Raw genomic sequence first — 144,179 nt, forward strand, 5'->3', positions numbered from 1 at the left:
GAAGACACTGCTGGCAAGGTTAATGTCTTGATTTCTGGTATTGGCACAGGCGGGACAGTAACTGGTGTTGGACGTTATTTGAAGGGAAAAAATTCAAATGTTAAGGTCAGTATTTGGTCCTATCAGACTTATTTGAGGATTAGATTCCATTAGAAGGCCCTGTGTATATGCCAGTTGATTGCTGTACATCACGCATCAACTTTCTTTCTTCTGTACAGATCATTGGTGTGGAGCCGACAGAAAGTAGTGTGCTGTCTGGAGGGAAACCAGGTGACGAGGTTGTCTTTTGAAGTCTTCCTGAACCGCTTCACAATTTGATTGTCCCTTCATCTACTAATAAAAGACTTTTGGATATTAATGAAGGTCCTCACAAGATTCAAGGGATTGGTGCTGGCTTTATTCCGGGCGTTTTGGATGTAGACATTCTCAACGAGGTCTTACAGGTTAGTTTGGCATTTTCTTGTACTTGAATTACATGGAAAAGACAAGTCACAAGAACTTGAGGGGCTTGCAGATTAGCTTCCTTCCAGTGAAAGGTGGCGTAATGGTCACCCTCTCTCTTACATTGATGGGGGACCCTCCCCCTATTCAAGTCCCCTCTTTCTGATAGTGGGGGTTGGATGATGTGTTATGGCCCTTGACCACATAACATAAATACGCTCAGCTATTCATCAAATGAGCACATACCCTGTAGATCTATATCATGTTGTGACAAAGAGGGTGAAACTTTGGCTGCAGGTTTCTAGCAATGAAGCTATTGAAATGGCCAAACAGCTTGCACTTAAAGAAGGCTTATTGGTAGGCACTTTCTGTTTCTTCGGGAGTTATGTTTATCTTGCTTTTCTGTATATCATAACATAGGCCATTTTTTCATTAAGCTTTTGCATGATATAGGTTTTATCTTAACCGAAGCAGTAGTTCTGGTGATGTTTTTACCTAATGTAGGTTGGCATCTCATCGGGAGCAGCTGCTGTTGCCGCTATTCAGGTTGCAAAGCGGCCAGAGAATGCCGGCAAGCTTATTGTAGTAAGTGATGCATCGACATGCATTGGATATTAATGCTGGATATACTATATAGAACAGTGCCTGATCCCATCATCGGAGCCCATCCAGGGTGCCTAAAGGGCGATGGGATGGGCAGTCTTGCCCGCCCAACTCACTGCCCATCCCATTGGTTTTGGGGGGGCATGGGGGGGTGTTCTGTATCCAGCCTAAGGAGATTTGTTACTTGGATTTTTATTTGTTTTTTGGTGAGGTCACAGCCAACAACTAACTCTATGATTCTGTGAACAGGCTGTGTTTCCTAGCTTTGGTGAAAGATATCTGTCGACAGTTCTCTTCCAGTCCGTACGTGAGGAAGCTGAGAAGATGCAACCAGAAGCTTAGGCTCCCGATTTTTGTTGTAGATCATGGCCAACTCACCTTATTCGGCTTAATTGCTAATAATAGTTAAGTTACACACTGCATGAAGTTGGTACTTTGACAACTTTGTAGCTGGTATATTATAAACTGTTTTGGGGTAGGCTTTCAAGAGTTGCAACTTTATTTAGGAGCTGTGTATTTAGTTCTTGTACAATCCTTGTAAGGGAATTTTTGAGGTGTTGATAGATTATTGACGGAAGTTTTGTAGTGTCTTGTGTGGTGTGATAAAGTTGAATACACAGTTTTTTACCCCTGCTTTGTGTGCTTGACATAAGGATGGTGTGCAGGTCTTTCTGTTAAGCATATTTGATCGGTAACTTCCTGGCGTTCATTGGTTGGTTCGGTTCTTCTGATGGATTTTCCCCCCTTGAAAATGAAGCTCCATTTTTAGGGGAAATGAAAAACCTTACGACGTATCGGAGTTCAGTGACAGGCTGTTGGCTGCATTTAAGTATGTAGATTTCTTGACCTACAACGTGCACAAAATCCCGTGCCAGATTGTCAACATTGAGTTTTGGGCCAATCATCTGATGGGGTTCTTTTAATGTACAGTTTACCTAGATTCCTTTTTGCAAGGTCTGTTGTGATTTTTTCCTTGTACACCAGTTGCTTTTGGTGAGGCACAGAATAATGGTGCCAATCCTACCCACAGTGGGAGTGATAGGTTGTGGGAAGAATTAGGCTCCTTCCAATCAAAATTATTCTTTGCTGTGGAATGCGTACGAAGATAGTGGTGATGCACAGCTCATGCATGATAAGCAAGTCGACTTTGACACATCAGAAGGGTAATAAATAGTTGAGGATAAACCTGCATAGTGAGGATAGGTAATAACTGGGTCTTAACATACCCCTTAGTGATAGTGGTTGCATCTGCTCTTAAAATAGTGGGAGCTTGAAGTTGATGTTTTCTCAACAAACTAAGTTTCATCTTTGTGATCCAAATCTCTCTCTCAACTGTGGATATAAGATTAGTGAAAGTCTAATTGAACCTTGGAGCGTTGTTCATGGTGCGTCGTGGATGACTCATTCTTCATGCTAATGAACCTAAATGGATGGGGCTGTCCTTCATGCTTGAAAACCACTAAGTACTCAATTCTTTTACATCCCACATAGTATTGGTGCGACCTCTATTTTGAAGAGAATCAATGATGAGCCGAATACTGACACAATATTTTAAGGGGACCCAATCAAACATGTATGGCGGTAAAGATCATCTATAGGGCAAGTTCTGTTCTTACTTTTGAGGAGTTGCAACCTTGAACTTCATACTGTTGCCTTACTTCCTGAAAATTTTGCTTGAGGAGTTGCATCCTTGAACTTCATAATGCTGCCTTGCTTCCTGAAAGTTTTGCTTCTGTGATTATGTTTGAAAACAAAGCTTGGGATAAGGATGCTGCCAACGACCCCAAAGATCAACCCTCTACATTTGCAACACCTAGCCCCACCTAGCCACCAGCTAACACCAACCCTTTAACACCCCACCCTCCTCTGCAACTGGACGATCCTCCTCAAGATCCCACCTCAAACAAGCAAACTGATCTTCCCCCTGCTGCTGCTATACTTCGTCTTTTGATTTGCCTTTTCTAACCTTTTCCTTGATCCTCCTCCTCCTTCCCCCTTCTCGTTGCAATCTTTAACCCTACTAACTGTGGGGCGTCATGATCTTTGAGTTACAATTCTTTTACACTCGAGTAATCTAGCTGGCTCATCAGCAAGCCATAGGTGCCAAAAAATCCTCCAGCACTTGAAAAGAGTCCTTGGTCCATAAAGAAGAATCAAGCCCACCAACAGAGCCACCTGTGATACTAGATTTCTTGAATTAATATGCTCCCCATTGTGAAACTAATCATTGTGAGCTCTCTCTTCCTTTCTCTCACATTCTCTTGCGTTGTTTGGTTCAATGTTTGCATGTCTACAATTGTAGCTTGTGATTAGGTGAGTGTAGTTGGTTGCCTTGATCTTAGAAGCTTTTCTCTCTCTTAAGTGACTATGGAGTCATAGGATAGATTAAATTGTCTTACCTTTGTTAAAGGTAGAATTGGCTCTCTCCATCCATCCTAATATTGAGGTGTTCTTTGCAATGTGACAATGCAAATACAACATTAACATTTGACTTGGTGCACCCACAAATAGAAGTTGCATTTGTGGCTCTTAAACAAGTCCTCACAACACATTTATTGCAAGATAAGATTGTAAGCTAAGTAATATTTTATACAAGACACCTTTCTCTATTCCTTTCAAAAGATTTCACAAAGTTCATAGTTTTAGACAAATGTCGAAAAAACATAAGACTTCACTTCCATTATAGTTCTCAATATGTGTCACTATATAAGATTTTATAGAGTAAATGCTAGCATTACATAGTTTTACAAACTTCGAAAAGATTTCACTTCCATTATAATTCTCAATATGTGCCACTTCATAACCACCCAAATCTTGTTATGATAAATTTGAATACTATATACTATGATGATATGGCTAAGACATATTAGTGTATACTTGAAGAATTCACACTTGCTCATCTTTGCACATCATTTCTTTCCAAAGAACACCAAAGTGATTTTTAAGTGATGTGCATGCTCATAAAAAGACTTAGTGTATACACGGATATTGTCTAAAAAGACCATAATAAAAATTCGAAGACAGAGAAAATACTAGTCATTCATTATGCGTTGGAAAGTTGCAAGGGCATTAGTGAGACTAAATGGTAACATAATTCTTGTACCTCTTACAAAATTCTATATTTAACGATTCCATGCTCTAAGATCAACTGTCGTGAAATACTTTGCACAATAAAGACAAACTATGAGGATATCCATCCTTGACAAAGGATACTCGGGTTTTACAATAACTTTGTTAAGACCCTTATAATCTACACATAACCACATGTATTTCTCACTAGAATCACTGGTGCTCCCTGAAGAGACTTACTTGGTTAAGTATGCCCCATTCAAACATATTCATTATGTTTTCTTATAACCTCATCTTCCTAGAGGCTTAAGTTGTGAATATGAGATACACCCTAGGAATAAATTTGTCCGGAACTTAAGACACTTAGAGAAGGAACTCTAATTCCTCAACACAAAAATTAGAACATAACATATACTTGCACAAATTAAAGTATAAACCTTAATAAACCAAATCAAATAAATAAGAGAGATAGAGTAGAGGTCACCGTCGACACAAGAGTGGGTTGAATCTTCCTTGGCCAAAGTGTGACCCTTGTACCACTCTCCCATATTTATATGTATTAGAAAAAGCACTTGCTTTCCAAAGAGATTGTTCCAAAAAAAACAAAACACAAGTGATTTTGAGTTTATGAACGTGCAAGCTCTACAAAAATATAGCAATTATTAATATAAAGTCTTGGGCCTACCAAAAGTATAAAATACTATTTGGTATGTACAAAGCTATGAGGCCTTACCCTCACAAAAATATAGATGCATGTTAGCCTTCTGCCTGTAAGAAGTTCAGGTGTGAACAGAGCTGATCACAAGCACTTTTTACTTTGTGTTGGTGGGGGCAGGGGTTTTTTCTTGTGAGAACACACCCTTAGTGTGTTATCAGCTACGTCAACCCTCTAAGGGTTACTAGTACGATGTCCTCCACACACTCATCATCTAATTGAGTACATTCTCGCCATTGTCTATGTTGCTCTCTGAGCTTGTGTGTGTGTTTTGTCTGTGAGTTTGTGCAGAGAATCTCCTTTCACATGAACATTGGTATCGGAGCAATGTTGTTTTGAAGACAGTGCCTAGGGTTTAGAGTTTAGCTTCTTAGCCAAAACCTCTTCATCACCGCCAAACACAGTCCCAGCGCAAGTTTCAGAGCAAGCATTATAGAACTCTTATTCTATTGCTGCTTCTGCTGCTCTTTATCTCATTGGTGCCGTTGCACATTCTGGGTGAGATCTCGCTCTGCGCACTCTCTCAAATATAGGATTTCTTCCTTCTGTTGTACATTGGTGTCATTTCTCTTAATAGTGTTGTACATTCAAGGCACACCCCCGCGCTAGCACTTCACTTAGCTTACATTGTACTACTCTTACTTTTGTTGTTCAGTCATTCAGCTTTCTTTTGACATTGGACTTATGCGTCCGCTGTCAACTTTGAACTATCAGCTTCTCAGCATTCTTCTTGGGATTTTGACTTTTGCATCATACGATTTTAATTTGTCAGCTCATTTAGCTGCATCAGTTAGTATTGCTTTATCTGTAGCTCAGTCCTTCGATTTCTACATTCAGTATTTAGTCTTCAGCATCAATGCTTAGCTCTCCGCTTTTAGCAAGTAGCTCTTGGTTTTTAGCATTCAGCACTTTGCTCTACATTCAGAAGTCTACTTTGCTCTACATTCAGAAGTCTGCTTCTTTGTCTTCGATTTCCTATCTTCAACAAGCAGTGCTTCACATCTCGAATTCAGTAGTTGGCCAAGTTTACTTGTTTAGCTGGGGTTTATTTTTAGTAGAGTCAGATTACACGCTTGCCGACTTCAAACTACTGACTCCACATTAGCATCCATGTTGACTTTAAGTCAACTTTAGAGCTGCTCACACCATGTCACCTTTGAATCCATTGACTCCACATCAGCATCATCAAATCTACTGATTGTATGATCACTCTGCACATCAAGTGCATGCGTAACATCTACGAGAACAATGTGATAGAGGTTGTGGTCCTTTTCAATGCAAAGGCAATGACGTTGCATCTCCTTGCTCATCTTGCCCAGTCCACCACACCCTGCAAATAGGTCAATCACACTATCCGCTGCATATGTGAACGTGGCGCGAGCAACCACCTGGCAAGTGAACGTTAACAAAAACATCAAGATCAAAGTTGCAGTGTTGTCCTCAAGTGACCCTTCAAGTTACATTTGGCTACATTTTAAAATCATAAATACTTACTTGTGGAACAAGTCAGATTGCTCAACTCCTCCCCATACATATGACCGTGAGATGAGTGTTCTACCTGATATAGGAGTCTTTCAATGCCCTCCCTCAACAAGCTCAAGTTATGTGGACACAACTTCATATTTACAGCTTGTCCTGTTTCTCTATTAATCTTTGGAGGGGAACAATCTTTCCTATTAAACACCCCTATGGTCAAATCATGAACTTGCACTAACATGCAAACCACATATAGCAATACATGGTAAGTGATTATACCATAAAATACTTACTAGCAAATAAAATGCCAAGAATGCAAAATAAATCTGCTTACTTCCTCTCTACCATCCCAAATACACCCATCATCACACAAGAGAGTGAAGGTCCAAAAAAGAGTAAAACCATGCTTTTTGGCATGGAGGTACACCAAAGGCCAATTCTCCACCAGCCCACGTCACAAACCATCCTTCATCGGCTACGAAGGATGATGCAAACCTTCCTATGTTCCAAGATAGCTCTCGGGTGAACACATTCCACTCAGGGCACTCAGTGGAATCTAGTAGCTCTACAGCCAATCCTATGGGAAAGTCAGCCCAAAGTAGGTTGACCACCTCAATGCATGGAACTCCATTATGAGAAAGATCTTTTTCATTCACTTTGCCAAGCCAATCCAAAATCCTAAAATTTATCAATAAACGCATTGAATCATACATTAATTTCTTATGATTTTCAACATAATGAATGAGTACACAAGGGATTTTAGGAATGAGCAATTTACAATTGCCCACTAGGCTCATTGACCAAAACAAGCAAGTCATTGATAATGACATCCACATATGTGTGGTACTCAAATCCTGCATCAAGATATTGTGGGCACTTGATATGTGTACAAAGACATCCATGCTTTTATGGATTTGCATAATGGATGTAATGAAGATCTTACCGATTCCTCATGTGTCTGACACTTAGAACTACCTTGACTAAAATCAAGAGAAGCCTTGCTCCTCCATTCTCTCTTTGACGATGGTTCTGGCTGTGAAGATTCTATTCACAAGATCCATAGATGCTATTGAGCTTCACTATACACCACACCTAATTTCTAAAAATTCACATTAGGATAACTCACCACCTTGCATCCTCCCTGCAGATCCTTGCTCCTCATATGTTGATCACCTGATACATGGGTATCATCCTATATCCCATTTTCTCCTCTCATGTTTTCTATAAATGCTATACACCAAGCAATATATGAGAACTATAAAGCCTTCAATGTAGCAAAAATAGATAGATGTAGAAAAGGCATGTTTATACAACTCACCAACATAGCAAGCCTCCTTTGTTGGATGCCTCTTCTCGAGAGGGTAGTCCAACCACCATGGACAACCATTTATCTCCACTTTGGAGATATCCCTCTCCCAAAAGCGCCCAGAATACATGCACACATCACTATCTAGATTACTCCATCTATGCACCTCTTGAGGCATGATATTATAATACACGTTGGCACACAAAACATCGTTCACCCACCTGCCATGTATGAAATGAAATACATTAAAAAATTCATGCCATGATTACATAGAAAATAATCTAAGGGTTGTGCTGCTCCTTACCTGTAAACAAGTCGCTTTGTCGATTTCTTCATTTGTTCGCATCCAAGGCAGGCTTAATATCTTGCCATATGTCCAGAAAGGCATCTACAAGATGGAGTTGTTGTTGTTCTTTGTAGTAGGCATCAAACCCGATAGGGAGATCCAATCCTTGGCTGTTGCATAAATCGTCATCCAATGATCTGGAGTCCCTGCTCATACATATAGTGCCAGTACATCTCTTTCTTGAGATGAAGTCTCAGCTTATGTGTGTCTCCAAACTTGGCAGATGCCACAAGATCCTTGCTTTTGGTAGATATCATATCATATAAGATCTCCCTTTTTTTTTGGAGACACAAATCATTGTAGATAGGACTATTCTGTAGTATTATTGTATACTAAAAATATATCAACTAAACTTTAATATGCTGGCACACTGAATGTTAAAAATATGTATATAATACCTTTCTGGTGGAAGCCTACTCGAGGCTAGCATGTAGACTTTATTCTTTGTTAGTGAACCTTGCTTGTTCGACCAATCATAGCTATATAATAGTTGAAAAAACCCATCACCATTAGCAGGGTTAGCAACTAATTGAATCTTGTATGCACGATCCCTTAAAGAGGTCTCCACTGTTTTAACTACCTTGGTGTATGCAACTGTGTACTCTTCCATAGTCGTGCTATGCCTGTCCAATGTGGATTCCTCCTACAAGGCACGAGCACAATATTGCCACTTACAATAGCATTTTATGACATAAAAGACATTAAGTAGAGGGTAATTGACCTTCCACACAAGCTGACCGAGCACACTTACAGGTGTAGTATACCAAGGATAACTATTCTTCCTCTCTAAGGGCCATCTCCACCTCAACCCATTTCTTATCCTCATCACTCAAGAGATCAAGTAAGGAAGTCTTATATGCCATTCCAAACTTCTCAAACAAGAACACCTCATGTGCATAGGTTAGAATAACATGTGATTGAGTAATCCTGTGCATAGCATAGTCATACAAAGTACAAGATAGAATTATAATAATATAATTCATTCGATTTCGCATCAATTCTAATGATAGAATTAAGTGATTGTTACTTACTCATTTGTTGATTTCAATGCCAATAGTAGTTCCCCTTCCCTTCATTGATCCACCTCAATGAACTCACAATTTACACATGTGTCAAGAAGGGTAACTTTCAAAAGCTACACACAAAAAAGTCATCTAGATTCATAACAAGAGCTCACACAATAATAAATTTCATGCTAGGACAAATGCTGAGAGGTCTACCTTGTCGGACAAGATAATACCAAGCTTTTACTCTATTGTTTCCATCCCACACCAAGAACTCCCTTCCCTTCATGTCTTGCCAATCATCATTTAGATCATTGTCAAACTTTTCACTTAGAAAATTCCATGTGGGACCCCATTCATGATGTTCCATGTCCATCATAGATAAATAATCTATACTCCCTGGCCTCCACGTAGACACCAAGAAGGGTGAACTTATAGAAGACACATAACCTTACAGCTCCTTTACATCACTTGAAGCCATGTGAATAGCCTCGTTTACCCACAAACCTACATAGGGGAAGAATTGGCAGTGACCTATTGCTCGTCGTATGCGAAATTGCTCAACACATCTGAGAGGAGCTCAATTTGAATCTCCAAGTATCCGAGGATGAGATGGTTGTTTTTCCTTCTGTGCTTTCTCTTGTTCATTCTCTTCTTTGTCTTCCTCTTGTTGTGTCACATCTTCTTATGCGAGATCTTGTCCTTGACCTTGGGAGACCCTTGGCCTCTCCTTCTTTGGTCACCTCAGACTCTATTGTAACCTCTGTGTGTACAACATTTTCCCCTTTGTTTCGAGAAGTGCACTCCTCATTAACTGTTCTCAAAGTAGCACCTGATTGCAACTCATAACTCCTTACGTCTGTGAGAAAAACACTAAGTATATATACCATAACAACTCAATGTTGAAATAAATGCTTCAAAATCTATCAATTTAAGAAGGTACATACCTCGTGGAGTCGATATTTTCTTTCCCTTTGGTGCCATCCCTTGATAAACCCTTGATCAATCTTCATGAAAAGAAATATGTGTCAATTAATTTAGCAAAAATAATATAAATGGACACATGGATTAAAAGCATTATGCATGTATGCAAGATTCTAGCTCATGGCCTACAATGATTACGCAAAAACATGGGTGCCATGGAGGTTATCTGCAGGCCATGTAGATTAAACTACATTGTGATACGGGAGTACTAACATGTGCTATGCCCTTTCTAGTGCCACCCTTGGGAGACATATTTTGTCCATTTTGTATACATAGTAGATGTAGGTGACAGTCCTAAAAAAGGGCATTAAGGACCAAAGGGCTCACCCCAAACTCACCAAGCACAATCTCATGTGACATCAATGGCTCACTCTTGATAAGATAGGAGTACATTATGACCATGTGCTAGATGTGATATGAGGACTATGCCATTCACATACAAGAGGCTACGGTGCTCTCGAGCCCCCCTTTTTTTTGCCATGGGTGCACCATACAAGGTGGGCTATGGCTATGGTGCTACAACCATGGCCAAAAAAAGGGGGGGCCTAGAGCCATGGATGCACCATACAAGGCTATGGTGCTGCAGAAGACCTATGTTGATATGTTTGCCAAATGTTGATATGTTTGCCAAATGTGGTTTGCTTGCCATATCAATTCAAGTCTTTGACATATCACAACAAATGTGGTTCGAGATGTTGTCTCGTGGACTACATTAATCACAGGAAATGCTGAACATGGGCATGATGAAGAAGCACTTGAGTGTTTTTATAAGAGTCTATGGAGGCTCTGGGCCCCACCTTTTTTTCCCATGGCTACAAGCGTAGAGAGAATGTGATAGCATTTGGGGAGACAATCTCTAGCTGCATCTGTTCAAAACAATCAAGTGCTTCCTCATCATGCAGACACCCTCCAACCCCATCTATTAAAAAAAATCAAGTTCTTCCTCATCATGCAGCCATGGCAAAAAAAGGGGGGGGGGGGGGAGAGCCCCCATTCACAAAGATGAGAGAAATCGACCATTTTTTTGGGACTACGGTGAACCTCGCCTTCACAAAACTCAACACTGATGTAGCTCGTCTTCACAAAACACTCAAAATCCAAAGCAAGATTTAATAAACTTCAACCTAAGCAATATTTAAATACCAAAAGAAAGAAATTCTTAAGGACTAAATTGGAGCCTTTAGAACTATTTATAAAAATCTACTTATATTACTTCCCTAGTATGTAAGAGAGTGTGTACTCTATGGACCACAAAATTGTAACATGGGCTAGTGGTTGGATTTTTCGAGAAAAGATAATCACTACAACAAGGCCAACATATAGTGAAGAGTAGTGCAATAATCATACACTTAAAGAGAATTCCATACCACATTCTAGAGTGTCACGTCATTACTTCACTAATCCTTACACTTGATGTGATGCAAAATATGGTCATTTATCACATAAAATTGAGGCAAATTGCAATGATTATTGCAAGGCTCTAGTGGCACCACGAGCTGCATAGATGAAGTGCACAAAGGTGGCTGCAAAAAAACACTGACATAGAAGAGAGAGAGAGAGAGAGAGAGAGAGAGAGAGAGAGAGAGAGAGAGAGAGAGAGAGAGAGAGAGAGAGAGAGAGAGAGAGAGAGAGAGAGAGAAATCTTTTAGGGATTAATAAATGAAAGAAAAAATAGAGAGAGAAAGATGAGAGAGAGAGAGAGAGAGAGAGAGAGAGAGAGAGAGAGAGAGAGATCTTTTAGAGATTACTAATTTTGAGTTTGAAATTGAAAAAAGAGAAAAAAGGTGATGAGAGAGACTTGGATCGTTTTTCAAATTTCAATTAAAATAAATAGATAAAATAAAAATAAAAATAAAGAAGGAGAATAAAAAGATGTTGGAATTAGGGTTGCAAGAAAGCACACAAAGCTTGGAGAAGAAGAAGCAAGAATGCACACAACACACAATGTATTAGATTGTGTCAATGTACAAAAGATAAGTTAGCCATAGAATGATAGGCATATATACAAGCCGGGGAAAAAAACCTCCTAAAGAGGAAAAAAGTGCCCCAGCGGTCCTAAGTGTGTTCACATACATCACTGCCTATATATATATATGCCTATATATATATCAACAAATCCCCCCTAGGAGTGATGGTGTGAACGAGAGCTGGCACTCATGTATAGGGAAGTGCCATGCCCAAAGTAGATCAGTCCCCAAAGGGGAGCAAGCCCAAAGCTTTGCGGAAAGCTTCGAACTTCTCACGAGGAAGCACCTTTGTGAAAAGATTGGCGTGGTTGTCCTGTGTTGGCACATAGACCAAGCTGATCTCTCCTACTGAGATTCTCTACCTGACATAGTGATAATGCACCTCAATATACTTTGTGCGAGCATGAAAAACTGGGTTTCTCGCAACTACCAATGTGCTCTGACTATCAGTGTAGATAGAGGTGGCAGACTCCTGTCCAACACCCAAGTCATCCACCATAAGCCGTCTGAGCCACACACACTCAACCGTAGCTGTGAAAGCTGCCTTGTACTTAGCTTCACAACTAGAAGTGGCCACAGTAGGTTGCTTCTTGCTCAACCAAGATATGCATGAGCTACCGAGCATGAAACAAAAACCACTTGTGGACACTCTTGTGTCATAGTAACCAGCCCAATCTGAGTCCGAAAAAGCATGTAAATCTGACGACAACGATCCCCCCTTGGGATAAAACAACCCAAGATGTATGGTGCCACTCAAGTAGCGAAAGATGCATTTAATTGCCTTCCAATGCTGAGACCCTGGGCTATGCATAAACCTGCTCACCTGTGAGACTGCAAACTGAATGTCCGGCCTCGTAATGCATACATAAATGAGGCAACCAACAGCTGTCTAATAGAGTGTGACATCAAAGTGATCTCCAGCATCATGAAGACTCAACTTCAAACCTGTCTCCATTGGAGTAGCAATAGGCTTGTAGTCTTCAAGGCCAAATCTCCGCAACAATGTCTCAATATACTTTGTCTGACACAAAGCAATACCTCCATCACACTGCTTAAATTGTATCCCCAAATAATGATGCAAATGCCCCAAATCTGACATCTCAAAAGAGGCATTCAAATCAGCCTTAAAATCAGCAATATGACTCTCATTTAGTCCTGTGAGCAGCATGTCATCGACTTAGAGAGCAATGATTAGATATACATTATCCACACGCTTAGCATACAAAGTGCTTTCTGTTGGACTATTTTGAAAACCATGTGCAGTCAAATATGCATGTATATTTTCATACCAAGCTCGTGGAGCTTGCTTTAAACCATATAAAGCCTTTTTCAAGCTGCACACTTTGTTTTCCTGCCCTCTTTGAACAAAACCACGAGGCTGCGATACGTACACCTCCTCATGCAAATCTCCATTCAAGAACGCAGTCTTTATGTCCAACTGATGTACATTCCAACCATTATGAGCTGCTAATGCACAAATGCTACGAATGGTAGTCATACGACAAGTGGGAGCAAAGGTCTCATCAAAATCAATGCCCTTTTCTTAAGCATAACCCTTTGCAACAAGTCTAGCTTTATAGCGATCAACACTACCATCTGGCCTTTGTTTCAACTTAAAAACCCACTTACATCCAATGGCCTTTTTACCAATAGGCAAATCACACAAAGACCATGTACCATTCTTCATTATAGCATCATATTCACTTTCCATTGCAGCCAACCAATTTTTTGATTTTTGTGTCTCATCAAATGAAAGAGGTTCTTCCTCTTCACACATACTAGACACAGCCAAAGCATAACAATCTGATGCATAAGAGGCATGCTGAAAACCTGAACGAGTACGACTAGATATAGGTTTATCAATTTTACTATCATGCAAGGTTTGCACCAGCCATTTAGGCATACCTCTAGCCTGCTCGTTTTCAGCCCTATCCTTATGAATTACATCCTGTAAATCTGCATCAGAAATAGGCTGATCTATGATGTCGTCTGAAATCTGCATAGGCTGAGTATTTGCCTCATTAGGACTTACATTTGAATTCCCACCTGTAAATAGAGGCAATAACGTATCAAATACATCCCGTGAGCTCACACTTGTCTCTTTGGTACATGATAACAAAGGCTGCACAGCATCTTCCACAAAAACAATATCTCGACTAATCAAGATACGCTTTGACTGTGGATTTAAAATAAAAAGAAATTCTTTTAGAATGCACAAACGGTGGGGATTATTCTTTTAGAATAACATAAAGATAAAACTTATTTCCATAAAATTTAAGAAAAAATTTACCATAACCTCCTTTGTATGGCTGACCATTTCTCAATTTTTACATTATTCTAAATGTACTTTAAAATTTATCCCAAGATGAAATAAAGCACTCTAATCTAATTAATTTTCACTTCTAAAGAGTAATCAATAGGAAAAGTTTTACTCAATTTATTTGTTACTCATTTTAGGATAAGGAAAGGCTGAATTCTTAATGAAGAGAAGGGGGTGGTCTTTTCATCAAGGCATAACATCCATATTCACATTAAAAAAGCAAGAATCAGAAAACCATAGATTAGAATTAAAAAAAGTAGAATTTTTAACTTACATGGAGTTTTGTGAGCTTTCCTTTGGCTTGAGGGATTGAGGGTTCTACTCTTGTTTGGATCAAGAGTGGTCACCAATTCTTTGTAGAGGATTTAGTCAAAAACAATTGAATGATCTAGTGAATTTAATGTTTTTGACTCTGGGGAGGAGTAGAGTAACATTGCATAAACACTATTAAGCTTTTACAAAGGAGGAGGCTTCTATTTATAGGAAAAAGTGAGCCTCAAACCAAGCAAACTGATTCTAGAATTTTCCAGATCAATTTGGTCAATTTTTGACTATTTTTGGGTCAAATTAGCTTACTTTTTGGAACTAGACTTAAATTAGGAGAGAGAGGAGAGATGAAATATCTCATTTTATTGATTTAAAATGGAAAGCAATGATGAGAAAAAAGGTGCCTCCTTCATGAGGGGGAATCCCCACTCCTCCGAGAGGTGTCAAAAATCAGTTTTTTAACTATTTTCCTTGGTCCTTAGTCCACTCTTCATCTTGTGTGAGTATTTACTCATTTTTGGAGGGTTTTTCTTTATTTCTTCAATTTATCTCCTCCCTACATTTGGATTAACCTTATTGGTCCCTCAGAACCTTAATCTAAAATTTTTAGAAAATCCGGACTCTTAGGCTAAGGCCTTTTGAGCAGATTATAATTTATTTCTAACGCATCTTAGGAAATTCTTTTTAAACTTCTGTTTCAAGGGAATTTAGTTTAATAAGAACGGATATTTTTCCATCCAAAGATATCTAAAAACTGAGTTACCTCTCTCTAGAACATTTTCTCTCTCTAGGCCAAAACATGTAGAAACAAGATCTTTTATTATTTTGAAAAGGGGATTGATTACAGGGGAAGAAATTGGACATCTTGAGGGGCTAGGGAGGAATCTTATAGGGTGTGTCGAGGGGGGGGGATGTTTGGGTGTTTTGGGGGCACACACATTATACATTACACATTATAAACACACACACACACACACACACACACACACACACATATATATTTTAAATATAAATAAACATGTACCCATTGAGTGCCTACTGTTATTATTAGATATAGCTAGTGATAAAGTGATTTTAATGCATAGGAATTGAACTGTCAAGTTGATTATGGATTTGTCCTCACATTCTTTATTCTCAGTTTCCTCCCCTTCCACAAGCTCACTGTGCAAAATTCATAGTAAGTCATTCTCTTCTTAGAATGGAAGGAGCCTTGATTGAGTGTGGTGAATTGATAAGCTAATTCTCTCAAGGACAATTAGCTTAGACAATGGCAAACTCATTGTAGGGCAAAAATATTTAGCTAATCCTCTTTCAATTGGTGCTCACATGTCAAGTTTCAATGCAATTTTGGATGGGGAAGATGGAACATCTATGCTTGTTCCCATGTAGAGTCAAACAGACATAGAATAAAAGAAATATTCACTATGTTTTGAATGTAAGCTTATCCAAGAAATATTCACTATGTTTTGAATGCAAGCTTATCCAAGAAATATGTTGTCTAAGCAACTTTCAATAAGCCGACACAAATAGCTAGCACCTTGTATGTTGTGGATTTGGAAAGCCCATCAAATTGACCACATTTCTTATCTGTTGTGATGCTATTATCAATCTTGATGATAAGGAAAGTGATGATTACATCCTTAAAGATATTGAATCACTCTGCTCTGTGGGGAATGACAAAAAGGGCAAGGAAGTTCCACAGAATAGGAGTGCAGTGCCCATGACATCGAATAAAGACATGGAAGTTCCATAAAATAGAAGTGCAATATCCAAAATATTGAATCACACTAGAATTAACATTCTTAAAGCACATTTGTCCAACATAGACAAGCACTTCAATGTAACAGAGTTGCCATGATAGTATGGAGCAAAAGTATGATCGGCACCTATGGACTAGGCCTTCAACATTAAACATGGCAATCAGCTACACAATGAGAATAAGTTATTGCATTGGAACTCTTCAATGTCATTGAATAACATGCCCTTATTTTATCCTCACGAACAATACAACACCACTTATTTTAGAGGATCAATCCAGAGGAAACCGGTATTGGGATTGTAAACAGAGGATGGCAACAACTGCTTTGTTGTCATTATTATAAAAAGCCAGCATATTGTGTGGGTACATGCAATTGCTATGTTTATTGTGTTATGTCCCATGATGTATCTTTAACAAGGTTGATGATACACATCGGTGATCATCACAAACATCCAGTGTAACCAGGGACTTCAAGGAGCAAGATATGATTGTAAAAACTTTCAATCTAGAATGAGAACATAAAATTCCATCAAAATTATCATGTTTAGTAATATAAAAACGTCTCTACACAGTTCTAACAATAGGATCAATCTCTAAACCCCCTACAAAAATGTGAAAATTTGTGTTCTCCATGTCAATGAAGAAAAAAACATACTAAAAGAAGATAGGAAAGAAAGAGATCTCTATTTGCCAAGCACTATATCTCACAAAATCAACTCACAAACATACAACAAACTAATAAAAATAAATTTGAATTTTAAACACGAAATCTAAACATATTAGAATAAATTTTAAAAAATATATTCATTTATAAAAATATTATTTCTGACAATCATAAAAAAAATCTTCAATCATTATAAATAGTGTCATTAATATACAAAATTTAAAATTCGTTCTTAATAATTATATTTAATAATAAATCCTCACATAGCTAAGTCCCATTAATTGGCATTCCAACTCTTGTAGACAAGAGTCATTGGTGCTAAGGAGGTTTGATATGGCAATTTCGCGGACCATCCTTTCAGCATCCAACTCCTCGAAGCACCGCGTTGCTTCTTCATGAGCACATCTGGCGATAGCATCTCTTTCTTGAGTTTTTGTGAGACTCTGAAGTCTTTCGGCAGCTAGCCTTTGACCATCTTGTAACTGCTAGGTGACTTGTGCCATTACCTCTTGGTGTGCTATCACCATTCTTTGGATCTCAACTTGATTGGCACTAATGGCATCATTAAGGGCTCTCACTTTCTATGCGAGCTCTTCTTCTTTGGCCATGGACATGTGCTAGAGTTCATGTACTTGCTGGGCATGAATAGCTGGTGAGCTCGTGGTTGTGGGGGGTGGGTAACCTTCTTCTGGAGTTTCTCCTTAGCCTGTTCCAACTTTGCCTTAAGATCTGTATTCTCTTTAATTGGCTGAACAATAGTTTGGCTTAGAACCAAATTATTGGTTTCCAGTGATTTTAAAAACCTAGCCTCTTGCTCCTTGGTGGCCTTCAACCTCTTCATGGATGACATCCCGATGCGTGGCCTCTACTGCTGTCCAAGTGTTTCTTTAATGTCTGTACTTGTGTGTTTGACTCTTGAATTTGCTTCCAAAGTGTAGCGTTACAATCATGCAGCATGTGTGTAGTGAGGAGATGGCAGCGCCATACTCTTTGCTCCTACTCCCATAGTGGTGCACTTGTGCTTGCGGCCCCTTCCAGTCTAGCATGCGGTCGGTTTAATAGTCCATCCAAACCTTCCGTAGTTTTGTGAATGAACTACTCATGTGGTAGGTTTAATAGTCCATCCAAACCTTCCATAGTTTTGTGCATGAACTATTCATAATTTTTGTAGGAAGGACAGCTGGGGTAGTCTTTCTTTATCCTCTAGACACCTTCTTTTGCTTGGACTAGATGTATCTTCACTCCTTGGTCTTTTACTTGTATCAAGTGGTGATGCTGGATCTTGCATTGGGGTTAATGTTGCTGTGTCAAGTTCTTGTGATTCTTCAGCCGGCACACTGGGATCGATGCTGGTGTCTCTGGCTCCATCTTCGTAGGTGTGTCTGCCATGGTAGAATCCTAGAGCGGGGACAGGTATGTGAACATAAGCTACACTCGACTCTGAGGAGGAGTACTACGGTTGTTCTTGAGTGGCCTGATTGACACTAGCTTCCTGCAGTGTCAGTACTTCCTGGTATGATCTAATCTCTTGTGCTAGCTTAGCCTCTATCCTTTTTTATTCCTCAGCCATGTCATGAATGATGCCCCTCATCTTCCTTTCTGTTTTCTTCTTCCTCCCTCTCTTTATCTCCTTCATTATGGCTTGTGTTTCTATTACGGACAGCTTGGCTCTCTTGCATCTCTGCAGTTGTCAGCACTGGTTGCTCTGGTGGTAGTGCTAACTACAGCTACTCTGCTAGTTTGGGTTTTGGAAGAGTCCTCTTTGCCACATGGTTTAGGACCTGTGTTAGTAGGTAGGGGTTGCATATCTTGGACTGATGGGCCTTGAGGTAGTTTTTCATCTCCCAGTGTATGTAGTATAGTATGCCCAGTCCTCTTCCTTCTCTTCATGGACTTTTTCAATTCTGTTTAGTGGGACCCTATTGTAGCGGTCCACTGGCTTCACCTGCATGATCAACGACATTGCTATGCATGCCTTCTCCGTGGCCTCATCTAGGATATTTTCATATTTTGCCCCATTGGAGTTATATGAGCTCTTCTTCAGCATAGCATCCAAGGACATCTCATCAAAGGCATGGGCACGTACCTTGACTAGTGGTGGGAGCTGCAGAGCTTCATGGATTAGATCTTTCGTGATCAGGACCTGCTCTATTGTGTAATCGACCTTCGTGAATGTGCCCCGCTTGGTAGCTTTGTTATAAGTCTTAATGTACTCAACACAAAGCTCCGCGTTGATGTTCTTGGGAAGAATTTGTGCCATTCTGCCTAGGCCCACTTTCTCCAGCTTTTCTTTTACTTCTACCTCTTCCAGGATTTGGAGGCATTCCAGGCTGTGATACTATAGCGCCACCTTTCCGTGGGGGCCGTATGGATCTGATGATGGCCCCATGGAAGGATTGGGCATACGAGCCCAAGTAGTTCATCTTTGGTCCCCACATCAGTTTCTTCTTCTTACTCACTAGGGAGCTTGTGGCGCTGGCCTGTGTTACTGCGGGGGTATGAGATTGACATCTATACATGGAAAGAAAATCAGTCTCCAGATTGGTGGGGTACCTACCACTCCTTTTTTTTTCTTTTTTTTTTGGTTTTATGGCAAGATGGTTAATCGAGATGAGAAGTGTGTTAGTGGTGGGAGCAATAGAAACAAGGTGTGTTAATTGAACAGGTACAAGTTTTTGGTAGTTCCGTGAAATTGCGGGTTGTGTGGAGGGATCCCGTGAGAGGGATTTTCGTGAGAGTTAGAGACGTGAGAGTTAAAGGCATGAAGGGGATTTTTGTGAAACGGAATCCCATGAGAGTTAGTGACGTGAGAGTTAAAGGCGTGAAGAAGATTTTCATGAAACAAAATCTCGTGAGAGTTAGAGACGTGAGAGTTAAAGATGTGAAAGGGATTTCCGTGAATCAGAATCCTGTGAGAGTTAGAGACGTGAGATTTAAAGACGTGAAAGGGATTTCCATGAGACGGAATTCTGTGAGAGTTAGACACGTGAGATTTAAAGACATGAGAGGGATTTTTGTGAGATGAATCCCGCAAGTTTTTTTGGAAGCATGAAACTGCAGGTTCAGTTCCGTGAAGTTGCAAGTTAATAATAGTTCCATGGTGAAACTATAGTTTCTGATGTGAAAGGGAATCCCGTGAGATGGAATCCTGTGAGAGTTAATACGGGAGATTTAAAGACATGAGAGGGATTTTCATGAGATGGAATCTCGTGAGTTTTTTTGGAAGCATGAAACTGTAGGTTCAGTTTCATGAAGTTGCAGGTTTTTAATAGTTTTGTGAAACTACAGTTTCTAGGCAGTTCCATGAAATTGTAGGTTTCTATGGTGTTTACGTTTTTATGTTTTTTTTTCTCTTAAAGATTCAATTAGTGCAAGTGATGAGTCCGCAAGCGGAGTTTAGAAAAACACGGGAATCGTGTGATGAAAATGCAGACGATTTTAAAGTGCACGACATTGGTCGATCATAATCAAAATTAAAAAAGGATAAAAAAGAAAAAAGAATAAGAAAAGAAAACAATGAAGAGTCCAAGCTCCCACCTTAATGTGTGAATGTCGATTAGAGTTGAAGGAAGTGGGGAATGTGATGCAAGATCGATTGCGGAAGTGCATGATGGAAGGCAATTTGCGGAAGTGCATGATGGAAGGCAATTTGCGTTGGAGCACACGATGCAAAATGACGAAAAAAGGAAAGATTTTTGAATTTATAGTGCAGCCGTCACCTTAAAATGAAGAATGCCATGTGGCATCTTGTGATTGGTCCGTGATGTGAGAAGTAACCGTTTCACGACGTGAAGCATTTTGGACTAGTTCACGGTGTGAACCTTTTTGAATTGGTTCATAACGTGAACATTTTAAGATTGGTTCACGGTGTGAACCTATTCGGATCATGAGTGTGCAAGATTGATACCTTCTATTTCTCTTCATGCTCAATCATTCAAACATGCATTAAATGAGTGAATGATACCCAGTTTTACCTTGTATCCATTGTGTGACAAATAGATATCTTCATCTTTTATTTTGCCATAAAATGCAAGGTGACACCTTGGAACTTCTAGGTAGGTGTTGCTACAGGCATTTTAGCTCCGTGTGGGAGTGTTTGATTCTTCCTTCCACCCAACTGAACAATGTTATTACTGGGTCCTGTGGTTGAGGGCTTTTATCCATAACCCTTTGCTGAATTTCTTTGTTTCTTCCTTTAGGGTCCTTGTCCAGTTCCTTGATCAAAGTGTTACTGATATTGCTTTGGCAACACTCAACCCATCTTGTTGAGTTGTCTTCTTTCTCCATACCAGTGTTTATACAGTTTGAGCATTGATTTTGTTGGGAGTTGGTGCTGCATGCTTTTACTACCCTTTTGTATTCGGAGCAATTTGTGGATGACGATGACCGCTAGGTGGGGTTTGGGCACCCACACTACCGTATTGCCTTGGTAGTATCCTTGTGCCAGTAGTAAATCCTTTCGGACCCATTGCTTAACGAATGCCTTGTGGGATGTTGGTTTGTCTAGAGTACCGCCAACCTGCTTGTAAAGGCCATTTCTGATTTTTGGCCCCTTTTTGATGAATCCTTCTTATTGTTTCCGTATTAACGTCCTTCTCCTCCTTCTGGGGCTGGATTCTAAGTTGAACCTTGGGCACCCATTGATGTGTACCCTATGACTTTGGATATTGTCTGTGTAGGGTTTGCGGAACTGATGCTTTTTTTGCTTCACGAGTTGATGTCACCGTGCTTGGTGTTGCTATCTCCTCAATCATGGCCTGTTTTCCTGTGTTTGTCAGGCTCCATAAGGACAAGACATTGTCGCCCCCATTCAGTAGTGTTGTCCTCTTCTTCCATTGGATATTACATTTGCTTCGTAAATCCAGGATCGTCCTAGGATCATTTCCTCTTCCATGGAACTTGTAGGCATGACAAACATCTTTCCAACCAAGGAATTATTTCTGATGGAAATGTTAACACTTAAAAATCCCTTAACTTCCGTAGTTATCAAGTGCACACTACGTACTTGTGTATTGGTGGGTTCAAGGTGCGGTCTATCGAAGGCTACCCATGTCTCATATACGAGATCAGGTTATGACTTGATCCCACTAACACTCTCGCCCTCGAATAGATGCCAACACCAACCACATCTCCACCAAGGTCGATCGATGAGGTGCACGGCCATCACCCTCACGATGATATCCAGCTTTTTTTTATGAAAATGTTCTTGAGTCTTTGACAGCTGCAAAATATGAGGGCTTCATCCGCCGTAGGCAAACCACTCTTAAAATCAAAACTCATGTTCAAGGTGATGATGCAAATCACACCCCTTGAGCCTACCAAAAGAATCTTGTCGGATGCATACTCGACCATGGAGTCAAGGAGGCAACCTTACATTCCATACCCTCTCCAAGCCCCAATGCCAGATTTAGAGGAGATGTTACCGATGGGAGGAGAAGAGACATTATGGGAAAATGTGGCTCATCACATAAAGCTAGCCAATCCATAATTGGCTGATCTGCTGGAGATCAGAATTGTCACATTCATGATCAGCTATTGTTTCTGCACAGATGGCAAAAACAACACCCAATGCATACAAGGGGAGGCTACACGGCTATCCACACAGATGATACCAACCCCTGCCTGGCAAATTTTGGCATACAGCTGGGAATGGCAAAAGGATACCTAACAGTCCCCGAATACAGTTATCAGTACCAGAGCTCCCCGCCCCGCCAGCACAAAGAGTAGATCCTTTATTCATGCCACTCAAAAGGCACCTGACTCCACTACAATTACAAGAGGAAAAGAAACGGGATTCTCATGTCTGCTACAAGTTCCCGCCTTCTCGCCATCAACATTCCAAGATATAACAAGTCAAAGACAGCAATTGCTCACATGGATAAGAGCATGGCGCAGAATCCCGGATCCAGATATAGTAGCTACTATGAGATTCCTAAAGTTGATTATATTCCTCACCCAAAAGAAGGACATGATGGATTTGATGTAGAGAAGCTTTGCTTTGACATGAATAGAGGGCCAATTGAAAGAGGAATGATGCTTTACTATCATCACCTCCTAAGATGTCTTCCAAAATACATGCATGTCATGCTCGAAGACATGGTCGACACCCGGGTTCTGGACTTCCCACTCAACATTCCGAAGAACCCTTAAAAAGCTTCAGTCCTGCCGCAACTTCTATAGACATGAGTTCGACGACCAGGTCTTTCGACCTAGGTGAAGATTCTGAGGACAGAACCTACATCAGGTAGGGAAGGATGGTAATCCCATTTTGGATTAATAAAGATGCTCCTCTAATTATGGAAAGTAATTAATAAGTGTCATGTAAAAGCACTATAAAAGTTATACATTTTGAGATACTGGCCACCCAAGGCCTTAGTTCGTAAGTTTTGGGCGCCCAAGTGTGAATAAGGGCCAGTTATACAAAAGGTAAATTCTCATAATGAAACGACACAATCCCCCTTTGTGCTATGAGAGTTCTTGCTTTATCTTGTGAGTGAGAGAGAGAGAGTGAGAGTGTACTCTAGTGCATGTTTCTTTTCTATGCATATGTGTGTGGAAGAGTCATAGGTAGATTGCCTTGCATTGTGGTGTGAGCAACTCTGCAAGGTGACAGCGTGGAGGTAGAGATTTGAGGAGTGAAGCTTCCAAAAGTGAGCTTGGGGAGCCTCAAGGGATGTGAGCTCAAAACATTGGTAAGTACCCAACGATGGTTATTGTCTATTGCTTCTTTCGATTGTGAACGGGTAGAGTTCTCTCTTGGGAGGTGAGGTAGCCCATAACAAAGGGGGTTTGGGTGAGCCATAATATTTTGGCACCGTTGCCGTGGAATCATCCCTTGAATTTTTCAATCATTTTCCTCTAATCTATGCATTACCCATTTCCCATTGTCTTTATTAGTGGTTTTCCATGAAAAAGATGTGGTTTTGATGGAGATTTGTGTGTGATTTGGTGAGAAATAGCTCTCTTTTTGTTTTGAAAGAATGCTCTTTTTGCTTAATTTTTAGAGCTTAAATCGTTGTTGTTAATTTGGTTTTTAACATTCACAAGGCTTGCACATAGAGTGTATTAGGCTTTGTTTGCTTCCATTGCATCAAAAAATGAAATAGAATGTAATTTTTAGCTCTCTTTAGAGTTAAAAATCATTAATTTGTGTTTTTTGTTTGATTTGTAAGCATTAAAATGTTAGCAAGTATTAGGGATAGCTTAATTCTTTAAAAAAACTTCCAAAAACTCTTAAGAACTCTTGAAATTGACTAATCTTCCTTAATTGACTGGTTTTTGTCATTAATGGCGATTAGTCGAGTTGAAGAGGCAAAAATTTAAAAAAAAAGTGTTTTTTGGGGTCAAATTTGATCATGTAAGAGGTCAAAATTAGTGTTTTTGAGTGTTTTGAGAATATCTAGACACATCAAAACACCTAATTACATCAATTGGAGAAATTTCTCTCTCTTTTACCTAATTTTGTATAAAAAGAAGAGACTAGAATTATGAGTTTAATTAATCTCTGGTTATAAGTTAATTTATACATTAGTTGATACACATAGCTTAGCAATTTCATGCTCTATCCCCAATAATGTGCTCAATGGTGTGAATTAATTAGTGATTAGTGGTTAATTAGAGCTCTTAGTTAGTCCAAAAAGGAAAAAGATTAATAGAAGGATTAATCTTTGATTAATTCTTAAGCACATTTTACGATAACTCATTAAGACTAATGAGCATTGAATGAAAAGATGCGAGAATGAGTTGTCAAATTGTCCATTTTGGGGGTCATTTATGAAGGGTGTGTAAGAGGGTGTCATAAAAGTGTTGACTTTTTTAATTCCCGCTTGGCTCTTTGGAAAAATGCCCATATCTTTCTAATTTAAAATTCAAAAAATATTTCCTCCACAAAAGGAAACTCGAATTTCCCAGTAGACTAAAAAAAAATATTTGTGAAACGTACTTGTTTCACTGTGTGAAATAGCTCCCACTATGGCCAAAAAAATAAATAAATAAATTGTGAAATATACCTGTTTCACGGCATGAAATAGCCACTGTGAAAAAAATTTGTGAAAAAGCCCTCGAATCTGGAAAACAACCCTGTTTGAAGGCTCATATCTCCTAAACCGTGAATTCAATGAGCGCATGCTAGTGCTCATAAAGTCGACATCGAGCTCTTCGAAAATTAGTCTTGACGTCCAAGAGTAAAATCATCATTTTGGCCTCCAACCCAGAAATCAAGGCAAAAAACGAGCCTTAAAGCACTAAAAATCACCCGAAATTCAATGAACGCATGCTAGTGCTCATCTCATAAAGTCGACATCGAGCTCTTCGAAAATTAATCTTGACGTCCAAGAGTAAAATCATCATTTTGGCCTCCGACCCAGAAATCAAGGCAAAAAACGAGCCTTAAAGCACTAAAAGTCACCCAAAATAGCCCCGAAAAAGATTGCGTACGATATTCGGGCTACTTTTTGAGTGTCTAAACGACTAATTCACGAAAAAATCAGAGACAAAGTTGTAGTACTCTAAAAATACTACAACTCTCTCATAGAGTTTTTTCAAATTCCTGATGGAATACATTCAAAAAAGGACTGCAAAACAGGAAAAATCTTCTCGAAATTTTTTTAATCTTGAGACAATGATGGAAAATAGGTTTTGAGACCTTCTCTTCCATATGGAATGATATTGGCATGCACTTTTTCCGGAAAAGTTCATCCTAGGCATTCTCGTGCTTTTGAGAGCTTGGCTTCCATCTAGGACACCAGGGACACACACTTTTTTCATGAAAAATATCTCTAAGAGGTAATTCACGTGCGTGTAGCGCCTAAGCTAATCACGGCAAACAGACACTCGTTTGGCCTAGCTAAGGGTATGTCGGGCCTCCTAAGGCTATAATGGGATGTAAGAAGACCTAAAAAGCACACAAAAAAAACACATGTGCTTGCTCATTAATAAGGAGAAATTGACAACATCAAGATATGGCAACGATAGAGGGATTACTGGGGCTCACACCCACACTGAATCCAATGGCTGATATCTTCGAGCCATTGAGATCCATGCCCCAAATGCATCTCCCAATTCCTTTTACCATGCCGCAAATGCATCTCCCATTTTCTTTTGCCATGCCCACAACAAGCATGTCATCGGGTTTTACATCCCCTGTCACATCAATCCCTCAGGGATTTGGTCCCTTGCCTTGCACTACCACGAGTCCTAAACCTTTAGGAGGGCTAGGTACCAACCCTACCACTAGATTCTCATACCTTTGATATATTGACTAATTTAGAAAGGGGGGTTTCCCAAGGACTAAGTCCCTACCCACATTAGCACCCACACATGGCCTCCATGACATACGAAAACACGGCCATAGAGATTTCCAAAATCATTGGTAAAAAGAATGAAACGACTGATCATGTTCAATTCATACAAATGTTTGAACAAAGATGCGAAGCCTTTGGAAATCCATTGATGTCGGTGATCAAGATGAACTTCAAGACCTTGAAAATAGCCTGTATCGATGGCTTTTTAAGATAAGGTGATCACTGGAGTGCAGCAAAAGAACTCTATTCAATTGAGCGTAAACAAAACGAAACCATTGGAGATTTTATCCTTCGGATAAAAATCTTAGACTCACGATGTGAGCCATGGGAGAAACTAAACGATGCTCAATTGAAGAGATGTTTCATGATGGGCATAAGGAATAACAACTTACACAACTTTATCATTCTATCCAATCCAGAAACATTCGATTAATGTTGTAAAGAAGTAATACGTTTAGATGATGGAGGAACAAGATGTTCCTCATCTAAACCAAGTGAAGCAAAGGATAAAGAAAAATTGATCTCGGAATTGTCATTCCTTGAATTCTACGCAACCTTGCTTTAAAACTTTGAACCAAAATCTCCAAGAGAGGATGAGCCTCCTCAAAACCAACCATCCTTAATGCCTCTCTAAGTGATGGGTTTAATGCCTTCGTGTTTAATGCCATAACTACGTCCATCTCAATTCCCAATGTGCGTACAATAGGCCTATCTTTCTGTATTGCATATATTGCAAAGCCTCAAGTCATGACACACCCCAATGTCCTAATTCACCTAAAGTTACCTCAATACCTCAATCTCTCGTGCCCCAAGTAGAAACAGTCCAAACGGATGTACTAGAACTTGTTTCATCTTCTGACTTTCCTTGGATTCTCAGGTTTTCATTATGCTTGCCCAAATGCGACAAGAACGAACTTTCTTTTTTGCTTTTTTTGTTCTCTGTTTTACCCGTGGGTTTTGTGGTTTGAGTGGTAGTCTTTTATGTGGATGCTTATGCATCATGTGTAGCTTTGTTCTCTGTTTTACCCATGGGTTTTGTGGTTTGAGTGGTAGTCTTTTATGTGGATGCTTATGCATCATGTGTAGCTTTTGGCTCTTTTGTGGTTAGGACTACCACATGTTCCTTTTCTTTGTCCTTTATTTCAACTTTGGTGTTGACGGTTTGTTACCCCTTGTTTTTCTTGGGTTTAGAAGGTTTTGCTTCCTTTTTTAACTTCTGTTTTAAAACATGCTCCTCTACCCATTTTGAAGTGTTTTCTTTTGCATTCTTTTTTACTGTTTCTCGTGCCTTAGCTTGTAAGTGTAAGCACATTCAAGGGTACCATAGACAATTGCCCGTTTTGCACACTCAAGATGTTAAGGGTTGTATTCTGCGAGATAAGTTGAAGTGAAGTAACTAGCCTTGGGCAATCTTGGAATATGTGATCGATGCCACATTGTTTGCATATGGGTTGCAAAGTGTCAGTGGCTGTGGACATGGAAGTATTCCAAATTGTGCAGTCTGCCACTTTCTGTGGTCTACAATAATAGAAATACTGAAGTGTTTGCTTAACTACTAAGTGAAGATGAAACAAGTTCTAATTTGTCACTGAGTGCACCTATCAATTCAGAAACTAGAACCCGACCAACCACCCTAACTTAAATAGCATGATCACATGACATATGTAGAATGCAAAACGCAAGCTTAGGAGAGCATGCTCAGCATTGTTGAGTGTCATACAGGATCACCGATGGTAATGGAATCTCATAATGTAAAACCTAAAAAAGCAACCAAAATACAAAAACTGGAGGAGTATCGCTTCCCCTTTTAAGAGGAAGACATACTCTCTATAAAAGAGTCATTAGAGGCAGATTGCACGAATAATGCACTTGAAAAATCACGTAAGGAATCTGATGAATCCCTTACAAAATTTAAGCAATCTCTCAAATACTCATTTAGAGGAGTGCTCTTCTCTCGTAGTGAAGCCAACATAGCGTTAGCACTTGCACCTTTAAAGGGTAAACATGAGTTATACCAAGATATCAAGAGATACATAGAATAGGACTGTGAGGATTCGCAGGTTTCCAAACAGACCTTAGTTAAAGTTGTCAAAGGACCAAGTGTACCATTGTACACATTGGGCACTCTTCAAAAAGCTGAGAACCAAAAAGAAGAAAGTGAATGGGAATATGAAACCGAAACGAGATCTGAAACTGAAACAAAAACTCAAATATCCATGGTTCTTCTCGAAGATTCTATCATGGTATGGTTAGATTTCTCGTCGAGCAATGATGTTAAGCACAAACGCGTATTGATCATTCCTCAAGCTAGTCATAACATCATGACAATAGACACTTGGGGGTGTCATTGGGACAACCTAAAATCATTTCTAAAGACAATGTCACAAAAGGTGCCAATGGACAAAACATTAAAGTTCCAGGTTGCTTTAGCTATGCTACTCAAACAATCCTTGGAAATGTGGAATTTAGATTCTATTCTACCCCATATTCACCAAGGATGATGTCATCCTTGGTGGAACTTGGGTACGTGACTCGTTGTATTCAATTGATGAATCCATGTAAATAGTCACCTTGAATACTCTTGCAGGCATTGTGCAATTGCTATTACGGGAGAGGGAGAGACCTTGGAGAAGTTGGAACTTCCAACATATCTCACTTAGAATATCCCAAGAATTATGATTAGATTAGAACTTTCCAATAAAATCACCAACCACAATCTAAGCACAACTTTATCCACAACGAGAGCACAATCTCATGACCCTCGAGTTATGGGATTTGTTAGGTCAAGCAACACTCACGGCTCATCATGATAGAATTCCATTCACACAAGACTTGAACATGGCAAGTTTGGGGTACTTTGAACATACAATGTATATTGAAACTAACCCCCTTAATATTGGGCATAAATGGACTATTGTTGCCCAAGCACCACTATGCTTTGCTAGCGATAGGATCATCATGATGGTCAATAACACAAAGTTGACAATACCATACTGCATAGAAAAGAATCTAACACTAATGGATTTCTATGATGCTAACGCAAAAAACTACAAGCCTCTTCCAAAGGAACTCAAGGGAAAATCTCTAGAGCCAACGCCTCTTCCTCGACCAACCTCACCAAAGGAGATGGCTGCATGCTCAAAAGCCTCATCATCACAACACTCCACAAGAGACTTAAGTGTCCACCATGAGTCTCAAACCCGTAACCTCAGTGCGCCAACCAATGTGAAGGAGCCAACCAATGTGGAGGACCCCAACCCTTCCACTTCATCCAAAAAGAAAACCCCATCATGACAACCAAGATCACAATATCTTAATGGTATCAAAATGTGGGTGGACAAGCAGCTACTTATAGCTCAGGGCTACTACAAATGTGCTAATCCAATTTGGGTGCCTTGATAATAAAAGCCTCTTTCTCAATGCAAAACTTAAATGCCAAGGAAGAATAATAGTACTCCACAATGTCGTTCACAAAAGACTAAGCAAGTTCCTCAAGAACTCCGGTAACTCAACAAGTGTGGGTACCAAAAAGATTACTGCAAGCTCAAGGGTACTACCAAGGTAATACCAAATCTTGGATTCTCAAGCACATCGAGAAGTTCCTCAAGCCTGATCAAAGAAAGGAGCCTCAAGGGCATCAACCATTAACTCCTAATGTTCATCAAAGATGGGTTCCTATGAATGTGCTTCAACAATAAGGGTATTATGATGGTAATACCATCATATGGTTACCAAGATCAAACAAAGTGAAGAAAGCCTCACCACCAACTTTAACCCCAATAGCTTCACCTAAAGTTCAACAAGAATGGAGACCCAAGCAACACCAAGCAAGCCCCTCAACCCGTCTTGTGCATATAAAACATACACAAGAGCTTGCGTGTTTAGTCACCACAAATGGCACCTAACCATTAGCTGTACCTACTGCCTCAAGAATCAATCCCCACATCTGCAAAAGGAGACTTATGAGCACATCAGGGATAAACTCACAATGCTCTTCTCACCCCTCTAGATTGAAAGCATGAGTGCAGAAGCTACGCGATAGACATAAGAACCTATTCTCTCAAAAAGGAGAGTAGCCACAAGAACCTATTGCTTGTCGTCGCAAGGTGGATTTGTTTTTTTAAAGAGAAAAAAACACAATGGAGTCACACATACAATAAGGTAGAATATCACGAGAAACTCCCAACAATCTTCAATAGCCAATACATTTTTTAAGCTTATAGCTTACTATTCTTTTAGCTAATTTAATGTGATAACTGCTCCATGAGTACATACCCATACTCATGCACTGGAGGACATTTGCACCAAAGCCTTATCATCGACAAATTTCCCAGTACATCTTTGGATGGGGGGGCCATGGTGGGCATAAGCCTGATCAATGGTACAACCCATCGCCTGGAATTTTCCTTCAAATTACAAACCTCTCCAAACGAGGCTAAGTCTTCACAACACATTGGTCTCTAATCCTTTGCTGTGAAGATGTCTATATTAGCCTCACAAGTCGTCGTAATTCTTTCATGCCTCACCAACACGTGGCTACTTCAACAAAAAGGAGCTTAATAAAGAGTCCATTTGACTCATTTCATGTACTTCACGTATATATGCTTTATAGAGCACTTAAATATACATAAAAGCACATGGGAAGAAGCATGTAGGAATAGGGCTTACTCAACAAGATTTGACAGAATCCTGCCACAAAAATGGACATCATCAAAGGAAATTTTCTTCAAATGATGAATGTCGCTTTAGTAAATCAGATAAGGAATTGAGAATCACAATCTCATTTTGATGATTTTGTCTACGTTCCTCCGGATCCTTCCTGCTCTTCTCCCCATAATTACCATCTCTTAGTTTTACAACTAACACAAATCAAATGTAACTCTACTTTATGATTGCCAAAACAAAATGAGAAAAAAATAAAACTCACATAAAACAAGCTCAGAAAAATATAAAAATGCAATCACTTGCAAAAAACCCCCACCCCCCCACCCCATTAGAAATTCCCGCTAATGTCCCTTTCCTTTACTAAACTAGACTTTCTTATTCCTTCCAAAGGAACAAAGACCATTGAACGTCACTCAACATCAAAAGCCATCGACAAAGCTTATCAATTCTCCCCACACAAAGGTCTTCAGCACAATCACAAGGATGCGATCACAATCACGAAGGGGGGAATGTTAACCCATTCCTAGGGTTAGCAAGGACTACTACCATTATCATATATCAAGGAGTCAAGGTAGATACACCAAAAGTTCATACATTCAAGATGTGAAGCAATGGTGTCCAAATCTACAACTTGGATAGGTGCTCATAATTGTCTGTTAGAATACTTATGGCGATTCCCACTTCAAGAGCATGCGGTAGAAAGTTAGGATGAAGTCCCAAGTGATGTACTTCATGGATATATTATGAGAGTAGTCATTGTAATAGCATTTGGCCTCTTATGAGCCTAAAGTGCTCGGTCGGCCCATGGTTTAAGTGAGTGTGAACACTTATGGCCATGTATATAAGTGAATATCTCTCATAATACAGAGGACTCTCCCACTTGCTCTTACTAATCCTCTTGCTAAACTCTCTCTAATCCATGCTAGTGAGTGTGTGTGAGTAAAGTGAGGTGAGAGGAGGGACGAGTACACGTGGTGCAACGTGGCGTGTGACAACACTCGCCGGGAGGCACGATGGAATTGCTTCTTAAGGAGTTGTAGAGCTTGGAGACATCAAGGGTTACAAGCTCGGCCATTAGAAAGATCCTCATTGTGACAGTTTGTGGTTCACCAGGTAATCTCTTGTTGGATATGTTTCAAGGGGGGTTTGGGTGACCCATAACAATGGAACACCTAGTCCCAAGCCTTCAAATTGAAGCTAGACATTATTAAGGAAATCCTATAGTGCACAAGTAGTGGTATTACAAGCGATGAAAAGACAAAAACATGAAAGGATGGGATGGGATGAAAGGATATTTTAATGGTAGCAAACTTAAATACTAGGCCTCTCACCTAGGACATGCTCTATAAAAATCAATAAGAAGTAGATTTTTTTGAGGCTGTCTTGGATTTTACTTTGGTGTGTCAGCAGATGTATTACTTTGAGTAGGTTCATGTGTGTAGTAGATTCACGTACGCAGGTTCATGTGTCCAGGTTCATGGCTATATAGACTTATGTCTACGTGCTCACATATGTAGATTTATGGCTTTATAGACTCACGTCTACTAGAGGATCATGTATGCAAGTTCACGTATATGGGTTCATGTGTTCAAGCTCACGTCTGTAGGTTCATGTATTTTTTGCATGTACTAGGCTCATGTACTTTCCTTTTATGAAATAATCCTACTTGGGGTATGGACTTTTAGGAAGTTGGTTAATAATTATACTTTAATTTTCCAATAATTTTGAAGGACATTTCCTTGGAATTTGTATAGCTAGTGCACATTATATGATGAGAAGTACATAAGTGGGTATGTCCTTTACAAGTCTCACAAGGGAGTTATAATTGGTCATATACAATGTTAGGTATACCTACCTCTAGACTCAGGTCTACAAGCTCACATGTTCAAACTCATGGCTCACGTGTGTAAGCTCATGTCTCATGTCTATTGCCTGAGAAGAATGAGGGGAGAGAATGAATTTGAGCTCCTTACAAGTAAACACACACACACAAGTAGACAAGCACACAAATAAAGATGGATGGCTAATTTTTTTTTCTATTCTCTTCTCTTCTCTACAACCATTAACACATAGAGATAGGACGAAATACTATAAGGGAAAGCACTACTAACACTGTATCCATTATTAGAGGACTCTCCACAAAAAGTCCACTAATCACTTGTGATTGCTACTCTACATGTGGGACATAATCATTAGTTCTTATATATGTATCTTTAGTTGCCTTCACTAGTGCATACTCAGCTCCTTATCTCATCAAATACAACTCTACTTAACTCACATCTCATGAGTGGTAGGATTATAGCATCTATAACCTTTTAGCTCCAAAGCATAACCAATGAAGATGCATTTCTTTACCTTTGGGTCCAACTTGGTTTTCACTACATCTATAATCAATGAAGATGCATTTCTTTGCCTTTGGATCCAACTTAGTTCTCATTATATCTATAACCAATGAAGATGCATTTCTTTGCCTTTGGATTGACTTGGTTCTTACTTAATCAAGAACATGTACATACTTCTGCAATGAGTACTTATACAACCTACAATTGTTGCAGTCTTGGTTTGTTCCCATGTATCAGAATGTATAACATCTAGGCCTTGCACTCACATGCTTTTCATATAAGAAAGCATATTTAGTCTACTTATCAAGCTAGCATGCTTCACATACTTTGTCCATATACCATCAGCCTTAAACTTCAACAAACCTGCAACAATATTTTGAGTGTGCATAGACTTCGACCGCTGTATATTCACATAACTAATGTGCTCGTGCATATGTCAATATCTATGATGACACATGTCCCATATGCAAACATGGATACATTTACCTCAAGAATGTTATCATCCAAAGTAATCATCTTACCATTTTTTTGCCCTTTGTAAACATTTTAAATTTGCTAACACTAAGAGCTATTGGTGAGATTTCTCTTTACAGCGATGAGTAGCAAGAGAGGATTACCAACACAACCATGTTGCCGACAAAGTTACAGTCCTGGCTAAGAACCTTCCATGGACCTTCCCCCACTCTCGTCAAAATTCTCCAGCATCAGCTCACGCCTCCCTTGTTGTCTCAGATCCTCCTGCACTCCCTTCATGGCTCGACGTCTCTTCCACTAGGAAGTCCACAAATTAACAGCCTTGCCTTGCCCAGTCGCCCCTTTTATTTAAAGCTTTCGCCGCTTCCCAACCCATGTTCACACCCTCTGGCCCCTCCTTCGCTCCATGCGCGCTGCCTGGATACCACTCAAACCTCACTTTTTTGCCACCCTCATCGCCTGCCTTGGCCGGGTTGGCTTGTCCCTCCATGCCAAGAGGGTGTGAGGGTGGGTTCGTTATTGCCGACTGGCCATGGTGCAAACCATGAGATTCGGAGTGTCAAGAAGGCGCAGGTGCTAGGGAGAGGAGGAGCTGAATCGGCAGTGTATGGTGAAAAGAATTCTGGTGACGCCTTATTTTGATGATGACAATGATAATAGCGACGGCAATGGTGAAACTGCGAGCCAGCTTCCGACCGATTTGCAGCACAGGATGGTCAGATGGTTGCCTCTGCAGAGCCTGCGGTTTCGATGCTGCGTATGCAAGCCATGGAAGGCTTTGTTTGCAAGCCCGGGTTCCATCACTTCCTTTCTCGCTCCCCCTGCATCTTCGTTTTTGGCAGCGATGGCGATCGCTATGGTTACGACAATAGCTGCATCTTCGGCTATGGGGATGGCTTTGGCTCTATCAATGGCTGCATCTATGGCAATGTTGAAGATCTCCTGCTGTTGTCCTTCAACTGCGCTTCCGCCTCCTAGCTTCTTTCAAGACTCCTTTTGGCGAGACTCCGTTTGCTCTTTACGGGGACAATTCTTGATCGCCACACCTGTAGGTTGCCTCTACTTTCAGACCTCAGGCTCTGACTCAAGCAGCTCAAGGGGACCAACGAAAGGAGAGGAGGAGGAGGAGGAGTGGCCAGATGTCATCGAAGACCTGCTCTCTGAGCGAAGCGAAGGAGCCGGGGGAAGCTTAGCAAAGTGAATCGTATCCACCAGGGCTGCGCCTGACATATCGGCCTCTGTGGATTGTAGAATCATGTACTGCCCAACAACTATCAAAGCAACCATTTGGTGAGACTCCATCGAGCGGCTCTTCCCCATCAACTCTTGATTGGAATTGTGACATTTTACTTAGTAGTTAGAAAACTTAGTAACTACCAATTTCCTTGGATGGAGAAGGCTCGTCATTGGTAGCAAGGATTAAGATAAGACTTTGAATTCTAGAGGGGAACACTAATAAGTTAAGAGGGCACACACCTAAAATCAACCACTCAGTAGACTTAGGTGATAAAGCTTTATCCAAAGTCAGAGAAGATAGATTGATGTATGTTTGGCTAATTGAAAGCACTAAATGTTTGTATATTTGAACGTGACTATTTGCAAGTGATTACTTGATTCAATTCATACATGCTTGATATGTGAGAGTTGCCTAATAATTAGATTATATCGTACAAGCTTAAAAATTAGAGTAGGCTAATAGAATTGCTACGCATTTAAGTTTCATAAAATGAAGGCTTACAAAAGAACATCTTTAGGATAATCTCGACAGTCAATTATTATTGTATTATTTGGTAATTTTCTTATAGAGCTAGGGGGGACTCCACAACTCTTGGTTATAAGAATGGAGGTTTGTAGGTGAATGGCTACTTGTGATACTGAGAGGAGCCATCTTTGTGCAACTTACAAAATGACACCCATTCTTAAATGTGCAGGCGTCTGCAATTGACACATCAACTCAACTCTTCAACAGAATTTTAAAATAAAGTGACAATTTTACTTAGAAAACTTAAAAATTGCTAATGGTGGAGAAGGCTCCTCATTTGGTAGCGAGGATTAACATAAGACTTTGAATTATAGGGGAACACTAAGTTGAGAGGATACGTACCCAAAATCAACCACTCAATAGAATTGAAAATAAAAGCTTTATCAAAATCCATAGAGCCAAATATTGGTATCAAACTCTTGAAGTGCGGACATCTCAACGATCCACATAAACAAGGTGAAAAATGGTTGAGATATTAGTGTGTGAATGCTTATTAACCCTCACTAAAGTTTTATTTTCTCAAGTTCGTTAACGCCCAAGGAAGTTTCTTCTTCTTTTTAAAATTAACCAAGGTAAAGTCAATGATAGACGAATGCATGTGGGTGATCATGTATATGTGCATTGACAATGATGATTGGACCATCATCATAGTTTATGCGCCCTGTTGTATCAACCTCTAGCAAAGGATTGATGCCTTTCTCAAGAGCCATAACTCTTAACTACTGTTTTGTTTTAGAGAATTTAATGTGATGTTTTGCTCAATTGATTATTTAAGGGGCAAGATTATATGGCTTCACATTCCAAAGCTTTGTCCTTTATTGATTTTGTCCAAATATGTGTTGAGGAAGACTTATTAAAGGATACCATTGGGAATAAGATGTGAACAATCAAAAGGAAAATTATTAACATTGTAAGGGGGCACCTTGATAGATTTATCTTTCCAATGTCCTTTGCCATGTAGTCGAGTGGTTAGGAGGTTGAAGGCTTAACATGGAGGCCATGGGTTTGTTCGTCTCGCTGCTCATTACTTCCAGGAGAGCGATATGTTGAATAACGTGATAGGTTAAATAGCCTATAGCATGTGGTGAAGAACCCTCTCCAATTTGTGGTCGACTTGTCACCTTTTTGCATATCAAGATTGCTTTGCTACCATGATATGTACTTAAGGCCACTTTGATCACTATTAAAGAAAGTTATCTTGCAAATGAACTTTCAAAAGTAGAAGAGTGTTGTTAACCTTGACAATAACGTTGATTATAAATAGTAATATGTAGTTTGGGAGATAATCTAGGGGATTGCTGGCAAAGTAGTAAAAATTGCCCAAGGCTTAACCTTGGATACATAGCATTCGGTGTTACAGGACCATGGTACATGGAGATTAGAATATTTCACAAATTTAATAATAGAAGAAATAAGCCATCATCATCATAGCATAAAACAAAAACATAAAAATCAAAGAACACAAGATTGGGTGCAATCTCCCCCCCGACGTGTGTGGCTCCACTCCCACACGCCCGATGTTTAAATCATATTCATAAATTTAGCCCTTGGAGCCATAAATAGCATAGCCTTTTTAAAATTGGGCTTTTTGCAAAATTGAACCTTAGTCCAATGCTTTTAAAGTATCTCAACATTGCCTAACATATGTATAATGGGCCAAATCATACAAAATCAAATATTTAGTACACATGTGCTCGACTAGATAATCTCGTCCAATGTCCACCTTGGTTGTTCCAAACTCATGATCTATACTCAACATAGTCCACAATGTTAGATCACAATTCTAATAGATGGAAATCATTCACTACCATGCTTCACACACGAGCCATGCATCACACATAATTAATTGGGTTCACTCCCATGATAAAATATTCTAAAAAATCTCAATCCCGTGATAGTCCTCTTGTTTAAGAAAGACAACTATCCTCGGTTGTAACTATCAGCACACACGAGTGATTAAACACATTAATCGTTCCCACATTAGATTCACTCACAATGTCATTATTTATTTAAGTGGTTTCACTCTCACATAACCTTTACATGCGTCACACATGTCTTAAGCACAATCAAACTTGTACATTGGATTCACTCACAACCAACTAGGGTCACCCTCATCAAGAATTAATTTAAAAGAGTTGATTGGATTCACTCACAATCAAACTCACACATTTCTTACATGTGTCACACATGTCGCAGTTGGTTGGATTCACTCATAAACCAAATTAATCACACTTAGGTCACCCAAGGTATTCTTTTCACTTATTGGATCACCCAATAATAAATAAATTACCGTAACATTCCCTCTTATTTGGGTTGCAACCTGACCTTAGTTGCATGTTTAATTAGCGAGTGAAGAGAGTCAGAATATAATATCCGTCACAGATAAAATCCCTCTCAACACTAGATTGTGATAAGTTATCTGTCACAAATAAATATCACTTAGATTATCTGTCACCCCACGGACATCAAAAGAGTATCTTTCACATACACCAATACGAGTATCTTTCACATACACTAACACAAGTATCTCTCACAGACATTTGGTTAACCTTATTTGAAATAGAAAAGAGAATAATTTGAAGAAAGTGTATTAAATGAGGTGTTAAAGTTTAAAGGTTGAATGTGAAATAACAATAAGTTACATACACTCTTCGGTGATCAATCGAAAAACATATGTGCATCATTGTTAGTTCACTCAAGTCTTGATAGTGAATGGTCTAATATGTATTTTCTTCTACGTATAGAAAGTACATATCAATCATTAAACTATCTTGATCAATATATTTAAATTTTGGCTATAGTTTTTTTTAAATTTTATATTGAATAATGCATAAGTATGAGTTTTAGGCTTACCTCTCTAGTGGTAAGTATGAGTTTTAGGCTTACCTCTCTAGTACCCTCTTGCTTAGGTTGGTCCCCTTTATCTTTGTCTTCAATCACGTTCATGACCACAACTTGATTCTTTTTCTTTTTCTGGACACTCATATGTATAATGCCCTTCTTTGTTGTACCTATAGCATGTAATCACATGAGATTTTTGATCTCCATTATTGGTCTTCTTTGCAATCTCAATTTTTTTCCCATTCACTTGTGGACCATTGTTTTTCTCTGCTTTATCTTTGTGTTGAAACTTCTCAAAATGTGTAGATCAAGAAAACTGAGGAATATGAGAATCTGTCACTGTAGTGTCCCTCAAAAATCCATTTTTCTTCTCGCAGTTTGTTGCTAGAGAGATGGCATTGCTAAGAGAATGAGGATGAAACATGTTCACCTTTGATCTAATAACTGGCTTAAGACCTGGTGTGAACTTTCTCCTTTGCTCTTTTTTCACGCACTTTCTCTATAGCTTGAAGTTGCAATAAAGTTTGCCAAAATCTGTCAATATATGCTGATATGTTCTCCTTTTCGCGCTGTCTAAAAATATCCCATTGATGTATGGCTTTACTCTTATATGACGAAGGTAAATTCTTTTTGATCAGCTTCTGGAATTCTTTCCATGACTTTGGTTTGCGTTTGCCCTGTCTAATAACATTCCACCAAAGAGCTGCACTGCCTACCAAATGATTAGTAGCACATTTAACCTTATCCTTCTCAAAAAAAAATTTTCTAGAAAAATAATAATAAAGCTGGCTCAACCATGCGACTATAACATGTGCATTCTTTTTGCCATCATAATCTTGAAAAGTAAAAGCCTTTCTGCTAATATTGTGTCCCTTTTCAGACTCTTGAGCTTTGAGAGTAGCTCACACAGTCCTTTGGATAGAGTCCTCCTTATAATCCAAAGAATCAGATTCGGAATATGCAAATCTTTGCTTCTTGCGAGTAAATTTTCGTTCAAAATCTTCTCTTTGCCTCTTCTCACTCGAGAACTGAGTTTGAAGTGCGTTTACTTGATCTTGGATAGTAGGCGGTTGTGGATAGATTGCCATTGTAGAAAAAAAAAGCAAGTAAAATAATATGGAAATGCAAAAAAATAAAATAGAAAAGGTAGTAAGCTTATCCGACTCCTGTGTATTTTGAAAGAAGTCTTGTTGAAGCACTCGAAGTCAATGGCATCCAACGAACAACAAGAATAATAACCAATGTTGTCTTGATGTTAACAATTCATAGAAAAGCCTGGAACACTTGTTTTTGTACCAAAATTCACAAATTGGAAAGTTTTGGACGAAGGAAAATTTATGGCATGGAAACTCCCTCTATCTCCATCTTTGACCAAGGAAAATTTAAAATTTTGAAGCTCTCTGTTATTGGTGCAGAATCTAAAATTTCAGCAAAAAGCGGATTTTGTAGCCTTTATTTCACTTGGGAAAGCATGGTTTTGAAGCTTGAATTTTGGAAAGGTTGAAAGGTTAGTGGTAAAGCTTTAAAAAGAAGCTATTTATTATAGCTTATAGCTTGGGTAGGTAGCCAAAGCTTAACCTAGGCTTATTTAAGCTTAAGATAAGTCTTAACTTAAGCATAAATAAGCGTAAAACTTCCTGTGAGGCTACTTAAAAAAAACACGGATTTGCAGATACTTGTGAGTCCTCCAATATACAAATTGAGTAGATAGAGAGGTTAGCAATTCTAAAAATAATCCAGTAATCTCCTCAATGAGCTGATTCTATCCATAAAGATGGATTATGGAGAGGATTAGAATTGATGAAGGTGGTTTTGGGAGACATAGGGTGGTTTTTCTCCAAAAAAGTGGTTTTATGCATAAAGGTGGCTTTAGTCCTCAACCCTTGATCCAAATCTTGATCCTAAAAATTTCCCATAAACCTTTGAATCTTTGCCCAAAGGTCTTCCACACCTTACCCTTGCTGCAGATTATCCTCTTCTCGTGTAAGTATTTTGAATTTGTTGAAAAGCCTTCAATATTGCTCCAAGCCAATAACCTTTGAGTAAAAATCAAATTTTTGATTTTTCTTCAACTCTTCATTACCCAAATTTAATACCTGAATTTTCTGTGCTCAGATACCACTGTTACAAGACCATGGTACATGGAAATTAGAATATTTCACAAATTGAATAATAGAATAAATCAACCATCATCATCATAGCATAAAACAAAAACATAAAAATCAAAGAACACAAGATTGGGTGCAACCTCCCCTCCTATGTGTGTACACGCGGTATTTAAATCATATTCATAAATTTAGCCCTTGGAGCCATAAATAGCATAGCTTTTTCAGAATTGGGCTTTTTACAAAATTGAACCTTAGTCCAATGCTTTTAAAGCGTCTCATCAAAAAATAAACATTGCCCAACATATGTATAATGGGCCAAATCATACAAAATCAAATATTTAGCACACATGTACTCGGCTAGATAATCTTGTCCAATGTCCACCCTAGTTGTTTCGAACTCATGATCTATACTCAACATAGTCCACAATGTTATATCACAATTACTTTGGAATCAATCACAAAAATAATTCTAACAAATGGAAATCATTCACTACCATGCTTCACACATGAACCATGCATCACACATAATTAATTGGATTCACTCCCATGATAAAATATTCTAAAAAATCTCACTCCCGTGATATTCAGCGTGTCATCTTTTGCTATTTGGATGCATGCTACAACATGAACTTCCCTGTGACTTTTTCTAGACGTTAACTCAATAACGATGAATGCAAATACACTACAACTGAGAGAGAGGATTAAGCCATGGTGTATATAATAAAGAAGTACATAGTAGCTAAAAACCTAGGCATGGTATGGTGTATACAACTCTTATCCTAAGAATTCACCACCAAGTTTGTGTTGAAATTAATCTTCTAGAACGTTGCGACGACTTTTCGATCACCTTTCAATACATAACACCTTTTATTCTCTAGAGATTCGCTTGGTTCAATTAGCAAGAAGATGAGACTTGATAAAAGTCTCCTTCTAAATTCCCTCCATTTAGTAAGTTATAACCAACATATGCGACAAACATTTTAGTATAGATATCTATCCAGCTTAGAGCCAGAATTGTGTTGTTAAGGAAACTCAACAAGTCCTCATCAGTACTAGAAAGAAAGTTCGTGAAATTAAGGCTAAGAAAGAGAGGCGAAATACAAACTTTTGGATGCTCTAGAGGAGAAAGCTAATCAAGGAGACAACATAGTGCATCAAAAGTGAGAAAAACTTTTAAATAAGAAGAAACTATTGAGGTTAGAAACCTTAAATTATATTGTGGTGGACTCAATAGACCTACTAAATCTACTTATGCTGTCCTTAAAAAAATTTGCTAAGGACCTTATTTCTCCATTGAGAAGTTGAATTTAAATGATATAAGCTGAACAAGAATAATTTTTTTTCACTTAATTATTTCTTTTCAATAATAAAATTCCTATCAATTAACATGAAAATCTCACGCGGATTGAAGTTTTAGAAATAAGTTGCGAGCAAAAGGATGGAGGAAGACATGGAGCAGGTGGAGCAACGAGACGAGAGGACAGATTCGTCTGATGACGGCGGCGGCGACAACAGCAGCAGTTCGGAGGAGGAGGATCTGCTTTCCGACGGAGACGACGACGCTCTTGTACGGAAGATGGAGGCCGCCATAGCTCAGAATCCTTACAGCTTCCAAGATCACGTTGAGGTGCCCCTTATTTCCTGCCATAGAATCCTTACACGTGATGGCCAGCTCTGATTCTCTATATTTTCCTCTCTCTCTCTCTCTCTCTCTCTCTCTCTCTCCCCCTATTTTTGGCATATTTTTTTCTTTTTTTATTGTATGCATGCATGCATGCTTACACGAAGCATCTAATGTACATGTGCATAAATATATGCATACACACTTAAACGTACATGCCCACGCCTATTGAGACATCCTTGTGTCCATATGTAGGTACGTCTATGCATCCAGAGTATTCATGTACATACCTATCATTATGTACGTATAAGTTTATTCATGCATATGTCAACACAATGTATTTACGTGTTCGAATGCATCCTTTATTGCATATATGCATAATATACAGACATGCTCAGGTGCAAATACATAGACACAAATAAATAAAGATGCATGTACACACATGCACAAATCATATTTACATGTACATACATACCCGAAGGCGAATGCACATATGGAATATCCACACTTTCACCAAAATGCTTGTATTTTGCATCACAGTGGGATAATGGTAGGGCACACTAGAGCCACAAGTTGGCACCTCAAGGTAAACCCTAGGAATAATTATGGCTTCGTTGATTTCAACCTCAGTTATGATTGGTGAAAATTACTTGCAGGGTTTCTTTCATTAAGTCTGGTCACATTTATGGTTCTTTTTGTCATGAAACTCCAGTAGGTGCTTCAAGTCAGGAGAGTGAGTGACTGGTTGGCATAGAAACTTGATTTACCACAGGATGGTGCCTCATAAATGCCAGGATTGAGTTTATCCTGTTAGCAAACCCAACCATATCCAGCATCCCTCCAGCAGTGGATGCATGTGACATGCAGCGTAGTGCGTAAGAATGAACATTGTCCAAAACATTTTTGCTTGTGGAGGAGCACAAATTTAATCTGCCGATGAGCACAGGCAAGCTTGACAAGTGATAGGGACAGCTGCTTGTAGAGCTGCTTGGCGACTGGTAAAAAGGGGTTTGTTGAGAAGAAACTGTGTTGACCTGACTGAGCAACCACCAAGTTGGGCTTATAAGTGACCTCCCTCAGCCTTCTATATAGGAGGATGTCTGGTTATTGGTTCAAAGGGGGGGGCAGGGGGGGGGGGGGGGGGGACTGATAGTCCGCTTGGAGCCTGCCAGTAGCTGTTCTTTAGTTGGGCCTTTAAATAGCCACCCTCATGAGGGGCACACACTCACGAGACACAACATCCTACACTTGATGCACTTTGGAAATTTTTCCCCCAAAGGACTTTGTTCTTTGGCAAAGTTTGCAAAGATTCATTGGAAGGACCAAAAACAGAGTATACAAATGCACATTTCAAAACTGTGATGTTCTGTAAGCAAATTGCCTCTTTTGTACTCCGCTTTTCTTTTGCCCATGCATGCTTTTTGATCTGAAGCTCAACATGCTTATGACCTGTTGCACATTGCACAATGCTGCGAAGTAAAGAGTTTGATGGTGTACATGGAAAAATCTTGTTTTTTACATGATTGATTGCATGTGTGAACGTGTACGGGTAGAAATATCAGACCATGGGATTAAGGCCTAGTGAGGGGTGGATTTCAAAGACATGAACCTTAGAATCCAGATGGATGCATGTACCATTAGGACTTAAATAGGTGTAAGTAAATTTGTATTGTATGCCTTGTAATTATACAATATCATAGTTTTGACACACCTCACCTGTAGTGCTGCCATGTCACCACTACAGTAGAACACTCATGCACGTGTTTTCCTAGGGTGTCATGCGGACATAATTGGACAAGAAGTACACCCACATTTACTTTTTGAGGCCAGGATGTGGACCCGAGTGTCAGGGCTCCTAGTTTCGGGCTTTCGAGTGAGCCAGTTTTTTCTTTGGAAGACGTGTAATTCATAGGTTCCATGGATAGGATATTTATCCATTGCATAGTGCATGTTCACGCATAGCTGCATGCTTGAAACTATTTTTGCGTGACATGTTTTCGTGTGAATGCCTCCTATGATGTGTCTTGTTCAACGGGCAGGGGATGCTCGCTTGTGGACCGTGTGTGTGTCTATATGTAGACAAGGTTTTGTGGCATGTGAACAAGTGGTAAGTATTAGTTTCTAACCTTTTATAGTTTTGCAAAGGTTTTATAACCTAATGTGTTCGCATCTCATTAAAAACCGAGATGCCCAACCTATTCTTTGCCGGGGGTCCAACTTATAGCTATTGTGTCCTTAAGCCTTAATCCAATTGTGTAGCTCATTGAATGAGCCCATTTTGCCCCCCTTAAACAAAGGGGATTTGCCACATGTGATTACACCCTTGGACCCCATTTGTGACAGACTCCATGTATCTCTCTCCCTCCATCTATGGGTGCCGTTCTTGAAGAACCTACTAATGTCGAAGCACTCCATCTAATTTAACTCCTCCGCTGTTGTCTTTTGTGAGTATTGGAAGTTTACAGGTGTATTCTTTGATGACATTCTTGTCTTCGTGAAGAATGAAGAACATCATAGAGTTTATTTGGCCATTGTTTTTCAGGAACTCCATAATCATAAGCTTGACATTAATGCTAAGAAAATTCTTATTGACAGAGATTCACTATCTTGGACACATTGTGTCAAAAGATGGAGTGTGGATGGATCCGGCAAAGATTGAGGCTATTAGAAATTGGCCAAAGCTGATCACTGTGCATTAAGTACGAAGCTTTCTTGGACTATGCTCGTATTATTGGCGGTTCATAAGGCATTTTGCTTGGATTGCTTTGCCATTACATGAGTTGACAAAGAAGAGAGCTATATCCAAATGGACAAGTGTTGAGAAAGATGCATTTTGTCAACTCAAGGAAGCAGTAATGTGTGGTTCAGTGTTGATTATTTTGGACTTGGAGAAGTCATTTAGTGTGGAGTGTGATGCAAATGATGATTGCATAGGTTTCCTCCTAAATGAGGAGGGACATTTTGGGGCTTATGAGAGCCGTTGTTTGCATGATGCCGATCTTTCTTTGAGTATCTATGAGAAAGAGTTAATGGCTGTAATTCATGCCTTAACCATATGTAAACACTATCTTCTTGGGAGTCAAGACGGGTCACCAAAGATTGCGGTACTTTCTCACGTAGACTAAACTTTCAGAGAAGCATATGAGGATGACAAACTTTCGTTCTATGTTTCATTTTCAGACCATGCACACTCTAAGAAAGAAGAATGTAGTGGCAGATGCCTTGTCCAGAAGGCCATATGTGGCTGAAGTATTTATTGCCTTACATGGAGACTTGTCTACCATGTATGATTTGTACCATATAGATGCTGATTTTGAGTATTTATGGGTGGATTTGATGGGTGGTCATGCTCATGTCTCTTATGCGATCAAAGAGGGGTATCTCATGAAGGATAATTGTCTCTGTGTTGTGTTGTAACTCCCTTGGAAAGCACGGGTCGGCATGCAACAATTCTTGACCATCAACATGATGAAACATTTATAAATAGCACCATAGCCATAAAATATATCCACAATGATGAAAATGAAAATTGTGCACATCACTCCATGTTATGGAGAAATCTGACCTTGAGGTCTGTGAACACTTGTACATATAAATACTCCAGCAAATACGAACTGTATTGAGGGGGGGGGGGGGGGGGGGGGCGGCCCTTTCTGGCCCTAGTGATGATGTCAAGTGTTCTTTGTCATTTTCAGTTTTAATGTTGCTAATAATGTCCATTGTTTGTATTAGTTAAGTGAACTAAAAATGTGTATTTTATCATCCGATTTGTAGGCCTCCTGTAGGGAGGGGTTACAGGTGGCAGCAAGTACTGTAGGCGGGTACAAATGCAGCAACAGCCGGTAGATGAAGCTAGTGGTGGGTATAGAGCTGCTTCAGGCCTGCCTGGTTGATGGTGGGTATAGGATAGCAACTGGCGGGTATAAGGGCAGCCACCACAGGCGGGGCAAGGGCAGCAACAAGGGAGTTTAGGGGTGGCCACCACAGGTGGGTGCAAGTGAAACTCGCGGTGGGTGCCCAGGGGACTAGGGCCTTTGACACACTTGTTGATACCATCAATGCATATTAAAACACTTAAACCTGGCCACAGCCTTAACACATATCCATCATCACTTTGCATAAAACATAAAAGCTGGACAAAACATCCACAAATGCTGAAAATGGAGCTTGCACACGTGACACTGCATAGAGGCCGGAATGGGCCGACCTTCCCCCCCCCCCCTTGGAGTATTTTATTACCCAAGGAGAATAATATCATGTACAAGCTTTGAGGGCCTTACTCTCCCCACGGGAGATGCCGGATTATCCATATACAAATGCCATAACACAGCCCAACACGAGGCAACCAAGCCGGAACATAGGTTGTAGAAATGCCGAGCCAACAATATAATCCATATACCTCCGTGTGGGTACTGATTCTTCCCCAAAAACCACGGGTCTTCATGCAATAGAGTTGGTACAGCAAGTACCACTCTCCATTCAGCCGGTACAGCAGGTACCATGGTTGGTACAGTCGGTACAGTGGCTGGTACAGCAGGTATGGTGGTTGGTACAGCCGGTATGGTGGCTGGTACAGCAAGTACAAATGCTGGTACAGCAGGTACAGTGGTTGGTACAGCAAGTACAGTGGCTAGTATAGCCGGTACGGTGGCTGGTACAGCAGGTACAGCAAGTACAAATGTTGGTACAACAAGTACAATGGCTAGAAATCATAATAAATGATTGAATACCCTTGCCTTCAGTATTTCTTCGCGATGGAAGCCTCCAAAACAGTCCCCAACAGCCGGTATTCTTCATGGGCAGCCTTCAAGAGAGAGAGAAAGAGAGTAGCCATCATTAGGGCAGCCTGTAACGGTGGTAGAGGCTAGTGTGCAGCAAGAGAGCCTCCATTAATGAAGAGAGAGGGCTCCAATTTATAGATTTGGGCCTCCCATGAGCTAAAATGGCAAGAGAAGGCTACAATGACAAGTGGAGAGCCACACAATAGCTGAAGTGACAAGTGTGAGGCCACTTGTCTCACTTTGATCCACTTTCTAACAAGTGTCAGGCCACTTGTCTCACTTTGGTCCACTTTCTTGCCACATGTCCCAATCTAAGAGATGGGTCCTTCCATAAACTTTATCTCTAAAAATATCCCAACTGGTAGACATTCTGTTTCATAGGCACTTTGCCAACTCTTGGTATCTCCTCAATTCCAGATGTAATGACGCGAACAGAATTTCCATCGGAGTCGGGCCAAAAATAGCAACTCTCCTAAATTTTAGGAGTGTGGTCCTTTGTATTCTAGGATAATCCCCCATTCCCAAAGCTTGTACTTTCCAAATATTTAAACATCCTGGAGTCCACCAGACCCCTTTCAGACTGGGAAATGTCTAGGCTGGTGACAGCAAGGACAGTAATAGGCGAGTTCAAGGACAGTAGCCAATCGGGGGGTATAGAGGTAGCAGCCAGGCGGGTGGTGAAAAACCATTCCCACCTCTCAATACCATAGTTGCCTTCTTTCCATCAACCATCCCCCTTGCCACCGTCCATGTACTGGAGGGGAATGTTTCCCATGCAATTCCTAGTCTAAAATATTAAGCCTTAATCAAAGGTTAATTCTTGGGCAGCCACATTGAAAGGTGTCCAGCCATTATTTTAAATATGTGTGAACACCCAACCTTATAAATACCAAGGTTTACACTACGTTAAAGTTTATAGATTTGACATTTGAAAAAGGCCAAAAAGGCAATACTTACCACCTGTTCACACGCCACACCAACTCGCCAGCAAACAGCACACCCACGGTACATTGGGAGCATCCCCGTCCAGTGTACTGGCACATCATAGCATATCATAGCAGGCAAACACATGAAAACAAGCCATGCGAAAACAAGTTTATGCATGCAAACATGAATGCACGTGCACATGTAATGGACGAAATCTCCCTTTCATGAAACTTGTTCAAGAATTTATTGTCGGGCACAAAACTGGCGCGACAGAAATGTGAAGTTCTGGTTTTTCTACGGAGTGATAGTCCCATAGGCAAAACACAAATCTTGGCATGGGCCTTCCTATGGAGTGACAATCCCATAGACAAAGCTCGGCACAAGTCCTACCATGGAGTGACAGTCCCATGGATAAGATGCAATCCTAGTTATACACGGGTGGCAGCAAACAGGCTCCCGTTCATATGGCACAATAGTGGTCACACACAGGTGGCACAAAACTGGTTCCCATCCATGTGACACAAGATGATTGACTCTTTCACATTGGACACTGGCCTGGCCACATGTGAACATGGTACAAATCTGGCCGCTCGATGGAGTGACAGTCCCATAGAAATGGCTCCAGAAATGGAGATGGACCAAATGGTGACATCCCCCCTAGCTTCTAAACAGTTGATCTCAACTGAAAAGCCTCAAGATATGCCTGCAAAAGCTGCGGGTAATCAGTAAAATAATCCTCGTCTACCCGCTTTGCATCAATGGGCAAGTAGTTCTTAAATTTCACAAGGTATCTCCTAGAAAGCTTTCCATGTGGTAGCTTTCTTTTCTTGTGAAATACAATTTGCTCTGGCTGGAGGATCTCCTCAAGCTTATCAATCTTGGGCGGATCTTCTATGATAGGCTCTTCCGAAACTGGCCCCACATACTTCCGCAAAAGACTCACATGAAAGGCATTGTGAATCTTCCAATGACTGGGTAAGGCAAGCCTGTAGGACACTTTGAATCACTTTGAAAGGTCCATAATATTGAGTAGAAAGCTTGGGATATGATCCCTCTCATCTTTTCAATCACTTTGAAGAGTCCATAATATTGAGTAGAAAGCTTGGGATATGATTCCCCTTATATTGGCCTCTTTTGAAGCCTAGCTTTCTCAAATTTCAACAATACCCAATCACCTTCCTTGACTTGCATGTCCCTTCTATGCTTGTTGGCAGCCCTCTTATGCTTGTTTTGAGAATGTGCAATGGCTGTCCGGACCTGAGCAAAGGCGACATCTAAATCATGCACATACTCATTAGCTGCAACAATCTCATCCTTTGTACAAAGGATGGGTGGCAAGATCACTCTGCCATAAATAATCTCAAACGGAGCCTTTCCCGTGGAGGCATGTACTGTCACCATTTGGTCGACCATTTGGTCCATCTCCAGTTTTGTATCTCGTTCACTTGAGGCCAGGCCGGTGTCTCATGTGAAGAGGACAGTATTTTTGCTTGACATGGACGGGAGCCAGACTGGTGCCACCCGTGTGTTAGCAGGAAGGTGTCGTATGGACGGGAGCCAGACTGGTGCCACCCGTGTATGACCTGGACTGTGTTCTATCCATGGGATTGTCACGCCATGGAAGAACCAGTATTCGTGCCGTGTCTTGCCTATGGGACTGTCACTCCATAGGGAGGCTCGTGCCTGCAACTGTGTCTTACCTATGGGACTGTCACTCCATAGGAAGACCAGGATTTATGTTTTATGTCGTGCCATTTTTGTGCCCGACAGATATTTTGTACTTGTTCCATGAACGGGAGATATGTCCATGATACTATTTGCACATGCACTCATGTTTTGCATGTTTGAAACTGTTTTCGCATGACTTGTATTTTTGTGTTTGCGTGTTTGACGTGTCACTTACTGAGCGGGGACGCCTGCCAGTGAGTCGTGAAGTTTGCTCTGTCTTCTGACGAGTTTTGTTGCATGTGAACAGGTGGTAAGTGTATTGCACATGTTGGTTTAATACTTTATTTTCTAACCTTTTGTTTTATAAGGTTGTATGTTCACATACACTTAAAAGTGGGCACCCACATAGGGGCCAAGGTGGGGAGCCATACTTAACCTTTGTGTGTGTGGGGGTGGGTGCATGGTCACCTACCCACACCACCATGAAGCTGGCCGCCCACAACATGGGGAGCCAGCCAACTCTAATCGTTTGCTCCACTCCAACCTTTACAAAAAGGAGCCACCACCTCTATCGTAGAAAAAAAAAGCGGCGATCATCTCCTCCGCTTCAGGCTGTGCGCTTCAACCCTCAGGCTGCTCCTTCTCATGGCTCTCAGGCGGCTGCAACTCCATAGGCGGCTGTGTGCTTTCCCATACAGGTGGCACAGGCTGCGCCTTCAGCAGAGGCGGCTGCCATCTTCAGCAGGCTGCGCTGCCTACTCAGCAGGCGGCTGCCACCTCCAGAAGGCTACGCTTTTGCTCCTATCAGGCTGCAGCCAGGCGCCTCCATTTCAGACGGCGTTTCCGCACACAGGCAGCGGCTGAGCCCTACACACAGGCGGCGGTGATTGTTCTGCACAGGCTGCACTGCCTCTTTTACAGGCAACTGTGTGCCATCATCAGCAGGCTACATAGGCTGCGCTGCCTCCTCCAGTAGGTGGTTGTCCCCTCCAGCAGACGGCTGCCTCTTCTCCACTGCAGCTAGGGGATCACACAGGCTGCTCCTCCACTGTGTGTACTTCTCCTACTCAGCAGGCGACGGCTGTACCTTGCATACAAGCGGCTCCTGCTTATTCTCCCTCAGGCGGCTGTACCTTCTGTACGTGGCTTCTGTTCCTTCAGTTGGCGGCTGTGCTCCTACAGCCAGGCGACTCTTCCACACAGAAGGTGGCTGTGTCCTGCACAGCGGGTGGTGGTTCTCCTTTATAGGCGGTTGTGCCTCCTCTACATAGGCGGCATCTCCTTTCTTCAGGAGGCTATACTTTTCCCCAGGCAGCTATTCCTCTCGACATGCTGCTGCACCTTGGTGTCCCTCTCAAGTAGCTACACACAGACACCTTGGGTATTGGTCTTCCATCAGCAATCTACAAGTAAGTGAATTTCAGATTTAAGTAAAGAACTTTGTGGTAAATCTGATAAGGGATTCTCTCTACGGCTAACACCCGTTTGGTGCCGGGTAGTCCAAGCTTTTGGAGAACCGCGGTCCAAAGGTGTTGAGATCGGGAGAGCAAGGCGTTAGTATGGGAGCGCCTGTTTGTGCGTGGTCCTGGAACACCAGTGGGGCGGTCTCCGCGGAGTCCAGTGAAGGCACAGGCCCGTAGAGATTGGACCACTCAAGTGGTCGCTCTACTTCGAACGTCGACTTCGAGCCTCTTGTTTGGTACTGTATTCATTTGTACATGGACATCATCTGGTTCTTTGAACTCATGGAGCATTGTATTTGTTAAATACTCCCAATAATATATCATATATTGAGGGGGGGGGTCGGCCCGTTCCGGCCCCAGTGCTGGTGTCCATCTATTTCATTTCAAATTTCAGTTGTTATTAAGTTGTCCATTTCAAATTGTGATTTTAAGTTGTGCTATTACGCGTGTGGGTGTCCAACGGATTCTATTCCCACTTGACGGGATCGGTTTCATTGGTATCAGAGCCAAGTTGTTTCCCTCTTCTTAGTGGGGAAACGAACCTGTGTATTGGACACCCCGCTTCTAGCACACTTAACACAATGGACAGCCAAGCCAACCCTTTGGAAGTGCCTAATTCAAGGGGCCTATCAAGTGCTTCGCGTGGTTCTAATGCTTTACAGGGAAGGCACAAGCTCCTTGAGAGGGTGAATGATAGTGATTCAAGGGGACAACTGTCTCAAGGAAAGACAGTCATACAAGAAGAAGAGCCTGATGCAATGGTAAACGTGACTTTTGAGTCCATGGCATGGGAAGTGGGCAAGAAGCCAAGGGAGTTGGCACTTTTCTACCTCCTCCGCAAAGGTGACATCAAAGAGGGGGACGATGGAGAGCTGAAATTCAGAAATGCACCTCGCTTGAAGCATGGAGATCCCGCATCTCAAAGGTTGAGGTCTTTTATGCAAAAGGAAGAGGTGACAGTCACTTCTTGTCATGCATCTTCTCCACAAGGCACAAAGCCTGACAGGTATATGTATGCTAGTGCTCATGGAGGGCATGATGGTCACATGCATTCACGACATGTATTCCATGGTAGGGGTGACAGGTCTGCCACTAAAAGAGCTTTGCCTACTGAGTTGTCTCATGGAGAGACATTGCCTTATGCAAGAAAGTCACATGCATCTGATTCTCAGGTTCGTGGAGCACATGCCACCGTGCTTCATGAAACTTCCATGATGGCCCATGGAGCCCATGTAGATAGGGCTGCCCTGTTGGATAAGGGGAAAAGAAGAGAGGACCATGAGCCTCATGCCAGAAAGTTCAAGAAGAACATGTTTGGCTTGACTCCTGAGCAAAGGGAGCAATATGCGAAAGAACGGGAAATGTTTTGCATGTGGAAGCAAAGAGCATATGTTTCAGCAATGCCCCAAACGTAAGCAAGATGCAAGAGGACAAGCAGTCTAAGCTTGATATGCATGCAGTTCTCGATATGCAGGGTAGTGTTGATCATGCTGGCAAAGAGGGATATTCCATCCCTATTGTATCTCACATCCGTATTAATAAAGCAATAAAGAAGAATTTGGTAGCAGATGCATTGTTCAAGAGGCTATATGTGGCTGTAGTTTCAGTGGTCTCTCATGGGGACTTATCTGCCATGCGAAATTTATATCATTTGGATGCTGATTTTTGCTATATATGGACTGATTTGATGGCTGGTCACACTCATCCCTCTTAAGTTCAAAGAGGGCTATCTCATGAACGAAAATTGCCTATGTGTGGTGAAGGACATTGAGACTTATGTGCGTGCATGTGTCACCTGCCAGAAGATGAAATTTGATAGGCAGAAGCCTCCAGGTTTGCTACAACCATTGCCTATTATTCCCTCGCAGCATGGGAAAACATTGCTATCAGCCTATCACCTGCAAACGGATGGTCAAAGTGAGGCTGCAAATTCAGCCGTATTGGATTTGTTCGAGTGTTATGTCACCCAGAGCAGATTGTCTTTCACAAGGAGAGAAGGCTACTTGCAGGAAAGCTTTCCAGGAGATACCTCGTGAAGCTCAAAATTTTTTTTTTTGCCTATTGATGCAAAGTGGGTAAATGAGGACAATTTTTTGTTGAGTACCCACAGTTGTTGCAGGCATATCTTGAGGCTTTTCAGTTGAGGACAACTCTTTAGAAGCCCGGGGGGATGTCACCAATTGGCCGACCATTTGGTCCATCTCCAGTTTTGTGTCTCGTTCACTTGAGGCCAGGCCGGTGTCTCATGTGAAGAGGCCAGTATTTTTGCTTGACATGGACGGGAGCCAGATTGGTGCCACCCGTTAGCAAGAAGGTGTCGTATGGACGGGAGCCAGACTGGTGCCACCCGTGTATGACCTGGACTGTGTTCTATCCATGGGATTGTCACGCCATGGAAGAACCAGTATTCGTGCCGTGTCTTGCCTATGGGACTGTCGAGGCTCGTCCTGGAACTGTGTCTTACCTATGGGACTGTCACTCCATAGGAAGACTAGGATTTATGTTTTACGTCGTGCCATTTTTGTGCCCGAGAGATATTTTGTACTTGTTCCATGAATGGGAGATATGTCCATGATACTATTTGCACATGCACTCATGTTTTGCATGTTTGAAACTGTTTTCGCATGACTTGTATTTTTGTGTTTGCGTGTTTGACGTGTCACTTACTGAGCGGGGACGCCTGCCAGTGAGTCGTGAAGTTTGCTCTGTCTTCTGACGAGCTTTGTTGCATGTGAACAGGTGGTAAGTGTATTGCACATGTTGGTTTAATACTTTATTTTCTAACCTTTTGTTTTATAAGGTTGTATGTTCACATACACTTAAAAGTGGGCACCCACATAGGGGCCAAGGTGGGGAGCCACACTTAACCTTTGTGTGTGTGGGGGTGGGTGCATGGTCACCTACCCACACCACCATGAAGCTGGCCGCCCACATGCAAACATGGGGAGCCAGCCAACTCTAATCGTTTGCTCCACTCCAACCTTTACAAAAAGGAGCCACCACCTCTATCGTAGAAAAAAAAAGCGGCGATCATCTCCTTCGCTTCAGGCTGTGCGCTTCAACCCTCAGGCTGCTCCTTCTAGTGGCTCTCAGGCGGCTGCAACTCCATAGGCGGCTGTGTGCTTTCCCATACAGGTGGCACAGGCTGCGCCTTCAGCAGAGGCGGCTGCCATCTTCAGCAGGCTGCGCTGCCTACTCAGCAGGCGGCTGCCACCTCCAGCAGGCTACGCTTCTGCTCCTATCAGGCTGCAGCCAGGCGCCTCCATTTCAGATGGCGTTTCCGCACACAGGCAGCGGCTGAGCCCTACACACAGGCGGCGGTGATTGTTCTGCACAAGCTGCACTGCCTCTTTTACAGGCAACTGTGTGCCATCATCAGCAGGCTACATAGGCTGCGCTGCCTCCTCCAGTAGGTGGTTGTCCCCTCCAGCAGACGGCTGCCTCTTCTCCACTGCAGCTAGGGGATCACACAGGCTGCTCCTCCACTGTGTGTACTTCTCCTACTCAGCAGGCGACGGCTGTACCTTGCATACAAGCGGCTCCTGCTTATTCTCCCTCAGGCGGCTGTACCTTCTGTACGTGGCTTCTGTTCCTTCAGTTGGCGGCTGTGCTCCTACAGCCAGGCGACTCTTCCACACAGAAGGTGGCTGTGTCCTGCACAGCGGGTGGTGGTTCTCCTTTATAGGCGGTTGTGCCTCCTCTACATAGGCGGCATCTCCTTTCTTCAGGAGGCTATACTTTTCCCCAGGCAGCTATTCCTCTCGACATGCTGCTGCACCTTGGTGTCCCTCTCAAGTAGCTGCACACAGACACCTTGGGTATTGGTCTTCCATCAGCAATCTACAAGTAAGTGAATTTCAGATTTAAGTAAAGAACTTTGTGGTAAATCTGATAAGGGATTCTCTCTACGGCTAACACCCGTTTGGTGCCGGGTAGTCCAAGCTTTTGGAGAACCGCGGTCCAAAGGTGTTGAGATCGGGAGAGCAAGGCGTTAGTATGGGAGCGCCTGTTTGTGCGTGGTCCTGGAACACCAGTGGGGCGGTCTCCGCGGAGTCCAGTGAAGGCACAGGCCCGTAGAGATTGGACCACTCAAGTGGTCGCTCTACTTCGAACGTCGACTTCGAGCCTCTTGTTTGGTACTGTATTCATTTGTACATGGACATCATCTGGTTCTTTGAACTCATGGAGCATTGTATTTGTTAAATACTCCCAATAATATATCATATATTGAGGGGGGGGGGGGGGGGGTTCGGCCCGTTCCGGCCCCAGTGCTGGTGTCCATCTATTTCATTTCAAATTTCAATTGTTATTAAGTTGTCCATTTCAAATTGTGATTTTAAGTTGTGCTATTACGCGTGTGGGTGTCCAACGGATTCTATTCCCACTTGACGGGATCGGTTTCATTGGTATCAGAGCCAAGTTGTTTCCCTCTTCTTAGTGGGGAAACGAACCTGTGTATTGGACACCCCGCTTCTAGCACACTTAACACAATGGACAGCCAAGCCAACCCTTTGGAAGTGCCTAATTCAAGGGGCCTATCAAGTGCTTCACGTGGTTCTAATGCTTTACAGGGAAGGCACAAGCCCCTTGAGAGGGTGAATGATAGTGATTCAAGGGGACAACTGTCTCAAGGAAAGACAGTCATTCAAGAAGAAGAGCCTGATGCAATGGTAAACGTGACTTTTGAGTCCATGGCATGGGAAGTGGGCAAGAAGCCAAGGGAGTTGGCACTTTTCTACCTCCTCCGCAAAGGTGACATCAAAGAGGGGGACGATGGAGAGCTGAAATTCAGAAATCCACCTCGCTTGAAGCATGGAGATCCCGCATCTCAAAGGTTGAGGTCTTTTATGCAAAAGGAAGAGGTGACAGTCACTTCTTGTCATGCATCTTCTCCACAAGGCACAAAGCCTGACAGGTATATGTATGCTAGCCCTCATGGAGGGCATGATGGTCACATGCATTCACGACATGTATTCCATGGTAGGGGTGACACGTCTGCCACTAAAAGAGCTTTGCCTACTGAGTTGTCTCATGGAGAGACATTGCCTTATGCAAGAAAGTCACATGCATTTGATTCTCAGGTTCGTGGAGCACATGCCACCGTGCTTCATGAAACTTCCATGATGGCCCATGGAGCCCATGTAGATAGGGCTGCCTCGTTGGATACGGGGAAAAGAAGAGAGGACCATGAGCCTCATGCCAGAAAGTTCAAGAAGAACATGTTTGGCTTGACTCCTGAGCAAAGGGAGCAATATGCGAAAGAACGGGAAATGTTTTGCATGTGGAAGCAAAGAGCATATGTTTCGGCAATGCCCCAAACGTAAGCAAGATGCAAGAGGACAAGCAGTCTAAGCTTGATATGCACGCAGTTCTCGATATGCAGGGTAGTGTTGATCATGCTGGCAAAGAGGGATATTCCATCCCTATTGTATCTCACATCCGTATTAATAAAGCAATAAAGAAGAATTTGGTAGCAGATGCATTGTTCAGGAGGCCATATGTGGCTGTAGTTTCAGTGGTCTCTCATGGGGACTTATCTGCCATGCGAAATTTATATCATTTGGATGCTGATTTTTGCTATATATGGACTGATTTGATGGCTGGTCACACTCATCCCTCTTCAGTGCAAAGAGGGCTATCTCATGAACGAAAATTGCCTGTGTGTGGTGAAGGACATTGAGACTTATGTGCATGCATGTGTCACCTGCCAGAAGATGAAATTTGATAGGCAGAAGCCTCCAGGTTTGCTACAACCATTGCCTATTATTCCCTCGCAGCATGGGAAAACATTGCTATCAGCCTATCACCTGCAAACGGATGGTCAAAGTGAGGCTGCAAATTCAGCCGTATTGGATTTGTTCGAGTGTTATGTCACCCAGAGCAGATTGTCTTTCACAAGGAGAGAAGGCTACTTGCAGGAAAGCTTTCCAGGAGATACCTCGTGAAGCTCAAAATTTTTTTTTTTGCCTATTGATGCAAAGTGGGTAAATGAGGACAATTTTTTGTTGACTACCCACAGTTGTTGCAGGCATATCTTGAGGCTTTTCAGTTGAGGACAACTCTTTAGAAGCCCGGGGGGATGTCACCAATTGGCCGACCATTTGGTCCATCTCCAGTTTTGTGTCTCGTTCACTTGAGGCCAGGCCGGTGTCTCATGTGAAGAGGCCAGTATTTTTGCTTGACATGGACGGGAGCCAGATTGGTGCCACCCGTGTTAGCAGGAAGGTGTCGTATGGACGGGAGCCAGATTGGTGCCACCCGTGTATGACCTGGACTGTGTTCTATCCATGGGATTGTCACGCCATGGAAGAACCAGTATTTGTGCCGTGTCTTGCGTATGGGACTGTCGAGGCTCGTCCTGGAACTGTGTCTTACCTATGGGACTGTCACTCCATAGGAAGACTAGGATTTATGTTTTACGTCGTGCCATTTTTGTGCCCGAGAGATATTTTGTACTTGTTCCATGAATGGGAGATATGTCCATGATACTATTTGCACATGCACTCATGTTTTGCATGTTTGAAACTGTTTTCGCATGACTTGTATTTTTGTGTTTGCGTGTTTGACGTGTCACTTACTGAGCGGGGACGCCTGCCAGTGAGTCGTGAAGTTTGCTCTGTCTTCTGACGAGTTTTGTTGCATGTGAACAAGTGGTAAGTGTATTGCACATGTTGGTTTAATACTTTATTTTCTAACCTTTTGTTTTATAAGGTTGTATGTTCACATACACTTAAAAGTGGGCACCCACATAGGGGCCAAGGTGGGGAGCCATACTTAACCTTTGTGTGTGTGGGGGTGGGTGCATGGTCACCTACCCACACCACCATGAAGCTGGCCGCCCACATACAAACATGGGGAGCCAGCCAACTCTAATCGTTTGCTCCACTCCAACCTTTACAAAAAGGAGCCACCACCTCTATCGTAGAAAAAAAAAGCGGCGATCATCTCCTCCGCTTCAGGCTGTGCGCTTCAACCCTCAGGCTGCTCCTTCTCGTGGCTCTCAGGCGGCTGCAACTCCACAAGCGGCTGTGTGCTTTCCCATACAGGCGGCACAGGCTGCTGTTCCTTCAGCAGAGGCGGCTGCCATCTTCAGCAGGCTGCGCTGCCTATTCAGCAGGCGGCTGCCACCTCCAGAAGGCTACACTTCTGCTCCTATCAGGCTGCAGCCAGGCGCCTCCATTTCAAACGGCGTTTTTGCACACAGGCGGCGGCTGAGCCCTACACACAGGCGGCGGTGACTGTTCTGCACAGGCTGCGCTGCCTCTTTTACAGGCAACTGTGTGCCATCATCAGCAGGCTACACAGGCTCCATAGGCTGCGCCGCCTCCTCCAGTAGGTGGTTGTCCCCTCCAGCGCCGACGGCTGCCCCTTCTCCACTGCAGCCAGGCGATCACATAGGCTGCTCCTCCACTGTGTGTACTTCTCCTACTCAGCAGGCGACGGCTGTACCTTGCATACAAGCGGCTCCTGCTTATTCTCCCTCAGGTGGTTGTACCTTCTGTACATGGCTGCTGTTCCTTCAGTTGGCGGCTGTGCTCCTACAGCCAGGCGACTCCTCTTCCACAGAAGGTGGCTGTGTCGTGCACAGCGGGGGGTGGTTCTTCTTTATAGGCGGTTGTGCCTCCTTTACGTAGGCGGCATCTCCTTTCTTCAGGAGGCTATACTTTTCCCAGGCAGCTATTCCTCTCGACATGCTGCTGCACCTTGGTGTTCCTCTCAAGTAGCTGCACACACACCTTGGGTATTGGTCTTCCATCAGCAATCTACAAGTAAGTGAATTTCAGATTTAAGTAAAGAACTTTGTGGTAAATCTGATAACGGATTCTCTCTATGGCTAACACCCGTTCGGTGCCGGGTAGTCCAAGCTTTTGGAGAACCACGGTCCAAAGGTGCCGAGATCGGGAGAGCCAGGCGTTAGTATGGGAGCGCCTGTTTGTGCGTGGTCCTGGAACACCAGTGGGACGCTCTCCGCGGAGTCCAGTGAAGGCACAGGCCCGTAGAGACTGGACCACTCAAGTGGTCGCTCTACTTCGAACGTCGACTTCGAGCCTCTTGTTTGGTACTGTATTCATTTGTACATGGACATCATCTGTTTCTTTGAACCCATGGAGCATTGTATTTGTTAAATACTCCCAATAATATATCATATATTGAGGGGGGGGTCGGCCTGTTCCGGCCCCAGTGCTGGTGTCCATCTATTTCATTTCAAATTTCAGTTGTTATTAAGTTGTCCATTTCAAATTGTGATTTTAAGTTGTGCTGTTACGCGTGTGGGTGTCCAACGGAGTCTATGCCCACTTGACGGGATCGGTTTCATGTACCATGTTATTGTAGGCAAACTCTACAAGTGGAAGATACTTCTCCTAGGCACTCTTTTGATCTGCGACATAACACTCAACACAGCAAAATTTGTAGCCTCACTTTGACCATCTGTTTGGGGGTGATAAGCAGATGAGAACTCAAGCTTAGTGTCCATGTTGTCAAATAGAGCCCTGTAAAAGAGGCTCGTAGTCTTGGGATCTCTATCCCCAACAATGGACTTAGGCATACCATGATGCTTGAATATGTGAGCAAGGAAAAGCTTCACCATATGATCGGCTTTAATGGTTTTCTTGACGGGCAAGAAGTGAGCTTGCTTGCTAAACCTGTCAACTATGGTCCAAACAGCATCATTCCCATGAGGGGATCTAGGTAAGTCCATAATGAAGTCCATAGTAATGCTTTCCCATGGCTGCGAGGGAATAGGCAAAGGCTGAAGCAAACTTGGAGGCTTTTGCCTATCAAATTTCACTTTTTGGCAAGTAATACATGCGCGTACATAAACCTCAGTGTCTTTACACATGCTTGGCCAAAAGAAGTATCTTTCTATCATGCGTGTCGTAGGTAAAATACCTCTATGACCAGCATAAGGTGGGGCGTGACATTCCTCCATAACCTTTGGACGCATATCCTTCACCACACATAAGCATATCCTTCACCACACGTAAGCAGTTATCCTTCATGAGATAACCCTCTTTGATCACATAAGGGGCATGTGAGTGACCAGCCATCAAATCAGTCCATATACGGGAAAAATCAGCATCCAAATGATATAAATCACGCATGGCAGTCAAGTCCCCATGTGAGGCCACTGAAACGGCAGCCACATATGGCCTCCTGGAAAAGGCATCTGCCACTTTATTCTTCTTTCCCGGAGTATGTATGATTTGAAAATGGAACATAGAAAGAAAGTTTGCCATTCTTATTTGCTTCTCCGAGAGCTTTGTTTGAGATAGAAAGTACCTCAATCTTTGATGATCTGTCTTGACTACAAATTCAGCCCTAAGAAGATAATGTTTTTATATTTTTAAGGCATGAATTACAACCAAGAGCTCTTTTTCATAAATGTCCATATGGATCTTGGCATCATGCAATCGACGGCTCTCATAAGCAATTGCATGACCCTCTTGATTTAGGACAGCCCCTATACAATTCCCACATGCATCACATTCCACCGTGAATGGCTTTTGCAAGTTGGGAACAATCAACATGGATCCACAAATGATAACATTTTTGAGTTGCAAAAAGGCATCTTGCTCATTTGAAGTCCATTTGAAGGTGGCTTTCTTCTTTGTAAGATCATGTAATGGCGACGCAATCCTAGCGAAATGCCTTATGAATCGCCTATAGTATAAACATGAACCAAGAAAGCTACGCACCTGATGTACATTTTGCAACTTGGCAAATTTTGAATGGTTTCAATCTTAGCGGGATCCATTCTTACACCATCTTTGGATACAATGTGTCCCAAATAGTGTATCTCTGAGAGAGAGAACTCACTTTTCTTAGCATTTATGAAGAGTTTATGCTTTTGCAACTCTTCAAACACTGTAGCCAAATGAGTCTTATGCTCCTCCTCATTCTTGGAGAAAACCAAGATACCATCAAAGAATACACCTGTGAATTTACGATGGGGTCGAAATATCCTGTCCATCATACGATTGAATGTGGCCGGGGCATTGGTAAGGCCAAAAGGCATTACCAAAAACTCAAACAATCCAAAAGCTGTCCTAAATGCAGTTTTATGGCCATCCTGGGGTACCACACGAATTGGTTCTTGATGGTGAGCTTGTTTAGAGCTCGATAATCCACACACATGCGAAATGATCCATCCTTCTTTTGCACAAGAAGCACAGGAGAACAAAAGGGTGAGGAGCTTTGCTGAACCAAACCCTTCTCCAAAAGCTCATTAACTTGCTTCATGATCTCCTCTTGTTGTGCGGCACTCACACGATATGCGGGTTTATTAGGTGGGGAACTACCTGACACAAGATCTATGCGATGATCCTCGGGTCTCTCAGGAGGTAGTTCTCTTGGCAATGCATCGGCAAAACAATCTTTATATGCATTAAGAAAATTCAGCCTTTCTTGAGTCAATACATCCACATTTATATTACTTTGTTCAATTTTGTCACGAACAAAAACCAAATACGTGGAAAGACTCTTTTTCATTGCCTTATTAATGTGGATGTGAGATACAATTGGGATGGAATCCCCTTCTTTGCTAGCATCAATGACATGCATGCGACCTTTGTGCATAAAAGTGATCCTCTTTGTTTTATATTCTTTGCGGGGCTCAAGCCTATGATGCCAAGGCTTACCAAGCAAGACATCACATCCATTGAGAGGAGCAATCAAGAAATGCTCATGATCCAAATAGCCCTGTATATGTATGCGTCAGAGGAGTCACTTGCACCTCTTTGCCAACAAAAGTGGCCTCTGTCCCAATCTGGGGTCCCATGTCCCCAATCTCTATGCCCAAGGCGGCTGCCATCTCTGAAGAAATGAAGTTATCCGTCGCACAATCATCAAACATAAATAAGGTAGGCTGATCCTTGATTTGTTCCCAAGCTTTGAATACCACACTCTCTTTGCCATCATGCTCAGTGCTACCTTGTACATCAGGAATGGCATGCACATTAGCCTTGGGTGGCTTGTCCTCTTGCTTTTGTTTGCGGGTAGGGCATTGCCTAAATATGTGCTCTTTACTACCACAAGAAAAACATTTCCTCTCTTTTGCATATTGCTCCCTTTGCTCAGGGGTCAAGGCGAACTTGTTCTTCTTTGGTCCAATGTCCTGGGATGAGTATTTTCAACTTTATCTCCCTTTTGGGCTTCTCGAAAGTTCTTTTTAGGTGGCTGTCCACCTTATTGCAGGTTTGGGACAGCCCTCTCTTTACCCTTAGAACCTCCATGATCCTGCTTAATTTTAAGCATCAATTGCTCCGTAGCAAGAGCAGCTGCTATGAGTTGTTGAAGGGTGTGTTTTGGGTGCAATTCGATGCCCAAACGGTAAGCTAGTTGCAACTTGGAGCGAAACTTCCTTTTCTTACCATCTTCGGAGAGTTGCATGAAGGGAGTAACCTCAAGCAAGACTTTCCAAAATTTGTTTACATATTGTTGCACACTCTCATTGTCTTTTTACTCAAGTCTATCCCACTTTTGTGTGAGAGTTTGCTCCGCATTTGGAAGCAAAAATTGGGCATAAAATCTGTCCTTGAACTCTTTCCAAGTACAAATGGGATCTTTGGTGGTCTTTTCAGTGATCCACCAATGGGCAGCTGTCCCCTTCAAGAACATGCATGCATGACGAACTTTAGACTGAAGTCCTCATCACTAAAAGCAATGTCAAACTCAGCCACGATAGCAAGCACCTTGGAGGTATCATACTCTCCATGAAAGGCATCAAACTTCACGGATTTGTCTCCTGCCTTAAACTCCTTGAGCTTTTTGGCATGTGACTCATGTTCTTGTCTCTTTCTCTTCCCTTTATCCAACGGAGCAGTCCTCTCTACCGGGGCTTCAAGAGCAACCAAAGATGTTTCACGAGGTATACTGGCATGTACATTATGAATCTGTAGCCCAGATGCATGTGACCTCCCCAAATGATGCAATGTCCAAAGTCTTTCGGCTTGCATGTCGACCACTCTCTCCATGATAAACATGCTTTGAATCCACAAGGCCATCATGTTGCCCACTAGCTCCTACATGCACATATCTGTTTCCTCTTGTCCCATGAGGAGTAGATGCATGGTGAGAATTGACTGATACCACTTCCTTGTGTATAAAAGAGCTCAACCGTTGAGATGCTAGGTCTCCATGCTTCAAACGAGGCGGATTCTTGAACATTAACTCCCCATCCTCTCCTTCTTTGAGATCACCCTGTCGGATGAGATAGGAGAGTGCCAACTCCCTTGGCTTCTTGCCCACTTCATGAGCCATAGACTCAAAAGTCATATCCACCATAGCATCAGCTTTCCTTGCTTCAATGACTCTTTGTACATGGGGATCTTCATGCAAAAATTGCAGCTCTTGCTCCTTTGCCTGCAAAAGCTTCTTCATGTGCTCCAATTCAGCCCTCAATGCATTGGGCTCATCCTCAAGCATAGACTCTTTTCCACGAGATGGCTGTCCCTTCAAAGCACTGCCATAAAGTCTCTCAAGAGGCTTGTGCCTTCCATGCAATGCATCGGAATCGCGAGAGGCACTTGATTGATCTCTCAAATTTGGCACTTTCAAAGGGTTGCCTTGGCTGTCCATTGAGTCAAGTGTCTGTGTTTGCTTTTGATCTCAAAACACCGTGTCTCCTCTTGAGAAAGAGAGACGACTGGGCTCTGATACCAATGTATCCACTCCCTATAGGAGGCCTACAAATCGGAAGATAAAATACACATTTTTAGATCACTTAACTAATACAAACAATGGAACAATACTTGCAACATCAAAACTGGAAATGACAAAGAACACTTGACACTAGCACTGGGGCCGGAAAGGGCCGCCCCCCCCTCGATACAATTGTATTTCTTGGAGTATTTATATGAACAAGTGTTCAAGGGCCTCAAGGCCAGATTTCTTGATAACATGGAGTGAATACAACTAAAAAACAGGAAGATTTCTGTCAATGAAGAATCGGTTGTCGGAGTAGACCAAATCATATGTAGTCTCCCATCTTCACTGGGTGAACACCTGCTCCTCACTGGTCTTTCGAGCCCGTGCACCAACAGGCCACCCCGTACTAACGCCTGGCAGGCCAGTTTCCCTCAAACCCTAATGACCTTCACTGGCTTCTCTGAATGAGAGGGCGCGGTCAGGGTACTCATGGGAAAGATCACCATCCCGGTGGCCTTCCATGGTGAAGGAAACCGGTGGTGATGATTTGTTATCTGAATTTGAAATACAGAAGCAAGTACCCGATTTAGATTTAAATTCAGATCTAAGGAGAGAAGACGGTCCTCTTTAATGTGCTCCTGGTTGGTGCAAACAGCAACCGGCGGGTACAGAGGTGGCGGCCAGCAGGTACAGGCGTGGCAGCCAGTAGCAGGTACTGTACAGTGTAGGCAGATACAGGGCATCAAGCGGCTACAGGTACTGTAGGCGGGTACAAATGCAGCAACAACCAACAGATGAAGCTGGTGGCGGGTATAGAGTTGCAGCAGGCCGGCTTGCTTGATGGCGGGTACATGGCAGCAACCGGCGGGTACGGGGTAGCAACCGGCAGGTAGAGGGGAAGCTAACCAGAGGCGGGTGCAAGGGTAGCAACAGGGGAGTTCAGGGGTGGCCACCACAGGCGGGTGCAAGGGCAGCATTAGGCGAGTTCAAGGGCAGCAGCCAATCAGGGGGGTATAGAGGCAGCAACCAGGCAGGTGGTGAAAAACCATTCCCACCTCATTCGCCTTCTTTCCATCAACCATCTGTTAGAAATATGCATCTCATGTGAGAATGGCCTCTTAGCTGTGGATAAGATATATATTTATTTATCTTGTTTACACTTGTTGAGTCGGCCAAGTTCATTTGGGAGGTATATAAGGAATTGCCCACCATTGTAACATTCACTCATTTTTGCTGTAATCAAAGGCCGCCTTGCCTATCAACTCTCTCTCTCCCCTATCTCGTGTGTGTGTGTGTGCTTCTGCGCTTTCAATTCTGACAAGGTATCAGAGCTCAGCGTTTTGGGCTGATCATTGGAGCAGGTGTGTATCGGGGCTGGGCAGCAGCACTACAACACCACAAGACGACCTTGCACACGGCGGCAAACGCAACCGTTATTCCGTTGGTAGCCGGCCAACACCTGGCGCACAGCAGTTGCAGCAGTCTGTTCTCAGAGCCAGCGGTCGCGTAGGAGAAGACGGTGGACAGCAGCACAAGGCAAGGCAAACAAAGCTATTCAAGCGAAGCAAGCGTAGAGGTAATGCGTGGCCCGTGTGGTAGGTGCAGAGGCAGGAGGTTGGCACGCGCACACACTTGCCGTGCGGTGGTGTGTCCTTTGTTTTGCAAGCATGAGTCCGCCTTGCGCCAACAAGGATGATAAGTTGACTGGTGATAACTATGCTCATTGGAAGTTACTTATGTGGGTATGGTTCATTCACAAGGGGCTATGGGAACTCGTTCAGGGCACTGAGAAGAAAGCTCGATCCCGCTACTTCACTTGTGGTAAGAAAGGTCATTTGTCTAGGGATTGTCCCCAGAAGGAGGACCAATCCTCGGAGGCGAAAGACAAGCTTCCTAAAAAGAGTAAGGATTCAGAGAGGGATTCAGATACTGATTTTGATTCTGGGGATACTGCTTCGGCCACGGTGGCTAAGGTAGTTCCCACCAATGAGGCTTTCTAGTCTCACTGACTCCTTCCACGTGCTCCGGCTTGTGGAAGGGAGGAGGGCTGAGTGCAGCTCTCACACTTTAAAATTTGGCAGGGTAAGGCAGGTTCTATGGTATCGGGGCTATGGATGTGCACTATCCAAAGCTTGGTTTAGTAGGAGCTATTGGTGGCTGAGATGTGTCTCCAGCTGATTGTTCGTGGTTACGAGACATGGGATAATGGAGGAAGCTTCTTCTTCGACTCATAATTCTATATCTACTTTGGTGATTTCTTTGTTGATCATGGTGGTCTACAGTTTTTGGGGACTTAGGTTGACTGATGCTCACTCCGAGGTGATTCCAGTATTCGCGGTGCTGGAGTGTTCATGGTTGCATCTTCTTCAACTTACTTCTTCATTTTTCTATTCACTGTGAGTTGCAGAGAGGGTGTTAGAAATATGTATCTCACGTGAGAATGGCCTCTTAGCTGTGGATAAGATATATATTTATTTATCTTGTTCACCAACTTCATTTGGGAGGTATATAAGGAATTGCCCACCATTGTAACATTCACTCATTTTTGCTGTAATCAAAGGCCGCCTTGCCTATCAAAGCTTTTGACACAGTACCGAGAGCCAGGCTGATGCGCAGACTACAGGAGATGGGAGTGCCCACAGAGCTGATTTGGGGAATCATGGCTTTATACAGGACAGTTGTGGGGCAGGTACGTACTACCCAGGGTATATCTGAGATGGTTCACTCCACTGTTGGGGTGAAACAGGGATGCCCCCTTTCCCCCACCTTATTTGGGATGTATGTGGATGAGGTTTCGGACTATGTAGAGCGGGAGGGTGACAGAGGAGCACAGCTAGCAGGGACATGGATTCCGCTGTTATTGTATGCTGATGATATTGTGCTGATCTCAGATTCTCCAGAGGGGATGCAGCGTCATTTGGATGCATTGCACATGTTTGCAGAGGACAGTGGATTGTCTGTTAACCTTGGTAAAACCAAGGTGATGGTGTTTAACACCACAGCACAGTGGGTTAGGAGGTCAATGCCCACCTTTACATATGGTCAGGAGACAGTGGAGTATACAGATGCATATACTTACCTTGGTGTGGTTTTTAGTGGCCCACTATTTTCCTTGAGGAGAGCAGCGGAGACCAGATTGACCAGAGCTTATGCAGCATTGGGGAGACTAGAGAGGATGTGTTCGCAGGTTCAGTTTCAGGAACCTCGAACAAAGCTCTGGCTCTTTGACACTTTGGTCACTTCAGCCATGCTGTATGGAGTGGAGATATGGGGACCCTCAGTGGATCACCACAGCCGAGCTGGTAGCACTGATGGATGGAGACGTATGGAGAGGCCCTTGGTTTCTATGATTTCCCGGATGATTAGGGCCAAGGCCTCCGTACCACATGATATTATCCGTGCAGAGATGGCTGCCCCCCCATTGGTAGTAGAGGCACTCACTCGATCAGTCTCCTTTATACATAGCACTTGGGCTCTCCCTAGAGACAGATATGCTCGCTTAGCCCTGGAGTCTTCACGACAGTTGGCATCACAGGGAGACGGATCATGTTGGTATGCACAGATGACAGATTGGTTCCAACTGCATGGCTTTAGTATGGACAGGCTACCTCCATTTCAGTACTCCCTGGATGCACCCTCCCTCTCTCTCACACGGGCAGAGATTACCAGGCTTATCAGGCAGGACTTGACTCAGCTGGACACTAGGAGGACATGGATACAGCCGACACACGAGCTTGGTACGAAGATGGCTTTCTATAGAGATCATCTTCTCCAGCTCACGGAGGATGGGTTTGTGATTAGACCCAGCTACATGGATACTTATCTTTCTCATGGGGTACGGTGTGCTATTGGTCAGATGCACACATCCTCACACCAGCTAGAGATTGAGACTGGCAGATCCAGAGGAGTACCAGCTGAGGCCAGGATTTGTCAGCTGTGCCAGATGGAGCCAGAGATAGAGTTACATTACATATGTCACTGTCCAGTATATTATGAGATACGAGGCCGTTTCCACTGCCTGTTCAGAGAGGGCTTTGGACCACTTTCTAGAGTCATGAGGTACCAGGATCAGAGATGCCTTGGATTGTACTTGCTGGAGCTGCGTAGACATAGAGAGGGTCTCCTGAGAGGGAGGGGATCAGAGAGGGAGAGACACCTACAGAGGCAGATTACAGACTTCTTTCGACCAGAGATTGAGCAGTCAGGTCAGCAGGCATTGCAGCTAGCCCCAGAGCACAGCCGCACTAGAGGTACACTGATTGATCGGGCTATAGAGCTGGGGCGGTCCAGGCGCCCCAAGATGAGAGGCCCATCTCGACACCGGCGGAGACTACAACAGAGGATCAGGACCATACTAGCACGGCATGGGAGACGTCCAGTCAGAGTACTCACCATGGAGGATATTGAGGAGATCCGCCAGCGTCCGATGCGGCACATATTATGAGATGGAAGCACCTCCATAGTGTACCCCTCCGTCCCACATGATATTGTATCCCCTCACTATATTCCACTCACCTCCATAGCGTACCCCCCCCCTCACTATATTCACACCCTATAAGGGTTTCTGTTTACCTTCCATTTCCAGTTTCATTTTCTAGGTGCCTGTAGTATCATCTTTATTTTTCATTTTCTGGGTTTTTTTATCCAGACATTGTATCAGATCCACCATGATGTAACTTTTGGTCTCATAGGTCATTATGGCCTTTTGAAGACGTTAATATAACATTTCATTTCATTTCATTTCTCTCTCTCTCTCTCTCTCTCTCTCTCTCTCTCTCTCTCTCACGTGTGTGTGTGCGCTTCTGCGCTCTCAATTCTGACACCACTCCCCTTGCCACCATCCACGTGCTGGAGGGGAATTTTTCCCATGCAATTCCTAGTCTAAAATATTAAGCCTTAATCAAAGGTTAATTCTTGGGCACCCAGATTGAAAGGTGTCCAGCCATTATTTTAAATGTGTGTGAATATCCAACCTTATAAATACTAAGGTTTACACTACTTTATAGATTTGACATTTGAAAAAGGCCAAAAAGGCAATACTTACCCCACACCAACTCATCAGCAAATAGAACACCTACGGTACACTGGGGGCGTGCCTATTTAGTGTACTGACACATCATAGCAGGCACACATACGAAAACAAGTCATGCGAAAACAAGTTTATGGATGCAAACATGAATGCATGTGCACATGTAATGGACGAAATCTCCCTTTCATGAAACTTGTACAAGAATTTCTTGTTGGGCACAAAACTGGCGCGACAGAAATGTGAAGTCCTGGTTTTCCTATGGAGTGATAGTCCCATTGGCAAAGCACAAATCTTGGCACAGGCCTTCCTATGGAGTGACAATCCCATAGACAAAGCTCGGCACAAATATCAGTCCTACATGGAGTGACAGTCCCATGGATAATAAGACGCAATCCTGGTCATACACGGGTGGCAGCAAACAGGCTCCCGCCCATATGGCACAATACTGGTCACACGGGTGGCACAAAACTGGTTCCCGTCCATGTGACACAAGATGACTGACCCTTTCACATGGGACACTGGCCTGGCCACATGTGAACATGGTTCAAATCTGGCCGCTCTATGGAGTGACAGTCCCATAGAAGTGGCTCCAGAAATGGAGATGGACCAAATGGTGACACCCACAGAGCTAGCACAAATGCTGCCCAACAGCCAGCAGGTGTGTTTGGGTGGTCAGCCCTTGCAAGGTGTGAAACTTTGGATTTTATTAGCATTTAATGCTATTTTAGCTGGTCGTGGAGAAATCTGTTGCAGGCCGACTTCTATAAGCTGACCGACTTGAAGCAAGAAAGGGTATAAAAAGTCCAACCAGATTTCAGGTTTGGTATCTCATTATTCACGACGGGTTGCTGCATACCAAGGGCTAGGACAGCCAAGGGGAAAGCTCCAACCAAGGTAAAAGTGCAGGTCAAGATTCCGTCTTTATTTTATGATTTACATCATTCTAATAAAGCAAATACACGATTCATGGTGGGGGCCCTACAGAGGGTATTTGGGGCCCAATACTGTGTCCTCTTCTCTCTCTCTCTCTCTCTCTCTCTCTCTCTCTCTCTCTATTTTGTGCACATCTACTTCAGTTTTGTGCATTATATTCGTCATGAAAGATTGCTGAATTCTGAGTAGTGAAGTTACCGATTCGACCACGAAGCTTCCGCATGTTACATTGGTATCACAACCTTCTTCAAGTGTGAAGATTCAGCCAGAAAAACCAAAAAAAAAAGAATGATTTTTTTTTCTCGTTTGGGTGGTTGGTTTCTAGACTCGGGTTACCCCTTTCGGTGTGACTTCTGTCCCTTGAAGGACGGTTGGTTTTCAGCCTCCAAAAGCCCCGGAAGTCTCCCACACACATAGTGGATGGTTAGATTGCGCTTTGGAAAGGAAGTGCATTTTCTTGCTATGGCAAGCTATGACGAAGAGAGAGAACAACAAAGTTCAGAACAAAGTACACGAGACAGTCCTTCGAGGGCGGCATGCATGAGTGTACAGGAGATGCTTGAGCATATGATGCGAGCAATCGTAGAATAGGGTACCAAATTGGAAGAGTAGAAGGCGTACATCTTGGCCCTGAAAGAGTGCACCCGTTCTCCAGTCCCTCTTTTTCCGTCTCCTCCTCCCTCTTCTTCCGTTTCCCAAATTCCAAATCCTCTACAACATGACCCTTTTGAAGGGGTACGACCGCAGCCGAGTTCGATGCTCGAGTTGCAAATGCGAGCAATGGAGATTCGATAGATGAAAGACTGTGCGGTAGTATCCTGTGCAGCAGCAATATCCTATGCTGTTGCACAAGAAGACGCCAGGTGACACGTGGAACACGAAGGATACCTTGTGGCTTTGGATGCAAGAGTGACACCAACGGCTTCCTCGAGTCATTTTCCCGAGAAAATGAACTTCAGTAAGTATAATGGTAAACTCGACCCCACAACTCTTTATTCCTAGTTGCATCACTTTGAAGCTTATTTTGCCGCAATTAGAAAACGTGATAGTGATAGAGTCAAAATGCATGTTATAGTTTTGAGAAGAGATAAGTGTTCAGGCCAGATAACCCAGGTGTTGAGGCAATGTTTAAACCACTAGCAAGAATGTCAAAAGCCTTTCAATGTGATCTAGGGAGGATAGTTCTTATTGATGACTCTCCATATAAAGCTTGTATTACTTCCTCTAATAACTGCATCTTTCCAAACAAGTTTGATTTAGATAAGAATGATAACAATGTTCTCATGGGAGAGCTACTATCATACTTAATGCTTCTTGATGATGCAGAAGATATACATATTGTCGTTGAAAATAATTGATATGGTCAGCTCCCAGTATCGAATGGTCATGATTTATATAACCTTGTTGTGGTGATGTTATGATAAATGGCAAGAGTATAATGTGATTTGGTCACAAACAAGGTTCAACACTGGTAAACTTCCTCTTGCCAGTCAATTACAAGACTCTTCTAAGGTGAAGGACATAGGTGGAAAGAGAGGTGATAAAGGAGAATCGATTGGTGCAAGAAGCATATACAAAGCATTAGTGGTAGCTCGTCTCACATCATGGGAGATGAGATAAAGGATATTCTAATCAAAGAAGGTCCTCAAATTTCAAGCATGAAGCCATCAAAATTGATTTCTCTAGCTACAAGATTGGGTTGCAAAGGAGGGAGTAACTTGAGGTCTCAGTCTCGACAAAGGCATTTATCAATAAATTGCTAAACCATCATGGTCTTCTAAATATCAGTAAGTAGAGTAAAGGTATTATCCTATCTAGAATTTCTCACTATATTACAGATATATTCAGAAACTGTGTACTGTAACATTCTAACTTTCATCGACCTTTTGTGTGCAAGTTTTTCTAGGTTGTAGAATTTCTAAAAGATCTATTCATGTAATGCAATGGATCAAGAACTTTAAATCAAGATATAACTTGGAAGTTTAGAAATATTCACAATGATGTACATGTTTATTCTCTTGATGAATCTATTCAAGTTTTGTGTGGAGATATCTCTATTCTCTTGATGTACATGTTTATTCTCTTTATTTAAGTTTTGATGGATTATTTTAGTCTTTAGGGTCTTGAACTTTGTTAGGTTAATACTAGTAGTTGGAAAATTTGCATTAAAATTTTAACCCAAGACCATAGTTTTAATATGTTGATGAAGATATAGGGGGAATTATGCCAATAGTTTTGTAGTTAATCTATGTTTTTACATGGACACATATAACATAGACTTATGCATCAGATTGGAGTCACTCTTTTACCCATTATCATAGGAATAAGGATTCATCGTAATTTTTATTCTAAGTTAATGCTTCTAGTCTAGAAAGCTTATATCTAAATTTAACCTAAGGCTTTAACTTGAATTATTCAACTAAACCTTATACTCATATAGTTTCACACACATTGTACATATTTTAGATACACACACATAAGGGGATTGAGTCATGTAACTCAAATCTAGGGTTAAACTATTCTAAAACCAATAGGGGGTAGAGGTCTCACCCCCCCAGCCCGAACCAAGACAAAAAGAAAGAGAGTTCTAACTTGGAATTTTGATCCCACTTGAAGTGCCAAGTTGGAATTTTCTCAATTACATTTGCGCAAAATAAACATTTTGTAGCCCCCATGTGGCCTTAACTCATGATAGTTGCTGGCCCATTCATCCTAATCAAAGTTATAAGGGGAAAACAAACATTCCTAACTTAAACATGAACATCGTGTGATAGGATAGCTATACTAAGGCATTAGGAAATTATGCTAAGGTGTGTTACTATTATTGTTAGTAGTACCCAAAATTTAAATCTCTTTTGATTCTTCTTTAAAATAAAATGAATGTGGGTTGGGTAACTTCAACTAAGGTTTACAAGTTAATGGATTAGTGTGTGACCGCAACCACTTCGAAGCCACAAAGGGCAATGTGGGAGTCAAAGAGGTGGGAGTCAAATGATGAGCAAGATGCCACCAACCAATCAAGATGAAGGTGTTTCATTCCAAGATGAATACAATATAGTCAGATCCGAATTCGCTAATGATGGCGACGATGATGATGTTGAGTCAATAGTAGTGGGATAGATCTCTTATTCACAGTTGATCTCTCAATGCGTTGCAATATAGATCTTGAGATAGATCAATAAGCATGTATGGATTTAAGTGAAAACACGGCCCATGTCGAGCCAAGCTCACCCTAATACATTTTTCATTTTCCTAATTAATGACTCTCGTTGATTACCAATATTATTAAACCAATATAACAACTATCTCTTAGGGACCTATATTACACCCCAACCCAAACAAACACCCTAAAATTTGCCAAATTGCTCTCTACAATCTATGCGGCTATATCCAAGTTGATAGCCAATCATGTAGATAACCACGCTATATTCGGTGCCTCAACTCTCATTGTTGGCACAACTCTTGCACTACTTTCTCTCACGATTGTATAACCACATGTGCATACTTTTATAGTGAGGGCCCGAAAAGACCCAAACAAGCATCATTCGAAACTTTTAGGCCAATTTGTAAAGGATCCCTTACAAAAGGGTGTTCTCATAATTGTAAATTGTTAAGTTTGTTGAAGAATGTCAAGTTGGAATTTCGCCAGGTAATTAGATTTAGGCGGTTTAGTAGCCCCCACCTGACCGTTAATCACAATAGTTATTGGCCCATTTATCCTAAGAAAAGTTCAAGGGAAAAAAACATAGGAGAAGGATCTAACAAAACTGGAATACTTCTTACTTCTTTATCTTAAGAAAATACTTGTTATATAACAAATATGGGACCAAAATATTTTTTTGTTATTAATTAGTTTGCTCACACCAGATTAGGTATGGCGGCTTATGTTTGGGATGAGTTTGTCCTCGACCTTAAGCGGCGGTTTCTATTGCCCCATTAGCTTGAGCGACTCGAAGACGAGTTCAAGGGAGCGTGTCAAAACGCGCAACCAATCCTTTAGTTTGCCAATAAAATTTTAAACTTATGTTTGCAGTTGGGCTTATCTGACAAGGAAAAGAAAGGGCAGTTCCTTTATGGCCTTGACACGCAAATCCAGTGGGAGGTGCGTATATTTAGACTAGCCACCTTTGAAGACGCACTCTCTCTTGCGCATAGTTTCCTAGCAGATGAGCTTCGTGCCTTCATTGAAGGTTTAAACCCCACACTTCGTACCGATGTGCAAAAGTATACAACCCTACCGACCTTGCTACTGCCATTCATTATGCTGAGCATATTCAAGAACAATGGTTCACGTATGGCTCGTGAAGGTCATGAACAATCCTCATCAAGCAACTTTCAATTCGGATCTCCCCTTGGCAACTTTCGCAGTAATCTCGCCAACAAGAAGGATCATCTTCTTATCATTCTCAACGTTAGCAATTCTTTCAACCACATGCATCTAATTGTGGACGAGACTCTGGATGTGACCAATCTCGCACTCCTTGTCCTACAGTAGCTTCGCCTTCTCGTGAATAGCAAAAGACACGATTGTGCATAATTTGTAATGGCAACCATAGATGGTTTGAATGTCCTAAACGATCCAATGCTCCTCAAAATCGTGATGTAGAACCGTCAACTTCAGAAGACTGTTCCGATAAAGGAAAACATGCAGTAGCTCATTATGTTAGTCCTAACCTTGGGAAATCTATAGCAAACTTTATTGAGTCAGTTGATGACAACATCGAGGATTCTTCCAGCATGACTTCAGAAGAACAACAAGATAATATTGAAAAGGAGTCACCAACGAAGGACTTCTTTGAAGACATAGAGATTACAAAAGCGGATATAATACTTGTTTCAACCTTACCCACATGCGATGACACAATTGACATCAAGCAAGAGGATAAAGTTTTCAACACTGCAGAGAATTTCAAACATTCTTCTAACAAATTGGATGAGTACTTCACTACTTTCAAGATGAACACTTTAGCAAATACTATTCAGGTATTATCGAGAGAATTCATGGTTGAACCTTTAGATTCTTATACACCACAACATAGCCAAGTCAACTTCAAGTCCAACATTTGAAAGCAGACAAAGAAGAAGACATTAAAGAATGATGCTACAACTAGGGATTTAGCATTTAAAGCACGATAGCAAGACAGTAGAGGAAACTTGTTCAATATTTTGGAGTGTGAGCTTCACCACAAGCATAAATGGTCTGATGATGAAGATCTTCAGCAACATCAAAAGTCTCTTATTTATCCAGAGTCTTATTTTAAGTGGGAGGGAATGTCACGATTGTGACTTAATTTTTCTTAATTATCCTTAATTACTCTTAATCATTGAAGGGACACTAGTGAAGGATCACACCTTGTCACATCGGTCATCACTAAAGGACAACTCTTCAAAGGGACACATCTATTGATCAAAGGACACATCTCTATGTCCAAAGGAGATAACTATTCATTCAAGAGTCACACCCTTTCGTCAGGGATGTGCCGCTTCATTTGTGCCTATTTAGGCCCTATTTAACAAGGCCTTGTGTCTCAATGCAACAACACAACTTTCCGCTCTTTGCCTCATGTTTACTCAAGTATTTAAGCATTGAGATATTTTAATCATGTTTAATTAAGCTAAAAGCTTAACAATAATGAGGCCATGATGTGGACCTGAGTGTCACGAAACCCCAGTTCCAGCTTCCCAATGAGCTAGTGCCGTGCTTGGTAAGTATTAGTTTCTAACTTTGCAAAGGTTTTATAACCTTATGTGTTCGCATCTCATTAAAAACCGAGATGCCCAACCTATTCTTTACCTGCGGCCCAACTTATAGCTATTGTGTCCTTAAGCCTTAATTCAATTGTGTAGCTCATTGAATGAGGCTATTTTTGCCCACCTTAATCAAAGGGGATTTGGCACATGTCATTACATGCTTGGACCCCATTTGTGACAAACTCCACTTATCTCTCTTCCTCTCTGCGGAGCTAGTTGACTTTTCTTGATACTCTCAAGTTGCCCATCGTTTTTGCTCATACCAAGAGCTACAAGCATCCATTTAAAATTCCAAGACCATGTATGTGTTCCCATCATGATCTTCATCATCTTCTACTATATAATCAGCCTATTTCACTGGTTGACCTGTCACCTTGCACGGACAGGGGGTCAAATTAGTTTTTGCTTTCTACAGGTTGAATACTCACCTATTTGCATAATTGAACACATATATGTGATCTTCATCTCCTAAGCATCCTATTCATGCTATGAATTCCTGATTTTCTTGTTGTTCTGCTGAAACCCTATTTTAGTTGCCACATCATCAGCTGCCCACTGTATAACTGTTTGGAAAGCACTTGAGGTGTCCCATGAGTTGGTCTTGTGCTTCTAATGCTGCAAATTCTAGTTTGGAGCTGATTTGGGTGGTCTTTGTTTCCGTGTCTATGGGCATCGCTCATGAAGAACCTACTATTGCTGAAGCACTCCACCTAATTTAACAACTCCGTTGCTGCCTAGTACTGTGCCCGAGGGTGACCATCGGTGCATGTTTGTGGAGAACCAGCACGCTAGCTAGCCATGGGATTGAGAGCCAGGTTTAAGTACAAGAGCGCCTGTGTGTGCGTGTTCTCGGAATGACAGCGCTCTCTCTTTCTCACATATGGTGAGGGTGTGACTGTGACCGTGTGGCAACGACACTTTTTACACCGAGCTTGCTTTTTGGGTAACATGTCTTCATTTCACTCTATGCCTGGAAGGTCTGGCATGAAAGCCCGTGGAACTTTGTAAAATAAAATGCTCCAGTAATATACTTTCAGTATTGAGGGGGGCTCAGCCCGTTTGTCATTGTGCACACATGTACTTTCAGCATTGTCATTATCTTGTGTTGTTTCCAGTTCACTAAGCGTTGATGTGTTGTCTATTCATGAAATGGTGCCCGAGGAGCGTTCACAGCTAGCCAGGTGCATTAGATTGCAGGATTGAAAGACTTGCAAATTTACCTTGTAATCGATAGGAATTGCAAGAGCGAGGGGATCTGCATGGTAGTTGACCAGCCGTAGAAAGAAAGGATGATTACTCAAAGAAATCTTCCACAAGCTGATCGAATATTTTTATATTACACTGAGTTTAGGAAATCTAGTACCACAGGTGTGTTGGGGTAAAGGCGTTATGCCCACCCTTATAGTGTGTACAAGCCCATAAGTTATAGTACATAGTACACTTAGTACTTTTAATGTACTAAGTGCACTATGTGTACTAGTGCAATATACATGTGTGATAGGGGAGTCACACACTCATGCCTTATGAGTTGACTTATCCCCACAACTCTCTCTCTCTCCCCCTTGTTGCTTCTCTGTGTATGTCTCCCATGAATGAACTCTAACCCTAATTCTGGTTTTCTCCCCATCAACTGGTATCAGAGCCTCGTCTGGCGCAGGCAAGTAGCTTGCAGGTGTGTGTCCAAGCAAACATGGCTGAAGGCCGATATCCTGTACATGTGAGCATTGGTATGCTCAGCGCTGGACTTGGGCGTGAGAAAATCACAGAGCAGATGTGCGCTTGCAGGCAGAGCCGATAGCCTGGAGTAGAAGTGCAAGGAGTAGGCGTGTGCTGTCTGGCTGAGCGTTGAACGCTAGACGCCTGGCCAACTGGAGTAGAAGCGAAGGCTGCTGGGCATAGTCGTCGGCTGAGCGGTGAATCACAGCGTGGAGCGAAGTGAGCGTTGAACCACCAAGCGATGGCGTAGAAGGCGAACCCAAGCGGGCAACCATTTTCTGCGTTTTTTTTTTCATACGCAGGCGTGTTAGTCACCGGCGCCACACACCTGGTACCTTCGTCGAAGTTCATGGCGTAGCTCAGCGCATCGTAGGCGGAGCAGGCTTCCTCACGAATAGCTTCCAGCGTAAAAGCTTGCAGGTGCTGGAGCTTGGAGAGGAGGCTGCTGAGCAGGGCTTTCGTGGAGCATGTAAGCAAGTGCGGTGTTGTCTCTCAGCTGCTCAGAGGTGCAACAGAGTACTGGGACTGAGCTTGTTGAGGGTCGGGCTGAAGGGTGAACTGGAGCTGTTCTCTTAGCCGCTGCAGGACAAGGTTCCTTCTTCTACAGCTTGTCGACCTGTATCCACAATTCCTCAAATGCAGATTTTGAGTGATTTGCCTGTCAGCAAGGTACTCAAGAACAGCAGGAGCATCAGCACCAAATTCATCAACCCGCCTGCAAATCAGAGAAAAATCAAAAAATTACAAGGTATTTTCCTCAATTTTTTTTTGGGGATTTGCAAATTGAGCAAGTACAATCAACAATTGAGCAGGTACAGGTGCCCAATTGCTCAATTTTTTGAGCAAAATTGGCAAAATTGGGTGACATTGGTCACAATCAGGATAAATTTGCAGGAAATTGGTCAAATCAGGATCAATTTGCAGGAAATTGGATGTCGAAATTTGGGGCTTTTGATGTAATTGTGCAATTAAGCACTCATACATGCTGTATGATGTGAAAAATCGCACATTTGGGCAAAATTGCAGCAAATTGCAGTGCAAATCAAGGGCTTTTGTGCCGATTTGGTTGATTTGCATGCAGGCAATCGCATTTGATGCTGTGAATAATGTGCTGATGCCTTACAAGCACTCAATGTGCCTGTAAATCAAGGGGCTTTCATGTATTGGATGTATATGTGGCCAGGGGGAAGCATCGTGAACACTCTGGATGCCTTCATGTGCGCCAATGTACCATGCATGATCAGAAATTGATCTCAAATCAAGGGGCTTTTCAAGTTCGTATGCTTGTTGAGCTTGGCAAAGCAGTAGGCAAGCCATTTATGCCTTGAATCCTCAAAAATCAGCTTGCAGTCAAGGGGCTTTTGCCCAATTTCTGTTCGGGACTGTTGTATGCAGTGTTCGGGACTGTAAAAGTCTGATTTTCACTCATTTGGACAGCCAGGAGAGCATTTATTGCTATTGTACCTGCTGGTACAGATTTGGCACAGCTTTGTGCATGTTTTGGCATGGCTGTACACTGTTTTGAGTGACCAAAAGATTCAATTTCAGCTGCTGAAATTGCCGGTACAGGTTTGGTACATCATTTGTAAGCACTTGGTACTGTTGTACAGTACTTTCAAAGGGCAAAAGAGCACATTTAAGGTGCTGTCCAAAATCTGCAGCAACCAGATTTTTATGTTTTCATCACATAAAGTGGGAGAAAAGTTGCATTCTTGCTTCCGCAGTGGGAGATAAACCTTGGGAGAACATTTGTGAGCACTTTGTGTGCTTTTGGTGCAGTGTTTGCACATTTGCAGGGAGTCAGGCATTGACAGGTTGCATTTTGCTATGGCAACCACAGGTGAGAGCTCTTCATTGCTTCACATCAAGAAGCTTGAAGGCTCGCATAACTATGATATTTGGCAAACCCAGTGCTACAATGTGTTGCTCCAGAAAAAGCAGCACAAGCCTATCAAAGAAAGGGGTGTAATGCCCGCTTCTCTTACTGCTGAAGAGTGGGAAGATATGGATGAGCTGGCAAGATCTACTATCATGTTGTCTGTGTCAGACTCATTACTTTTCAGCATTCGTGAAGAGAAGACAGCTTGGGGAATGTGGCAGAGATTGCAGGACTTGTATGCCCAACAAAGTGCCTCAAGCAAAGTGTATTGGTTGAAGAAACTCATAGGCCTTCAGATGAAGGAAGGGGCTTCTATGACAGCCCATCTCAATGAGTTTAATGGTATTGTCAGCCAAGTTATAAATCAAAAGTTGGCAATGGACGATGAGTTCAAAGCCACTTTTTTGTTATGCACTTTGCCAGAGAGTTGGGACACATTCAGGACAGCCACTAGCAATTCGAATGCTATGCTGTCATATGCAGATGTTGAGGGTGCTCTTCTTCAAGAAGAGATGAACAGGAAAAACAACTCTGTTGGAAAGTCCAATGCAATGAATGCACGTGGGAGATCCCAGCAAAGGGGGAAAAGCCAAGAAAGGGGAAGGAGCAAGTCTCGCTCCAAAAAGGATTTGGAATGCCATTATTGTGGCAAGAAGGGACACATTAAAAAGCAATGCTACAAATGGAAAAATGATCAAAAAGAAAAGGGAAAAGGCAAAGACAAAGACAAGGATGAAGCCAAAGATGTAAAGCCGAAGGGCAAAAGTGGAGTCAAGATTGAAGAAATCAATGTGTCACATGCAGGTGGCAGTGAGGATGAGGTCCTCTTTACGTCTTCACTTGATGCCCATTCACTTCTTACAGGTGGTCATGGTATGCACTCATGGATCATTGATTCAGGTGCCTCCTTTCATGTCACAGGTTGCAGAGACTTGTTTGTCAGGTACACTGCTGGCAATGAAGGAGTGGTTTATTTGGGTGATAACCATGCATGCAAGATTCTTGGCAGAGGTGATGTGAGGCTTGTGTTTTCAGATGGCTCACAGCTTATGCTCCATGATGTCAGGCATGTGCCTGAGATCAAGAAGAATTTGCTTTCTACTGGACAGCTTGATGATGCTGATTATGTTACCACATTTGGTAGTGGAAAGTGGAAAATTAGTAAGGGCTCACTGGTTGTTGCCAGAGGCTCTAAGGTGGACACTCTTTACTTTATGCATGCAGGTGTTTGTCACCATGCTAATGTAAATGCAACCGAGCTGCCGGAAATCTCTATGTGGCATAGCCGGTTGGGACACATGAGTGTCAAGGGAATGGAGCAATTGTCTCGTTTGGGTTACTTGCCTTCTCTAAAGTTTTCAAGTTTTCAGTTTTGTGAGCATTGTATATATGGCAGGCAACTGCAGTGCCCCCACAAGAAAGCTCTTGGACAGAAAGATGCTCAGTTAGAGCTTGTGCATACAGATGTATGTGAGATGCCTCAGCTTTCTTTGGGAGGGGCAAAATATTTTGTGTCTTTTATAGATGATGCCACACGCAAGGTGTGGGTTTATCCTCTTCGTTTGAAGAGTGATACATTCTCAGTGTTTCAGAAGTTTGTTGCTCATGTTGAGAATCAAACTGGCAAAACACTGAAGGCTTTGCGTTCCGACAATGGTGGAGAGTATACGTCCAAACAGTTTCAGGACTTTTGTGATGCTAAAGGCATCAAGAGGGAGCTCTCTACTCCTTATGATCCTCCACAGAACGGGACAGCAGAGAGGATGAACAGGACCATACAGGAGAAGGTCCGTTCTATGTTGTCACATGCTGCATTACCTCATGGTTTTTGGGCTGAAGCTGTTATGACAGCCGTTCACCTTATAAATAGGTCACCTAACACGAGGCTTGGTGGGAAAGTGCCAGAGGAAGTATGGACAGGGAAGCCTCCGTCATACAAGCACTTGAGAGTGTTTGGTTGCGTTGCGTACGTGCACATACGCAGGGAAATGCGCACCAAACTTGATCCTAAGTCTCACAAATGCATATTCCTAGGATATGGTGACAGAGGTGAAATGGGGTATAGACTTTGGCATCCCATGAATAGAAAGATCATACGCAGCAATGATGTCATTTTTGATGAAACATGCATGTATAAGGAGCCTGCAAGGCAACAGGAGCCTGGCAGAGTCATCTTTGATGATGATGGACATCATGGACAACAACAAAGGGCTGTAAATCAGCCATTACAGCAGGAAAACCAGCCCTTAAATGGTGCTGAAAATGGTCCAAATGGACAGCCAGAGATGGCAGAAGATATCCTTATGGATATACCACAGTTAGAGGAGATACCGGGCATGATTTTTCAGCCTTATGGCATGGAACAGGAGCCACCAATGGGTGATATGCAGGCTGGACAGCAACCTGCAAATGATGGTCATTGGGTACGGAGGTCCACTAGACCCTCCAGAGCCCCTGACAGGTTTGTTCCAGGGGTTGACTACTTGATGCTCACTGACTGTGGGAAGCCCTCATGTTATAAGGAGGCTTTACAGAGGGCAGACAAGGCTCTATGGGAGCGTGCCATGAAGTCAGAGATGGATTCTCTGCATAAAAATGGAACTTGGAAGTTGGTGCATTTGCCTGCAGGCAAGAAGGTTTTGCCATGCAAGTGGGTTTACAGGCTCAAAGTTGCATCAGATGCAAAGCCAAGATACAAAGCCAGGTTAGTGGCTAAGGGCTTCAAGCAGGAATATGGTGTGGACTTTGAGGAGATCTTCTCTCCAGTGGTCAAAATGACCACACTTAGAGCTGTTTTGGCTTTGGTTGCGCATGATGATCTGGACTTGATTCAGATGGATGTGAAGACTGCTTTTCTTCACGGTGATCTCCATGAGGAGATATATATGCAGCAGCCAGAGGGTTATGCAGTAGGTGGAAAGGAGAAGCTTGTATGCAAGCTGAAAAAGAGTCTTTATGGGCTCAAACAGGCACCAAGGGAATGGTATCATAAATTTGATACATTCATGAAATCCCAGAAATTCAGGAGAAGTGACATAGATCACTGCTTGTACACCAAGAAAGCTTTGGATGGCAGTCTATTGATCCTCATCTTGTATGTTGATGATATGTTGATTGCCGGAAAATCTCGTAAGGAGATGGATGCCTTGAAGCAGAGGCTGCATCAAACCTTTGATATGAAGGATTTGGGTGATGCAAATCACATTTTGGGTATGCGGATACTTCGGGACAGAAATCAGCATGTGTTGTATTTGTCTCAGAAGGAATACATTGGCAAAGTTTTGCAGAGGTTCAATATGGACGGGGGGAAGAAGACTAGTACTCCTTTGCCTCCATATGTGAAACTCAGTGCTATGGACAGCCCACAGTCAGATAGAGACAGGGCTGATATGGCCAAAATTCCGTATGCTTCAGCTTGTGGCAGTCTCATGTATGCCATGGTTGCTACTAGGCCGGACATTGCATTTGCAGTGGGAGTGGTTTCTAGATACATGGCCAACCCTGGCAAGAAGCATTGGGAAGCAGTGAAAGGTGTCATGAGATACCTGAAGGGCACACAGGATATGTGCATTTGCTTTGGCAAACAGGATGCATTAGTGCATGGTTACACGGATTCGGATTATGCCGGTCATCCAGATAACCGGAAGTCTACTACCGGTTATGTATTTACATTCACAGGAGGTGCTGTGTCATGGATATCCAGGATGCAGAAGTGCACTGCCTTATCTACTACAGAGGCCGAGTATATTGCAGCCACAGAGGCTTGCAAGGAGGCATTATGGCTATCTCGGTTAGTGGTTGATTTGGGCTATACAGGGGATATTCCATTGTTGCATTGTGACAGTCAGAGTGCCATCCAGTTGGCAAAGAACCCTGTCTTTCATGCAAAGACGAAGCATGTGGATGTGAAGTATCACTTCATCAGAGAGGTGATAGAGAACAAGCAAATTCAGCTTGTTAAGATTCATACGGATGACAACCCGGCTGATCTGTTGACGAAGAGTTTGCCTCCGGAGCGGTTTGCTCATTGCAGACACTTGATGGGCATTGGATGAGGCCAGTTTCAGCCTTGATATGGCCTTGTATATTATCATGTACATGCTGATTTTTCTTTTCCTTTACTTAAGGGCACTTTGCCTTTAAGTGGGAGGTTGTTGGGGTAAAGGCGTTATGCCCACCCTTATAGTGTGTACAAGCCCATAAGTTATAGTACATAGTACACTTAGTACTTTTAATGTACTAAGTGCACTATGTGTACTAGTGCAATATACATGTGTGATAGGGGAGTCACACACTCATGCCTTATGAGTTGACTTATCCCCACAACTCTCTCTCTCTCCCTTGTTGCTTCTCTGTGTATGTCTCCCATGAATGAACTCTAACCCTAATTCTGGTTTTCTCCCCATCAAGGTGGAACTCCTTCTCGAATACTCTCCAAGCTTTGTACTTGATAAAATACTCTTTTAGAATGAAACACGGGTGCAATTCCTCCCCCGCTACTCTCAAAGCTTTGTACTCAATAAAATACTTCTTTAAAACAAAATGTGGGGAGGTTGATCCATCTTCAAACCTAGTCTGGCATAATTCTCATTGCTTACATTATCACAACCCACTCAGGAGCCTACTAGCTTTCATCTATATCTATCTTGTATTACATTGTTGATTAAGTTAATAATTAAGATCTTTGCCGGCAACTGCACCCCTGTTACATTAGTAAATAGATCTCCAGTTTTCCACCCTTGCTGTAGAAACAGCATGTGACATGCACACTATACAGAAGCGTGAATGATGATTAAGGTGTGTGTTGATTTCAGATTTGGAAGAGAGATGTAGAGAGGAGAATTGGTGAAGACGTTGGAGTAGACAGAAGGGAACAATGGCAACACCTGATTGGGACCTGGGTCCCAATTACCAACTGAAGGGCCCTCACTGCAAGCAATGTATTTGCTTGTATTGTAGAATTATTCAAAATACAAGATAGATGTTACCAATGGGCTGCTTTGCTGAAGTGCTCAAATCTGTTGAAGACCTGCGTAAACTAATCTGGGCTCACTGTTGGTATGTAATTGCTCACTAGGCTGCTGAACCGGGTCATAGTGGATGCCTATTGAGTTCCAGAAGGCTAAACTTTGGTCTTCTTGCTGATTTAGGACAGCTTATGGCTTCAGTAGATGACCTCCTTGTCTGGCACTTGCATTTTGCTCAAGAACTGTGAGACAATCCCCTGTCATATAGCCTTCCTTTACACTAGTTGGCCTGCTGTACAGGTACCCACGATTGTCAAAATAGGGGGGAAAAAGATATTTAATGCTTTTTGGCTGTGTGTTCCCATTGTGTACTGGGCAACCTGAATTTTCCCATTTGGCTACCCCAAAACTGTCCACGTTGCTCATGCTTGGTTCAGCCATGCTGGTGCATGTTCCTTAAGTCCATATGCCTGCTTGGACATTGATGTACAGGCGGCATGAAAGCTGCCTGGCCTCATGTACAGGGGTGGTGATAACAAGCTTGAAAAAGTGGTGATTCATTTGAGTTGCATTTACTGAACACCTTATAGGAAACTCTCTCACATCTATCTTAACTTATGAAATTGGCCTCTTTTCAAGTTTAGTATACTCCAGAAAAAGGTTCTCAAGTGAGTAACTTCTTTTTCATGATACTAGAGGTGTGTGTTCAAGTTAGGGGAGCTCATAAACAAAAATGATAGCAGATGCTCATGCTGCTAGGTGTTTTTTTAATCTGTTTTGACAGTACATACATGCTTTGCGGAAAAGCAGCATGTTGGAGAAGCTTCGTGAGGCAAGAGAGGCAATGAGTTCAATATTTCCTCTTAGTTCTGGGATGTGGCAGGAGTGGACACAGGATGAGGCTCGTCTCTTATCCAGGTACTTGAAAGAAGTTCCAATAATTGTAGTTGTTACATAGAAACTATTTCTTTCTTACTTCAAATCATTTCTTTCTGGTTAATCATGTTGTGTTCATGAAATGCAATTGTTTTGTAAGTTTTGTTTGTTGAATCTCTCCATTTCCCCTCCCCTCGAACCCAGCCAATGGCTTTGATGGCTTTGAGATCCATTGTTGTGCCTGTGTGAATGCCACATCAGTTGACAGCTTTAGTGAAGTAGTTCACACACACTGTTAATGAATTTTACTTCGCTCAGAACATTTTTTTTGTTGTTGCATCGGTTGTGCAACTATGTTTCGATTCAGCTAGTTGCATCTACAGATTTGTAATGCTTACCTTGTTTCTAAAGGTGACCGATCTTGCAAGCATTGAAATTGTGGAGGCGACTTTTTCTGCCTATGTAGTACGTAATGCAAATGGCATAATTGAAGAGAGAAATTGCAGGAAGTTGCTGGTAGGCAAAAAAAGAAATTGATTTATAGAGTGGTGGCAATAAATCGTCCACAACGTTTGCAGGGGTAAGTGTCATTGGCAAACAAAGGTGATAGGTGCTATCTGTGTGCTTGGTTCAGTTGCTCACTTTTAACAATTCCTCCATGTCACTGCTTGCTATGCATCTACATATATATAAAGCGAGACAACCTCGTGTTGTTCTCCTGAGTTCTACCTACATATCCAGAGCATCAAACACATGCATACAAGCATAGAAACACACATGGAAAGTAGAGCATCTAACACATGCACACTGCACAGGCCCATGCAGATGTGTGTGCCTCCGGGGGGGCTAGCGGCTCTAGAAAAACACGCTGGGCACATATTTTGGCCAACTGCTGTATCCAAACTTGGGGTGTGAACCATGTCACATCATGGGCAGTGTGGCAAATCTTGGTTTCCAAGATGTGGTTCTCGATTCCGAAAGCAAAGTTTGCAGGTTACGAAAGTCACTCTATGGGCTGAAAGATGTCCCATGAGCATGGTATCAAAGGATTGATGCCTATTTTGTGAGTACTGGTCTATTGCGCTGCCCTTCAGATACAAATTTGTATGTCTTTTGTGAACAGGGAATGTATGTGCTCATTGTTCTCTATTTAGATGACCTCATCTTGATAGGGGATCACCGGAAAAAGATCTAGATGCTTAGTGCGGAGTTTGAGACGATTGATATTGGGCTTATGCATTATTGTTTGGGGATAGCAGTCGACCAGAAGCGAGATAACATTTTCATCTCCCAGCAAAAATATGCAGGTGAGATACTCAAGACATTTGGCATGACCGAATACGAGGCTGTTGGTAACCCAATGGAGGTTGATTTGAAGCTGTGGATGAGACCTTATACAGGAAACACTGGCTGATAGTCTGATCTGTTGCATCTTGCCATCTCCATGAGAGATCTGTTTTTCCTCTCTGCTACACCATTTTGTTGTGGTGTATAAGGCACAATACATTGGTGTTTGATGTCCTTTTGAAGGGTATAATCCTTGAATGCATTTGACATGTATTCTCCACCTCTATCTAAGCAGAGTGTTTGGACTTTCCATCCACACATATTTTCAGCCATTGCTACAAAGTGTTGAAAGCATGTAAACACCTCTGCTTTCACTTTCAAGGGGCAAACCCAAGCAAACCTTGAGTAGTCAATCAATGGATGTGACAAAATAAAGATGCCCCCTTATGGATGGGATCCACATTGGACCACATACATCATTGTGTATGAGCTTGTAATTTATTTTCAGCTCTAATTGCTCCATCCCTGGGGAATGGTTTACGATGCATCTTTTCCAAAATATGCCCCTCACATACATGTCTTGTTGGAGACTCAAGAGGCGGCATATTATCAACCATATGATGCTTCTACAAAAGCATCAAACTTCGAAAATTTACATGCCCAAAATGAGCATGCCAAAGGTTTGCATCATGCATAGCAGGAGTGTGGGCAGCCACTGTATGTGCATCATAAGTACGCTTGTCATAGCTGTCCAGCTTATACAAGCCATTGTATCGTGTTCCGGAAGTGACTATTTCATAACCCTTTGATGGGTCTTTCACCAAACACTTTCCATCTTCAAGTTCAACCTTCAAACCTTGGTTGTTTATGGCTAAGACGAAAGCAGATTTTTTAAATCCTTGGAACATACAACACTTTTGTCATACACACTATATCATGTGCTGATCATACCACTTATCCAGTAAAGGGAATTGGCAATGTCATACTTGTTGCAACCAATGGTGCAAATATATGGCCATTAGAAGCATTAACCAGGTGGTGCTGAAATACATCTTTGCATGAAGTGATGTGGCTCGAAGCACCACTATCAAAATACCATGATACATCCTGTTTGTCGGATACAATGCAAGACATATCATTCCCTGAAGCTCTTGGTGTGTCACTAGTGCATGTGACTAAAATAGTATACTCTTCCCAAATTACATTAGCCGATTACTCTGCTTTGTCATCAAAAGAGTCTGCTACTGCATTGCATGCATCTTTCTCATAGAAACATGGGACGGGGAACGGGAACGGGGACGGGGACGGGGCAAAAGGCCGTCTCGGGGACGGTGAAAAAAACGGCAATCCAAAAACGATTGTTTTTTGTAATTTTTTTTAACACACTTGATTTACACTTAGAAACCAGGACATTAAGCACAAAATTGCACCAAAAAGAGGAGAAATGCATAGTCGTATTAGCAAAAAACTATAATGGGGCGCCGATGGCGTGATAAACAAAAGTGAGTGTACAATCTAAACAAAAATGCCAAATGGCATAATGAAAGGCCCAAGGAGGGTGTACACTCAAGGCAAAATGACTAAGTGCCAAGATACAAGATTGCTAGCAAAAAAAAGGGGCAAGAGTCGAGACTGGAGACTCTAGACTCAAGAGATTAGGCAAGAGGCTGAAAAGGGTGAAGATCAATCGTGACCTCCTCAGTGAAGTCCTCCATAGGCTGGTCCTCAAGTGGAGGGGGAGGGGGAGGTGGGGGAGACAATGCCTCGGGCACAACCTCAAGCTCCTCTAAAATCTCGGCCCTCGCTGATCAGAGAGATGTGGGTCCTGCTGTGCCTGCTCCCATTCGGTGAAAGGATCTGCCTTCTTTGTCAAGCCCTTGCAAAGCATTCGCAAGTTGGCACTGACAAATACCAAATCATTTGCACGCTGTACACCAAGGCGGTTCCTCTTCTTAGAGGCAATGTGGCTATAAACTGACCAGAGTTGCTCTAGGCAACTGCTACTGCAAGCCTGCGAGAGTACGCGCACAGCAAATTCCTGCAACTTTGGAGTTTCCGCACCATAATCCTCTCACCAAAGTGCAGACCCTATCTTGAAGCGGTCCGCCTGTGCATCTGCCAAACCAAAAGCCCCCCGCTTCTCTCTATAAATCTGCAATTGGTCCTTGATTGTGCGGCAATCCTCCTCACTAGTGTAAAGGCGATCCAAGGTTTGTCGAAGGCCTTTGCTCACCTCTTTGTCCTTGTGTTGCCCTTTGCCTTGAAACTCAGGATCAACAATGTAGGCAGCAGCATGGAGGGGAGAGTGGTAGGCTTGCCACCTTTTCAAACATAGGGATTTGACCTGTTTATAGTGAGGCTTTACTTTGAACATTGCTTTTAGCTTCTCTATCATGCGATCAATTGCCTCGTACACTTTGCCAATGCATGGTTGAGTGGAATCCACTACCCTAAGGAGATCAATAATCGGTTGCACCATCTCCACAAGCGCCTTGGCCTCCTCCCACCATGCCGCATCGTCCGCCCTTTCCCTGCAAAATTTGCCGACCGTCGTGGAAGCTTCTGAAGTGCGTGCAAACTCATCACTGAGGAAGAGTCCCCTCAATGCCCCGCTACATGTACACAAGCGGCCTAGCATGAGAAAGTTGAATGCAAACCTCGTCCTGGAATACTTAAGAAGAGAGAGACTTGACTTCTTGGAAAACTCGTGCTGCACCCTTTGATGGTTGAGGACAAAGGTCACTATTTTGTTGGCACCCTCAATGACAGGTGCAACCCAATCCAAGGCCCCTATGTCTTTGATAAGGTTGTTGAGGCAATGGGCCATGCAAAAGCACACGGTGATGCGAGGATAAGTTGCTTGGAGAATTGTCCCCGCTGCCCTATTTGCCGGTTCTCCATCCGCACATATGGCAATGACATTCTCCGCCCCCACCGTCTCTAGTGTTGTTGCCCACTCCGCAGCAAGTATCTCGGCACTCTTCCCCGTCCTGGAAGCATCATGGGAGTCGACAAAGTATGTCTCCCCTCGTGAGTAGGCAACAACTCCATGGATGGAGCACTTTCTAGTGTCACTCCACCCATCAACGACGAGGGTAACCCATTGCTCTTTCATGTGGTTGGCCGCCACCTCCACGCTTGCCTTCTCCTTCTCAAGGAGAGAGGTGCGGATGGTCTCCGAAGAGGGGGGAACATAAGAGGGTCCATACTCCGCTATCAATTTGCACATGGCCCACCACCACGAATAGATCCTCTTGATTGGCATGTATTGTAGATCTATTCTAGCCGACTAGTTCTTCATGGTGCTCTTGGTGAAAAAGTTATCCTTAATTGGTTTGTGGTAGCCAATCCTCTCGTGTTCTAAGTGATCTATGTTCCACCACTGCCCTCTTGACACTCTATGTATTCTTTTAGTAGAGGTAGCTCCATTTTGTAAATGTGTCTGCACTCTATGGTGGGCTATGCTGTAAATAAAGTAGTTATATTGAAGGATCTCCCTATTTTGGAGAAGGTTGATTTCTAATTTGTGGGCACCGCCGGTTCGCTTGTAGCCGCAAAGCTTACATATCCATGGTCTTGAACCACCCCCTTGACCGTATTGCGAGCACTCTACCTCATCCCACCAACTCCATTGATGTACGGCGGGCCTCCTCCTTCGTGATGGAGCGGGTGTTGAAGTGGTGGAGGCGGCGGCGGACCCGGGTTGAGTAGAGGAAGGGGTTTGAGAAGAGGATGCCATAGTGATAGAGTAGAGCTTGAGATGGATGGTAGAGCTTGAGAAAGAGACAAGACGGAGAATCGGGATGGAGATGTTGGAGAAGGAGAGCTTGGAGAGGGTGAGCTTGGATGTTGGAGAAGGAGAGCTTGAAGAGGGTGAGCTTGGAGAGGGAGAGCTTGGATGTTGGAGAAGGAGAGCTTGGAGAGGGTGAGCTTGGAGAGAAGCTTGGTGTGGTGCTGCTCAGGCACAAGAGCATAAGCCAAGCAACCAAAGACATGCATATGAGCCATTGATGGCTTTCTATCATGCCAAGCTTCGTAAGGTGCCGCACGCATAACAGCTTCCATCCAAAACCTGTGAGACAAATTCTGGCTTGTAACCATACATCATGCCATCTCCATAAAGAGATCTATTCTTTCTTTCCGATACACCATTCTGTTGAGGTGTATATGGTATGGTACACTAGTGTTAAATGCCTCCCTCAGACAAGTGCATTACGTTCTTCGGACATGTACTCCCCTCCTCTATCTGCACGTAGAGTTTGCACTTTGCACCTTGACATATTTTCAGGCATGTGCTGAAAGTTCTTAGAACACATAAACACCTCTAACTTTTGCTTCATAGCATAGACCCAGCTAAATCTGGAAAGGTCATCGATGAATGTAACAAAATAGAGGCATCCTCCAATGTAATTTACGGACAGCCCTCATTGAACCATCTTTGGGGAATGGTATCCGATGCATTTTACCGAATATGCAACCCTCATATACATGTTTGACAGGTGTTGCAAAGTGGAAGAAACCATATGATGCCGTTGAAGGCGAAGCAGATTACCAAAGTTCAAATGTCTAAACTGAGAATGCCATAGCTCAACATCTGTCATGCTAGATGTGGTAGCAATTGCAAGTGCATCATGTGCAGCTCTCATCAAGCCTGTAAAGACCATGACATAAAGTACGTGAGGCAACAATAAGATCTTCATCACTGCAATCATGTACATTGCATCTGTCGGCAACAAAGTTGACAGCTAGGCTGGACCTAGCAATGGCTGAAATCGGCATGAGATTCTTTTTCATTCTTGGTGCATACAATGCATTGGAGAGCATGATTGTCCCACCATTTGCAGTAGTGAGCACAATCTTCCCAACTCCTTTGATTGGATAAGAGGAGTTGTTGGCAAAAAATGTGACAATACTTCCCTTCTTTGCATTTCACAATGAAGTAGACAAGTGGTGCTATGGTGTAATGTGCTTGCTAGCACCATTGTCAAAATACCACTGAACTGTATGTGCCACTAACATGCATGCATCATAAAGAGAAGAATCATAGCTACAGAGGTCCTGTCCATCGTGAAGATGCGGAGAATCCGCTGCCAAACCTACGGAGCCTTCGGGCAAATCCCAAAAAGTGTCAGCCAATGAGGTGATAGCTCAAGTGGTGAAGGTGTTTGCCCAGGAACAAGAGGTCTTGGGGTTCAAAACCCCCCTTGGTGCTTCCTCGGCGGCATCGCCTACGAGCGGATAGTTAAGCGCCTACTGGCGGTGAAAAATCGGTAACTACGGGAGGATCTTGGGCCAAAGGCCAGTTGGGAAATCCCAAAGAGTGTCGTTGAGACTTCTGAGGGTGGCCACATATTGGACAAGCTGCTGGTTGACCACCAATGGAAAACCATGTGCCAACGTCGTCAACCAAAGAAAGAGGGTGATCTTTCGAGGCCGAAAACTCACCTAGAGCCTCTTCCAAAAATCTTAGAGAAAACGTTGTGAGAGGCCTTGTGAGTGCCAATGTACTGTTGCTGCTGGGGTGCCATCAACCTCCGGCATCTGAATCTTGCGGCCTAGCCACGCTGTGTATGTGAAAAAGGGGGTATCTAGAGTCTCCTTCCGATCAACAAGAACACGCTAAGACCACTCCCCCAGGTCCCATTGGAGGCGCATGATGAGCCTGCTCTCCCAAATCCATAACCACCATAGTCTCTCCCTGGCCACCTTGGCCGGTGGGGGGTCTGTGCCACTCTTGGGGAATAGCAAAGTTGATATCGAGGCTAAGTCTGTCTCTACCCCTGATCCCTACTAGGCCTCTCTCTTGAGCCTTTGGGGGCAGCTGCCTGTGTGCAAGACAATCTCCAAGGGACCTGACCGGTCTTGTGCTCAATGCTCCCCATGATACATGCGCTTGGGCCCCCAACCTATGGCCATTGGGTAAATGGAGCAAGGGTTCTAGATCAGGGGCTGTCGAAGACGCTCCTTTAAGGCTACCGGAGCTAATTGCTTAAGGGCTGGCCTGAGGTGATCCCAAGCTCGGAGTAGGCTGGCTGCAAATCTGTCCTCAAAAGCTGGGCTAAATCCACGGGCCCGCATTTGAGTGAAGATCCATCCCGTGCTTTACGGCCAAGGCCCCCCCAGGCTCGGGGTACAGGTTGAAATCCGGGCCAAGAGGAAGTCCTTTAGAGGCTCACCACCGGGAAGGAGTCCTCTAACAATCAGCTTGCCCAGCAAGGCACAACTTTGAATGGCCCGTGGGGTCAATGATGCCTAGGCCCCCTCTGCATCGTGGCTGAATGATCACTTGCCAGGCCACCCTAGCTTGGGCAGGCCTCCCATCACTGCCGGCCCACAAGGAGTTCCGGATCAATTGTTGTACCTGACCAATGCATGCGCGAGAGAAGGCCCAACAAGAAGTAATGTACCACATGGTGGCAAGGACCTGGTTCGCTGCCACCACTCCACCAGCTAAGGAGAGCTTCGCAGAGCTCTAGTACAAAAGCTTCTTTCGAATGCTCAGAAGAGGAGGGGTGAGCTACTACTCCGGAGAGATATCGATGCCCACGTGGCATCCCAAATAGTGGATCGGAGTGCCCCTCGGGATCCACTGGAAAGCCTCAACTAGGCGCCAAGTCGGGGTAGGTGCAGAGCCTACCCAGAAACCACACGACTTGTGCCAATTGATCTACGCTCCTGATGTGCGACAAAAGATCTCAATCGCCTTAGCGAATCTTTGGAGATTCCCCACATCTCCGGATAGGTATGTTGCGTGTCATCTACAAACTTTGAGTCCAGCAGCTCCTCCCGAGTACCGAGGGGGAGACGCAATCCCTGGAGTCCAGTCTCCTGAGCGGAGAGGAAATTACTCATGGTCTCGGTGACGAATAGGAAGAGGTAAGGTGCTAGTGGACAACCCTTCCGGAGGACCGAGCGAGAAAGGGGAAATGTGTTGCCTCGAGCTCCCTGAATGAGGACTTGACAGTGGGAAGCTGAATAAAGTCTTGAAACACCACGGATCCTCTCCTCTGGGAACCCCATCCGGTGCATCGTGCCCTCCAGAAAGCTCTAATCAACCCTATCATAAGCTTTCTCAAAGTCTAGGAGGAGCACTATGAGGTCGTGCTGCCGCAGCCTGGCCGATGTTGTCGCCTCCCAGAAAGTGAAGATGTTGTTCAGAATGCTCCGATCCTGAACAAAACCTGTCTGAGTGTCATGGATCAAGTCGGGGAGGAAAGGCTGAAGTCTCCGGCTGATGGCCTTGGCCAAGATCTTGTAAGCGGTCCCAAGGCGGGTGATGGGAGGGAGACCAAAAAGTGTGACTTTTGCTTGGGCAAATCTTCCTACAGCAGCGTGATCTTCCCACAGCATTGGGTACACCCCTCAGAAACATGGTGCTCTTGGAGAAAGAGAATGTCGATGGGTCCCCCAATTGTAGCTCTAAGGATGCCTCGCTTCTGAAAGCACCGAGGTCCCCCTCAAACCCTGAATGTTCCATGAGGCTATCTGCATATCAATCTACATGGGAGGTGGAACTATCAGAACTGCCTTCCACTCGAAGAGTCTTGGGCGTGGGTTTCGACGGGGAATAGTCATAGTTGGTCTTGGGGCGAAGGCGTGCTAGTGGGCGTGGATCTTGTCCTCCATGTGTCTCCACTCTGTCCAAGGGGAAGAGTAGGCATACTCTGGACAAGCTCTGGACTCCATTGATCACAATGAAGATATCTAGAGGAGGGGGGGAGGGGTACTGTAACTGATATATGAAGGAATACAAAAAGCAGCACCTCTAGGCTAGAGGACACCACCTCCCCGCCTTGGCCTCTATGGCCTAAGCCTTCCAGCTCCATCCGAGCTAGGGGCTAGAGATGGGTGAGTACGTCGGTGATGCGCAGATCATGAAGATGGTGCGAGAGCTCTACTGCCTTTCCCTGGATGGTGGCAGCCACCGACTCCAAATCCCACTCTGTCCCTGTGGTTGCGCTCAAGGGAAAGGAGAAGATCATCGTGCCACTCTCGTGTGGCTGGCCTAGAATGATGAAATACCACACAAATCCGGACAAGAGCCACTATCTCCTCCAGATCCTTTCATTGGAAGGCATCGAAAGAAATTGTAATCCACTGGTAGCCCCCAGGATCTTTGGGGGCCACTTGGTGACTCTGGAAGGAGAGCCCTCACTAGGGAGGTAGCGATGGTCATCTCTATCGGCTTCAAGAATCGATGAATCAAACATCAGACGGAGTTCGCTGGCTGTCTCAGCTTCGGGTCGGGTGTTGTCGGAGGGCGGTGGGAATGCTCTGGTGAGGCGGAGGGAGGAGGTAGTGCGGGCTTAGAGGAAGAGTGCGAGGTTGGGGGGGCGGGGGACTGTTGGGGGGAAAGTCGGAGGCAAGGATGGAGGATGAGGGAGGGGGGAGGCAGGGGAGAAGGAGATGAAGGCGGCTAGGAGTGCTCCACCGGATAGGGAGGGTGTGGAGAGGGGCTCGTTGGGGGCTCAGAGGGGCCAGCTGGCCTCTCTAGAATCTGAGAACTTAAGGAGTCTCGGTAGCTAAACCGGAGGGGCCGAAGGTGGGACCCTCGCAGTGATTGGGAGTGGCCCGTCGCCGATGGGTGGGTGCTGCGATAAACGCTCGAAATGGTTCTCTGACAAAACTGAATCCTTCTGGACTGTGCCAGCTTGGCGCATTCAGCGATGTCGCTTAGCTCTGGAAGTCGGCTGGCAGCCCTGGTGCAGGCCTAGGGTCTGCCACTACGCGGTGACAGAGTCGTCCGCGGTCGAGTCCTGGTGCTCAGTTGCTTGAGGGCCTGCATCTCTCCGTGCCTGTGATGATGATCTGAGCTGGTCCCGAGGGGGGACCACTGGAGGCGGTCTCTTGGATTGTCGCCGAGGGCAGGCTTTGGCGAGGTGACCCATCTGCTTGCAAATGAAACATTGGCCTGGGAGGCCTGAGTACTCCACTCTCTGCAGGATGGGGTCTCCCCGGAGGGAAGGAAGGGATATGACGTGAGGCTCAATTTCCGGCGAGGCAATACAGATGCGAAGGGATGGAATCCCGGCTGCCCGTGCAAGGGACGAAGCAGTAGGGGGGGGGGATTCCATCACTCTCCCAATGGCTCCACCAATCACCAAGAGAAGAGGAAGGTATTCCTTCCTCAGGCATGGGAAGGACAGTGTCACGGGAAAGCTTGAAACGCGAGCCAGTGGGTCGGATGCGGGGTCGAAGCTGTGCTGCCACCTCGCAATCTTGTAGACCAGAGTGGAAGCCTCTAGAGAGGCAACTGTCAAGGTGAGGAGCTAGAGGTCCACTTCTGAGAAGGAAAAGCTCCTCTTTTTAGTATTTAAAAAGCTTTTAATCTTTTGCTTTCCAAAAGCTAGTCGCATCATTCCAAGCTTGTAAGGTGGTCTTGCATTGCTATCTTGCCACGTGTCAATGCCACATCATCAGTGCCACGCCACTTTTTCTCCTATAAACAAGGGACGGTGGCCTCGATCGGGGATGATGGAGCGGCTGCCATGGAGTCCTCCTGAGGGTTGGAGACCAGAAGTTGCCGCAACTTGCCAAGTGACAAATAACTGCTAGAACAAGAGGAAACTGCCTGGAGAAGCTGGGGGAATGGAAAGGGAGAGCCAAAGAGAAAACAGAGGGGGGTTGGGGGGGGGGTGGGGCGGGGGGACAACAGATGTGATGCAATAACACACAAAACTCAAATTACACAGTCACAAAGATGGAGAACAATACTATATTACTAATGTGATGCAATAGATGGCTATGAGTCCCACAAATACTCACGCTCCTTTTAGTGTAATCTTGACAACAATTTTGCATGTGGGATGATTAATCCTTTGCCACCCTAAAAATGGCGTGCCCCCATCCCCCCCTGGCCCCCCCCGTTCGTGGCATTGCCTGCGCCTTCCCCTGCAGCTCGGTGTGCGCCCCCGCTCTCTCCTCCCCCGTGTCATAGCTCTCCCCCCCCCCCCCCCCCCCCCCCCCCGCCCCCCCCGGTTCGCTTCTTTGCCCGCCTTGTCTCAGCGCAGTCCTCCCCCTTTCTTCGTCCTTTCGCCTTTCGTTTTCTTGTTGCCTCCCCCCCCTTTGCTGCCGCCCCCTTCCCTCTCCTCGTTGCACTGTGCCTCCCCCCCCTTTTTTTCTCTGAGCCTCCTCCCCCTCCCCCTATTTCCTTTCTCGTTTCGTTTCCTCGCCCCTCTCCTCCTTTCCCTCTCGTGCAGGTTGATATTTCGAGGCTTTTGGGGTTTTTAGTTTTTTTCGGCAAGCTTTGGTTCATCCTAGTTTTCACCCTCAGGAGGACTCCATGGCAGTCGCTCCGTCATCCCCGACCAAAGCCGCCGTTGCTTGCATTTCCTTCTCTAAAGTGGATCTACATGTTCTTGCCACACGATTGTTGCCTCACTTGAGGCCTGCACCTTGGTTTGCAAAAATGTTGGTAGCTGCCTTGCCTTCGGACAGCTCAAGGATCTTTTTCAGGCCAACCTCATTGGCGAACCTGCAAAGATCAGCGATATTCACCCGCTAGGACGCGGATACTACTAGGTGGAGTTCGACTGGCCATCGGCGTCAGACCGAGTCATGTAGCTGAGTCCCCTTGCATTGTGTACGGCACAGGCCTTTTCTCGGTGGCAGCACGGTTTCGATCTTGCGTTTGACCCATTGGCTGGCGTTTCGGGCTTCCCAGTGACAGTTTTCTTCCGAGGCCTTAGGAAGATTGGTGGTGATTGGTAGTGCCATCGGGAGAGTGATGGAGGCCCCTCCCCCCACCACTGTCTTGGCCCTCACGAGGGAAGCTGGGATTCCATCCCTCCACATCTGTGGGGCCTCGTTGGAGTCAGTACTGCATTGTATTTCTATTCCTAGCCTCCGAGGGGACCCCATAAAGCAGCGCGTGGAGTATTTTGGCCTCCCAGGCCAATGCTTCATTTGCAGACAGATGGGTCACTTAGCGAGAGCTTGCCCTTGGCGGCAATCCAGGAGACCACCTCCGGTGGTTCCTCCCCCCGGTTGTCGTGCTGACCCTCAATAGGGGGTAGAGAGAGGGGCAGGCCCTCAGGCAGCAGAGCACCAAACCCCGACTTCAGGTGACCCAGCGGACAGTGCGTGGCGGACGGTTGTATTGCACCTGAGCCACCAGACGACCACCAGAGCCGAGGCTGCCGCCGCCGAGTGCGCCAGGCTGGCAGATCTTAGGAGGATTTGGTTCTGTCAGAGAACTGTTATGAGCATTTATCCTAGCACTTTCCCGTTGGTGACGCGCCCTCTCTAGTCCTGGAGCGGGCCCCTCTGTATGGCGGCTGATCCCTCTTCGAGATCCCCCCCCACCTGCCCTCGACCCTTAGTGTTTTGAGAGGACGATGGACCTCTCTAAGCCCCGAGCACCCCCCCCCCTCTCCACAACTTTCCACCCCGATGGATCCCCCTCAGTAGCACCCCTCCTCGGCCTCTCCGCCCCTTCGCCCTCTCTCGCCGGCGCCTCCCCCATCTCCTCCCTCTCCTCCTCCCCCAGTCTCGTCACCGACTTTCGGGCCGCAGCGCACTACACCCCTCCTTTATCAACGGAGCCCTCCCCCCCCGCCCCCCCGCCATCTGCCTCTCTAGAGCACTCTCGTCGCTCCCCAGCAGCCCTTGACTTGGTGCGGAGGTAGCCGGCGGAATCAGTCCGTCGCTTGATTCACCGATTCTCCGATCCGGTAGAGATGACCATCATTGCCTCCTTGGTGAGGGCTGTCCCGCTAGAGTCCCCAGGTGGGGCCTCGAGGATCTTGGGACAGTTTGTGGACTACAGTTTCTTCCGGTGTCTGCGGACGGAAGGGGCTGACATGTTTGAGGAGACATTAGCCCCTGTTCGGGTATGTGTGGTTTTTCACCGCTCCAGGCCCTGTACGCCAGATAATGGCGCGATGATCTTCTCTTTCCCCTTCAGCGCAGCCCCCTGTACAGTGGGATCCTGTGATATGCAACGGAAGTCTTTGTATGGTTGATCCTGTCACACAATATGCTCACACCGTCTTCTGTATCCTGAGTTTCGTGAGTTTAGCAATCCATTTCATTTACTTCAAACTTTAAAGAGTTGAGAGAGAGATAGATGAGAACTGTACACCAGATTGGGTCCCGAATTACCCACTGAAGGGCCCCCTATCCCGATAACGAGATAGTATTTGCTTTATTACTTTAGAGAGAATGACTTTGGAGTGTGGATAAGCCAAACGCAAGATCTCGGAGGATCGGAGTATGGCTGATCTGTACACTGCTGTAGAAACACCTCGATGACTTGATCTCGAGCCTATGCACTCCTCCCAAGGGCATGAGAAAGGGCTGCACACCTGAGGCTCAAAGAAGAAGAAGGTGGACTGTTCTACACACTGTTAGAATGCTGAAAACACATATGAATGTTGTGTTACCTTCACCAGATGACTGCTGAATGTGTTGATGATGCACAGAATGCTGGACACTGATGCAAACGACTGTTTCAAGGCTGGAAACTGCTGTAGACTGTTGCTTCAGGGCTGGAATCTGCTGTGGACAGAAACGCTGATCTGTGGGGATGCTGTGGACTGAAACGCATGAGCAACAGGGGACTGCAGGGCTGCTGTACGGCTGGAACAGAAACGCAGCACTGCTGCTGTACTGCTGTGCAAAAACGCAGGTGAATACAGGCTGCAAACTGGCGTTGAACTGAAGGTGAGGGGTATGCTGAATCTAGGGCATGAACTGATGCTGAATTCAGGGCTGAAAGAGGCTGAGGAGAGGCACCTAGGGCTAGGCTGAAGCTATGGATCTCAAGGGCTGGAGAAGAAAGCTTATGGGCACTAGGGCTGGATTAGTCTTGGGCTGAAAGCAAGAGAGAGGAGAGCTCTTAGCACAATGAAGACTGAATGAGCAAAAGAGGCTCTAGGCAAGCCTATTTATACTAACTGGAGGTTGGTCATTTAATAAAGTTAATATTTATAAATGCCCAATAATGCAAATAATGATAAATAAATACTAATAAATATGGGAAAAATACCAGATAAATCCCAGTAAATTCCCTAAGGCTTTGGGGATGTTCTAAATGATGCACAGGCATATGTATGCATATTATGCAAGATGCAGAGTGCTTTCTGATGCAAACCCTAAGGCTTCTACTGACTCTATATGCATGAATGATTCTCTCCAAGTGGGTTAAGGGACTTGACTGACTGACTGACCCACTAAGGCTGAGGAATGACCTACGTAGCTCGTGCCTGACTTATCCTGGACTGAGGATGTACAATGGGGTCACGGCGTACGACAATTATCATCCTATTGGGTTCTAAAACTGTACAAATGCTGCACTTCTGATGATAAGCCATCTTGTCACCATGCACTGAGTGCAGAGTGCATGTGACATTCCCTCCTGATTAGCTTGGCGGCAGGTTCATGGCTTCCAAGTAGTCCGCCAATAACTGGGGATACTCCTGGAAGAACTCCTCGTCGAGCCATACGGCTTCGTGGGTGCCTTGATCTCGGAACTTCGTATAGAACTGACGAATCCGTCGACCGGAACCATGCTTCCATCGATGAAGAAGAATCTGCTCAGGCTCAATAACTTTTGCCTCGTCTACCACGTCTGGCTGCTGTTCATCTGAAACATCAAACACTTCTGGACCAACATATGGTTTTAGCCAAGAAACATGGAAAACATCATGCATTGTCCAACTGGCAGGCAACTTTAACTTCATTGAGACATCACTTATCTTCTTAACTATTGGAAAAGGGCCAAAACTACGGAAAGAAAGCTTGGGACAACGTTTGCCCACTTGTTTCAATCTCTGCTTCATGATACGCAAATAGACCCAATCCCCTTCCTTGAAGTAGACATCTCGTCTAGATTTATTTGCCTGTCTGCTATATGCTTCCTGAGCTTTGGTCAAGCGGTCTTTGAGTGACTCAATGATCTCGGAAAATGCTTCCGTGGTTTTATTAGCCTCTAAAGATGGAGACACCATTCTCGTCAAAAGAGAAGAAAAACGGCGACCAAAGGTTGCTTCATATGGAGTCCGTCCGACACTGGATGAATGCGTGTCGTTTAAGATAGCTTGGACCAACGGAAGATAGTGCTCCCATTTGGACTGCTGGTCATGACAGTATGACTTGAGGACATCAAAGGCCAACTGATTATAAATTTCTATCTGGCCATCTGTCTGGGGATGGAATGCACTAGACAATTGCAACTTAGTTCCAAAGTTTTCAAATAATGCCCTCCAGAAATGCGAGGTAAACTTGGAATCTCTGTCTGTGTTATGGTGCTAGGCAAACCACAAATTGGATACCAATGCTTGAGAAACAGACAGGCTACGTCCTCGGCTGTGGCCGTATGCTTGCATGGGATGAGCATGCAGAACTTACTAAAGCGATCCACAATGGTAAAACACTGAGTGTTACGGGATCCAGTGGATGCTGGTAGAGGCCCTACAAAGTCCATAGATATGTCGATGAAAGGTCCGTCGGGGATAGGCAAAGGTTGAAGTAAACCTGCCTTCTTTGTATGGGGAACCTTGACTTTTTGACAAATCTTACAGGCTTGTACATGTGCATAGACATCACGCCTCATCTTTGGCCAATAAAAGGACCGTTCTAATTTCTCGAGGGTACTGTTGATACCCCTATGTCCTCCAACTAAGGAGTCATGGGCATCGTGGAGAAGAGCGGAACGCTTTTCCCGAGTAACACAGAGACGGTTTTTGTAGAACAACCAACCGTTCTGAACTGAATAGTGGCCAGGCTCAGAAGTGAGGGCCAAACTATACTGAGTACCAAACTCAGGGGAGTCGACATATTGGTCTTTCATACTATCCAAGTCCTTCCCTGTGATTTCGAGAATGGTAGCTTCTTGGACTGCCTGGATGCTGGACTTTCGACTGAGAGCATCTGCTACTGGGTTATGCTTATCAGGGATGTATTCAATCATACCTCCAAACTGTTGGAAGATTTGACTCCACCTGGCCTGTCGATCACTCCACTGGGCACTTGGCATAGTCTGAAGCCACTTAAGTGCTTGGTGGTCTGTTTTCACTGTGAAAGCTTGTCCATAAAGAAAAGGCTTCCAATGTTTGAGCGCTGTGATCACACCCAAAAGCTCTTTGTCATATACCGAATAATTCTTTTCGGCGACATCCAACTTTCTGCTGTAATAAGCCACGGGTCTATTTTCCTGCTGGAGGACTGCACCTATGGCTACATTGCTGGCATCGGTGATGACCTCGAAAGGTTCGTCCCATGATGCTAACTTTAATACAGGTGCTTCTGAGGCAGCTTTCTGGAGTGCACGGAATGCCTCAAGTGCCTTACCTGTAAACTGAGACTTTCTGCTTGCGAGTCTTCACCCCCTTGAGCAAGTCGGTCAGAGGTGCTGCAAGGTTGGAAAACTGATGGACATGTGTGCTATAGGCCTGACAAAGACCTACGAATGAACGGATTTCTTGGGCGGTCTTAGGAATATCCCAATCTAAGATCTCTTGAACCTTTGAGGGGTCCAGTCTAATCCCATCGGAACCGATGATGTAACCCAAATACTGAACTTCTTTAACACCAAAGATAGACTTTTTGGCATTTATGTAGAGCTGATTATCTCGCAAAAGTTGCAAGACTTTCTCCACATCTTTCTCATGCTGCTCCGCAGTGGCTGAGAAGACTAGTATGTCATCAAGGAATATGAAAACACACTTCCCAATGTGGACTGCGAAAATCCTAGACATCATCTTATTGAACGTTGCGGGTGCATTTGTAAGCCCAAAAGGCATGACTACGAACTCGTAGTGACCACGCTCTGTCCTGAAAGCTGTTTTTGGAATGTCAGCTTCAAAAATGCGGACCTTATGGTAACCACTCTTGAGATCGATCTTAGTGAAAAACTTAACACCGTCTAAACGCTCCAAAATGTACTCTATCCTGGGCATAGGAAACTTGTTCTTGATAGTGAGTTTGTTTAATGCCCTGTAGTCTACACAAAGGCGTGCAGACTTGTCCTTCTTTTGGACAAATAGGATAGGTGCAGCAAATGGGGAGGAAGAAGGCCGAATGAATCCGGCTCGGAGAAGCTCAGATAACTGCTTTTCCAACTCGCCCTCTAAAGTCTTGGAAAGACGATAGGGAAACCTGCTAGGAGGATCTGATCCAGGGACCAAATCAATGTGATGGTCCTCAAGGCGAGAGGGTGGGAGACTGGGTGGGAGATCGTCCCTAAGCATAATGTCCTGGTGTCTGGATAGGAGGTCTGCTAACTGAGGGACTGAAGATGTAAGGGATGCTACTAATGAGGGAGGGGCTGCTTGAGCACGAACATAAAGGAGTGCTCCTTCTGCTCCCTTGCGGATAGCTCGTCGGGCCTGGAGATGCGAAATCAATGGAATGCCAAGAATACTTCTATCCCCCTGAATCATGACAGGCTCAGGAAAACCTTTACAAATAGTAAAAGTGTCATGCCCCCAATTGGGAATAGGCTCATACTGACGGAACCACTGAATCCCTAAGATCATGTCACACCCTAACAGAGGGGAGACGATGAAATCTCGTTGAAATGAGGCCTTCTGAACTTCAAAGGCAAAGTGCTGTGCCTTCTGGGAAATATGGGTGCGAAGACCAGGTGTAAACCCGTCCACATCCAGATGATATGGGACTAACGTGCAGTTCAATTTATTAGCCAACTGGGGAGAGATGGCGTCTTCAGAACTGCCCATATCGAAAAGGACTACAAACTGTCGGCCCTGGGCAGAGCCATAAGCTCGGATAAGGCTCTTCTGAGCAGCATCGCTCTCACCCTCCTGCTTAGCATCAAATACCACGGATGGCATAGGATGCATGGAAGGTAAAAGTTGAACTGCATTTGAGGTAGTAGGCGGGGCTGGAGGAGCTGGGGAGGCTGTGGCAACTGTGGCAGAAGGAGCTTTGGCAGCTTGTGCCGCTTGCCATTTGTGGCAATCCTTCTTACCATGCCCTATAATATGACAGAAAAAACATCTATTTTCTGACTGGTACTTCTTTTGTTCCTCTGGAGGAAGATAACCTCCAGTAATGCCTGCTTTAGCCTTTTCATCAGGGGTTTTCTTAGGTTCTTTATCCTTCTTACCCCCTGAACTGGAGCTATTACTGCTGTCCTTCTTAGCATCTTTAGAAGATGCGTTACCTTTCCCTGTCTGTGCAGCTGATTGCTGCTGCTGGGGTTTGGTACTGGACTGAGATGCCTGCTTGGGCTTGCCCCCATTGAGCTTCATTTCTTCATTCTGAGCGAGAGTCAAAGCCCGGTCATAAGTACTTGGTTCAAAGTTACGAACTGTGAACCGAATGTTGGAGTCCAATCCACGAATGAATTGCTCCATCTTGGCCTGCTCAGATAACCCTAACTGCTGTGCTAAAGTAATAACCTTACCGGAAAACTGAAGCACTGGGGAACCGTTCTGTCTGAGTCCATAGAACTCGTCTTTCAGACCGGTCATGTACTGGGGCGGGAGAAATCTGGTCTTCAGGTCATGGACAAAGATGTCCCAGTCAAAGGCTGTGACACCTGTGGCCTGGTCAGTATGAATACTAGACCAATGCTGCCACCAAGTGACTGCCTCACCAGTGAGATGGGGAGCCGCTAAGTGGACTTTGTCTTGTGGGTCTGTGATCCTAGCTAATGGAAAATGAGCATTAAATTGATGAACAAATTGATTAACTGAAGAATGATCACACTTACCATCATACTTGCTGAAATTCGGTTGACTGCGAATGATGGTGGTTGAAGCTGCTGCGGGATGCTGGCTGGTGACACCTATGACTGGGGAGACTGAGGAGAGCTGCTGATACCTCAAGTGTATGGCCTCCTTTTCCCGTTGGTGTTCGAGTAACATACGTTCTCGATCAAGCTCACGTTGGTGTTCCCGAGCGGCGAGTTCAGCCTGACGCCGGTCTTCGTCGATCTTGCATTGGGCTTCCTCATAGTCCCGTCTTTCTTCTTTTTCTCTTCTCCTTCGGGCCTCGTCCTCTCTCCTTTGTTGTTCCATCTGAAAGAAGAGGGAGATGTAGTCGGGTGCTGCTGGAGGTGTAGAAGGACGTGCTGCTGCTGCCTCCAAGAGTTGGAGACGCTCCATGAGTAGCTGGTTCTGAGCTCTTAGAAGAGCTATGGTGTCTGCTGTAGGCGGAAGAGCAAGGTCTCCTTCGGGGGAGACGTCTTCCGGCTGATGAGTACTCTCTCGTGTAGACATGATGCTGAAGTCGGTGGTCGTGCCGGAACGCAATCTAACCATCGGAGGATGCCCCCACGCTAGGATACGGTGTCTGTGGACTATCTGAATCTGATACCAATGTGATATGCAGCGGAAGTCTTTGTATGGTTGATCCTGTCACACAATATGCTCACACCGTCTTCTGTATCCTGAGTTTCGTGAGTTTAGCAATCCATTTCATTTACTTCAAACTTTAAAGAGTTGAGAGATAGATAGATGAGAACTGTACACCAGATTGGGTCCCGAATTACCCACTGAAGGGCCCCCTATCCCGATAACGAGATAGTATTTGCTTTATTACTTTAGAGAGAATGACTTTGGAGTGTGGATAAGCCAAACGCAAGATCTCGGAGGATCGGAGTATGGCTGATCTGTACATTGCTGTAGAAACACCTCGATGACTTGATCTCGAGCCTATGCACTCCTCCCAAGGGCATGAGGAAGGGCTGCACACCTGAGGCTCAAAGAAGAAGAAGGTGGACTGTTCTACACACTGTTAGAATGCTGAAAACACATATGAATGTTGTGTTACCTTCACCAGATGACTGCTGAATGTGTTGATGATGCACAGAATGCTGGACACTGATGCAAACGACTGTTTCAAGGCTGGAAACTGCTGTAGACTGTTGCTTCAGGGCTGGAATCTGCTGTGGACAGAAACGCTGATCTGTGGGGATGCTGTGGACTGAAACGCATGAGCAACAGGGGACTGCAGGGCTGCTGTACGGCTGGAACAGAAACGCAGCACTGCTGCTGTACTGCTGTGTAAAAACGCAGGTGAATACAGGCTGCAAACTGGCGTTGAACTGAAGGTGAGGGGTATGCTGAATCTAGGGCATGAACTGATGCTGAATTCAGGGCTGAAAGAGGCTGAGGACAGGCACCTAGGGCTGGGCTGAAGCTATGGATCTCAAGGGCTGGAGAAGAAAGCTTATGGGCACTAGGGCTGGATTAGTCTTGGGCTGAAAGCAAGAGAGAGGAGAGCTCTTAGCACAATGAAGACTGAATGAGCAAAAGAGGCTCTAGGCAAGCCTATTTATACTAACTGGAGGTTGGTCATTTAATAAAGTTAATATTTATAAATGCCCAATAATGCAAATAATGATAAATAAATACTAATAAATATGGGAAAAATACCAGATAAATCCCAGTAAATTCCCTAAGGCTTTGGGGATGTTCTAAATGATGCACAGGCATATGTATGCATATTATGCAAGATGCAGAGTGCTTTCTGATGCAAACCCTAAGGCTTCTACTGACTCTATATGCATGAATGATTCTCTCCAAGTGGGTTAAGGGACTTGACTGACTGACTGACCCACTAAGGCTGAGGAATGACCTACGTAGCTCGTGCCTGACTTATCCTGGACTGAGGATGTACAATGGGGTCACGGCGTACGACAATTATCATCCTATTGGGTTCTAAAACTGTACAAATGCTGCACTTCTGATGATAAGCCATCTTGTCACCATGCACTGAGTGCAGAGTGCATGTGACAGATCCTGAGTTAGTGGGAGCTGCCATTCAGGGTCAGGAAGTTGAGCTCTCCCACCATCACCACGATCTCCGCATCACCGACATTCTCACCCATTTTTGGCCTCTGGCTACGATGGAGCTTGGAGGTTCAGCCCATCAAGGCCAGGACGAAGAGATGGTAGTGTCCTTTCTAGAGGTGTTGCTCTTTGTGTTCATGCATACCTCTGTACCTCTTCCCCCCTCTTACAGATACCTTTACTGTGATCGATGGAGTCCAGACCACGCATATGTGCGTGCTCGTACAGAGTGGTGTCACATGGAGGACAAGATTAGTGCCCACTTTGTGTGCCTTTGCCCCCGCACGGATTGTCATTATTCCCCGTCTAAACCCTCGCCCAAGACTCTTCGAGTGGAGGGCAGTTCCGATAGTTCACACCGAGATTGATATGCTGATTGTTTCATGGAACATTCAGGGTTTAGGGGGGGCCTCAGTGGTTTAAAAGACGAGGCGGTCTATGAGGTGAGCTTCAAAGGGCCATAGTGGGGGGACCCATAGACATTCTTTTGCTCCAAGAGCATCATCTCTCAGAGGGGCGCACCGTAGATGCGAGAAGATTCTTCCAGGCAAGAGTCACACTTTCTGGTCTCCATCCTTCGGCCCCTCAGGGACGCAGGGAGGGGTGTGTATTTCTGTCAGTGAGCAGCTGTTGCCGGCAGTGACTGGCTCACGAGTCATTGTCCTGGGGCAGGCATAGTGGATTACAATGGAGAGGATAGCGTTGGCTTCCTCAACATCTATGCTCCGAACGCTGCTGCAGGTAGAGTCCTCTTCTGGAGCTCAGTATGGCAGGCCCTCCCTTAGGCTGACTTTTGGTGCTTGGGCAGTGACTTTAACATGATTGAGGCAGCAGAGGACATGCTTGGAGGTGCACGGCCATTGTTTTAGGAGTAGAGTACTCAGCCCGGGAGGAGATGATTCTTGCAGTTAGCGGACAGGTTCCTTGGCATCTTTTAGAGGTTGGGCATGGCCCTAGGAGCCTTTGCTTCTCGAGATCGGATAGGAGGAGCACTGGTCCCAACCTCTCTAGACTTGACAGGTTTTATGTTGATGAGTGGGCTTGCAGAGCAGAGGGGGTATGATTGGTATTTTGGCAGGTACTTCCTTTTCTGATCACGCCTCGGTTATTTTGTCCTTAAGAGGACCCCTGGAGGCATGACAGGCATGTGAGCTCGAGGATTTCGGACAACCTCATTCAGGACCCCGGGATATGCAGTAGTATAGAGCAGATATGGGCGAGATTGGATTTTCTTTCAGGCTCTCCTGCGTGCACATTGGATGAGGGCTTAGGGGAGATCAGCAATTTCTTGCAGGAGGCAGCCGAAAGCAGATTAGAGGGTTTGTGGTAGCAGGAGAGGAGCGGTGACAGATTTGAGATCCGGCAATGGAGACTCCTCACTCTCCTTGGGACAGCCTATAAGATATTGGCCAAGGCTATCAGCGGGAGACTTCAGTCTTTTCTCCCAGACTTGATCTATGACACTCAGACTCGCTTTGTCTATGATAGAAGCATCCTAGACAACATATTTACCTCCTGGGAGGCGACAGCTTTGGGCAGGATGCGGTAGTAGGATCTCATTGTGCTTCTCCTAGATTTCGAGAAAGTATATGATAGGGTGGATTGGAGCTTTCTGGAGGGCACGATGAGCCGGATGGGATTCCGCGTGGAGCCGATTCATGGGGCTTCAGGACTCTACTCAGCCTCGCATAGCCAAGTAGCCCAAGGTGACAGATTTCGCCTTTCCCGCTCGGTTTGGCATGGCTGTCCATTGGCACCTTACCTCTTCTTTTTCGTTGCTGAGGCCATGAGCAATTTTCTCTTTGCCTAGGAGACCGGGCTCCAAGGATTGCATCTTCCCCTCTGTATGCAGGAGGAGTTGCTTGATTCAGAGTTTGCAGATGACACAGCAGTGTTCCTTTCAGGAGATGTTGGGAATCTCCAGAGATTCGCAAAGACGATTGACATTTTCTCCCGCGTATCAGGAGCACAGATCAACTGGCACAAGTCATGGTTTTTGGGTAGGTTTAGCACCCGCCCCGACTTGGTCCCCAGTTGATGCTTTCTAGAGGATCTCGAGGGGCACTCCAGTTCGCTATCTCGGTTGCTAGGTTGGCATTGATATCTCTCTTGAGCAGCAGCCCACTCCGCTTCTTTTGAGTATTCGGAAGAAGGTTTTATATTGGAGCTCGGCGAGGCTCTCCCTAGCAGGCAGAGTGGTGGTGGTGAACCAGGTATTTCCAACCACCATGTGGTACATCACTTCGTGCTGGGCCTTTTCTCGGGCATGCATTGGTCACGTACAACGATTGATCTGGAACTTCTTATGGGCCGGAAGTGATGGGAGGCTAGCCAGGGCCAAGGTGGCATGGCGAGTGATCATTTAGTCACGTACCAGAGGGGGGCTTGGCCTCATCGATCCTGCTATTCAGAGCTATGCCTTGTTGGGCAAGTTGATTGTCAGACGACTCCTTCCTAGTGATGAGCCCTGGAAGGATTTCTTAGTGGCCCGGATTTCAGCCCGCACTCGGAGCCTTGGGGGCCCATGGCCGTAGAGTACCCAATGGATCTTCATAGAGATGCGAGCCCGTGGTTTTAGCCCAGCTTTTGAGGACAGATTTGCAGCCAGTTTACTTCGAGCTTGGGATCATCTCAGGCGAGCCCTCAGACAAATAGTACTAGTTACCTTAGACGAGTGGCTTCGGCAGCCTTTGGTGTGGAACCCCTTGGTCCGTTTACCCAATGGCCACATGTTAGGGGCCCGACCGCATGTATCTTGGGGAGCCTTGAGCACGGGACCAGCCAGATCTCTTGGAGATTGGATTGCACACAGGCAGTTACCCTTATAGGAGCAGGAGCTAGGCTTGATAGGGATCCAGGGTTGAGATAGGCTCAGCATCGACATTGACTCAGTTATCCCTCGGGAGTGGTTGATGCCTATTCCAGACCCGACCCCCCCCCCCCGTGTGGTTAGGAGTGTTTACCAGACATGATATCCTCGTGGTGGTCCACAGAGCAGATGAGGACATTGGTCTGCTCACTTTTTTCTATTGGATCCAAGGGCAGACTAGAGAGATCAGAGCTTCCCTTGGAGGATTTCAGAGGCTGCACCTTGCAGAGGGTGAGGATGATCAGTTTTCGGGAACGGGAATGGCACATTGAACCAACACCGGCCAAGGTGGCCAGGAAGAGACTATGGTGGCTATGGATTTGGGAGTGTTGACCTCTCATGCAGTTGCAGTGGGACTCGAGAGAGTGGACTTGGCATGATCTCGCGGATCGGGAGGAGACTCTAGGTGCCCCCTTCTTTGCATATATAGCGTGGCTAGGCCATAGGATCCATATGCCTGAGATAGATGGCACACCGGCAACAACAACACATTGGCAGTCACACAGGACCTATCACAGCGCTTCCTTTCAGATTTTTGGAAGAGGCTTTGGGATAGCTTTTAGCCTAGAAAGATCACTCTCTTTCTTTGGCTGATGGGCACATAGGAGTTCGGCATTCGGTACTTGGCTTGCAGTTGGAGGTCGGCTAGTGGCTTGTTCGCAGTGCGGCCACCATCAGGAGTCTCACGACATTGCCTTTGGATTGCCCGAAGGCTCCGCAGATTTGGCAGTGGATTCTTTGCATCTTCGCTATGGGCATGGCATTGACCTGAATCATTGCTTGGGACATTGTCGCTTGGGCCACAGAGGCTGGAGCGATTTGGGCTTATGAGGAGGATGAGGGAGGACTAGCCCTTCAGGTCTCTCACCATCGTATTGCAGCAGTATTAGTCACAACCCCCCCTACAGGTGATTGGCGGCCAAGCTCATGCCAGAGATGGGAGATTTGCAGTAGCATCGCAGCTTGGCACATTTGGCGTGCTAGATGGAGCAAGGCCATCGAGGATACCCACACTCTGCCGGCTGAGACCATCAGGAGCATATGGCTGGATATCACACACACCCGCTGCGGTGAGTGGGGGAAGTTGTAGGGAGGTTTTGACCACATGCGGAAGTGGCAGGAAGCCTTCTTGAGACTTTGGAGGCCTGGCCCTTTCCTCACAAATAGAGGCGGTGACCCCATTTGGCATTAAAGACCACCAGTGTGGTTGTTTTCCCCCCCCCCCCCCCCCCCCCCCCCCCCCCCCCCTATGAGATAGCCTTCTCCTCACAGAGCGGCCAGCCAGAGGAGGAAGCATCTCTTCCCCTTATGATCACTTGTTTTCCACCTTTATATGAGGCAAGTTTGTATTTAGCTCTTCGTGGTTGTACTTAGCTCTTTTGTGGCTATTTTTCTTTAACTAATTGAAGGATCTTTTTCCCGGGGGAAAAAAATCCTTTGCACCCTAATGGTATAAAAGTTACGAAAGTAATATCTTGCCAATCCTAGTAAGTGGAGGGTGACTGGAAAAACATTTTGTCTTTTTTTGTGGGAAGAGGTCATGACAATGATTGGGAAAAGGTCCATATTCTGGTGGATTGCCAAAACTCAAACTTTGCTCAAAAGTAAAAGAAAATAAACGTGTAGTGTATGTAATACTATGTAAGCTATACCTACAAGAACTAGAATCTTTCATAGCATAGAACTTAAACGGCAATTGCACAATAACAAAGATAGAGAACGATATTATATTACTAATGTGATGCAATAGATGGCCATGAGTGATGAACTGCATGGAGAAGGGGCTGGCCTTGTGTCTTTATAGGCTGTATATGGGGGCAGCCATGACATGATCATGTAGGTCTGCGGTCATAGTCGGTGCTTTGTCTGCAGTGTAGACTTAGCATACAGCCTCTGTCTTAGCAGTTCTAGATGAGCCATCGAAGTTCCCTTCACAAGAACATACGACCCGGGCTCAACTTGGGCCCCGTTCAAGCCCGGCCATGTCAAGAAAAGGTGTCCAAGAGTAGTCTACCCACTCCATGTGTGGACCGTTATGAGATAATGGTCTAGTGTAGCATGTAGCCTATTTGGCAGTGTGCGAAATCTAATCCAAGCTGTCTCTAAACCATCTGACCTCGTACGCCACCTTCCAGTTTGAACACAGGGATGCTGAGCACCCGGTCGCTCAACCATGGCTACTTCTCATAATGGGGGCTGTACAAACACGAGCTAGCTGCTGCCTGGACAATACAATATGAGGGTGGAGCATTGATATCCAAAATCTTGTAAAGGGAGCTTTGATGATTGTTCCGGAACTATGGAGACAAGAGGCTACATGCCAATAGAAGCTGGACAATACAATATGAGGGTGGAGCATTGATATCCAAAATCATGTAAAGGGAGCCTTGATGATTGTTCCGGAACTACGGAGACAACAGGCTACATGCCAATAGAAGCTAGGGTGCAATACAAAGTAAAGTAGATAACCGATGAGTGGATGGGCTTTGGTGTGACCATGTAAGTAGCATGTGTGAATTGTGGTCCAAGCAGCCGTGGTAGGTGCAGAGCTGGGTCGACATGACATTTACTTGTTTAGAAAACATATGATCTTCCCTCATGCTCCGGACCCATTGAGAACCATGCGGGTGCCGTTTTAGTTTTCACAACCTTAGGACAAGGTCTCCAAAAGTAAAGTCCATCAAGCCTAGATGTGTGGATAGTCTTGGGGTAACGTTCCATGCAAGCATGTAGCCTCTCTGGCAGGGTGCGAAATTTATCCAAACCGTCTCTACAACATTTGACCTCCTAGGGCACCATCCTATGTGGATATGTAGACATGGGGTGGCCGGGCTGCTCAACCACGGCTATTCCTCATAATGGGTGCCATATACACATGAGCTAGCTGGTACCTGGATATTACAATATGATGGTGGAGCATTGATATCCAACAAAAAGGTGCACATCTCTGAAGTGCAATGAGGTTTCTTGGGAAAACTAGAGTGCTACCAATTCCTGATTTGGATGTGGGAAGGAAATGAACCGAAATTTATGCTGACATATAGCCGCATTAGTTGCAATGACAAGTGCATCTGCCTGTGCCTCTCTTCTAAAATTAAGTGCTTCTGGCTTGTGGAGGTGGAAAGGGCTGCAGGTATCACACTCAAGAAGGGTTAGTGTCATTACGTCGGCTGAACAAGAGTGGAAAGGGTGACTTGAACAAATTTTTCTGCATCCACACAAGGCATAGCATGTATGGAGAGGTGGGTAGCTCAATCTGCATGCTTCATTCAATTCGCCGATTGATATCAATAATGTATACGTTAGTATTATGTAAATCAATATATTTTCTACCATCTTTATATTCTACCATCTTAATATTAACTGATTATTAATTAGTATTTGATAATAATAATATTATTCACATAGCATATAATCAGTACAACAAGAAAGGATACCAACAGAAGGGGATGGAATGAAACTGCACCTCTGTGAGGTGACCATAGGGGCACTTCAGTCCAAGATTTTGGTGGTTATGATGAATGATGTAGAGGCCAGCAGCCTAAAATCAGCATGTAGATGATGTGCAGCAGGTGTAACTTCTGGAGGGCCCGGGGGTTTTGCAAAACACCTTGTGGGGTACTGATTCTTCCCCAAAAACCAAAGGTCTTCCTGCAATAGAGCTGGTACAGTAGGATGGTGCAGCTGGTACAACCAGTTTAGGGGTTGGTACAGCAGGTACAATGGTTGGTACAACAAGTAGAAGGGATGGTACAGCAAGTACAGTGGCTGGAACTCACAATACAATGAATAAAAACCGTTGCCTTCAGTATTTCTTCGTGATGGGCGCTTTCAAAGCAGTGCCCAACAGCCGGTATACTTCATGGGCAGCCTTCAAGAGAGAGAGAGAGAGAGAGAGAGAGAGAGAGAGAGAGAGAGAGAGTAGCCAGCATTAGGGCAACCTATAACCATGATAGAGAGCCATAACCTTGGAGGAGAGAACCACCGAGAATAGAGAGGAGTTGCCAACATGATAGAGGCTAGTTTGCAACACCAGTAGAGCCTCCCTAAATGAAGAAAGAGGGATCCAAATATAGATTTGGGGCTCGAGTAAAAAATGGAAAGTGAAGGCTATAATGAGTAGTGGAGAGCCACAATATAATCTAAGGATGGGTCCTTCCATAAACTTTCTCTCTAAAATTATCCCAATCGGTAGCCCATTTGTCATAGGTACTTTGGCAACTCTTGGTATAGTCCAAACATGATGACGTGAATAGAATTTCCAGCGGAGTCGGGCCAAAAATAGCGACTCTCCTAAATTTTAGGAGTGGGATCCTTTGTATCCCAGGATACTCCCCCATTCCCAAAGCTTGTACTTTCCAAATACTTAACGTCTTGGAGTCCACCAGACCCCTTTTATACCGGGAAATGTCCATGTTGGTAACAGCAGGTCGGAACCAGTCATCAACATCTGGCATCCTATGTCAATCCTTAGCATACACAAGCTGCAATACCTTTCAATAATGTCCAGTGTAAGCCTTTCAGAAGAATGACTGCTGCCCACGACAGAGACCTCAGCTGAAAGCGAATGGGCGGCTGCCTGTAGAATCATGAACTTGGACTACATGCTCTATCAGAGGCTGATTCATAAAACTGTAAATAGCTTAAATACAAAGAAGATAGTAGATTTTATGCACTTCTTTTCCCCTTGGTAATGCATGCTTGCATGGGATGGTTTATTTCCTGCTATATCCAGAATTAATTAATTAATTTTTTATTTATTTTTGGGGTGTGTGTGTGTGTGGGGGGGGGGGGGGGGGGGCATTGTTTTTATTTCAGCGATGAGGATGCTGCTGCTGTTGAGAAATTGTATGAAAGAGGTCTACAAGATTACTTGGTACAGCATTTGACCTGGACTTGCAAACACACATTTGACGAGCGTTTTGATGCTAAAACTGATGTTTTTTGCATTTGCTGTGCAGTCGGTACCACTTTGGCTGGATTTTCTGGAGTTCAAGAGGCAGCATGATCAGGATGTTGCACAATTCAGTAGTGCAGGGATTGCCAAAATGCGGGGCCTTTATGAGCGAGCTCTTGCTGCTGCAAGTCTGCACTTTACAGAGGGTTCAAAAATCTGGACAGCTTATCGTCAGTATGAAATAGATTTGCTGGACAATCTGCAGGATGCCACAGAAGAGGTATGATGATTTGAGAGGGAAGTAGTTTAGACTACAATAAGTTTAAACTCTGAAGAGCAGGGATAGCTTTGCAGGTCAAGGAAAAACAGGTCAATTGTATCAGAAATCTTTACCGAAGGCAGCTTTCAGTACCATTATGCAATATAACCATGACAATGAGAGACTACATTGAGTGGGAGTCTCAGCAAGGCATTCGGATTGGTGACGATTCAGATGAGGTAGCTGGTCTATCTGCAAATGTTGCTGCAGCATACAAGAAAGCTGTGCAAATGTGCAGTCAACGTGAACCACTTGAAGAAAAGATCTCAAAAGAGAAGCCTAAAGATGCAGAATTTCTGCGAAATTTCTTGGTAAGCTTTCCCATATTTTGGGGGCATTGTTGGCTTTGCTCTTCATTGTTAACCTAAGTTTTGCGGATATGCTTGTGTATCAACAAAAGTGATAGAAACCTTGTCTCAATTTCCATGTTTTTTTTGGCGGCAGTTGTATATTGCACTAGAGGAGGGAACAGGGAATCCAGCACGTGCACAAGTACTGTATGAACGTGCTGTGGCAGAGTTTCCTATCACTCATGATCTCTGGTTGAAATACACTGATTATCTCGAAAATAATCTCAAGGTGTGGATGCTTATGTGAATGCTTGTTGAGGTTGATGTGCAGTGATCCAGAAACTAAAGTGGACATTCATCTTCTGTTCTTTTGCAGGTCTCAGCAATCATTTTGTTTGTGTATGGTAGAGCTGTGCGAAACTGTCCATGGACTCAGGCTTTATGGAGTAGATATTTGCTTGCTTTGGAGCGCTCAAACTCAAGTGAGTCTGACATTTCAAAGGTAATTGCACTTGTTCTGGTTAGGAACTGGTCTTAACATTGAACATCGGCAGGTCATGCCACGCTTGCTTGACACCCTTCTCTCTGCTTATATAATTTTTATGGACTTACACTTAAGTACAGGTATTAGAGAGAAGTAATGAATGAGAGACCTGAAAGCATGCTTACTTTAGTACAAATGACAAAGATATCTGCACTTTCAGGGTTTTTTCAGTTCTGTACAGGATGAGGACTCTAGAGAAACCTCAATGGCTGTGGAATGGGAGAGCCTCCTTGATTGAGAACACATCTTAGGGGAGGGAACAGGAAATGAGGACAAGAACACTACAAAAGAGGCGTATAGTTGAAGCCGGATAGCTGACTGATTTGTACACGTTGACTGCTTTTCAACATGGAAATACCCACCTATGAAGGTTGTGTGGAGTTATCATCGTGCAACTGTGGAGGGCCATGCTGGATTAGGTACACCTGGATGATAATGTGTGGGAAACCATTATGAGGGGGACTACCAGGTAGCAACAAGCTAGAGTTTGAGGAGCTCAAGCAATTGAATAAAGTTTTACCATATAGAGTTACTGGAGGAAAGGACAGATAAGAAATGATATGACACGGTGCTAAGAGGATGGAAGCGCTAGAGATCACAAAACAGGGCCAAAACTGTAGCTATGAGGTTCAAAAAAGTTTGATACAAAACGATGAAGTCAAAGAAAGAGGATACAATATTAGTAACTGTTGTTGAGCACAAATGTTTGTGTCTGATCATACCTAAGGTTGAATAGCTTTAGGGAGGCTATTAGCTGAAGGTCCGGTGTGCAATTGCGTCTGTTAAGTGGCCGCTTGTGGCAAAATTAACTCAAAAAAGTTATCTGCAGGCATTTGAACGGTCATTAAATTCGGGATATGCATTTGCGACTCCTGAAGAGGTAAAAAAAACGCAGTCTTAGTGCTCTATGGCAGCTATGATGTTGGACTGTATACTGTTGTTCTCTTCTGATTTTGCTTTGATGTTCCTTTCCAGTATCTTGAACACTACCTCACCCGAGCAGATGGGATCCGTCGGCGAATCTGCGTATTGGCTGATGAAACTGATAAGAAATCCTATCTAGGAAGCTTGCGAGAAACTTTTAATGTAAGCTGCATCTCATTTGTAATCAAAGAAGATCAAATTACGACCTTCTGAGCATAGCTTACATTCGTGTTCTGTTACAGCAAGCAGCCCAGTTTCTGTCAACATACTTCCCGGATTTTGTGGATCGCTCTTTGAGGCTACGTTCATATTGGGCCCGGCTGGAAGCTTATCTTGCAAATGATGTGACTGCAGCCCGCGGTGTCTGGGAGAACCTCATTAAGTCAAGGTGTATGTTTCATTATAGGGACTTTCTGAACAGGCATGTGTGTCTTGTAGCGTATGCTTGTGCTACTAAACTCATGATTCTATACAACCCCGCGTGTCCCTCCATGTCAATCTCTCTGGTCTTTCTATGCCTCATTGTGGCTGCTGAATCCCAATGAATAGCACGTTTGCAACGGTTGAGAGGCTATATTGCCATGGAAGTTCTAAAGAATGTGTATTTTTTGCATGGATAGTGGGTGGATGGTTGAAGTATGGAAAGGGTATATTGCCATGGAGATTAGTTTGGGGAATCTAGCAGAAGCTCGTACAATCTACAAGAGATGTTATGGCAGAAGGCTTGAAGGGAATGGCACTGAGGTGAATACTTAACGAATCTGCTCAAAAGTTGGGTCTAGCTTTCAATTGTATCTCCTTTGATAAAGATGCCAGTTCAAGTCCAAGGAAGTGTGGGTTTTGTGCGTCTGTCTATACATTTTCTTCTTTGTATGTATCAGGTTTTGTGTGAAGCATGGCTGCGCTTTGAGCGAGAATATGGATCTTTGGAAGACTATGACCGTGCGCTAACAAAGGTTTTTTTTTTTTTGGTTTTTTTTTTTTTGGGTTTCTGTTTTGAATAAATTGGAAGCCTTCTCCCGCTTTCTGCAGCGTCTACAGCATGGAACCTGTATCTAAACCTCTGAGAGTAAATTTACAGGTCACATCTAGATTGGCAGAAGTAAAGCAGCTGCAGCAACAGCAGGAAGCTAAGATTTCAATCGCAGCTGGTCGAGATGTGAAGGAAGCTGAGAAAAGCATGAAAAAGAAGGCAGTTGCTACTGGTTTGGAGCAGAAGAAGCGAAATTTTCAAGATGTGGATGCTTCTAAGGAGAAAAAGTCTAGAAAACGACCTAGACTTCTAGCAGCTGATGATGCAAAGGGTACAGAGGGGGAGAGAATTGAGAGCATGGGGAATGCAGCAGCAAATGCAACAGAAAATGCTGGAGCAAGTCATGAAGCATCTGCAGTGCAAGCAAAGCCAGAATCAAGAGAGAACTGGTACACGGATCAGTGTACTGCATATGTCACTCGACTGGCACCAGAGGTAGGCTGCCTCGCAATTGTCTGTATGAAATATGAAACATATACAGAGCTCAATATAGCAATTTGTGGTGTTTTTCACTTTGTATTCAGGTAAATGAGAAGGATCTTTGGGAGTTTTTTGCCCATTGCAGCGGCCTAAAAGACGTCCGCCTCATGAGAGATAGGAAAACTGGAACATCAAGGGTATATATAATCTAAAGTTCTTCAAATAATTTGCCGTTAAAATAGTGAAATTTGACTTATAATGACCAATAATCTGTTTTGATGAATCCTCTTTAGCAGGGGTTTGCCTATGCAGATTTTGAAAATGAGAAAGGGCTACTTGCAGCAATATCAACAAACAATCAGAAACTGAAGGGCTCGAAAGTAAAGGTTTTGCGCTCTGATCCAGCATCGGGTGGCAAAAAGGGTGCAGCCGGGCCGGGAAATCGTGATGGTAATATGACATGCAAATGTTGCTATTTTATGCCTCAATAGCATGTGTTCTACGGAAAAGGGCTAGCAACTGATGTCTAAGAGCATAATGGTATAGTGGACCTTACGCTTTTCCATGTTGCACAGTTCGGTGTATCTTTGACAATGTTCTCTGATAAATGCTGCAGGGCATCATCGTGGTGGTGCAGACAATGTGAGTGGAAGAGAGATTTCTGATGGCAAAGATGACCCAGGAAGTGGCAACAGACAGCGTCACAATATTAAGGAAAAAGATAATGAAGAAGAATACTCTGTGGATAAGCAGAGAACAGAATCCAATCAAGGTCGAGGACAAGGAGGAAGATTGGCTGCAATGTTTGCCTCACATCGCCGTGGCGGCCATGTCCAACTCTCAGGAAAGAATACCTTTGCTGTGCCCCGTGCCATTGCAAGGCCATTAGGCTTTAGTCAACAAGGACAGGCGAAAGAAGTGAAGCAGGATGAAGCACCAAAATCAAATCAAGATTTCAGGAAAATGCTTTTAAAAGAATGAGGGGGGTTTTTATTGGGTCTCTCTGGCTCTTCACTGTAAATTCTTCTCACAACACCAGGTCTGCAGTGGAGCATACAGCTGTACTTTGTTTCAGTGCTTTTCTAAAAGGAAGTAAATGTAAGTTGTTTGTTTGTATGTAATTACACAAAAGGGGGGTTGCATGCATCAAACTATTTATACCTCTACTTGGGTGTGAGACATAACTTAGGGGCTACCTTCGTACAGAGCTAGGATTGAATGTATTTAATGCTTGGAACGCTAGCCGCTGCCGCCGTGTACCAGATGCAAAGGGGACGTCTGGGGCTCCCTATCGAGCCAAAGGTTTTTCATAATCTGTACTGTGGAGTATGTGAAGGAAATTGAACAAAGGTTTTGTTGATTAGCTAGCATTATGCACACCACTAGTTCATATACAAAACCCATTTCTTGCAAATAATATTTTTCACTTCATTGTTTATAGTTACACCACAATGTAAATCAAGCCATCTCCTTTTTATGTGGTAACACAGTGAAAATGTGGGAGCAAGCATAAGCTCAGCTGAAATGTGGCTTGGAGTGGTATGTTGTAAAGGATATATATAGAAATATATATCTACATATACATATGTAAATCTATATACATGTATATATCCATATCGCAGATCTCTATATATGTATATCTATACTTGAGGGTATATACACTTGTATATATCCATATCTACATATATGGATACACACACACACACACACTTATTGACAAAGATAGAGATAGATACAGACATAGGTAGAGAGAGATTTAGATATACATATCTATAATATAGATAAATAGATAGATAGATATAAATAGATAAATAGATAGAGATAGAGATAGATAAATATAGATATAGAGAGAGGAAAAGATATGGATATAGATAATAGATATATAGATTCTTGATATATAGAAATAAATAGATAGATGGATGGGTATGTGTGTGTAACCATACATACACACACACACACATATGTGTGTGTGTGTGTGTGTGTGTGTATAATATATGTATATATATATGTGTGTGTAACACACACACACACACACACACTTACTCCATTTGTGCTCATATGACGTGTAATGGCACAAATTGCATGATAGCCTACTTTACTAGGGTTCTCTACTTTACATTGGACCTATGGGTTGCGACTCTACCGTGCTTTTGTATATGAATGTTCATCGTAACCCTACAAAGGGTGGTGGTGGGAAGTTACGTTTTTGTGGCACCTGCTACGTATGGGTTGCTACGACTTTGTTGCGTCTTTGTACACAATTGTTCATCGTAATCTTACAAGGGATGATGGTGGGCAGTAATGTTTTTGTGGCACCTGATGCTATGATGATGAAAGACTCTTCTGCTGTGCCTCAGCCATGACCCATATATTAGAATGGAGGTGGGTTCTTTAACTCACTTAGCCTCTTTGCCTTCTTATTGAGCATTACACGTTGTCTCTTATCTTGCATCTGCAGGGGGTCCTTCTATTCAGGTGGGTTCTTTAACTCACTTAGCCTCTTTGCCTTCTTATTGAGCATTACACGTTGTCTCTCATCTTGCATGTGCAGGGGGTCCTTCTGTTCAGGTGGGTTCTTTAACTCACTTAGCCTCTTTGCCTTCTTATTGAGCATTACACGATGTCTCTCATCTTGCATCTGCAGGGGGGTTCTTTTGTTCAGGTACACAAGTACTTAAGAAAAACACTGTTTTTTCATACCTGAATAAGTTGGGATTTTGCAAGAAATTAAACTAATCTATGGAACTATATTCATGGGCATCATTATGTGTTTTTAGCCCTGAATATTGTTGGATCAAAGCTTTGTTTTAATTGTTCTTCATGGTAATGAAAGAGTGTTGCTTTGAACTTTCAATACACATGGTAATGAACATGGGTTCATTCTATCCATGATCATCACTTTGCTCGGAGTATATCTGCTCATACTAAAGATACGCTACAGATGGTCATGAGTTGCCCAATCCAAGGCACACATCAGATTTACAACTATCCATTGAATCTCTGTTGATATAGTGCGACACCTTACCCTCCTCAACTTGAATCAGCTGATCCTTTAAAATGTCTTATTAGGTCAGATATGACTCTAAACAACCTTGATCTTCAACCCTATCTTCTCAGCCGATCTTCTTTGACAACCTGTTGACGTAAACTAACTCGGTTGGCTCTTAGTTGACCATTACCTAACCTAACCTGATTTAGGTAACTGTTGTTGATGTTTGCCAAATTCTTGTCCTTTAGATCCAAAACCAACAATCTTTTCTTCAAAACCAGCAATCTTCGATCCTTAAATTTCTAGCTCTAGGACCTTACAGAATATGTCAATTGTTCTCTACTGACTTTTATTTGACTCAGGTCTGACTAAATTGATTCGGTTGACTTGGCTGATTAAGATCTGCTTATCTTTGTGTCCTTTGACACTCATAGACCTTCAAACACTTCAAATCCTACAAAGATTGAACACTACAGTCTCTTACCTCGCTTTACCTTCAGCTATGATGATTGCATGAGTCCTATCTAGCTCAGCTAATTGATCTGACTTAGATCTTTCCACTTATGTATCCTCTAAGGTTCAAAAACCTTCCAAAACCTTAAATCTCACAAAGATCTAGACTTGTAACCTTTAAACCGACATCAGCCATCTTCTAGCTGACATTGATAGATATCCTTCAGTCCTCAAACTGTTTGATTGACTTAGATTGACTTTTGACTGTCAAACTAGACCATAAATAGCTCTCTCTCAACCCAGAAAGATTGGCTATATTCTTTCACACCCTCAGCTGACGGGTTTTGACACTCACTTGGCCCTGTTAGACATTGATGACTCTCAACTGATGCTGTCTGACTCAAACCTGACTCAACATACTTAAGATCTTTGCTCACAAGTGCTTTTATAGTCTTACTGAGATTGTTACAGTCCTATTGAGTTTTGAGAGTTTGTTTCAAAAACATCTTATTGAAACCTACAGGGTTTAGCTCTAGAGGTGTTGCTCCTTAGAAATTGTATGCAGGCAATGAATACTTTACTATCTTCAGGTCGCTTGGTCTACTCTTACTGAGAGGAAGTACTCTCCTTTCACCTATTTGATTTGGTTCTGTTCAGGTCCTCCTATGTATGTAGCAGGTTTTCAAGATTGATAGACACAGGACATGCTAGCTCATAAAAAATTCATAAGATTTGTAAGATATTAATGAACTTGCTAAATGGAGGTTCTCTCAACATAAATTTAATGATGATTGTTGGATAAACACATAACAATTGGATGTATCAGTACATGCAGTGTTAAGTGCTACTTGGACCTGCATAATTTAGCTTGGTTAGGCTTTTTTGTTTTTAACTTGCGAAGATAGGGTGACATCTATAACATATGGATAGGTCCATTGACACCTATAATATGCATTTAGGTTAACAAATTGCTTTGTCCGTTTGTATGGGTGTAGGTAATAGGACCTACCTTCTCTTCTCTTGCGGTTAATTTCAAACAAGCTTCCCTTGCTATTTTAATTTTTTTTCCACTAGGTGTAACTTGCCAGCATTGATCCTAAAATGTACATGACTCATAGTTGAACTTGTTTCATGTATAACATTTCTTTACATCAAGATGGCATGGCTTGGTGAATAGTTTTGTCTATTCATCTATGGATATTGTATATGTTTTAAACTAGCAACACACACCCACACACACACACACACACACGTGTATATATGTATGTATGTATATATATGTGTATGCATACACATAAATGTATATATGTGTATGTTTATATACACACACACGTGTATGTGTATGTGTATTTATGTATGTATGTGTATATATATACATATACATACATACATACATACATATATACATGTATGTATGTATGTATGTGCACACACACACATATATATAGATATAGATATACAATGTGTGTATACATATATATATGTGTATATATGTGTGTGTACACACACATACATACATACATACATACATACATACATACATATATATGTGTATATATGTATATATATACATATATTTATATACATATGTATATATATGTGTATATACGCATATATATGTACACACATGCATATACACACTTGTGTATATATGTATGTATATATATATATGTGTGCGCACATACACGTATATATGTATATATGTGTATATATATACAAATAAAAATACACACACATAAAACACACACATATAACACGCACACACATATATATATGTATGTATGTATGTATGTGTATGTGTACATATGTATGTATATATGTATGTATGTATAGTATTTAGGTTAAGAGTTTATCTTAAGCCTTATTGAATCATGTGTCATTGGGTTTGATGCGGGGATGCTAGTTATTCGTCGCATTCTCACTCCATTGTTACATTGGAATGATCCTTTGTTGATAGGGTGAAGGAAGAGCTCTCTATACCTAGATGGAGGCAATTAGAGATAGTCTTCGTAATGGTTTCTTCATAGAAGGTGGAGAACAAAAAGAAGTTAACGGAGGAGAGAATTCTATAAACAAATCTATCTAGCAAGCATCCATTAAGCATGCAAGATTTAAAGCAAGAATACAAAAGGGAACCTTACAAGTATTCTATCGTAAGAGAATGATTGTGTATTGCTTAGTGTAAAAAATGGCTTATATAAAAGTGACTAGTTTTCACACTAGATCAACCAAACTTAAAAAATGGTATGGTTTCTATTCGTAGTTTTCACACTAGATTGACCAAACTAAAAAAATGGTTTAGCCTCTATTACTAGTCATAACCAAGTATGTACATAAAAAGTTCTTAGACTTTAGCTCAAGGTAAGATTACTTTATATGGCCTAATGTCGTCTATAAAGGGTAAGTACCCATTTGAGCATAAGAGCGCTTTATGGTTGGGTAGTGAAACCATGTTAACTTTCAGAGTGGTTAACATACTTTCCTTTCTAATAGTAACCATGTCCTTCTGTAACCCAAGTAGCAAATGGTAAAACTATTGCTGGGATGAGAAGGTAGAGATGGTCCACGATATATTATGAAGTTGGTGTTTGAGGTTAAGTGTGATATGATTCGAGATCAATACGCAAGCGAATGCAGTGCATATGGTTGATAAGCATTGGGTAGTCGTTGTTGTTGTGGTAGGCAGTTTGTGGAGACTTGAAATGTAGATGTGAAGAAGTTCTTCATGCGAGGCCTCCTTCTATTGTGAAAATGGTTGCCCTTCAAAATTAAGTAGTTGGTAGAAGCGATCTGCACGTTGTGATTGGCGGAATGAGCACAAGGACTGCCATGGAATGATTTGCATGGGTAGAGGTTTGTCCCAATCTTCTTGGCCCAACATGAGATTTTTCCCTGATCTTGTACCATGACACCTAGAGATTTGGCTTCTTCGTGGGGCGAATATGTTCTAACTAGGGTAAAATTGTGCATTGAATTAGATATAAACAAGAGGTTACATGCATTGTAGGTCCTCTTGGAGGTACTTGCATACATAACTGAACAGGGTGATCAAGAAGGACATTGTGAGATTGGATACTCAGAGGGCCTGGCATCCACCTCTCCAACCCCTAGGGAGGAAGATGGCTATCTACAAAGACCATCTTCTTTACATGACAGAGGATGGCTTCATTATATGGCACACTACATGGATACACATCTCTCATTCGGGGTGCGGTGTGCGATTGGACAAATCGGTAGCTCATTCCACTAGTTGAGAGTGGAGATAGCCAGATATATGGCCGGAGAACAGGTGCACCAGAGGACAGGACATGTTAGCTCTGTCCATATAGAGGTTGAGACAGGGGCTTATTATATATGCAGATACCCATTATAGTATGAGATCAGAGGGAGATTTCGTCGCCTCTTGTGAGAGGGATTTGGACCTCTCTCTAGGATCACGGATTTTCAAGACCAAAGATGCCTAGGCCTTTTTCTTCTGGAGCTTTGCAAACACAGGGAATCCCTACTGCGGCTAGATCAGCTGCACTCGCTCGAGGACCAGGCTCTAGCACAAAGAGCTCTCACTGACTTCTTCCAAACTAGAGCCCCAAGAACAGATCCACCCACTCCCCTCGACCTCCAGGCCGATGCAGGGCCCGGCCAAGAGGAGTGACATTAGATAGAGCCATCAAGCTATGTAGAGCCCAACGCCCTCGACATAGTGGCCATGGCCTACACTCACATCACTTCAAGAGAGCCATCATTTCCGACCACCGTAGGAATTTCTCCCACACCCAGTCAACCTCACTACATTGGGTACCATGTTGCAACACCTTTTGCGAGATATTCTTGGCTAATGCTAGAGCTTGAGGCTCTTTGTTTTTTTCACATGTATTTTCTTTTTGTTTTATTTTTAGTACCATGATGATGTATTCCATGGACATTATGTAACATTTTGGTCTCATAGGTCATTTTGGCCTTTTGAAGACATTAATATAACTTTCTTTCTTTATTTCTTTCTTTCTAGACCAAGGGACTACGCGGGCGATGAGATAATGGGATTGCTAGGAGGCGATGCGGTTGGGTTGCCAGTTAGTGTGGTTGGGAAGGGAGATGATATGAATGCCACCATTCCACCCAAATTTGGAGTGACCACCACTGCAATCCTTAACAAGGAAGCATGAGTGAGGATTACAACCAGGGACATGTGGCAAAAATGGGAAAGAAAGCCCCTTAAAAGAGGAAAAATAATCCTCAGCTAGTAGATGTGGAGGTAACATAATGTGGCCCGATCTACGATCATACATTTGATGTTGTCAACTTTGGAAGGCCCACCAATTTACGAGACACGATTCTTGGAAGACCATTCATATGCCCATTGTCGATGATTCATGATTGGGGTTATGACATCATTTACCTCCTTCAAATGGAAAAATACCATTAAGGTAAACCTAAAAGACCATACGTACAAAGAAGTCACTAGAATGCATATCGATGACTTGGGATTAGATCGATGGCTCACTTGGACTTAATACACATGCATTGCTTTAGTGGACAAAGTGGAAAAATATGTGAGTCAGAAGATGAAGCTTCCATAAATTCACTATTAAACCTTGAAGAGGAGGAAAATTGGATGCACTTGCCAGCGAGTCAAGAAGAGGACTCTAAACAAGTCCCTTCTTGATTCAAAAACTATAAAGTGAAAATTTGAAAGGTGTGCACACCACCACCAAAAAGGGGAAAAAGCTGAGGAGTGTCTTATGACGGACCAAAAGATGCAAAACAAGTGGATTTCGCATTGCTTGGGGAGGAACCCAAATTGGTGTAGATACCCACTGACTTAACCCAAGAAGAGGAGACATAACTTGTAGCAGTTCTCAAGGAATACAAAGTTGTGTTTACTTGGAGCTATGCTAATTTGAAAGGTGCGAACAGACAATTCCTTTAGTGGATGGTGCTAGGCCGTTCAAACAATGACCATATATGCTAAGGCAATCAAAGATGAAGTGAATAGACTTATCATTATGGGTTTCATTTATGAGATTAAGCACATAGATTGGGTATCACTAGTCGTGATTATGCCCGAGAAGAGTGGTAAGATCTAGGTGTTTGTTAACTTGAAAAAAGTAAATGTAGCCACGGTAAGAGATCATTTCCCACTACCATACACTGAACATGTGAAAGAGTGGAAAAGAAGCCTACAACTTCTTAGATGGATTTTTGGGTTTAACCAAGCATCTTTAGACCTAAAGGAATAGCACAATATATCATTCCCTAAAGAATGGGAAACATTTATATATAAAGTAATGTTGTTTGGTTTAACCAATGCACCCACTATGTTTTCAAAGACTTATGTGTAGGGTATACAAAGATTTCCTAAGGAAGTTCTTAAAGATCTCCATGGATGATCTCTATGTAAACTCAAAGTTGAGATGAATTGAGATGAGAGCATATACCCCATCTGTAGTAGTGTTGGAAAGGTACCGCTATATAGACTATGTCTGAACCCTGAAAAGTGTAAGTTCATACTGAGACATGGTGTAATCCTAGGCCACATGGTGTCAAAAAATGGAATCTCCATAGATGAAGGAAAGATTCGAGTGATCGTAGAAATTGAAAGACCCGAAACACCAAAAGCAGTCCAAAGATTCATAGGTCACACATGGTAACGCTTTATATTCATGTATGCAAAAATTTCTAGAGTGCCATATGCCATGTTGGTATGTTTTGTGTGGACTAAGGGAAGAGTCATTCCATAAGCTTAAGCAGTCCAAAGATTCATCTCATATAGGATATTATAAATACTTTATGTTGATGTATGCGAAAATTGCTGTTATATTCCATGTTGGTATATGTCATATTCCATGTTGGTATGTTTTGTGTGGACTAAGGAGTGTGAAGAATCATTCCATAAGCTTAAGAAGGAATCTTTTATAGAATAGAAATTGAAAGACCTGAAACACCAAAAATAGTCCAAAGATTCATGGGTCACACTATTATAGATGCTTCATATTCATGTATGCAGAAATTGCTAAATCACCATATTCCATGTTGGTATGTTTTGTATGGACTAAAGAGTGTGAAGAGTCATTCCATAAGCTTAAGGAGGCCTTGATATAACAACTTCGATTCTTAGAGCACCAAGGTGGAATGTTGTCTTCCATGTACACATAGATGTATAATTTTACACTATAGGATACTTTTTTGCTCAACTTGGTGAAAAGAACATGGACTTTCTCATTACATATACCACTAGACATAGATGCATAGATGGAATGTCATCTTCCACATACCCAGGTGGAATGTTGTCTACCACGTACACATAGATGCATCATTTTACATTATAGAATGCATTTTAGCTCAACTTGGTGAAAAGAACATGGACTTTGTCATTAGTTACATCACTAAACAACTCAATGATCAAGAGAAGAATTAAACAAGAGGAAAGGCTTTAGCAATGGTTTATGCAGTTAAGAAGTTTTAGCATTATCTTTTGGCAAACAAATTTGTATTTTTATAGACCATCAGGCTTTGCTCTACCTTGTGAACAAACCATGGGCCATAAGGTGAATTACTCGATGGTTATTACTTATTCTTGAGTTCGATTTCACGGTGTCAATTTGCAAAGGAATCACTTGTTTAGAATTTCCAACGAGGAGGGACCAATAGGGGTTGAGGATGATCTTTCATACACGACTCTATTTCAAATAATCTTAGTGCCAAGGTGGAGTTATAAAATTGTTAAATATTTACGCAATGTAATTCCCTTAGATGAGACCATGTTCCTAAGAAGAAAATGCTAGTTAGTGAAAGCAAGAGCCCTGTATACCCTCATTTTCAGGACAACTCTATAGGAGAGGGAAAGATGATGTTTTAAGAATTTGTGTATTAAAGGATGAGTACATGGATATTCTAGAACAAGTTTTTGTGTAGGAGTCACCGAAGGAGACATCATAGCGAGAAAAGTCATATATACTTATATGTAGGACTATGGTGCCAACACTCTTCTATAATGTAATGGGATATGTCAAACATTGCAAGATGAGTGCCAGTGCTTCACCATTCCACATCAAAAGGATAGAATGCCATTACAATCAATAACCAACAATGTAACCAAGTGGGCTGAAGCTAAGGCCACAATGGGGGAATGACTGTTAAGTTCATTTATGTGTGCACAAGTTTGGATGTCTTCTAAAGTTAATTTGCAACCAAAGGACCAATTTTTAAAGTGACATGGTGGAGTTTCTCTTGGAAGAACTGATGGTAGTACACTATAAGTTTTCCCTGTACTATCCACAAATGAATGGACATGCTAAAAGCACAAATAAATTCCTATACACTATGCTTACAAAGACTATAGAGGCATCTAGGATGGATTAGGAGCATAAGCTCTTATCCATATTATGAGCTTACAGAATTTCCTATAAAACGTCAATGGTTGGGGACTATGCCTTATAACCTAGTCTTTGGACTTAATGCTATACTCTCGGTTGAATTCATAATCCCTACCTTAAGAGTAGCAAAGCAAATGGAATGGACATGCAATGAGTTGTTTGAATGACTTATAGAGCTCAAAAAACTTGATGAAGCAAGGCTACACTCAGTGGTGGTGGGCATGTATGCCAGGAAAAAAGAAAGAAAAGTGGTTCGATTATGCCAATGTCAAAACCAAGAGATTTAAGGAAGGGGACCTAGTCCTACTTCATAATCTTAAGAAAAATAAAAGAAAATTGAAGTTAAGAGGGATAGGTCCTTTCAGGATCTACAAACTCACATGGATGGGTAGCATGCCTAGAAATTGTGGAAAGGGATGTTAAAGCTCAAGTTTCACATCAATTCTTACCCCGTGGAAGATAGTTTTTACATTATGCATGCAGGTACAAAGCCAAAAAAGATCATCCTTGGAGGAGGATGGATTACCAAACATGAGTGCAAAGCATAGATTGGACCATAAGGACAACCAAAACAACAGATGGTAAGCATTCTTCTCGCGCTAGGATAGATCTCTACAGAGATCTAGAAGTTATTGACATTACTACAAGTAGATCCCATCGAGCAGGTAAGTGAAATCATCCGTAAACTCAAGGCTTCATCTAATCAACCCACACAACATCCCATAAAACCAAAAGTCAAGAAGTCAAAAGCCCAACCAAAGGAGGAAAAGCTTTGTCAAAAACCACAGAGACACCGTAAGAGTAACCAAAGGCTAGCAACCAATACTTCCAATCCTACTACCTCAATTTCTCATAAAGCCCTAAAGAGATAGATGAAGCAAGTGTGAGTACTGAAGACATCAACGAAACCCACTTATGTGCCCATTTTAGAGAGAATAGACTTGAAAGCAAAGGTGTACAAATAAAGGGCTCCCTTCCAAGCACAGTTGTTGTAGCAAAGACATAGAGTGACTGGCAAAAAGGGGAAGAAGGATGGCAATCAACAGGTTATTAAAAGCTTAATATACTTAAGTACCCTACCTACCCCCTAGATCTATTCCTAGTGATGTATCTACAAATTCGTTAAGCAAATGGAGAAGAAAAAATAATAATAAAAATCCTACTTCTTTGACACGGAACATGTTGCATACCCAAGCCATCTAGAGCTCAATGAGTATAATGATTTTAACAACCCCTACAGATGGAAATTAAAAATGGGCTAATCAAAGAAGGATAAGGATTTAAAGGGGGATGATAAGAAGAAGAGCCTCAAAAAGCCACAAGGACAAAGCTGACAACTCAAAGAAAGACGAGAGTAGCAAGCAGCAACTAGGAAATAAGGTGGGTTCACAAAAAGACACAGGTAAAGGAAAAGTGGAGGGACCTATGGCTGAGTTAACATATTAGAACCTCACTCCCAGATGATAAGAACCCCTTAAAGGAGGATGTTTATGATCTCCTACTAGATAATTTTAGTTTAATAAGGTGGAACAACATCACCAGATATAACAAGCTCATCTATGCAATTATTGTCCCACCACAAGCTAGTAGAGGTGACCTCGCAAATAATGCATGGACATGCCCATCCTGAAAGCATATTAAGAAGTTAGATGGAAAGAATGTCAAGAGAATAATATAGGACACATGAGAGCTGGATTCACACAACCCTTAAAAGATAATTTCTACACTTAGGGCATCATACAAAATCAACCAAGATGGCAGATCCCATGGTTATGCAAGGCTAGCCTTTATCGGGATACATACACACACCCTAAATTACAAAGGATAGATCATAATGTACTTAAAAAGCTATAGTACAATGAATATCTGGTGAATTTTACAAAGTTGTTCTCATTGCCACAAGGGGAGTAACTCGATGAAGACTAGATGCGAACAGCCATCACGTGGCTCTTTATGCAAGAACAAAGTTTAGAAGACTTCCATGTGCTAATTGTAGCCATAGGACTAGCTAGGGCACTTTCTTCCTCTTTAGAAGGTTTTTTCTCCAGTGCTAGTATACACCCATCTTGGGGTATACTTATCATCTTTGTATAGCACATTCATTATCTACCAATTATCTCATTGTGTGCTTCCTTGAGCTTCTCCATTGTGTGTGTGTGTGTGTGTGTGTGTGTGTGTGCATTCCTTCAATCCTGTTTCCAACATTTGGTATCAGAGCGTACGTTTCGTCCCCGTTGTGCCACATACCCTTCACCTTGAGTCGCTTGTCTTCTCGAATCGGATCAAGGACCCTTTTTGGGAGAAGAAAGAGGACCCGAAGTGTATAGTACTTTGTACTGCAGATTTTTATTCCACGCACGTTTTGGGAGCCATTCGGTATTCTTGGAAAATGCAATGGGCATCATTTCCCAAAGATTGTTCAACTAGAGCTGTCCAAAAATTGTAGCTCATACACAGTGATGTATGTGATCCTATGAGGACACTATCTATTAGGGGCTACCTCTATTTTCACATTCATTGATGATTATTCTAGACATACCTGGGTATATCCATTGAAACAGAAATCATATGTTTTTATGTGCCTTAAGCACTTTGTTAATATAGTTAAAAATGTTTCTACATGTAAGATTGGTATCCTGCATATTGATCAAGGAGGGGAGCATATGTCTAAGGATTTTTATGCATACATGACTACTCATGGGACAAAATATCAATGTACTGTGTTCTATACACCTCAACAAAATGGGGTAGTTGAACACAAAAATAGGTCTCTCATGGAGATGGCACGTTATATGGTCAAAAGTTAGGCATTGGTGCCCTTGATTGGTGGAGAGGTTGTGTTAGATGTTAACTCAAAGATGTAGAGTTAACATTTTTGAATGTTGAGCATTGGTGCCCCTGATTCGAGAGGCTGTGTTAGATAATTTTAAGGTGGTTGGAAAAGGGGTCTCGATGATAGGGGTTTCATTGTGCACGACAGTCACTTTGCAAGTGAGAATTTCCTAGAAAAGATAGTTATCAATAAGGATTCTAATTTGGTTTGAGTTCTAGGTCCAAATTCTTCAAATAATGCGAGTGTTAAGGTTTGAGGGAGAAATACCACTGCCATCCCAATATCACCTTTTGTTAGGGTGCAACTATTTCATCAAAGAACATATATTCTACACACTAATTGTCTAAAATACCCAACATAAGGAAGTTTAACATATCTAATAAAAGTGATATAAGAATGTGTTATTTTGTGTGTTGATCTATCTAGAGATTTCCAAGCACCAAATATTATCACATTAAGTTCATGCCTTGGGTAAGTGGGGGCTTGTTTTAGTTATATGCCCGAGTGGAAAAGTGTAACTTTATCTTTGGTTCCTTTTGCTTCATCACATGAAATATCAGAGTGAGATGCTTACCAAACACATGTGTCTTAGATCTTAAATATCTCTCTTCATTTTTTAGGAATATGGCTACATTACGAATAGGCAATTTTAAGGTTACAAAATTATTAGTTGGGTGTACTTTATCTCATGAGATATGCTGACCAATGTTGAAGTACATTTTCTCGTGCTGAAATTAGATAGATGCGAGTTATTCGCATATTATTAATACAATTGTAGCTTGTATTAGTAGTTATTTATGTTTGGATTAATTCTAAACCATGTTTTCATGATTTTTTTACCATTGTTTAGCCATTCTTTTTGGACACGTTCCTTAATTTTTTCAATGATGGCTATAATCTGTGTTCAAAGTGTGTCTCACCTGTGACACTTTTCCATGATAATTTATTTTGCACTTTTTTTAAGTGTGGTCTATGCTTAATTTCTTAAGCCTAAGACAAATTCTATTATGGGTTAGTTGATCGGTTTGTTTTGGTGGATTTTATTAGATATTTTCCAAGTTTTATATGGACTCATCAGGTTCTGCCTAGATCACTTATGTCTATGGGTTTTTAATGAGTGCTACACATGTGTTTCACTTGCTTACTTTGGAGTTTTTCTTGATCGACATCACGTTCATATACTCCGGATTGATGAGTTAGCTTTGAGTTGCACCAATTTTAATGCTTGTTTTGGCATGATTTAACGACCATTAGATGGCATGCATTGATTTTTATGATCAACTGTGGTTTTCATGGATTTGAGGAGTTCCTATGCTTTTATCCATGGTTTTATAAGGATCTTTTGATCTTTTGGATAATTTCATGTGCTTTGAGAGTAGCATTTGCCTTCGTTTTTTGCACATAATTTTGGAGTATATTGCTTGTACTCTTGTACATATTCCAACTTGGATACCTAGTTGCTTATGTATCTATGTGAGTTATTTTTCTACCCTAGTTTTAGTGTGTTTATTGGGTAGTTATCATTAGAAAGGCGCCAATAATTCAAAATTCTTTTCTAATGATGTACTCGAAAAGAGTTATTCCTTGATATGGTCTCAGGAATATAGAGACAGGTTTTAGTATGTGAAAGTGTAGGATAAGGCCATCTTATTCCTTTTATATAGGATTTTATTCATATTTCCTAGACGGCATACTAGAGAGTTTCAAATTAATAAGGTATGTATGGGTGGTATCATGGTGGTATGGGATGCTAGTGATCCCTCACATATATTATCTTATGGGATAATTTGGGCTTAGGATTGTTGCTTTGCTTACATCGCTTAGCATGTTGACCTCAACATTCAAAGACAATCTCATTTTCTGAATTCATTTAAAGTTGTTGTGTGGACATTCTCTAGATAGACTTCTATAGCCTACATGTATTGATGAGTGTAATCTCGTCGGCATTTTCACTTGTTGAAATCTCTTTCTTTAGAGTTCAACGAGTTTATCTTGTTATGTTCGGATTAAGAAAATTTGGATTTTTCTTTTGTTGGCATTTCTTTCTCTACTTTCGTACTTTAGGTGATTTATACAATCAACCTGATGGTTTACGGATGGACATATGTGACTCATCAAGACGTTGATGACTCTCTATGATGATATGGGTAACTCGGGACGCCAATAATTCCATGAGCAGATGTGGGTACATCAGGCCGCCGATGGATACCTAGTTCTTACTGTTATAATGCCATGTTTTCCTACTTTATTTCGAATAGTTTACAACGAGAAAATTACTTTGAGTATGAATTCTTATGATCATCCGCAGTCTGATGGGCAAACAGAGCGTATGAATCAGATTGTAGAGGATATGCTTCGTGCATATGTCTCTAGAAAAGCATCAAATTGGGAAAAGTATCTTCCAATGATGGAATTTGCCTATAACAGTTCTAAATATGTGGCTATTGGTTTTAGTTCGTTCATGCTTATGTATGGGTATCAACCCAGGGCACTTATTGATGTCAGTCTTAAGAACATTGAGCTTAATGTATCGAGGTATTTCTTGTGTGATATGTAGGAAATACTGACCGAAGCTCAGGATTCTATCAGGAGTGCTCAGGATAGAGCACGATTTTATGCTGATAGGAGGCGCTCATCTGGGTCTCATCTGGTAGGAGGCGCTCATCTGGGTCTTTTGAACCAGGAGTGTTGGTTTATTTAAATGTTCCTAAAGATTCTCAGACTTTGTCAATAGAAAAATGCTCGAATTTATCTCCTAGATATTGTGGTCCATTTCAATTTATACATCGGATTGGCACGGTTGCGTATGAACTAAAACTACCTCCAATTGTTAGAGTTCATCCAGTCTTTCATATCAATAGATTGAAAGGGAAACTGGGAGGTGAGGATAACACAGTTACTTCTTAAGAACTCGTTGAAGTCGAAGAATTATCCTATGTTCCACATAAACCTGATAAGGTACTTGAATTCAGGGAAAGGAAACTTTGTAGTTGACTAATCCCTGAGGTTAAAATTAGGTGGAAAGATAGGGAAATAGAGGATTCAACTTGGGACTCGGTTGAGATTGTTCAGCGCAGTTCTCCTTCTTTTTATTGCAAGAGTGCAATGTTTTGAGAGAGGGGAAGTATGTTATATGCACATTATGTGTGCATATACTAGGAGGCTAACCCACATTAGGCTTGTGAGCATGGGAGCATGGGAATAACAAGCTCTAGTGGAGCATGGGTTAGGACTAACCTTAAGGGTTAAGGTTAGGGTCAGGCATCCAAGGGTCACACATGGGAAATGGAGAGTCAAGAGTCACCTGAGGGCCCTGCTATATAAAAGGGGCATGGGGCACACTCATCAAGGGGGGCTTAGGCTATGGTTTCTTAATGTTATCTTGAGGCTAAGGCTATGTTATCTTGAGACTAGGTTACGATATGATGTTCTCTTGTATAGAGGATCATATCTACTCACCTACCATTTCACACTATAGCTACATGCTATTGGATTGGAGTTATACCTCTTGATGTTATGGGACATTAAGGTAAAGGTATGATGTCCTTCATTATAATTCATGTGTGCATCCCTTAGGCTCGGGGGTGGTCGGATGGATGAGTTTATGCCTGATTTATACATGTTTATGCATAACAATTATCTAGAGAGATCTTAGGGTTTTAACAATGGTATCAGAGCAATCTCTAGTTAATTGTTGTTATTTTTTCTTTCTTATTGTAATTTTTGGAAAAACACTACGAAATTCTAGGATTAAACTACAACTTTATATAGGCTCTTGGCTTTGAAGAGAGACCAAATGGGAAAGGCTGAGTTCTTGGGCTCTTCTTTGAGTGTTTTGGACTCTTCTCTATAGCTTGTATAGCCCGTGGTGTTATATCTCTCTCCTCTTGCTCAATTCCTTATTCATCATGTCCAACCTCATTTTGTTTTGAGGCTTGTTTGCTCAAACTTAGAATACAACTTAGTTTGAGTCATCTCAAAAAATCATGAACCATGCTCATTGAATTCACCCTTTAAGAGTCTCTTTCACAATGCTTCTTCTTCTTGGCCATCAACACCCTGGTTTTCTAATTGCTCTATTCTACCCTTCAGCTATAAACACATAAATGTTGGTTAGGACACATCATCTAGTAGCCCCTGTAGAACACTAATCAAATTTAAAAACTTTGGGGTTAGGACACATTATCTAGTAGCCCCTGTAGAACACTAATCAAATTTAGAAATGTTGACACATTATCTAGTAGCCCATAGAACACTAATAAAATTTACAAATGATGAGTACCTATGGTCTGACCACTCTACCCATATTCTTTATGCACCTTTGTTCTTTTACCCAGATTTCACTCTTACAGAGTGCAATTTGGGTTCGGATTCTCTTCCACATAGGCTTAGTCAAAGTCACTTTCTTGGTGGGCTAAAGTGTCAGGGTCTACATCAAATCGATATGGCTCATGTGTGGGGCCTACTTCATCATCTATATACAATATGAAACTAATACCCTAGTTAGCTAACCATCTACATGTTGGAAAATAATCCTTCTAAAGGTTTTAATCTAGAATCTTGTCAGTATTAATTTAAGCAAGTCAACTAATAAATGCATGGGTCTAAATAAAGTACTCAGTAGTAGTTATGTCTCCTACATTGTTTGCCCACATTACAAGTGTCCCTTTTGGCAAAGGCAGCCTTTGGCTTGTGTGAATTGCATGCAAGTCATAGAGAAAAACTTAGAACGTGATGCAATGGCAAATCACAAACTTTATAAAACAATACCTCCAAAATTAGCATAGATGGAAGGCTCCTCCTTGGTTACTTGTGAGAAAGTCCTACTTGTAGTTCCTCCTAGACATAAATAAGCAACCAAAAATGCTAAGTACCAATTATACCAACAAGCACCAACTACTATTTAATACCATTACATAGCACTAGTAAACATAAACAAAGTCAGTAAAAGGTGTTTGTTAGCTGAACACATGTACGTGTACGATGCCTACTAAATTTAAAATCTTGGTAATGCTACGAGTGGTAGTAAGGGCTTTAAGGTGCTAGTAAGTATTGACGAGTGTGGTGCTAGACCAAGTGCTAGGAAGTGCTGGTGCTAGTAGTTAGAGATAACTAGCTTGAAAACCTTAATAGTACAAATGAGTGCTACTAAGTACTAGTATGTGCTAGAAAATGCTAGTAAGTCCTATCAAGTGTTGGTGCTTAACTGGTTGGCAAATAGATTGAAAACCTAGTTAATCAAGTGCTGGCAAACTAGCTTGAAAACCTTAATAGTAGTGCTAATGAGTGCTAGTAAGAACTAGTATGTGCTAGAAAATGCTAGCGAGTCCTATCAAGTGTTGGTGCTTAACTGGTGGGCAAATAGATTGAAAACCTAGTTAAGCAAGTGTTGGTGGCAAGTCCTCATCTAGGTTGACAAATGCTGGCAATTGTTGGTGCTAAACTAGTTAGCTAAATAGATTTAAACCTTAATAGTATTGCTAGTGTGCTAGTAAGTTCTAATAGATGCTAGCAAGTGCTAGTGACAACTTAAGACTCTTTGTATATATTCTAGATGATTTCTAGATATTAAATGAAGACATTACTAGCAGGCACTGCTCAATGCTACAAAGTGTGTGTTAGTGCTGAAACACATGTACAATGCTTGGTGTAAAGTGCCGACTAAGTTAAAAACCTTGGTAGTGCTACTAGAGGCAATAATAAGGGGTTTAAAGTGTTAGTAAGTGCTGGCCAATGCTAGTGCTAGTTAGTGAGACTAGCACCACCCGACTTGAAAAACTTAACCGTATTGCTAGTGGTAATGAGTGATAACTAGCTTGGAAACCTTAACTGTACTAATAGCGAAAATGAATGCTAGTAAGAAGTAGTATACGTGTAGAAAATGCTAGTAAGTGTTGGTGCTAAACTCGTTGGCAAAACAAATTGCTAGTGGTAATGAGTGATAACTAGCTTGAAAACCTTAACAGTACTACTAGTGGAAATGAGTGCTAGTAAGAACTAGTATACATGCTAGAAAATGCTAGTAAGTGCTGGTGCTAAACTCATTGGCAAAACAAATTGAAAACCTTAATAGTAAGTGCTAGCTAGTGATGCCTACATTAAAGACACTAATGGTACTGCTAGTGGTAAAAAGTGCTAGAGCAAGTGTTGGCAAATGCTAGGTAGAGCTAACTAGTTATTGGTGACTACATTAAAGGCACTACTCTCACTGCTAATGGTAGAAAGTGCTGGCAAGTGCTAGTTAGTGAAAACCTTAATAGTAAGTGCTAGTGGCAGTAAGTGCTAGTTAGTGATGACTACATTAAAGACACTAATGGTACTGCTAGTGGCAAAAAGTGCTAGCAAGTGCTGGAAAATGCTAGTTAGTGCAAGTGCTAGTTAGAGCTAACTAGATTAAAGACACTAATAGTACTACTAGTGGTAGTAAAAACTAGTAAGTGTTGGTGCATTGGCAAAGATATTGAAAACCTCAATAGTGGTAGTAACTGCAACAAGCGCTAGTTAGTGCTAACTAAATTAAAGACACTAATAGTACTACTAGTTGTAGTACTATTAGTACTACAACTAATAGTACTAATAGTACTATTAGTACTGCTAGTTAGTGCTAAGTAGATTAAAGACACTAATAGTACTGCTAGTGGTAGTAAGTGCTAGCAAGTGCTAATAAGTGATGGTGTTAACTAGTTGGAAAACTAGATTTAAATCTTAATAGTACCACTAGTGACAGTGGAGTGCTAGTAAGTTCTAGTAGGTGCTAGCAAGTGCTGGTGCCAACTAGTTTGCAAACTAGATTGAAAATCTTAATAGCACAATAATTGCTAGTAGGTGCTAGAAAGTGTTAGTGCTCTCACTAGTTAGTACTAGTAGGTGCTAAGTGTTGTGGTGCTAGTTAGTGGTAGTAATTAAGTGCTACTAAGTGATGGTGTTACTTAATACTACTTATAGGCACTATTACCACCTGAAGCTACTTAGTGGTATTAATTAAGTGCTACTAAGTGTTACTTAATATTACTTATAGGCACTATCACCACCTGAAGCTACTTAGTTAGCACGATCTTCCTATAACCCAATACCTGAATCTACCATGAAACCTCTATGTAATAGCTACCACTCATGAGAAGGCAACTTTAATATTTGACTTAGCTGGTGTTGTTAGTACTACATATAGGTAAAACTACTTGAAGCCCCTTATTGTGTTAATGTGTTAGCACAAACTTCCCGGAACCTCTTGCTAAATTTATCGCATAGCCTCTACATTGGTGCCCATGAGAGAACAAATTCAGTATTGTAATTTTTAAAATACAAACTTAATATTGGTTCTACCACTTGCCTCTCCCCAGCTAGCCGTCCTAATACCATCAACCTTGCTTTCCCCATTATCTTTGTAAACCAACATTTAATTATAATATTTTCAATTATCCTGAATTTAGCCTTAATTTAGCTTTTTTTTAAAGAGTTGGGAGATGGTTAGTATGGGTATGAATGTTACATGTTTTTTCCACTATGAATGCTCTTCCACAAAAGTTTGGAGCCAAGTTCAGACAATTGGTGGATGGGACCAAGATTGCCTCTTTGTACATGTTGAGCTCTTCAACTCCTCTTGAGCTTATGAGTGATGGCACATTGAGAAGAAGAGATTGATTCTTCATGTGAGGATTCTCCTACCCTTAATCCCACATTACATAGATATTCTCCAAAGAAATAGCTAGTGCTAACCTTATGGAATGTAACCTCCAACTAGTTCATCTGAGGATTTAATCCCAAGTTACATTGATATTCTCCAAAGAAAGAGCTAGCGCTGACATTATGGAATCTAACCTCCAAATAGTTACATTATGTCAAGGTTCTAGATTCACACGATTCAACGAGGATTTGACGGTAATTTGAAAGTCAAAGGAAATGCCAAGAGAGAATCAAAGCTAAAAGAGCTAAAAGGGAGAAGCAAAGCTAAAAGAGCTTGTTGATGTAAAAAATTAGGAAGACCTTGGACAAATGCCTAAAACCTTCAAGCCTTACAATGTAGGGGACATATTGATTCACTTTAAAAAGGCTCAAATGAGTGTTGGTGGAAATGGTGAGAGAGAAGAAGCAAAGCTAAAAAAGCTTGTTAATGTAAAAAATGAAGAAGATCTTGGGAAAATTCCTAAGGACTTCAAGTCTTACAATGTAGGGGACATATTCATTCACTTTGAAAAGGCTCCAACTAGTGTTGGTGGAGAGCCACACACTTTATATTATGGACCCTCCAAGGTCAATGAAGTAAACCTTGCTAGTTTAGGAGAAGATCTGAAGCCACTATGCATAACCAAATACCTCTCTTGATAGATAAGAGACTTTCTTGAATTTCCAAAAGACATCATTGCATGGGTGTACACAGGTATGAAAGGAATCTTGCTAAAATCTATAAAACATATAATCCCTATTATGGATGCTTTCAGGCCATGCAAATAGAGACCGTATGGAGGGAATCTTGCTAAAATCTATAAAACACACAATCCCTATTATGGATGCTTTGAGGCCATGCAAATAGAGACCGTATGCAATGAAACTTGGATAAAGATGAATTGTCAAGGGATGAGCTTCAAAGCTCATAGACGTGAGATTCATTTACAAGATTGAGCTTATAGAATAGGAATCACCAATCATAATAAAAAGAATAGAGAACTTAAATGTGTTAACCTTAAAGAAGCTAACATCGCACCTATCCACATGATGACTACCATTTGCCTTAAATGAGAGAAGCTAAAAATTTCTTGGATGGATTCTTTAGCAACATTTAATCTTATATACCAACATAAGACAACACTTGTTAGTAGTGAGTGGGGAGTACACGCTTACAAATTTATGTTACACCACATCATCTCCTAGCATTGCCACATCGTCATATGCACCACCCTCAAAAACTTATGCCACTTTATTGCATGTGTACCACATAAGCAAAGCCATGTCACATCATGTTACGGCATGCCTTGTTGAGACATGAGGGGTACCACCTCAACTCAAGATTTCAATCAGGAAAGTAAAGGCCTAGGCTTTGAACAAACTTTCCAAAGCAAAAGAATAAAAAATACATGAGTTTATTCTCTCGTGACCCTAACTAAAAAGACCTTGAAGACCTTAATAGTTCTTAAATCATCAAAACCCCAAAAAAGAAAGGCCTAGGCTTTACACAAATCTTCCAAAGAAAAAAAATAAAAAATACATGAGTTTATTCTCATTGTAACCCCAACTAAAAAGACCTTGAAGACCTTGATAGTTCTTAAATCATCGAAACCCCAAAAAAGGAGCCATTAAGTAATGTTTCTAGAGTACCACAACTCAAGCCTTCACCCAAAACTATAGAAGTGCTATCTAAACCCCCATCTTTGTAAAGAGTTCCCATACAATGTCAAAACATTAACTTGATGCTAGAAAACCAAAGCGTCACTGACAATATGTTGATGTAACTGAAGTAGTCTCTAAGGTGTTATCATGGTCGAGCAAGTGATACTCCATAATTGCTCTCCCCAATTGCTCACTACTCTCATAGCTCTAAGAACACCTTCCCTAAAGGAGGATAATTTAATCACTCTAATGTATTATAGCATTCAAAAACCAATTGTACAAAAAAAGGAAAAAAACTAAAAATAATAGTAAAGTAAGTAAAAGAGAGAGCGAGAAACAAAAGAAGAATGTAGTAGGAGAAATCTATGCCAATTGTTTAGAAAGAAAAAGTAAACTATCAAAAAAAGAAGAGATACAAATCAAAGAAAACAACATAAAGAAGAAAGAAAAAGTGCATGATAATTATAAAGGAGAGAACACCCACCACCACAAAGAGGGAAAAAAGTGTTTGAGAATTATGAAGGAGAACACCCATAAAGAGGAATAAAAGTTGTCCAAAATTGGTTAAAAACTACATATTTCACGTCACAAAATAACCCTTATATTAGGCTCTAAAATTATCATTTCATGTACATGAGTTTAGCTCATGTATGGAGATATTTCATACTATAAAATAGCATGCTCATGTGTGTAAAATAACACATTTCATGTTTGGAGACATTTCATGCTATGAAATAAAATTACTCAAGTGTGCAAAATAACACATTTCATGCTTGTCCTAATTTTCATATCTATGCTATGTCATCTTTCACATCTCTATTGATTTTAGGTTATGAGTCATCAATTACATGTTTAATCTTCTCACATATGTTCTTATTTCGTGTGTTCCATTAGTTCATATCTATTTGACATTTCACATATGCTGACTCATTTCACGTGTGAAATAGCTTAACTCACACCCCCATATCTTCTTATGCATTATGAAATTAGTCATTCCTATCCATAAACTATTATCCCTCCTTCATGCCACAAGTGTTAATCATCACACATGAAGGCTCCACCATATAAAGGCCCTTAATATTTCACATCTGTAAACAACAATTTATTCATGCATAAGTGACCGGTTTCCTCTTCACGTGACTTCTTTCATGTTATTTCATGCCTTTAGCCTTTATTTCATGTTATTTCATGCCTTTAGCCTCGTGTCTTTTTATGTGTGTGTGTTAGCTTTATCATTTCATGCTTTAGCCATTTTTCTTCATGGTGTTCATCCCTATTTTTCACCTATGCACACTTCATAGGCTTTACCTTTTCCTTACATACACCTAAACAATCCCAATGAGACAGAGAGTTCATCTCTTGTAGTAGGCAAACAAAATCCCAAGATATGTTATCATTGTGTTGTTTGTCAAGTTGGAGGTCTATATCAAGGATACTAACTTACCCTTAGAGATGGCTACCATTAGTCACTTGATGAAGGGTGGAGTCATCTTCTTATCAGTGAAGGCTATTAGCAACTATTATTTTTTAAGTTACATTAAAATGATTTAAGGCACTTCAATCCTTGGAGGTAGCAGGGAATTTGAGAGTAGCATCATTGGGGACTAGACATACCAATTGAATTCATGAGATTAGAAGTAATGGGGACTAAACATCCCAATGGTCCTCCACTTTATTAACATCTTCAATAAGAATAATAAGTTAGGAGAGGTCAAGTTGCTAGATGGGTCAATATAAACTTTCAACATCGGTGTGAGCTATGTCATCCAAAATTATTCTAAGGGTTACAACACAGCCAAAAGAACTAAAGACGATTTTCAACACCTCTAATGTCAATTAATGGGTGCTATGTTTGATTCTGTAGTCACAACAAGATCTGAGTGAATTTATTATAGGTAGGATAACTAGAGAACTTGACAGGTCACTTCATGTTTAAGCTATGTTTGATTCTAGAGTCACAATAAGATCTCAGTGAATTTATTATAGAAGCTATAGGTAGGACAAGTAGAGAACTTGGTAGGTCACTTCACATTTAAGCTATGTCTGATTCTAGAGTCACAATAAGATCTAAGTGAATTTATTATAGAAGCTATAGGTAGGACAACTAGAGAACTTAGCACGTCACTTCACATTTAAGCTACACCATAATTACTTAAATCATTCATTACAAATGCAGTAATGCACACAATGTGTGAACCCACCAAGGTTAGAATAAGTATCTAGACATTTTATATTTGTTTGACATATACATTGTGATGTCATTCAGATGAGCCTCTAAGGCTATAAAAGCATTGTACTTAATGAAGGATACATAATATCACAATAATAAATCTAATCTCATCATTGAGTCGTGCAACACCCTTTCTCTATTTTTTTAACTTGATTGTCTCATCGCCTTTACGTCTCTCTATGTCGCCTCCTCTACTAACAATGGTTAGGAGAACTTAAGATTGATGGAAATATCTTGCCCTCATTCAAGATAGGACTAGCTCTCACCACCTTCCCCATATTTGGGGTACTTTATGGTGTGTGAGTGGTGGAAAGATAATAACAATGACAATGTAAGTAGATCAACACATGGAAGTTGCATTTGTGGCTCTTCAAATAAGGCCTCATATCACATTTATCAACAAGATAAGTCCCCCCAACACATGTATCAACAAGATAAGGCCCCACAACAAAAGTATTAGCAAGATAAGTAACCACGTCAAAGATTTTCTAGGCCTATAATGTATTAGCAAAATAAGTAGCCATGTCAAAGATTTTCTATGTATCAACAAGATAAGTCCCCCCAACACATGTATCAACAAGATAAGTCCCCTCAACACATGTATTAGCAAGACAAGTAACCATGTCATAACACGTGCATTAGCAAGATAAGTAACCATGTCAATGATTTTTTAGGCCTATAAATAAGAATTTTAACCCATCAAAGGTTTTATAGGCCTACAAACAAGATTTTTAACCCCATCAAAGGTTTTCTAAGCATGCAAACAAGACTTGTAATGCTCAAGAAAAGTACCCAATGTTGCACCCTATTAAAGATTTTCGAATCTTGTAAACAGGATTTATAATGCTCAAGGAAGATACCTAATTTTGCACCCTATCCCTCCATTATGGATTTTGGGCAGACACAGTGCTTAGCAATTACGAGAATAGGCCCCTGATCTAATAAATGTAAAGATGCTCAAATAAACAAGTGTATACATGCTCAAATCTATGCCTACACACACTTATGATATTTTAGATTAATATAATTTTAGCATATATACTTCACTATACATTTAGATAATAGTGTGTGTGCATACATGCATGTGGGTGTGGCTCTCTCTCTCTCTCTCTCTCTCTCTCTCTCTCTCTCTCTCTCTCTCTCTCTCTCACACACACACACACACACACACACACAATGGTAGCTTGTGTGCGTGTGCACATGCGTGCATACATGCATGTGTGCGTGTGTGTGGTGTGTGTGTTACTACTCAAATAAAAATAAATGAATGCTAAAATAAATTAGTATAAAGTATATTAGCATATACTTTACTAAATGGCTAGGCTTTAAATTATAGAGTCTAAATAGCATGTTTGCATGTATATAAATAAACAGACATAGGCAAAAAGGTGCATGGGAAAAAAAGACCTTGATTTCTCGATGTGAGATTCTTCTTCAAGCCCATACCTTGCTCATCTTTAAGGTATTGGTAGATAACATATGTGATCAAATGAAGCCCCACTATTTTAATAATAAATAATATATTTTTTCACTTCTAAAACAAGCTTAGCTAAGATTTAAGGATCTTTATATTTATAAGCATGATTGGACTCCATGAGAGATATTTTAATCCTTACATGTGCTAGTGTCACTAAAGTACAATTGTGCTAAGGAAAGAGAGAAAATTTAACATAGTCTAGCCTACATTAAAATCAAATTTCCATATTCTAAGGCTAAGATCAATGTAATGATATTGTAATGATATTGTTTCATGCTTTGGTAATGCAAAGTGTAAAAGATTTGATATGGATATATTGATAAAATACAAGTTGAGCTAGATACACAACAACAAATATAAACAAAAATAAAGAAGCTCAACAAATGATTTTATAAAAGAGAAAAAATAATATCCATCACTTACCAAGGTTGTCAATCCCACCCCCCTTAGGACCAACTACTAATTATCATTGCTAACCACTTT

General features: G+C 42.6%; 2 protein-coding genes across 2 annotated transcripts in view; both read left to right on the top strand.

Moving 5' to 3' along the window:
- Window positions 1-1,676, top strand: part of LOC147636589 (cysteine synthase-like) — a 29,738-nt gene extending 28,062 nt beyond the window's left edge. Inside the window, exons 5-10 of the mRNA XM_086800012.1 lie at window positions 1-105; window positions 219-270; window positions 364-443; window positions 739-798; window positions 946-1,026; window positions 1,294-1,676. The exon at window positions 1-105 is cut by the window's left edge and continues 33 nt beyond it. Of these exons, the coding sequence (XP_086656138.1) occupies window positions 1-105; window positions 219-270; window positions 364-443; window positions 739-798; window positions 946-1,026; window positions 1,294-1,386 (471 nt within the window). The 3' untranslated portion in view covers window positions 1,387-1,676. The remainder of the gene's footprint in view (window positions 106-218; window positions 271-363; window positions 444-738; window positions 799-945; window positions 1,027-1,293) is intronic.
- A 40,135-nt stretch (window positions 1,677-41,811) lies between these two features.
- EMB140 (EMBRYO DEFECTIVE 140) lies at window positions 41,812-118,457 on the top strand. The gene is made up of 16 exons (XM_086800013.1): window positions 41,812-42,042; window positions 84,583-84,716; window positions 113,409-113,466; window positions 113,552-113,767; window positions 113,842-114,117; window positions 114,251-114,385; window positions 114,473-114,598; window positions 115,470-115,520; window positions 115,616-115,726; window positions 115,807-115,952; window positions 116,185-116,308; window positions 116,446-116,520; window positions 116,646-117,032; window positions 117,122-117,214; window positions 117,314-117,467; window positions 117,634-118,457. The coding sequence occupies exons 1-16, from the start codon at window positions 41,854-41,856 to the stop codon at window positions 117,996-117,998; spliced, it is 2,640 nt and encodes an 879-aa protein (XP_086656139.1). The 5' UTR covers window positions 41,812-41,853; the 3' UTR covers window positions 117,999-118,457.
- The last annotated feature ends 25,722 nt before the right edge of the window (window positions 118,458-144,179 follow it).

Source organism: Cibotium barometz, chromosome 7, assembly GCF_041138505.1.
Source record: "Cibotium barometz isolate CiBa-2024 chromosome 7, ASM4113850v1, whole genome shotgun sequence".
Classification (NCBI taxonomy): domain Eukaryota; kingdom Viridiplantae; phylum Streptophyta; class Polypodiopsida; order Cyatheales; family Cibotiaceae; genus Cibotium; species Cibotium barometz.

Bases quoted from the DNA above. Each gene is read 5' to 3' on its own strand.
- EMB140 (XM_086800013.1), top strand. From the start codon at position 41,854: ATGGAGGAAGACATGGAGCAGGTGGAGCAACGAGACGAGAGGACAGAT. The intron at 115,727-115,806 runs GTAAGCTGCATC...GTTCTGTTACAG, and splicing joins GCTTGCGAGAAACTTTTAAT to CAAGCAGCCCAGTTTCTGTC. The intron at 117,033-117,121 runs GTAGGCTGCCTC...CTTTGTATTCAG, and splicing joins TCACTCGACTGGCACCAGAG to GTAAATGAGAAGGATCTTTG.